Here is a 144179-nt window from a genome sequence, read left to right as displayed (position 1 = left end):
GGGGGTTGGAACTTGATGATCTTAAGGTCCTTTCCAACCCTAACTCTTCTATGACTCTATGATTCTAACCACTAAGAAACAGAAGCAAGCCTCACAGGCACCCTCTCCCGCACATGCATTGGTGCTTGGAAATTATTGTGCTCTTTTAGACACTCAGGGAGTAGTCCTCTATATAGGTACTCACCCGAAAGCCCAGCCTCCAAATGATAAGTATGATTTAAATCCACTAATTCATAGCTGTCTCTTGAGCTCAGAGCTTCCTCATAGCAATGAAGAAGGTGGTCTCAAACACACAGGAGGCACTATAGATTATCTTAGCAACAACATGGCCAGCTCCGTAAATACTTGCTATCTGTTCTTTGTCACAGGTATCTTCCAGTATGCCCAGCAGCAATTCTACCTTTGCATCTTCGAAAGGCTTCAAGATGAGTCTTGCCTGCTACCCTTCTAGAAGATGGGCACGGTCAAAAGGTAAGCTGTCATGGCTTATAAAAACAGAACAGATGATTAAAATGGTGCCATGATGAGAGAAACAGCAGCAGAGAGTTTCTCAATATTCATGTAAATATACAAACTGTCTGCATGACTGATAGCATAATGTAGGGTAGCCTACAAGTTACTGAGTCATTAGACCACCGTGTTGCAAAGACACAAATGCACACCAGCCAGCGTGACACCCTGCAGCATTCTACTGCAACAACTCAGCGGAAACATCAACAGCTCAACAGAAGGTGCTTTGGCCCACCAGCTCACTTCAAAACACTGATTTGAACTGGTCATGCCAACATGCTGCCAAGTGTTCATTCAGATAGCGACCAGCTGTCGGTAGTCACTTCAATAACGGCAATAGGGCAGAGTATCAAGAAAACTTAGTCAGCAGGTCACCTCTATTGTGCTCGGCCCATAGACTTCAAGTCTACTACATTTTAAACTCCAAGTTTCCAAACAGTCAAAAGAACTACTGAAGCAAATTCATTTATCTCCGTGTTCTTTGCTGCTTCATCAGTAGAGTGGGTCTCACATAAGACTCCTGGTTGTCTGCCTTCCTTGTTTGCTGCCAGAGAGCAGGAAAACATGAAGCAATGTGAAACTGAAGGGCAATAATATAGGCCATACAGAACTAAGCTTCTGAGGTAATAAAGTATCATTGCTGTTCTTTCTAGCAGGAGCATAGCAACAGTCTTACCAAGCACCAGTGAACACCAGGCTCCATTACTCATGTTAGCATGCACACAAGGTGCTTCTAGCAATTGCAGATACCCTGGTACACACCAAGCATCTATTTATGCTCCTAAAATCAGCCACTTGCCATCAGCCAAGAACTTCAGGGGATGCAACAGAAACCTTCACACCTGCCTCAGTTTTGCTGCGTTCTTACCTTTCCTGAGCCCACATGGGTACTGAAACAGGTGATAAACAGGAAACCAGCGTCAAGCTAGCAAATACTTCATCATACTCACAGCCAGGCTCTCTGGGCTTAAGAAATGAAAACCTCTGGCTCTTCATAGGCAGAAGAACCCTTTTACCCCAACAGTGAGTTTAAAGGCAAACATTTTATCCAAGCTGGAAACATGGGTGGGAGCAAACAGATGTGATTATTTAGATGCTCAAATGAGAAGAGGTAGAGCTAAAATGATCCCTTTTGTTGCTGGGGACAAACAAACAAAAAAAGATATACTCATCATTAAGCTCTGAGACTGACACTGTATTAACTTGGCAAGAAACTCTCTCAACAAGTGAAGCCATAATCACTATTTAGATAGAAACTAAGAACTGAGGCACTTGTTTATACTGTAGCTCCATAGAAAGGAAGTATAAAGGCCCTGCTGGACTGAGAAAAGATAAGGATGGAAACTGTAAAGTCAGCACTGAATACTGAAGACTAAAAACTCTCCACTTGATTTGAAGTTTGCTAAAAAGCAGACAGGAGGTACAACTGATGGAACTTAATTTCATAAAAACAAAATGTGCATTTCTACCAAGCCTGCCCTAGCAAATGGCATTTTTCTGCAGAAGTATCTGTAATGGCCCTGTGTCAAGATGCCAGCACACTTCTGGCAACACCAACTGCAGTAGGTGATTAGAATTTATGCTGTGTAAAATTAACTTTTAGATTAAATGAAAATTATGAACCAAAATGCAACAGCATTTATATGGAAATTCACCTACACCACTTATTTAGTGTCAAGGCAAATGAATGTAACACAGTGCTCTGAAGAATTCACAGACTATTAGCTCTGGCTATTCCGGCAGCTTTCTTTCCAGCCCCACAGCTCTTCCCCACCAGAAACCTGAGCTGTACATCTGTGAAGCCACTGACATACTTTTACTACCTTCATTTCATAAGACCAAGTGAAAAACAGGGTAAATTAGAAAACATTATCTCTAGAACACTGCAAAAACCTCCTCTTTAAAATCATCAAATCTAGGCAGGGGAAATCAGACATGGATTAGTCAAGTTTTCCTGAAAAACTGAATCACTGGAAGCTCATGAGAACAGAGTGAAAGCATCCAGCATCTTGCAAGCTTGAAACATAAATATTTCAGTATTTCTATTATTTTGGTGATACATTTTACCACGGTGAAAAAAAATAATTTTCTGAGCAGAATATCACCACCCAGTTCAGATTTAAATCTAATTCTGCAACCTAAACCAGCCGTCTGCTGCTAATGATGCCTGTTTCCAGGTTTTGCAGGGAGATTCTTAAAAGTTACGATAAAAAGAAACCTAAATATACTCCCAATATTTACTGTCAAGGCACGAACAGAAATACCTTCTAAACTCTAACAGGCTGCTTGTTGTATAAAGGTGTGAAGCACAAGGTTTTATATTCTTTCAGAATAAACTGTTTCATCTGATTGAATGTAACTGTGTACATTCTCATATATATATATATATCTAATACCATTTTTTAAATCTTACTAAGCCCCTGGCTTCAGTAATATCTCTAGGATTGAGTCTGCAGTTGTGCTTGTCATAAAAAGCATCTCTTGTTAGCAATTTTAAAAGTGTTGCCTTTAATTTTCATCACGTGGTCTGCATCCTTGCAAAATTTACACTGTTCTGTACCACTGGTTTATACATGCTGGCTTCTGACATTCAGAATCCCAAACAAACATACTTCATTTGGTCTTGACCACTCATCACCCACTTATCTCTTTTTTTTTCTTTGATATGAGAGAGATAAGGACGAACACAACAATTCAGGGAGTTGATAAAACTCTAATCAGTGTTAAGGGACTTTGCCAAGTGCTCCATATCACTGCTTTTTGAACATTTAGTTTGGTGGCACTGTGACTGGAAGTTTTACTGCTCTAGCCACATAATTTCACCCGACATTTGATTAACTGCATATGAGTAAATTGGTATTAACCCACCCAGAACCTCCTTTGTTGTTCTTTGTAAACACTACCTATTTCTTACCTTCTGCTACAGCCCACTGCATTTCCAAAATGTTTTAAGTCCTGCGTAATCTAAGCAGCACCACTTCCACTTCATTTTGCTACCAGAACATGTATTCTTTTCTCCAATTTATTTGGTGTTCCATCAGTGGTCCTAGTAGAGTTCTGGCATAACTTACTATCAATCTTCATAATTCTGTATATTTAGCATTTATTCCTACTCTGCCCCCAGCTTGCCTAATTTTCAGTGCTTCACAGTCCACCTTACTGCAGCTTTTCATGGTAGCCACTTCTTGGAGCACTTGAGGCTTTGTGAAAATATAAATAAAGCTCAATTCTATCAGACTGTATTATGATATTTTTACAGTAATTCTAGCCAATTGAGGGTCTTATCATAGAATCAACTAGGTTGGAAAAGACCTCTGAGATCACCAGGTCCAGGCTCTACCCCAGCACTGCCAAGGCCACCACTAAACCATGTCACTAAGGAAGAGCCTTCCAGCTGAATTCCACTTGGCCTTACTGATGCAACAATTTCTCTTCATTTTGTAAATTTAAGTATTCTTTCCTGTTTTTTTAATCCAAAATCTGATCTTTTATTTTTTCTTAATCATATTAAAGTGTTTCAGCATCCTCTGTGGTGAAAACTGTAGAAGTACAATGGTATTTTTGCATTAAGCCCTTGCTCCTCTTCAGTCAGGAGCATTTTCTCAAAAATGTTAATCACTTTTAACTTTAGAAGTAATTTTAGATATGAAAGTGGGACTACTTCAAAAAAATATACACATATCCTGCTCTAGAAAGTGGCATGTTTGCTTACTTATGTTACAACATTATGAAGACAACTTCATTTGAAACAGTGAGCCAGCTTCTCCCTTCTGTGAGTCATTCACAGAGCGGGAAAGGAAATAAAAACTGTCTGAGAAGGAAGAGCAAAGTATGATGGCAAAATCACAGCACTATGATAACTGTCACTGAATTCATTAACTCCTTTTTACTTTGAACATCTGTATAGTATCTGTTCACATATATGATCTGCTGTGTCAGTCTCCTTCTTAGGTCTTATTTTCTACATTCTACATGTAAAATGCCAAATGTAACACCTTTCTTACTGGTTTCCTGTTGTTTGGGTTTTATTTAATAAAGAATACTTACTAAAATGAACCCAGTATCGGGCTATCTTATCCTGGTCCTGTCATGCATTCCTGCTTCTGTTTCGTTTAGGGAAAACTGGTTCTTTTTAATATATAATTTTAGTAGGAATACTTTCATGTGGAGCCTTCTCCTCTAAAGTTGTTCTTCTGGCATTGTATCAGAGGAATAAGGTAATTTTTGTCACCACCAATTAAAAAGTTTTACGAAACAGGACCGTTATAAAACAATTAAACCTTGCAAATGCAGTAGTCTCTAGGAGGGAAACCCTGGAGGAAATTCTGCTTATTAAAACTGCAATTTTAGTTTCCATTAAAAAGGAGAATAAGACAACACAAGATGGGCTGGCAAGACAAATTATTTCTTAATGTCAGTTGAGCTTATTTCAAATGAGATAACATATCTACACCAGGCTGGGTTCAACACATTTTTGCCTCCTCAACTCATTTATCTAATTCAGTCATCTTGATTATAGCCTCATGGACCTTCATTTTCAGAGGAAGAATTTTGTAACAAACAACCTACACAACATGCTGATTACTGAACAGTTAATTCTAATTAACTTGGCTATGGCAAGAGAATTTTGATAAAGTCCTAGAATGCAAATACAGTTTGGTTATTCTGGCCAAACTTCTATAAAATAACCCACAGCAGAGCCTCCAGATGAGACATCAGAGTGATCGGGATCTAATTTAAAGAAACAAATGAGAAAATTAAAATCACAAATAATTTATTCTTCCGTTAGAATTGATGGAGTACAGTTTTAAATAGCGATGAAGTACACAGTGGTGGAAAATTGGCACAGAACCTACAAGCATTTCATTCATAATAATGTTCCTCATGCCGTATCTGTTCAAACCTTGATGTGTATTTTCTATCAACTTTAAGAAAACTGTTTTCCCTTTAAAAATGATGAACAAATTTAAAATCTTGTCTTCCATGTGTGATGTCGTACGTATAATGAATACCAGCTGGTTTTCTGGTTTTAAACCCCAAATATGATCAACTAAAACTGAAATATTGTTTTACCCCTGGGCTAATTTTAAGTTTTGTCCTTTATAAAGGTTGCCAAGAATTCCTGAATGCATATATTCCTGCACAACAGAATATCCATTTATCTGATATACAGTTTCAGGACAGTCTCAAAACCAATTTTTTTGTGTGTACTATGCTATTGATCAAGGTGCTGCCTCTATCTCACATGCAACACTATAAGCCGTAACGTAGTTCAACCCAAAATTTGGCATTTATCTCACCAACAGGTTTTATATTTGATGTTGTAAAACATCCCTTGGTCTCATGTTAACCGATAAGAAAATGGACACACACAGAAAATGCCCCCTTTCTAAAGATATTATATCTCCCAGTTAGGAAAGTTTAGATAGGTTTTACAAAGTCTTCTAGGCTATTTTGATACATACAAATTATTCAACTAAAGATTAAAATACACTTATACAATACAGTCCTGTCCTCCATACTTTTTTCAAGTTCTTTGCATATTCAAGCCAAGTAAAATTAACACTTGTCATTTTCTTTGTTATTGCAATTATTAAGAGGGATTACAGCTTGCTTTTGCAAAGCTGTGACAAAACACTTGAGAAATAAAACCCAAACATTTACCTTGTTACCCAAAAAATGTTGCAGAAAACTGTCAAACTATGTTAGAAATAATTTTTATAAAACTGCTTCACTCAGAAAAATTGGAAAGCTTAAAAAATTAATCTTTGCACAAGACTATATTATACTGTCCTTAATTATGTTCCCATTTAGATAACTGGGATTCTCATTCTCTTTGTACATGAACCTATCAGTGATGTATGATGTTCTCCATCTTTTTTCACTGTTATCTTTATTGTACACCATTTCGAGATTTATACAATCAAGCACTTATCATGCCTCTACCTATTTTTAAGAGTAGATTTCTTATCCTGCCCAGTGAGTAGTGTACTGTCTTGCATATTCACCACATGAAAAACATAATATACAAAATATTGCTGCTGTAAAAAGTGTGCATTTCCCCTTTTCCCCTACAAAAAAAATCTGTGGAAAAAATATTAAATTCCCATAACCTTCATAAACATACAAAGCTGTTCGCACCTTTCAGTCTGTAACAGTCTATTTGACATATAGTCAACTCACTGCAAATTATGTCATGTATTTTCTGTCCAATATTGCCATCTAGAGTAGAGATGTGAAATCAGTTTCTGAGAATCTACAGTCTTTAACAATTAACCCATAAAGACTGTATACCATAAAACAGCCACAAGATTTTTCCAAAAGCTAGATGGAATGGGAGGTTCTCATCTCAGGAAGATGTCCACAGTGCTGAGGAGACAATATGGCTGCTAAAAGATATTGCCTACTGGAATGTGAGTACTTTTTCACTGTTGGTAATTTCCATACTGACCCTAAAAAAAAAATTCAAAATATGTAATTAGATCACAAGACACATTTTTCCTGTATTAAAAGCTGAAATCAGAAGACCATCCAAATAAACCATGATGTTGTTGAAGATCAAACAACAATAAACAATATGCTGATGTAAGTGGTACAGTTTCATCTCACTAAAAATCCTTTACGTTTTACAAGGAAGACTGATGATGCAGATTGAAATCCAGGATGCTAATTTGATCAAAAGAGTGAAACTTTAAATTCAACAGACTGCTGTGAAATTTGCAAAACACCACCAAAAATAAAATATAGGAGTTACTTCCCACCCAAACTTTGAAAATTATTTCAAAAAGACCAGGTCACTCAAATTCAAAGTAATTTAGGAAATTACCTGCTTTTAGAAATACCTAAAAATATTCATACATCAAACATCACAGAATGGACTGATATATGTATCTCAAAACCCAAGGCACATCCCTGTGAACACAACTAGTCAACATATCCTATGGGAACCAATTATTCCAGGTATCTGATACATAGAATTATTACCCTTATTGATATTCTCTATTTCTTTTGTCAGAATGTCATGTACTGCAGAGCAGGGCAGAGGTGAAAGCATCAATGGTACATGCTTGCCATGATCTTTCACACAGGCTTCAAGGCTTGCAGAAACAGGTAGTGTGGTAAAAAGTAAATGTTCTCCAAGCTACTGTCCTGGCACCATTCCATGTTAAGTACCATTTTATGTTGCAATGTCATTTTTTTCCATGAGACAGTCAAAACAACTGCCAGATGAGAATTTAAGCAATGCAATACCTATGGGAACGGCTAGTATGAAAGAGAGGCCTTCTATATTTGAGTTTCCCAGTGGAACTTAAGACTGCACAAACTGGAAGAGTAGAGCCCATCTACAGAGAGGGGTATCCAATTCTACTGCAAAGAAAGCTGGAAGAAACTCAGCAAATTGAGATTAAGTTCCCTTGACCCTACATTCACCACATGCGAAGCAATTTTCCACAGCTTATTATTTACAGGAGGAAGTTATTAGTTTAGTGCATAAGCATTTTGTTAATCAAATAATGAGAAGTAATTGTATCTCTAAACTGCCACACTGAAAGAGATAGTTCCTTCTTCCTTGTCTTTACTAATATCTGTAGAAAGCAAGCCAACTGTCCTCCTTTAAATATATGGACAACTGTGGCTATTCTCACTTCCACGGGAAAATTCTTATTGAAAGTTCCACTGATCACCTGCTGACATATCAGGATAAAACACTAGGACCTCAAATTGATCATAATGTACATTTAGCTAATCTCCATTTTATTTATGCAAAGAAAAATAACAGTGTACATCTTAATGACACTTCTGAACAATTCATATTGCAAAATTGTATTTTTATAGTTTAGTGCCTTCTACAGGAATAAACTTTCCACTTCAGGCTTTTTATACAGAAGCTTTTTTACAGAAGTCCTTCACTAGAACTCCATCCCCGAGTTTTAGGCACTACCTATCTTAGCAGCAATGGAAACAAGCAGTTGATTTCCAGGTCACTTGTTTCCCCTGTTCAGTGTTCATTATACTGCTCAGAGAAAATCTGTGTCAAAACAGGATTCATGTCTGCCCACATGGCTTTACAGTAGAAGGCCATCAGCTGCACACCTGAGGTGTTTCTGCAGCTGGAGAGGAGGCTTAGTGGATTGTGTTTGTGGAAAATAAATTCAACCATTTTTATTGCAAAGCAGTAATGAAGAATGATCCACCACGAGATTTAAGAACCTCATCTGTCATATTAGTCATCCACCATGAGGCTTATGAAACAGATCACCTTAATCTTTAAGGTCCAAAAATACTGCCTGGAGTGCCTTACAAAAAATTACATTAACACTTCGCAAGAGAATGACTAATCATACCTCCAGATACATGATTCTGGGTAACTCACCAGGAAATAAAATCCAAGAGAGTTGTACATACATACCTGAGAGACCATGTCCTCTAATTCATTAGTTTAAATGTCCACAAGAAACTAAGATTATCAAATAAGTGTGTCAGAATCACAACTTTCTCATCGAATGAAAGAATACCTGGTCATATCCATAAGGCCTCTGCTGTGGTGGCTGTGGTGGCCCAGGCTGAGTGGGCCTGTATCCCCCATACTGCTGGCCTTGTCCTTGTGGATAACTGGGATACTGAGGTCCTGGACCACTCTGGGAGGGGCCTGGAAAACATTAAAATGGAAACAAAAAAACCCAACAAACAAACAAACAAAAAAAGAAAATAGACTGCTTAAAGTGCTAGTAAGAAGAGGAACAGTAAAAGCTTTGAATTTTACAACTGAGCAGGGCTAAGAAGTATCACTACTGTCCAATTAGTTTTCTTCCTACCTAAAAATGTATCAGGGATCAGTAGCCCTCCTCTTACCCTGGAAAGCACCCTGGCTGACAGGGCCTGTGGTCCAATTACAGAAATATTTACCTTTATTTATATATTCATTTTTTATTATGAATGCATGTAGTTCCACACATTGTCACAGGATCATAGGACAGAGAAGAACAAGGCAAGAAATGACAAATCCTAAATATGAGCACTGTTCAGGCTTTGGGGAGACAGGCTCTCCTCCTGCTGTAATGCCACTCCAGTCTTAGAACTTTCTAATGCCAGGAGCAGCCAGATGATCAGCAGTGTTTAGCATCTGGACCCTCTGAAGAGCCTAGCAGGGCTGCACTGCCAGAAGTCTGTTCCCATACCACGGCAGGCAATCATAAATGGCATATCAGGCAAGCAAGTTACATTCACAAAATGTGAGATGTGACAAATAGTAAATGCTACTGTGGGATGGAAAAAAGCACTCCCTAACTCCATACTCTGCTGGTCATCCTAACTTTTCAGAAAAAAGATGGAAAATCTCACCACTTGGCTCCAGCCTTTTTTGGCTATAAAAGGAAGCAGTTCTTTTGTCAATACAAACTCTGTTACTATTCACAGGGACTCAGTTTGTCTACCACTGGAAGCTAACCTAACGGTTACTACCATCAGGTTAGTAACCTAAGGCAGCCACATTTGAAAGCAAAATTAACTTAATTCCCTTCCACCTTGGGAAAGATGGCCTACCATCTGCTTCAGTGACACTTCATATGGATTTTTTCCAGTGGATCTAATTTAGCTTTTCACCACCACCCCTTAAAAATGGGCAGAGTCCAGGAAATTTGCAACTCTTCAGAAGTGCTGCTTTCTTTTAAACAAAATAATTATTTATTTTTTTTTTGCTCCCTCAGAAGAAACAGATATGTTTTAGCTGTAATGTCATTCAGTGGTAGGGAGGGTTAGCTTTAGCTATAGGCACTGGACATCAAGATGACATCAGCTGGTAAATCTTTTAGCAATTCTGGATCTATATAACAGTCAAAAAGATGACCTGGAGAAGAAAAGTTCTATAGGCTATTAACATCCACCTCAGGCCTCAAATCTCCTTCACCTATGCAATTTCAGCTTTCTACATGTAATGAAACCTCAAAGGTTGATAATAATATCTGTGATCATGATTTATTTTTGCAAATTAGAATGAAAACTAATATTAAATCAAGCAAAGATACTACAATCCTAAAAAGTGCTGACAAACGAAACTTGGTTTTATTTATTCATGGTCATTCTTTATAGCTGAATTCTAGATATTCAGTGACACATTTTATAAAATAAAAATGGAACATCAGTATCCATTTCTGCTAAAAAATGAAAACTGAGAAGCATGCTATTTGGGTTTACAAATTACGGTGGGTGAGTTCACTCCAACAGATTTCTTCACTCCTTTCCTCCATTTCTTAACCTAAGGTTTTAGAATAAGTCAGATTTCTTTATTTACAAAATTTAGAAGAGTGAGCTAGATGGACCTTCACTTCAATGTTCTTTTTGTTCCTGTGCTCCATTTAGTAGAATGTAAGTCCCTAAGTATTATTTTAAAACTATCCATTCGTAACCTCTACAAGGCAAAAACTTGCTAAATCTCAGTGGATCCTCTTAAAATTTAACTCTGTCTCAACGTAACTGGATTTAATGTGTTAACTGGCATTTATCGACACAGCAAACAAGTCATTCATGCACTCCTCGCACACACACAACGCTGAAAAAGTTTCAACACCTAAACCTGCAACAAAGCTAAAAGTTAAACATATGAAATTAGGTTTCAAAGATTCCTTATTCTGAAATAAATATGCAGAGCTTTACAATATGCAAGCAAGTAAAACCTGAAAGAGCAGTATTTTCAGTATGTTCTTCTGACCTCAAATTTTCAGATGTAATGCACAGTATTTACACACCAATACTTTAAGTTCCCTGTTTGGGACGTTTTCCTTGAATTTAAGGACTATATTATCTCACATGTGGCAGTGGATTTCTGATTCCTGCCACACATCAGATGGGTTGCATCACTTGTACAAATTTATGAGGCAACCTCTCTTGAAATCTGCATTGGTAATGCTTATTTGTTTCCTTACTGATCAGGGTATAAATGGCTCTGCCGTTTTTGTGAACTCCTGACAGTGTTCACCTACAGAGGACACAAGAGAGCAGAGTGTTTCTGGGTCTAAATTACAGATATCTTTGTTTTTCTGTGCCACCACACTGTCCCAGATTGCCAACACAATCTACTTCCCAAAACATGCTGTCTTCTACGCTTTCTTGTTTTGGCCCAGTGAAATTGTGGGCAGCTTTTTTGCACAATCTTGGCCTTTCAACCAAGTAAAATATGGAACGAATAACATATGTCTCTTCTGTGATTGCTGCCTGTGTCTTCAGGTTCTTACCATAACCCTGCTGTTGTCCTGGATAGCCCTGCTGGCCTGGATATTGCTGCTGTTGTGGTGGATAACCCTGCTGTTGGGGTGGTCCTTGATACGCATCTTGCTGCTGACCATACTGCGAGTTTCCTGTAAGATGATTGCAAGAAAGCAAAAGCTTATAAAGATATCTACTTCATTAATTTTTTTCCCCTCTAAGATGCACAGCCAACAACACAAGAACAAAATGAAAATGCAGTATTGATTTCAAAAACTGAACAAAACAAAGAAAACTCAAACCAAAGAGTAGGAATTCGGCCAAACAAACTGCAGTTAAAGCCAGTATTGCAAAGTTGAACTGCAGCATTTTCAGCATCTCTGCCAAACGAGCATTACATTTACTGGAACATCACAGTCATAAGACCATGACTATGCTAAATAAAAGGAAAAAAAAAAACAAAACAAAACAAAATTAAGGACAGCTACAAGAGCACAGACTAGCTACACAAGATCAGCAAGCTGTTTCCTAACGGCACTACAATTATACAAAATATATATACACACACAAAAAGATAGACAACTGAACCAACAAATTTATGTTTAAATAAAAATTTCCATTGAGGTAAAAAAAAAAAAAAGTCTCTAGAGTGTTTTAGTCATTTTACTGTTGTTAGAAATTGCAAATTGTGGTTATATATTTTAGGTGTTTGCAAGAAATTATTCTGAACACTTCAAGTTCCCTGCAATTTTCAAGACAGCCAGCAACTAGTATTCTACAAGAGCTTTGCATGGGTATAAGTTGTGTTGTGCAGGAATTTCTGTTCCCGTTGCGGGTGAGGGAGGAAAGGGAATGTATGTGCGTATGTGTGTGAAGGTATATAGATACCTCCTTCGTAGTAATGTTGTGAGGAATCCTCATAAGGCCTATCGTAGCCTTGTTCAGGATACGACGGTTGCTGATAACCGTAATCATTATGACCTACATCAATTCGACAAGAGACAGGAAGAAACGTTAATGGCCTCTGAGTGAAAACCCTCAAAATATTTCATTTCTCAGAAAAATGAAAAAAATTTCAACTGGATATACATGAAAAAGAATTTTCAAATGTATTAGCCAAAGACTTATTAATATGATTTCCTTTCATATTGAATTAACATGTGACAGGAAAAAAAAAAGGCTTAACGCAGTAGTTTTATCAACATCACAGCAAGGGATGGTCTTAACCTACTGATAATCCTTGTTGGAGGGGAGGAGGGGAGTACTTTATCTTTCACTCAAAAAAAAAAAAAATTTGAAAGCATTTAGGCCTTTCACATGTAAATAACCTGAATTAAATTAGAATGAACAAAGAAAGCAATTATCATACTTTGTCTAACACCTGTTCCGCTGATCTCCAATTCAAAAGCATATGCTAAAAGCAGTGTGAAATATAACAAAAAAAGCTCAATGAAGTTATGAACCACAGTCTACATTAGATTTTGCTTTTAAGCAACAGAAAAACAACATTCTCAAAATTTTTTCTACAAACAGAATTCCTACAAGTCTTAAGAAATCTTTTCCTCTTACATTTCAGCCCTGAGTAGGATCACTGCAAACAAACCTTCCTTTTCTGGCATATCTGATTAAGAATCCAATATATGCAGTAAGCACCCTACCTGTTGTTGCTTTTTATAAGAAATATATTTTACCTTACAGATGACCAAAATATATCTTACTGCTAGCTTCAAGAAAACAAGCCAAAATTATGTTAAATTTGAAATTAAAATTACACAGATTATATAAATTTGGAATAAAATTTTGGAATTAAAAAGAAATGAGAAAGTTCTAAAACTAAGAAGTCATCATATTTAGTTCTGCTACTCTACCATACATCATTGACTGAATCTAATATAAATGCATACTCATTAAAACAAGTACTACAGTACATTCTCTTTAGGTGCTACATGAGTAATAATGAGGTAATGATAAAGACTGACTCGATAGAACAAATAGGTCTTAGAGAAGTAATCTGTGCTGCCACAGAGCTGTTGATGGTAACACTGAATTGCCCTTACTTAAATTGCCTGTAACCCTTTAAAGTTCATGTGCATAACATAAAAGTTCCAAAATGAAAATTTATTGATGAGCTAACACAACTTGTCAGATAATTACACAAATAACACATGTAAGCTTATACAGACGTGGGTCAATGTACCTTAAAATCAATTTGATAGAAATTAAAATTCAAACAACCAACTTGTATCCGTTTATTTTCAATGAGTAGCTGCATTGGCAATTACTCCACTTTGCTGTGTGTACATTCTTAAAACATTAACATCTACCACATTCCTTGAACTTTGTAAGATACCATTAAGTTGCGCACACAGTTATCAGAGTAGTCATGAGTCAGCATCTGTGTTCTCCCAGCCTCTGCTCAGCCCAAAAACACGTTAATTGCAACTTTTCTAACTCATAACACAATCTAATAGCCTTCAGCACTCTAAATTCCAAGAAGTAGGAGGACAGATTTATGAAATTCAAAGTTCCAGTCTTGCCTTGAAAGGACTGGGGGGACTTCCAACGAGGATTCACAATTATGATCTCCCCAGGGCAGGGACCATTTTATCCCTTTGTAGAAATTAAACTGAAGGCCCATACCATAGCAGCAATAACACATTTGTGCAACTTACATGAAAACTAAAACTAAGTTTAAAACCAGAATATTTACAGAAAACCCACATCTTTTTACCAAGTTTTTAAAGTTTGATAAAATCTTTAATAAAAGGATATCGCCCCCTCTCTTAATTACAACAAAATTACAACTGTTTTAATTCAACTCAATTATACTAGATATGCTAAGGAACCCTCCACACTTTTAGATAAACCAATTACAGCACTTCATTTTGAAATACTAAAACTGTTGGTAGAGTTTCAAGTGGGAGTTACAAATTACATGCTTTCAGTAAGTTGTAAAATTAACTTGTCATAGTAACTTAAACTGTAGTAACAATTCTGAATCTGGAAGGTTTTGTAAATGTGAGGTATGACATCCAATTACTATTCTTGCCTTATTCCCTAATTTTGGGCATATGACTACATTAGTATTGGGCAGGTATAGAAAATGGGAAAGTTAACATTTATGAGAGATTACCATCAGGGTAATATTGCTGGTTCATGCCTTCTGGAGGACCTTGTCCACCATGACTGTATTGGTCCCCATAATAGTCTTCCTGGCCTGAGTACTGCTGTGGTGGGCCTGAAAAACCACAACCAGTCAATACGTAAATAACTTGTTTTCTCTGTTATAAAGCCTGCTAATTTCTGATTTTAGTATGAGAAATCTTTCTCAAATGTACTCCCCACCCATACTGTTGCATTTCAGACAACATATGTAATCTGGTTTACTTAAAAAAATGTAAAAATTAAACTTATCTATCTATATATACACAGTTGTTTGGCTGCATTAGATTGAGCACATATATAAGAAACTTCAGTTTTGAGCTCATTTTAGCAACATGCGCATAGCAGACTAAGGAGCTAAAAATAAAGTTATTCCTTTTCCAAAAGGACTGGCAAGAAAAAAAAAAAGGAAAAAGAAAACAGAGAAGCAAGATTGTGGAACATTGCTCCTTTTTTCGTAATTGAGCGAATTCAGAACCAAGCAGGCACTCTGTTCCTTTACTGTACCTATCATTTAAATGTTGAAACAGAATTCTGCATCAGCATATCTAAGATGCTGAGTATTTTTACATACTTTTTGTCAGAAAGAACTCAAAACAAAAGAAATACTTGTCTTCACGCTTCATGGTTATACCAGTAATCTGTTCCTGCAAGAACCACCCTTAAAAGGGTAACAAAAAGAGTCCACAAACAGTCTGTGACACCCAATAATTTGATTGAAATTGTAAGCAAGAGAAGTGATTTAAAATAGTTTTAAAGATGGCTATTTAAAGCCAATGTAAAAACACTGAAGTGAAGTCCTACCTTGCTGTGGTGGCCTGTATGGAGGAATCTGCCTCTGACCCATTATGTGATTTCCTTGGTTAACTTGGCCCATCATTCCCATAGGCGGCTGCTGCCCCTGGTAATGCTGGCCACCAGCTTGTGGCATGTTGTATTGCTGGGAGGGAGGCTGCTGGTGCATCATTGGACCTGTAGAAGGAAAAGCAGCAAACACATCTTCTGTAACACATAACCTGCGATTAAACCCTTCAAACAGAACATAGAAAACCCAACCTTTTAAAAATAGACAAAAAAAAAAAAGACTTTGAGGATCTGTTGTTCCTAGACCTATACAAACACAGATGATCAACTCATGAACCATATTACAAAACAGAACTGTGCCTCCATGAAGCTGCTTTCTAGATGATTTTTCTTCAAACTACTGTCATGATTAAAGCCCAGCTGGTAACTCAGAACCATGCAGCCACTCACTCACTCTCTCTTCCCCCTTATTCCCCCCCCTCCCAGCGGGATAGAGAAGAGAATCAAAAGCATGTAACTCCCACAGGTTCAGGTAAGAACAGTCCAGTAACGAAGGTATAACACAAAACTACTACTGCTACCACCACCTATAATAACAGAAGTAACAAGGGGAGAGAATATAAAACTAAAAAGGGAAGAGAAAAAGAACAATAAACACAGATGATGCACAGTACAACTGCTCACCACCCGCCAACTGATACCCAGCCCAATCCAAGCAGCGATCTGGGCCTCCCAGGTGACTCACCCCAGTTTATATACTGGGCATGACGTGCTGTGGTATGGAATACCCCTTTGGCTAGTTTGGGTCAGGTGTCCTGTCTCTGCTCCCTCCCAGCTTCTTGTGCCCCTCCTCACTGGCAGAGCATGCGAGACCAAAAAGTCCTTGATCGGGGTAAGCATTAATTAGCAACAACTAAAACACTGGTGCGTTATCAGCATTGTTCTCAGACTAAAGACGAAACACAGCACTGCACTCGCTACTAAGACGGAGAAAAATAACTGTTGCAGCTGAGGCCAGGACAACTATATAGACATTAAGTTTACTCATGCACAAAGGTAACTGAAACACTTTCACCATTTTTTGTTTGTTTATTTTAAAAAGCATCTGCAGAGAAAGTGTAGATGAAAACCTGATGGGGAAAACTTGGTAAGTCACAGAAATTATTTAACATTGCCAGCTCCTTAGGAAATAGTTTCAATATACATGTTGTTACAGTCCATCAACAAGCTACTTGGCTCTTATTACAAAATAAAGAATTGTATTCAGCCTGTAAAGACAAACCACATGTACCACTGAGTCAGGCAAGCACACAACAAGCAGTATGCTGAAAAGCCCACAGGAATCCATGCTCTGCCCACCACTGAACAGTCCCAAGCAGCCTGTAACAAAAATCTTCTTTCATACAAAGTTGCACCACATTGCTATGAACCACAGAAAAAGACCAGGAGAGATCAAGTACTTCCCATGTTTTACCAGCTGAGAAAATCTGATTAAGGCTGAACTGAAGAAATGCAAACTTCAGTAATGAAAACAGACAGTAAAGAACACCCTGCTGACATAATACAGCAATTAAAATGATGATTAGGCCATTTCATTATATGAGATTACAGGTTAGGTCAATATGACTTTTAACAAAGAACTCTTTCTTCACTTCCTCTCTAGTACCACTTCAGAAAAGAGTGGATCCGGTATTAAAAATCTGACAAAAGAACTGTGAAAGGAACTGAACTTCTTAACCTATTTTTATAGTGCACTAATTCAAACCACTTAATACATACTAGTGTTATAAGGGTGAAATCCTAAACTTCTTTTGCCGCCCCCCCCCCCCCCATGTTTTATAAACTATAGACAAGACTAACTAAAAAAACCAAAACAAATCAAAACATCTAACTAGCACAGCCACTCCTTAGCTCCATCCCAGAGGAAAAAAAAGGCATCATCCAGTCTTCTGTGTGCTAGATCTCGCCATTGAATTTAATTATTTTTAACTAGGTGCTGGAGTACAAGGAGAAAGTCCTACATGAAACCACTCCACTGAAAATCTACCTAAAGTCAGTACTGACAATGGATTTGTATAAGGAAAGGAATATATAGTCACTTATATCCTGTCTTTGTGGGGTTTCAAGAGAAAGTTAAGCCAAATTAATTAACAGTATGAATTCAAAGGTGTTAGTTAAATCCCATTAAACCCCTGTGTGAAATCTCTCTGTGAGAAGTGGCCTTAGCTCTGTTAAGCTTCATTTTCCTCTGAAGATAAATATTGCCCACTCTTAAAATGATCCAGTTATGCTTCTATCCTTCAGCATAGCAATTTCTGTGCCTGGTTTTCAAGTAAAAAAATGGTTTCAACAGAGATACCATAAGTGGTTTTCACTTAGCAAAAATCTATTTAATTTTTTGATCTTCTGAACAAGTAGGTAATTTATATTATTCCATTTCACTGCTCCTCTGTTTGGAAGTACTGAGAAACATTAGGCAGCCTTGCAAAAAAAACAGAAACTTCTTGCCATAATATTCCTAGATCTCAAGAAAGCTTGTTAATTAACAATATTAATATTAGTCACAATACAATGTGATAAAATGCGTTGGGTCCCCATGGTGCAATGTAGAGGTTTTCTGTTTGCTTTTTAAATTAGAACTTCATTAACGCTTTGTAGAGCCACAATGAGAATTCACTACCCTGTATCAGACTGTGCAGTGTGTTAATAACAGAGCGCCTGGCTTCCTTCCAGTTTGGTCCACATCTCCCTCTCTTATTAAGAAGATACCTAAAAGAAGAAACATGCTCTCTATCGTCTCACACAGCAGAACCATTTTATGGGAAAGTTCTGAGGGGCAAGGAAGTTCAAATTTGGTGGCTTGCTGTTTTTTTTTTAAATGAAGCCTATAATAAAGCTGATTTATTAATTATATAATACTTAATATGATACAAATCTAACATAGAAAACCCTGACAATTACTCAAGGAAACTGACAACCTAATCTTCAGACATGTAAGGTGAATACTGAGGAACAGAAACGCAAACTAGAAGTGGCTCCCAAATAAACCTACCAAATCAAGACCAGAAGTGTACTGAGGATGAAAGAGCCGCAGAAAAAAAAAAAACTGTGGTTTAAAAATGTCTCCTTAGCTTTGTCTCTTCTGCTGAAATTCAGATACTGGTGGTAAGTGCTGTGAGAAGACAAGAATAACTGCTGACATGGTTGAAACTTCTGAAGAACCAGTTCTTCATCTCAAACTGAACAGTAATTTCAGATGTCACTTATGAAAAAAATACATTAAAAAGAAGTAAGACCAAAAAATCCCTTAGTTACTAACATTACCTTTCACATTTTACACTAGAGAAAACAGATAAAAGAATGAGCACTGTGGCGCCTGTTTGTACCTTTGTTTTTTCAAGATAGGAGAACTGTGATGTCTTCTGTGTCTAGACACCCTACAAATCCAGCTACAGCATGACTGCATTTCAGAACATAGAGATAATCTTATTTTTCTTTAATAAGCTTGATGTCCAGAAAATTGAGACTGCCACAAGGACGATCAGGGGACTGGAGCATCTCCTGTATGAAGACAGGCTGAGAAAGTTGGGGCTGTTCAGCCTTGAGAAGGGAAGGTTACGTGGAGACCTCATAGCAGTCTTCCAGTATCTGAAGGGGGCCAACAACAATGCTGCCCCTGGCAGGGGGGTTGGAAGTAGATGATCTTAAGGTCCTTTTCAACATCATAGCTACTATAAGCAGCTATGGTATTGCAATGTAATGGCCTCTGCTTACATGGGAATGAAGAGATGGCAAGGCATTCACAAAAGGTTCTCAACCTCAGAAATAATTTTAATCTGATCCATCATACCGAAACAGGCTTCTATTTCAGATAACACTGGATGTTCCTATCTTTATGTTCCTTATGTGGACAACAAAAGAATACGATGTCTGTACCTGCCTCATCTTTGCTGTCACCATGATCTCTTTGTATTTGCTTGTAATTGAAAGAGCTCCAAAACTTTAATGGACTTTTTCTAAGTTTATGTAAATTAAATTGTAATTAAAAATAAAATAAACAAAAATATGAGCACCAAATTCAACAACTGGTCTTCAGCAAATGACTGAGTCAACAGGATGCTCTCATGAAGAGCTCACCTGTTAAAGGTAAACTAGTCCCCTGTCTCACCCCAAGCACCTATAATGCTCATTAAATACAAACTGGGGAGTTTGGCAACTTTTCTTCAAATGCTCCAGGCAACAGAACGGAATCATAGCAAAAGGATCTGAGAAACACAGTCTCTGAGATGGCCAAGCTTAGCAAAAGGATCTGAGGAAAAAAAAAAAGTTTCTGAGATGGCCAAGCCATAAGTTCTTGGTCCTTATTTTTAAAGTATTTGAATTCTGTTGCTTATTATTAGTCTCTGGCTGTGAAAGATCCATTCAACAGAAGTTAGAGGAATTTCCATGTAAGTTTCAGGCTCCAGAAAAATCAGGCTTGCACCTTCCATCTGAAAAGTCAGTAACTGGCAAGACTTGAAATATTTCAACTGAACAGAAGTAGCTTCCCATGCAAAAGAAGAAATGTACCCATAACAACGGAGTTTCTTCCATATTCACTCAGCTCTGCTGCTTCCTATCTTTTCAGAAAAGGTAGACAATATTCAATATGGATGACCCAGGCTGCCACAGTAGCTTTTTAATCAAGAGTCATCTACAGTATCTCCCACTTAAAACAATATGCTACTAAAATCCAAAACAACTAAAATTCTTCTTTCAACTGGACTGACTACATAGAAAACCCAATGCTATCAAATTTTGCTTCTCATTTAATATATTCCTCTGGCTAGCATTTTCTAAACTAGTGCAAACCAATAATAAATACAAAGCAGAGACAAAGTAAATCCAATAATGGGTTGTTACTATGCATTTTATTTCTTAATTAGCACTTTTTCAATTTTTCTTACTAACACCATCTGCCTCAATATCTGTATATACAGCAAGATGTTTTGCTAGAAAATGCACATAAAAATTATGCTCAAACCACCCAAAAGTTAACATCAAACATTTCTGTGTTACGCTGTCTTTATCTGACAGCGTGCTTGTTTTCCAAAACCACTTGCCTCGTTCAGTACACAATAGATATTACTCACTGAAAAGCTCTTTTAATATTTCGCTTCCTCTTAATTGTTCATGTGAGGTGTCATGCCTACTCAAACACTGAAGGAAGACAATTATTAATTTACTCAGAGGTTTTCTTAAGGCATTTGTAACTAAATGTCCAAATCTTCATAATGAATATACTTTCACAACACTCCTGTGAAATCAGGTGGTATAATCTTACCATCAGATTAATTCCTCTGCAGATGAGGAACCCATGCAGGAAAAGATTAAGGTCAAAAACATCTACTAATTTTTAACAGCCAACTTGAGATGCAGAGACCTTATCTTGCAGAATATTTAGCATTATATATAGCTAGTGCTCTTATTAACTGACAGACACAGTAGAATCATTCTCAATATGGATTACCCTTTTACAACAAAAAGGAACAAAGCATGTTTAGGGGTTCACAAATGTCTCCTGAAAAGAACAGAGAGGTTCAGAAATTTTGGTTCATTTCTATTACTGACTGGCAACACACATAACCAGTTCGGAAAGCTTCAAGTCACTATCTGTTTGTTTACTTTCTGTTAAACTGCATCCTAATGCATTTCCTAGTGGTTCATTCTTATTTCTTCACTTAGAGGAGAAGCCTGCTCTATCCATGCTTTGCTGAGACCTCTGCCCAGCCACACTGGATCATGGCTACCTACCCAAATCTCAGTTTCACAGACTCCCATGACATTTTCTCCCCTGCCATCCTGGAGTGACAAGACAGTAAAGACAGAAAAAATATTACCTCTAATTTGTTACTAAATCTCAATACAAGCATATCAGCTAAAAGCAGAAAATGGAGGAAATGTAGTTAAGTATTTAAAATCTGACTGATTTGGGACAGTATTTTCATTGATACAGCAAGTAGCACCTTGCTGGCATAACAGACAAGCTTCAGAGCCTTGCTCTAAAGCGAGGGACACAAAAACCAAAAAAAAAAAACACCCAAAAACCCCAAAGCAAACTGCAACAAAAAACACCACTAAACAAACAAAAAACCAACCAACCAAAACAAAACCAAACCCAAAATCCCAGCCTTGAAGCAGACATCTGGAACGGAAAAAGTGTCAGTCTAAAGGGTCAAAATTTGGAAAAAATAGTTACCCAATTGAAAGCTTACTGTGGCCCTGAGCGGCAGGCAATGGCTCCAGCTCTTGCTCTCACTAGAGAATTTGCTCTTGTTCTTGAACCTGTAATTCGGTTAGATACTGCTTTATTCTTTATTCCCCAAAGCCACTTCAGTACTATTATTTGTTCAGAACAGAAACCTTTTAAGTACCTTTCTGCCTTAACTCTGACTGAGCAATTTTCAAGTTTGACAGAGTAGTGAAAATACAGCAGGGGAATATTACCAGGAAAAGAACTCTACTTTGAGATGGAATAGTCACTAGTCCTAAATTGTGAGCCAATCATACAAAATAAGTTGTTTTCTGCAGACTGACTTAGTGGATGGCTCCCTCACACATACTGCTACATATTTATTGATAACTCTCTGCAATTGAGAAATTTTAAAGTGAGCATGCACAGGACTTTTCCAAAGCATCTTACAATGTTCACAAAATTAGTCCATTGTGTACTGCTCAGAATATACAGATAACTTGCCAATTCAGAGAGAGAGAGTAAAAAATACTCCCCCTTGTGATAGCATCCTCTGCTATATGCCTTTTGTTTCCTCTGCCCTTAAATTTTAAGAAAAATGCCATTAACAATGTGTACAAGGACGGACTCAGACTTGCCACTTTCACTACTGATAAGAAAAATACAGAAACTTCTGTTTTGTCTTGACTTATTTTTGATCTCTTGTTAATTTAGTCTTTTGTTTGTTTTGAACTTTTTGAGTGATATAATAAACAAACCAACCAGTTTCACTTATCTGTCTGTACTCCTCAGGAACAAATGGTCCCAAACTTCTGCAGCATGTCTTCTAGCAGGTGGTACACCCAGATCCAATTAGTAACAGACTTACGTTGACAATACTGCTTGTTGATTTGTAAAGCACATTGATAAGAATATGCAGTATATATATACAACTCAATAATTTGGTCTGCTGTGACCCTAATGCAGTATTTTAATTGTGCAGTGTCCTTGCACTTCAACAGGATACATCATCTCTGTTTATGCTATGCAAATAGTACAGATACAAAATTAGTTCTGAGTTTTACTACCTACTCAAGGGTATTTCCTGAAAACATTAGGGAGTAGTGGATTTGTTCCTGGAATTGGATTTTATTTTTTCAAGATTAACAGACATTCCACACTAAAACAACATGCAGCAGAGAACAAGGATTACTTAGGTATAAAAATCTAAAGGCTACCTGACTTTAAATTTTCAATTTACCCAAGAGACTGAAGAGTAGAGATGTATTTTATCAACTCAAGCAATAACAACACTTAGATGGAAGTGTAAAGTCTGAGAAAGATAAACAGCAGTTCAAATTTGTAACTGATGAAAGCAGCTCCAATCCCAGATTCTCACACAATACCTGAAAACAGTTCAATGTCTGCAAATAAATAAAAAGTCCCTGACACATGGGAGAATGAAGATGTTGAGTCGTACAAACATGGGTATAGATGCATTCAGAGCCAGAACTCTGCAGGAAAAGAACTTTAAAGATGTCTGTACCTGAGATAATTCCTTTTTACAGAAGCTAACACTTACCTTGGTTTGGTTGCATGTTCATGTTTGGTCTGGGACCGTAGTTGCCCATCGGCTGTCCCTGGCTCATAGTCATCTGGTTCTGCACTGGCATACTCTGAGAGGATGGCACTGAGTGATTATAGCCGCCCATTGACCCATGGCTACTTGAAGGCATGTTCATGGAACTGTTTGTCATATTGAGCTGGTTAGGTCCAGGTCCTTGCATAGGCATATGATTAGGTCCTTCAGAAAGAAAAACAGGGAAGAAGGTTCTACATTAAGTATCATAAAATAAGCAAATATAGTCATACTGAATCACAAAAGTAAATAGAAGTCATTAAATACAATTACATTTTTAAAAAGCTAAAACAGTTCACTCATTATTTCAAAACTTAAAAATAGCAGAAGTTCAGTTCTACTGTGCAATTTTCTTTTGTTAAGCAACTGAAGCTAGTACAGCAAAAGTGTAAATTATCACACACTTCATCTTACATCCATACCATATGCAATCCCAGCCTTTCAGTTTCACACAACAGACCACAAATTCCAACCTGAACTGCACAAGAGCAGTTTAAAAATCAGCCTAGTAGCTCTACTACAACTATATAATTGTCAATAGCTAAAACATTTCTGTTTATTCAAACAAACCATACTAGACACTTTTCTGCAATGGTTAATCCTCTCTCCCTCTCCCCCCAAAAAAGCTTGACACTACTAACACTGACATGGTGCAAACACATGCAGAATAAAAATGGCTGAAGGCATATTTAATATTGTTTGAAATTTATAATCTGTAGCCATTATTCTGTAACTGTATTTACAGATTACTAGGGTAGGAGATGATGTCTGGAAGGACAGCCACCAAATTATCAGCTCACACCTCATGCTTGCAAAGATGCAAAGGAAGAACAACCTGTTCATAAGATGTCACTGCTCACTGCAGGGGGATTGGACTAGATGGGCTTTGAAGGTTCTTTCCAATCCAAACTATTCTATGATTCTATATACTTACGTACCAGCTACATCCCTTCACCCTTTATCTCCCCTCTTTGTGACAACACAAACTGGCTTGTTCTCTGAATTAAATCTACTCTCAATGAGTATTTTTAAAAGTCTAAACATTACAGTACTATCCTATCAGCTTATTCATTATTTTAGCTGGGGTGAGAAGCTAGTAGGAGTAAAATTAGTAAGAGGTGTGACTGGATATAAATATGACAAGTAAATGAAATGCAAGGATTATGCATATGACAAGCACCACGAGGAGTTTATAAAGATATGTACCACCCGAGAGCATGTGACAGAGTAAGTCAACTGCAAACAAGGCAAGTGCTGATATATACAGAGTTCATCAAGAAGATTCCATGGTTGTCAAACATACCACAGATTTTTTTGTTAAGCTACAAACCCCTAAGAAATATAGAAAACTCTGAAAAGTAACCTAAAAGTAACCATGCCAGAAAAGTTGTAAGAAAATAGTGATTTAGTTACATATCTCCCCTCTGAGGAAAAAAAAAAACAAAACCCAAACACCAGAACACGTATCTGCCTTGAGATGTAAACAGCTCCCAAGTTCTGTCTTGGCTGAAGAAACAACTCCACTAATATAGGACAGAATGAATGCAAAAGGAAAGACACAGAGTTGTACACAAGGTCTCAGAGGCAATACCAAATGACCTGCAAACAAAAAAGATGCAGAAGAAAAAGATACCAATGATGAAGGAACACACCTATTAAAAGCCAGCATAAAAAACAGAGTAAGTTCAAGAGTATGTTTATCCTTTGCCCTTTCCAAGACACCTTAATGAAACGAACATGTAAGCTTATTTTATCAAAGAAAGTGAAAACGCTGACAAAGGTATCATATATGCAGTTCACTGTTCCTGCAAAACAAGGTGAGCAGAGATTCCTGAACTGTACAACGGTGGATGCAGCACAAATACAGAAAAAGTAACTCACTGTACAGGATTATGACCATGACAGAGAACTACAGGTGCCTATTCTGTCCTCTCTTCAATTCAACACTGCCTAAATCTGTGAGAACATGAAGACAATTTAATTCTGAGAAAGTGAGATAATCTCTAACCATGAGATCAATCATCAATGTGTTAAAGCTAAGATGAAGAAAAGCATCAGACTGTAGTGCGAAGCAAGTATTGCAGGACTGCCAGAAGATTACCTTCTTAATTTCCTTCCTAAGAAAAGGAATACACAGGGTTAGTGCCAGAAAGTCCAGGCCTGGGAATGGTTTTGTTCCTCTTTGCTCGAGAGGAAGAAACTGTCAATAATGGATCTCAGAGAGCTAGCCAAACACATGGTGGAAAAAGTTTTTAAGACCAGTAATGTAAGAAGCAAAATGAGGAAGGCAAAAATCATCACAAGAGAAAATAAGCTGAAAAAATAAAATAACTTCCTTCAAACACTGGTTTACACTGCATGTCTCAGTACCAAAATAGAAGTCACGCATAAGGAAAAGCTGGCATAAGAAATGACAGGCATGTGTCATGTTCTGGGGTCAAAATCAGGTAGTTTGTTAGTGAGAAGCCAGAAGACAAGGACAGAGGAAAAGCTATGTCTGTAGTAACAAAAACCCTTGCAAATGAAAAATAGTAAGAACACACTTTACAAATTTATTTAAGTTTGCCAAAATACTGCACAGGGTTCTCCTGCACATAAAGACAACACAGTTATTTTCTATTTCTTTTTTAATACCAGTAAATGAGATAGGAAGAATGGAATATGAACGAAACATGAAGTGTGCATCTGCCATCAAAATAACTGTTTCAAATGCTATACTAATTAGATTCTGTGTTGTAACAAAGTTAGTGGAATAAGTATCTATCTTTACTATAAACAGAAGTCGTTTTTTCTCCTAACCACTTATGGACCATATCTTAGCTCTGAGAAGTTTTAAGCAAGCCTAAGCACATTTGAAAGTACATTTTCAAGAAGGAAAGATTACTTGGAGAGAACTTGTTAATACACAAGCACCTGTTATTCAGGAAGGCCACCTACCAAAGTGCCATGACAAAGGTCAGAAAACCCTAAGGCTAGTCTTACCTTCAGCTTTCTACATGTGATAAAACAAGCTCAAGAAATTGGGAAGGTAACTTGCCACCAGCACAACCCAATTCATAATCTCCTCCCAAACCTAAATGTACTTTATATCACACAAACTCTCAGCGTAACTCTTCACACAGCAACTTTTTTGGGTAAAAACCATGATCCGTCACAGGTATAGATAACACTTGGCTCCACTACAGGCTGAAAAAGGTTCACCAGGACTGTCTTTTCTGGTAAAAGGACAGAGATACTCATTTGTCAAGGGATGCAATTAAGGGTTTCAGTAGCACTCCAGGTACTTTATTAAGTAGAACACAAGTATGAGAAAAATTATCCTCTGCCCTTTAGGAAATGGGACAGATCTACGCCAGAACTTTAACTCATGCTGTCCATCACTAGGCAGTTCTTTTGATCCTCCTATCAACCCTTTCACCCATACTCAGGCCAATGGAAGCCCATGCTCAGATTAAGCCTTCCAGAAATCCTCAACTGGTATTTTTAAGAGCCTTGATTTTATTTCTTCCAGGCTGGTGAACTTGTGGCTGTCAAGCCTAGATTCTCTCAGTTTGCATGTTAGTAACTTTGTTCCTTTTAGAAAGATCACCTATCTCTTCAGATATTTAAGGGTTTAGATCTGGCTTCTACCACAAAGCGTCTGCGTAACATTAGAGTAAGAGCCCCATAAACAGAAAGCAAATGCATACACTGCAGATATTATTAGATACATGTCTGTGAAATACAGAAAGGCTCATACACAGGTAAACTAGCAAACAAAAAACCCCAAAACACTCAGTAATCCACTCAACAAAATGATTCTGTTTCCCCTTTTCCAACTATGAACTATGAAATGATTTTAGCATGCCTTTCTGATATTAGAGATGCCCTCATCCTAAGCTGTTAATCTTCACATCCTCAGAGACAACCTTAAACAGAAACAGAAGAAACAGATATTCAAAAAAAGGGAGTATGTTGGAAAAAAAGGCTAAATTAAAGCTTAGCTGGAAACTGTATTTAAGTATCTGTCTAGGTGAATACCAAAACAAACCTATTTACCTTTCACATATTTTCGTAAGAGCTCTTTTCTTATTCTATCTAATTACAAAACATGTATGTTTAAGCAGTGACTTTTATCCCCTGTGGCTCTGCAGTGAAGTCATTATGCTCACATTGTGACTTAGTAATCCTTCTCCTTGGGAAAGATCACTATAATAACAATAATATGATAACACTAGAGGGTCAAAAAGACTGATTTGTGAGAGGCAATGCTATTCTCCATGGGAGCTGATGGATCTTAGATGGATAGAGGACTTCACAACCAGAATATCTCTGACCTACTTAGGGAACAGCATATATCGCTCCTTCCACTTGCAAATGCAGACCATGACCAACATGCATGATGAAAGTAACTTCTTCTCTATATCTTTTATTACACTTCTCATACACAGTCCCTGGAGGCTATTCAGCTACTCTTCTCAGAAAAGCTGTCACTATCAGGTCCATTTTATCAAGATTTGCACAGAAATTAAAGACTACAGCAATCATTCTATTTTTTATGTTATATTAAGTTTTGCATAGTTATTTACTGTGTTTACTGTCAAGGAGCTTTTCCTTGTGACCACCAAGAGATGAATTTTCAAAGATCCTTTGACAGCAGTTTCCTTTCTTGGAAGTATCAATACCTTGAAGAGCTTTTGTATGAAAACTTCCTCAAAAAAAAAAAATGAAGGGGTCCTGAACAAAAGCAATCCTGGGAATGCAACTTTAACATGAAAGCCAATTCACATGAAATAGGCAGTACGACTTTATGAGTGGAAATTCTGGGAAACAGCCTCTATATAAAGAAGCAAGCTTTTCCATGGCCTATTCCATTCTGATCTGACTGCTAAAGGGAATAGTTACCCCAAAGCCAGTACTGGCAGGTACAATGTGGAATTTTATCATCTTGTTTCACTGCTTTGTTTCTGACTTCCAAGCACTTTTCTTTTTATTATGAAATAGGATGGCATAAAAACTGACTTAAAATTTACACCTAGAACAATAAGCTGGAGGCCATTTCTTTACAAATCCCTTACGATTCAACACATCTTCAGTCATAAAGAACACAGAGGATTAGTGAAAGCTGGATGACTTTCTGTATAAAAGCAATGTTTTATTTTTTTACATTTACCCACATTCGAAACGCCCTCTTTGAGGTGTATCTATTTTATTACTATCTAATTATTTAGCTGCAATGATTTCACATTATCTTTTCATGGAAGGATTTGTGTTCACTCAGCCACAGGCCAATACCTTTCCCCAGTAAGCCTTCTAAAGCCAGCTGTACTGCATGGTTTCAAACAGACTAAATTTAGCCAGTTCTGTTCATCAGAGGAATGCTGTGTGTCAGCTACATCAAAGCCCAAGGGCAGCCTGATAAACACTGAATACAGGTCACGTAGCTCTGTAGCTAACAAACTCTAAGAGAGCTCGTACTCCGGGGCATTCAAAGCAGTTTTGTCATCAACAATCTAGTATCCCTTGAGCCCCCATGTCGTTTCAGTTGCCAGGCAACACTGGTGTTAATGTCTTAGAGGAGAAAAACTTACCAGGCATCTGGCCGTTCATCTGGTTCTGCATGTGTGGTGCAGGAGGGCCCCCACCTACCATACCATCTGAAGACATGTTGTGCGAGCGCGGCGGTGGGGGAGGGCCACTCTGACTCATCCCTCCAGGACCCATAGGCATATTCTGTGTGGGTGGCTGAAAGGAGACAGTTTAGTCAAACACAAGAAGCAGTTAGTCTGACAAATATATTATATGTACATATGGTACAGCAGTTGCCTATATTGTTCAGCAGGGTTTGAAAGAAAGCACTGAAATGTGTTTCTTGCTCTTTCTGATAAGGTTAACTCCTCCCAGTATTTATTTTGGTAAAATGCTTAATACTCCAATCAATTTTACATGAAGTATTACATGCAGGCAACACCACAGTACCTTCGAGCACTGCTTTCAAATAGAAAAAATACAAATCAATGCCCCATGAAAAAAATTGTATCTGAACAGTTTAAGATTGCTGGGGTCACTCCCTCCCACACACACACAAGCTTTCCCTTCAAAGCAACATTTGTTGAGCAGAAAAACAGCTCCTCATTGTAATTCTCTCACACCAACAATTTGTTGCTGTTGCCAGAACTTGCACCAGGACAAAACAGGTACAACATGAGAGGAAAGCCTCTGAATGCTCACAGACTAGCAAAAATTTGCACCTGGTTGTGGTAAAGTGTTTGCGATCTCTTCCCATCTCTCCCCCGAATCGCTGAAGGCCTAGTTCATAATTCTGTGCCAAACACCCCCTACAGACTGAGAGCACATTAGTGCTGGCCTCCAAAGGTCCAGAGACAGCTGCCTAGAAAGGATGTTTTTGGCAAATTTCCTAATGAAATTGTGAGGAAAATAACTGAATAACCTTGAGAGTTCAAAGAGGGAGAGCAAGAAAAACAATAAATACAAGGGGGAATTTACCAGTAGGTTCTACTCTCAGCAATGTAAGGAGACACAGAAACTGCTGGTAGCCAGCTTCGCTTTCCTAGTAAAAACACCTGCGAGACCAAATGATCCTCCTCACATACCTTAGCCAAATGCTTTCAGGGAATAAAAACCATCTCTGTGAGAGCAAAAGCCTGGGTCTTTGGCTTTTGAGGACTCTCTCTAAAAGGCTGTGACTACCCATGCAAAACCCTTCCTGTGAGACAATGATGCGTGTATTTTCTCCTATTTCTGTTCAGAGAAAGAGCCAAGGGGGTGAATCCCAAGTTCCTGTCTAGCCAGCCCCCATTATACCTACACCTACTCATCAGGAGGTTGGTAAAGACAACTAATAATACAGCAGAAAAGAGTAACGTTTTCCAAATGAATGCAATGCAGGGCCCCTCTTGGGCCCTGGGGACAGTAGCATCAGGGTAGTAGAGAGACACATACTCACTTGGGTGACGACGAAGAAGGGGAGCAGTACTTATTTATTTTCTCAGCATTTCCTCAAATACCTCAAGCAGGTATTATTTTCCCTGCAATAGTTTTAGAAATTCCTCAAGAAATTAGTGAAGGCTTTTTTCAGCAGGAGGAAGGAAAAGGGAGGAAGGAAAATGGAAGCAAGTAGATGACTTCTCTGACTAAATTCTTTACCTTCCTCCCCAAGGACCTTTTATAAGCAAGTCTTCCTCATCCTATAGCAGAAATGGCAGAAAGTAGAAGAGGTAAGAATGAAAGGCAGCTCTACTCTCTGAACACTGCAAGTAAAATCCTGCTCAGTTTTGCTTGATCTTCCTCCACTAGTGAGCAATCAAAGTAAGAATGCTGCAGTTCAGTCTTTTTTTCCCTTCACTTTCAAGAGCTCTCATCCTGCTTTTGTATCTAAAAAACTATGTAAAACAGAAAAATACACAAAAAAGAAAACAGACTGGTTTTAAGTTTTATTTAGAAAGTTTTGGAATACCAGCAAAACCAACAAACCAACACTGTTGGTATCTCCACATGAGCAGCTAGAGCTCAGAGCATTAACAACAGCCCCATGTAAGCAGAAAGCAAAGCCAAAAACTCATCCAAGTTGAATTATTTTCAGAATTAAAATGAACTACTTGTATTCCAAGTATAAATCATTAGTAAACCCAGTGTTCACAAAACAGGCTGATAATGAAAATACTATGAAGTACTAAAAAATTAGATCTTAGTCGGATTTGAGCTGTCCTGCAGTGTAACTGCACCAGCACAGGCATGCCCTTTTGCATGGAAAGATGGACACACACGCACACACACAAAAATCTCCATTTAAGACAAAACTACATATTCCAACTCTGAAATTTATTCCGGCAGTTTTCAAAATAACTACTGTTTAAGACAAACAGTAACAAACAGCACTGAGAGGGCAGACAACCAAGGACAGGGAAAAAAGCACAAGGACTTTTAAAATCCCATTAGATAAAAAACCCCACAAGAAACTTCATAAACTACAAGGAATTGAGAGAACTGAGGGGGTGATTAAAAACACCCCAAAAAGCACTACCAGAAAATAATTTAGCAAGAGGAGCTTCTGGATATGGAAAGAGCCTGAAGACCTGTGTGAACCCACTTAAGATTCTTGAAAACAAGGCAAGAAAAAGATCCAAGCTGTGAAAAACATTTGATATTTCATTAAACTACCCAATAAGATGAAACAGAAAGTAAATGAACAATGTACAATTCTGGGAATCAAATCTGTGATACATGTTCCCCAAGCTACAAGTAAATGATAAAATAATTAGGGTATTATGAAACTCCAAGGATGATAAAGATGAGTCAGTAAAGTATCAATAAGAGAAGTCAAATCTTTCTATTAGAAATTCTAAAAAAAAAATAAAAGTTAAAAACCACTTAGCTGTATGCTTAACAAAAATTTCTTAACACAAGTTTTTGATGAAGCCTTTGCAGAAATATGATGTCTAGTGGTGTATGCTTCCACTGATCAGAAATGGCTGAAAGGGAAGAAATAAACAATAACCTTTCATGAAGTTCAAATAAGGAAGGAACATATAGAGGTTCCCTGAAAATATTTGTTAGTAAATACCAACATCTGAAGATGTTGCAAGATTACTGAAAACTGTAGAAGAAAAAAAGTAAGTCAAATAGTGCCAGGGTTCACCATGGATAAATACACAGCAAGTACACTGAATTCCGAACCACTCTTTTTTCAGAAAGGGGAACTCTACTGCAACTAATCCAGAAAATAAATTAAAAAAATAAAAATTGACCACTACCCAAACAGTTTGGTGGAAAAAAAACAATTAAAAAAGATCCATAAAGAACTTCTGGATTATCTTCAGTACTTGACGTATCGAGAACAAGGTATAATATGCAAGGAAAAAAAAAAGTCATGGTATTTGTGATCATGACAGTTCAAGTTGAGGAAAGCAGTCACAAAAAGATACTGTGAAAGCAGAAGGATTGCAAAGACAGGTAACCAGTGATTAAAGACTTTGAATGGTATCACCTGAAACAAGTTAAAAAAGGACAGATTTTTTTTTTCTACCTCAAAATGAAATGAACATAAGAAGATACGACAGAAATACAATTTAATGTATGATCCATACAAAAAGTATATCATCCAATTTATGCTTTAACAACAAAGAAAACCCCAGGAGAATAGTCAATAAATTGAGGAATAACATTAAACATACAAGACACTACATAAACCACATAAACTGAGGGATTCATCAACAGAAGACACTAGAAAAAGTTTAAGATATAGAGACAATCGTATATGTACAATTAAGACAGTTATATAGGATTTTATACAGTATATTTTGAAACTGTCTTACAAGCCTTCATGTCAGGGTCATAAACCAGTCACTACCTGCTAGTAATTAAAAAGAAATGTCACCTGCAGATATAATTACTCCCCAGTGAAGTTTCTCCCAAGTGTTTTTTTCTTTTGGTCACAGACAGAAGAAAGCACAAAAAATTGTTTTAAAACAGTAGCTTCCCTGTATCTATCAGAGTTGATGAAGGTTTTTACAGCTGATAAACTTTTAAATCAGCATAAATTCAGCATATCCCACGCATAGTATTTGAAAGACAAATACTTAATAAAGAAAAAAGAAAAAGAAACTCCCCACCTTTTGTGAAAGGGAAGTTACCCAACAGGAACCCTACACATTGAGTGTAAATATAAAGAGTGAACTGACATCTAAATGCAGTTAGGTTAACAGAACCAAAAGAGAAGCTACTCCCCTCCTGCTGGATGCATGGCAGAAAGGAAATTAAAATAATTGCTGATTTTATTTCCGTTATAAAGCAGCAATTGTTAATTTTTTTACTATCAGTAAAAAGTAAATTAAAGAATGAGAAGATGTCAGACACAGCTTCACTTGCTAAACACTCATCTTTGGCTCACTTTCCCAAACACACAGATACTTTATAGCCGCTACGAGCATTTAAAATCTATCTGAGCATAAAACAAATAAATTAAAAGCTATTTTGTCCAACTCTGAAAACCTGAACTTGAGAAAGACTGAAACTAACCTGCAGTGATAACCAAAAAAGGAGACAAGAAAAAGGAAAATAGGAAAAAGAAACAAGATCCATTAGATTCTACCAGACAACTTTTCAGCAAACAAAATCCTACTAAACTCAAAAGTTATTTGAAAGCATACATTTAATGCAATAACCAAACTACATTTTTGTTAGAGGATTTTCTTTTAGATAATAAATCAGATCAAATGCAAGACAGCAAACAATAAAAACTGCCATGGTGGAATCGTACACCTGGAACTTTCATCTATCATCTCTTCTCTTGCCCTATTAGGTTTTTCTTACCATCAGCAGCAGATTGAAAGATTTGGTTATAGAACATTTATTGTTATAAAAACGGAGGTGGAATATCAACTCAATCATCAATAAATGTGAAAGGAGATACTGTTAAGCACACAATACTGCTAATCAATACAAATAGCAATAGCTATTTGAAGTACACTATGGAAAATACAATTTTCTTGAAATTCTCTCCAAATAACCATTAAAAGCTACATGGAACACAAACATAAGAGCCTTCTGATCTGTCTGAGAGAAGCTCTAACTCGATTTAATCAATCATCTTTGTTTTCAGTTCTCAAATCCCATTTTCTGTGAAGCAAAATATCCCGTCCCAGGAGGTACCCTGCCCTGCTAATATCACATTGCTAATATCACGGCACCTGTCCCAGTCTCAGAGGCAGTACTCTGTTGATAGGTGGTGATGGCACCTGCAGAGTACTTACTGACGTGTCAGACTGGGAAATAAGATCATAAAGCAATATATTTTTGATATTTGAAAGAAACAAGGTTTATTTAATTGGACTACAACTCCTCTTCTGCAAGGCACAGGCTATTCTAGTACTGAGAATATCTTAAATGAAGAAAAAAAAAAGAAAAAATAATAACTTGTATTAATTCTCCACAAGTGTAATATTTTGGGGTAGGAAGAATTTCTGTGAAATGCACTTACAGTCATGTTTAAACAGTGAAGTTAATTACAAATATAATATGGCCTCTCACTGCTGAGTACTAGTTGTGACACCAGCAGTGAAGAATTCTAAATTCAGAATGACAAGCAGTTTCTAAATCTCAGTACCTTCAAAAACCAGAGAAAATCTGACTTTGTATTTCATCAAAATGTTAAAATAGTGCAAAATGTAATACTAAAAACACTTTGTTTAAAGAGGAAATTGGAACCTTTAGTTATTTCAAATTGCATGTATCACTGTAGAAAAGTATTTCTCTGTACAAATATTCTTTAGCATCACTTTAACAACCAGAAAATCTAACCCTAAAATACTTAATGTCCACATAGGAATAGCTCTTCTGATACTTACAAAATAATCACAGAAAATTCTTATCTTTTGATATACCTAGAAATCATTTAAATAAAAATTTAAATAGTCTGGTACAAATTCAGATGGGTTTTATTTTAAGTGACTAGAAATATGTTCATTGTGGACATTAATTGGGGAACAGTAAGCTATAGAAACTAGATTACTTCAGAGATACTCTGTAATTCCCCCATAAAATGCAGTTCTTATGTGTCCTCAAAAGCAGGCACTTTCTCTTCCACAGCTATTTACCTCCTGCTTCTTCGACTTTTAAGTCGTTTAACATCTGGTCCAGTATTTACAGGTTTTGCCTGCATGCAGTAATCGAAGAGAAAAATTCCACCTCCATTCCAGCTAGAAGGCTTTACACAAATTCAAATAAAGCAGAAAGAATCCTGCAGAACCCTCAGAATGTTTAAATCAGGAAAACAGCAGAACCATACATGCTAAAGGACTCAGCATCTATGTTACCTGACTGCCCAGTACAGCTCTCAGAAAACTGACAAGGGTTGAAATACTTATTTACTGTGCAGGTATGGTACTACAGACAGGCAACTCACATCTCCAAGTATGAAAGAAATGCACTTCAGAGCACACTCCTAAATCAAACTGGCTGCTATTTTTACTGATTTCTCAATTAGCCAAAGAAGTTAGTAGGCAATAGAAGCATTTTTTTTGTGTACAGTGCACTAGCTCCCCATGTGGACACACCTGACTAGTAATACATGCAAAGCAGCATACAGGAGTTAGCCTGATCTTCTTTAAAGTGGAGTATGCTAATGGTCTATGAATTCACTTCTAATATGCTAACATCTTAAAGACCAATATTCTGAGGTTTGTTTTTTTTTTAATGGAATTGCTGGCTTCAGAAGCTTCCAGTGCTCCCCATTTCCCAATAGTATCCTTTCAGCTGTGCCAACAAAGCCATTTACACAGTTCTGCAGTTAATGTCCACTAATCCAGAATGAAAATATCCTGCTTTACACCTAATTCATCTGGACTGCTTCTCTGGATCATAATACAACTTTAAAATATCACACAGCAGAACCACAACTGATGAGAGTACAGCTCTTATTATGTCAGCATAACCATTACTATCAAAAGGAAATCTCGTCCAACAACAACCAAACTTCTTTCCAACATTTAAAAGCCTTTCTGGAGCAAAATGAACAACTTGAGAAAGCAATTTTATTACAAGACCATGGCATACATGGATAAACTGAAGATGCACAATCTGAAAACTCTTTTAAAAATGCAGCATACCCAATTCTTTTGCTAAAGGCAGATGACACTGTTGGCCCAGAAAACTGCACACATACAATGAACATGTAGGCATCAGTGTTCACTAAGTGCTCGGAAGTGAAATATCATGAAAAAACCCAAAGAAGGAAAATGGATGCAGATGATCACATACCAGCGTTGGAGTGAAGACAATTAAGTGATATGGATACACTAGATTTGAGAGCTAGATCATAACACGTTGCTTCTATAACTGGTTATTGCAGTCATACCTGAGAACTAGGCTACTGACAGCAAGAAAGAATTAAACTTCATCTTTAACAGACCCCTAGTACTGCACAATTTCAGGAAAAGTCTTATCTACCATTTCGTTCAAAGCGCTGAGTATCTGAGACTACTAACACAGCAGTCAGGGTGAATTCTTGGAGTAAAGTGGCACTACAACATGAACCTAAATGTCCACATTTCCCATTTTGTAGTGACAAAGCCAAACTAACTGGGGGCTGGAGACTATTATCAAAGGAGGCTTATCCCATGCGTTTCTTGCTCACAAAACACAGGAATATTTTTTTTCTGATGAAAAAACAAAATAGCAAATAAAAAGGTAGAGTATGAAGAGCTGGAGAAAGAAATAATTTAAGAAATTATGTTCTACAGGGAGGATGCAAGCACAAATAGATTAGCTTTTATCATTCATGGATTTGCTCTGGCTTGACAGTTTCTAATAACAGTACAGGAATGTGAAGCTTAGTTCTTTTACCCATCCCAGCCACAGTGGCTCTACTTGCCAGCAGACTCTACATTTAAAGAGCAGCAGGAAAGTTCCTTGGAGTGTACTCACATACGATGGCATATATAAATGCCTCACCTTTCCTTCCTTTCTCAAAAAAATCTGCTACCTAATGTTTCTCTTTTTAAAAGCCTTTAGAAATTATTGTGATTTTTGAAAACTGTTTAACAAACATTTAATCAGAGCAATTATTCTTCAAAATCAAAGCACCACTTCTGACTAATAGCTCACTTGCCTTTTGACAGGAAACATTCAACCTTTCTTTTGCTCTGTTCTCTATTAATTCAATTTACAAGTAGTTGATCTTCAATTTGGCATGGACTTCTGTTCAGAAAGACTAATGCACGCTAATACATCATACTGCTTTGTGTATCTACTTCAAAACGAATTCAATCAACACAGTAATATTCAATACACACAAAATTAAACCACAGGTTTAAAGACCAATGCCAGCTGTGATCAGCAGGAAGGCAGATACCAAACATACTTTCTGCTAAATTATCCTGTTTCAGCTCAGATAGAGTTAATTTTCTTCCTAGTAGCTGGTGCAGTGTTGTGTTTTGGTTTTAGCTTGAGAATAATGCTGATAACACACTGATGTTTTAGTTGTTGCTAAGTACTGCTTACCCTGATCAAGGACTTTTCAGTCTCTCATGCTCTGCCAGGGAGGAGGGAACAGAGCAAGGACAGTTGACCTGAACTAGTCAAAGAGATATTCCGCACCACAGAATGTCATGCTCAGCATATAAACAGGGGGAATCGGCTGTGAGCCACTCCATCGCTGCTCAGGGACACACTGGTCACCAGTCGGCAGGGGGCTAAGCAAGGATATTGGGCATCACTTCTCAAGTTTTATTCTCCCTCTTTTTTGTCATCTCCCTTTTCATTACAATTATTAATATATTTTATTTCCATTATAGAACTGTTCTTAACCAACAGGCTTGAGCTTTCCCCCCTTAGTTCCCCTCCCCATCCCACTGGAAGGTGGGGGATGTAAGCAAGCAGCTACATGGTACTTAATTGCTGGCTGGGGTTAAACCATGACACTACCACAGATACCAGACTTTCTCAGGCATTTAGTACATAATTGGACAAGAACTTTATTAATTTAGTGTCCCTCTTATCTTCAGCAATGAGAGTTTTATTTGCAGATTTTATTTTAAGCTATTAAAGGTAAGGCATATTTTTCTTTTCTGGATGTGATGTGCAGGTGTCTCTACAACTCTGACACAATCAGTTACCTTGGAATTCACTCCACACACAGAGTTTAGCTTGCTACTGTAAGAAACTGGCACTTTCAATGTAAAGGAAAACTAGTATAAGAAGTCAGCAATAATCGCAGGTGTTTATTTTTATCACCTTCTTGAAATACACACTGAAAGCAAGTGACCTGCATGCTGACAGTAGGGAAGCTACGTTATGTAAGAAAAACAGTGGGAAAAGAAAAAACACTTTTTCTGTGTTTAAAGGAACCAAGACAAATGTTCCTAATCAAATCATTCCTGCAGACCTCAACATTTGCCTCTTTTAAAACTAATGCCAAAATGAAGAGGCAGGACAAAGTACCTCTTCTACTTTTCCCATAAAGTGATGGTCATATTTGTTTTCTCATGCAGATTTAGCAAAATGAAGACACATGGGGGAGGGAAAATGTCGAAGTGGAAAAGTTTGTTGTTTGGATGGGTGTTTGGGTTTCATTGTTTTGGTTTCCCCCCTCTCCCCATTCAATAGATTGCAAGTACTTTTTAATGCCACTAAAGCGCCCTCTCTCAAGAAAACAAAAAATAAATAGAAGTCCAGGAGGATGAGATGCCGATTCTGCAGTTTGAGATTTAGTGTGCTCAGAAACACATGCACGTAATACTTCCCTCCTATTTTTTGGAGGTTTTCTTGGAAGCCCTAGTGAAAAACTTACATTGCATTTTTGGTCTCTACAGTTCAAAGAGACTCCCTTAAAAGTAGCACCAATGAAAAACAAAAGAATGCAAGTGTTGTGTTCCTCACCATACTAGCCCTTTGGGGGAAGCTAGCTTATCCCATATGGGGGCAGTAAACAGACTTTTAATTGTTCTCCAAGAAAGAGACTACCTGCTGTAACTCAGAAAGCAGCTGCACAAAGCTTCATCAACTCCATACACGGACTCAGCCACTACTCTCAGCCAGCTGGGATGACACCCAAAACAGCCCTGCCCCCAATAACGCTGCTGTTCACATGGGCGAGGGAAGAGTGGTTGACTCATGGAGATTAACCTCATACCTCTTCTGATGAGAAGGAAGGACTCTTACCCCTGAAGTCGTTAATTTAATACTCTAAATTTATGATGCATACAAAGACAGCAGAAGCTTCGTTATGACACTGGAGTTTCAAAGTCTTTCTAGCTCCCACACCTTGCAATGCTTGCTTCATCTGTTTCACCTCTTCCTCAGTTGCAGGCCCCCTTTATAGAAGCCTTTCTCTGCATAACACAGTTGTTTCACTATACTTTTGTTTAGCATAAGATCTACCTTGTTTTCTCCAGGCAATATCACAGTTTCAGGAAGGATACACAGTCACTTGTTTAGAATAGCACATTCTAAAAGATGTGGAGAGAGGCACTGAAGCTGACTACAAAAATTCTTCCCCAACAATATATTGCATTAAGTCTGAGTAGTATTGTGAGAGGGTACAACAAAGTTATCATAAGGCTCAAGCCATTTTAGCTTATATTAAAAATTCAATGACCCTAATCATTTAGGTCTTCTGTTTAGTGTGACTGCTATCTTAACAGCATAATTCCCTTTTCAACCTCATTTTACCACAGAATATTTTATAAGAAGCAATAGTTAAAGTTACAAAATTTCTTGAGACTGTATATTTACCTAATTAAAACAACAAGAAAATTTAAACAAAAGAGAACATGTAGTTTTCTCGGGGAACAACCTTCCAGATATGTATTGATCAGACAGAATCCAGCTTCAGAAGCTTATCCAGACCCAAGCTCTTCCATGTTAAGTGGGGAACTGCAACGGTAGTACATGAAGTTCATGTATTTTACTATCAAAAACAGTAGATGTTTACACACACAGTATCTTGCTCCATATCTAACTGTTGCCACCCACAACCCTTGAATTTACTAAGACTGTTCAACAGCTGACACAGAAGCATGGTGAACAGAAACATAATACTTGCAAGTCAACTTGAGCCTCATCAGCTCTTAAACAGAAATCCAATAAAGGAAAAGGGTCTGAAGCAGTTTACCTTGCACTGAAAAAGACAGTAGCACAGTCGCTCACATGTTCCCAAATCCTTCTGACCAAAATTTGTTGGGAAAACAGTTTTAAAAACATTTAAAAAATGTAATTTTATTATATTACCGCATTTCAGGCAAACCTTCAAAGAGTTATTTGACTTGGTAGGTCAGAGCACCTACAAAAATCTATCTGAATTAACTCTGTATTTAAGTTTCAAAGGAAAATCATGAAGCTACTTTTTTATTTCCCCCTCAGTTGTCCAAAGGGGACTCTCCACCTCCCACACACAAAGACACACTACACTATTTTCTCATTACTTACATTCAAGATCAGAAACGCACTTCAGTCCTGATCTGCAAAAGTCTTCCCTGGCCCTATCTTCATTTTGTTAAGAAGAGAATGTCATCACATTCAACCTTAAGAACTGGGCTGCTCACCAGAGACTAGGATAAGGTCAAATTCATTTCCAGTTGTCATCAGAACCAGGATATGAATTAAGCCTCCAAAAAACGTATCAGTTGAGTAATTCACACAGCCCTCTTAAAGGTTTTTCTTCCCCTCCCCCTTTTCCCCCCACTACAAGCATGGATTTATAAAAAGAGAAACCTCCACAGGCACAACAGGTTGGATATAATGAAGCACTGTTTCTGTAGTCCTCTAGGTACCAACTTGAAAGGATGCTTTGCTAGTAGCAATGATTGGAGAACACTTCTCCAGAGACCAAAGAAAAAGTAATTCAATTTCAGCTGGTGAAAACTAGTATCTAGGAATGGCTGTTTTATAGACATTCTTTTTAGCTTCATATTACAGAAATGAATCAAGACTATATTAATTCAAGAAAAGTCTTATTACTAAAAACCAAAGAACTTCCTTGTGTTACTCACAATGAACTCCCCAAGCTTTCTGATTAACACAAAAAGCAAACAAATAGCAAGCTATTTTAACATTTGTTGTATTTTTCCTTACTGCTGCATAAACAATAGAAAGGAGGAAAAAACTGAGGTATCTTCTAAAGAGTTTGGGAATTCCAGATTTAAAAAAGATAGCAAGTAATATCCAAGAAATGATTCATTTGTAAAGTGATGCAGTGTTTCAGGTTAAGCCTGTACAACCTTGTACCTTGTATATTATCATTATCCACCTTAGAAAGTGTTGCTTTCTATTTGAAGAGAGAGGCAAAGAATGAAACTCACCTAGAGTACAGAAAAGCAGACAAAGATGTACCCAACCCCATTCCACTGAGGCAAAAGAATAGGTGATATTCGGGGCGGGGGGGGGGGGGGGGGGAACAAAACAAAACAAAAAAGTAAGAAATTCCATACCCAAACACCTTTCCCTAGTGTAAAGGTAAAAACAGAGTACTGCTGTAGAAGCCAAAAGCCACACCACTACATTAACTATGAGGCAGACCAGATTAAACGTGCACTGCATGGTTAACTCACAGTAACAGTCTTCAGTTAAGTCAGATTTTGAGCAAGACCTAACAGTGAGATTACTCCAAATACAGCATGAGGAGGCACTGCATCATGTATTCACTCTACAGTAAATCAGAGGCCAAATGTCTGGTCATTACCTCAAACACTTCTGTTTGGTTTAGGGTTTTTTTTTTCCCCTCCAGGAACCCAAATGAAATCTATTCCCTACTTTTGCACTATTTTGTACTTACTGCTGGTAGTAGAGACTGCATGTTCTGGTTGGAGTCAGCTATAGTGGCTAGGTAAACCAAGTTTGTATGCAGCATCTGCTGATACCTATCAAAATAAACAACAGCAAAATAGATCCTAAGTCATAAACGCAGCAACATCAGAATTTACTTTAATTCTATATATGTAAATAAAGTTACCTATATAAAACAAGATTCATGGGACTTGCATGAGTACCATTATTAAGAATGAAAAGCCTTTTCCCCTCACATTTACCTATTACCCAGTCTTTCCCGAATGTCTCCACCAAATCTGTGCTTTTATCTTTTCTACAACTTCTCTTTTCTTACGACAAATCTAAAGCTGGATGACAGTTCTTACCTATTTCACTTCCTGCCCCAAAATAAGTCACCAAGAGACATGGAGTTTGTCTGTGTCTGTATGGTGTCACTGCCATCACAAACACTTGGGAATATGCCCCCAGATACATGGTATCTAGATCAAGGTGAACTGTGCGCAAGAACAGTGCAAACATTTCATCAGGAGGACCCTGATATTTGGAAGTTTGCTATGGAACCAATGATTTTTCTTCTTCAGAACCACATTCTGGAGTCTCCACATCCATTCCACAGTCACAAAAATAACCCTGAAAGCAGGAACAGACTACAAATACATCACTACAGGCTTGCAAACAGCTTAATATAGTAACGGTGCTACAATAGAAGCACCTACTTAAAGCAAAAATACCTACTATTTATGACCCCCTCCTACTCCCAATTCCCGGTTCTCTTAGTAAGGACTCAAGTAATACTGGGATGCTCTGTCTGCCACATTTGTGATTTTGTATTTGTCAAATTACATAAGCATTCCATGCCAGAAAAAAATTGGAAAATAGTATTTCTTAGTAATTCACTCCTTCCACAGTTCTCTCGGATCACTCTTTAGAGACCACGCTAGACAGTAAGACTACATAAGATATTCTGCAAGCCAAACTCTAAGACAAGCTGGTTTGTTCTTGGGCAAGTGGTAAGAAGGTGGTTTTCAAACATGCTGTCAGGAAGAAAGTCCATCCCTACATGATTTTGCAATGTTTGAAAAGAAAACTGCCTCTTTTCCAAAGTGTAATGATGATACTGACGAAAAAGATCTTGGGTATACAGTCCCCACTTTTATGAGCATCACATAACAAACCTGAAGTAGGCAAGCTGCAACACTGAAAAGTGACAGAAATGACAGTCATATGGCAAACAAAAACACCCCTAAATTTTAAGTGTAATATCCGTAGCAATACTTTTCTGCTCTTCACAGTACAGTTCCCCTACAAGGTGAACTAAACAAATCAAGAACAGTTATCTAGATGGAAATTCACCCAGTCCACAGTAGATTTGGATTAAGGTCTTACTGAGAGCATTCAGATGTCTTTCCTTTGTTCTGATAGTCCATTATACACTGAATAAGATGGTTATTTTCATCCAACATCTGAAACGATAAAGAAGTTCGGTGTAAGTTTCATGTTCTTTGTGGAAAGGAACTGAAGATAAGTTTAAATCTTGCTCCTCAGAGCTTTCATAAATAGCCAAAATTGAATATTCCAAAAAGTTCTACTTAATCAATTACACACAGAACACTCATTTGCTCCCATTTCCCCCCTCCAATTAGTTTTACAGATTTCAATTTAAGGGTCTCTTATCACTATTAGAGCTACATTTGTGAAACTTCCCCTCTGAATACCAATGCTTGTTCTGCAGCAAGTTCTTAGGAAGTTTTCCAAGTTTTGCATATCTTTGATCTCTACAAAGAATTTACTTAAAAACTTATTCCTCAAATTTCCCTTTTTATTCCAAAGCCTGCATATGTTCATAAATTTAACATGAAAAGACACTGAAATTGTCATTGGTAGAAACTGAGCTTACCAGACAGGTCTGTTTCCAGGAAACACACTGGAAAGAAAGTCCATATTTGCTTTAAGAATCTCTAATTAAGCTGCATTTTATAAGTATCCTGTATAATGTGCACAATAGATCTATTATACTTAAGAACTGTCCAGGAATATTAACATATATGAATTAATTTTCTGACAAAAGAAAAAAAAAAGTTGTTCTAAAATCATAGGAAGTTACAGATCTCATTTCTTTCTACAAAAAGCTCATGAATTCAAGGCGTTTCAAGCTCCATAAAGAGGGGGAAAAAAAAAAAAAAAAAGTGTTTGGTTTCCTATGGCTGCATATCCCCCCCACTCATGTCTTTTGAACCATTCTCCTGCATTCTGATCAGACAAGAGGCAGCAGAACCATGGCTAATCTGAGCTACCAGCCAAGTTATCCAAGTCAGATGAACTAAAAGTGCAAGGCACCCCTGCCCATGGCAGGGGAGTTCGAACTAGTTGATCATGGAATAGTTAAGGATGGAAAGGACCTCCCTCTGCCATGGGCAGGTACGCTTCACACTTGACAATGTCAACCAAGGCTCCATCCATCCTGGCCTTGAACACTGCGAGGGATAGAGCATTTACAACTTCTTTGGGCAACTTGTGCCAGTGCCTCACCACACTCACAGCAAAGAACTTCTTCCTTATATCCAACCTGAACTTTCCCTGTCTAAGTCTGAACACATCACCCCTTGTCCTGTCGCTACAGTCCCTAATGAAAAGCCCCTCTCCAGCACCCTTGTAGGGCCCCTTCAGATACTGGAAGGCTGCTATGAGGTCTCCACGCAGCCTTCTGTTCTCCAGGCTGAACAGCCCCAGCTTTCTCAGCCTATCTTCATACGGGAGGTGCTCCAGTCCCCTGATCATCCTCGTGGCCTCCTCTGGACTTTTTCCAACAGCTCCATGTCTTTTTTATGTTGAAGAAAAAAACTGTACACAATACTCCAAGTGAGGTCTCACAAGAGCAGAGCAGACAGGAAGGATCACCTCCGTCGACCTGTTGGTCATGCTGCTTTTGATGCAGGCCCGGATACAGTTGGCTTTCTGGGCTATGAGTGCACACTGAAGCCAGCTCATGTTCATTTTCTCATTCACCAACACCCCCAAGTCCTTTTCCTCAGACCTGCTCTGAATCACTTCTCCACCCAACCTGCAGCTGTGCCTGGAATTGCCCCAACCCCTTCCAACCCAAACCACCCTATGATTCTAAGAAATGGAAAAAGTTTGCATTGATTTATCCCTTTTCTTCCTCCCAGGGGAAAAGCTACTCTACTCAGCTGCTGAATTTCACAAAACTAGCAGGAATCACTTCCAAGACTCTTCCCCACACAGCTGAGACTTGCCAAAATCCTCATGCTTCAATAAGGAAAGCACAATAGTGTCATTACATCATCTTTTTTCTCAAGGAATCCAACCTAAACAAATTCTATGCAGGAAAAAAAAAAAAAAAGAAAAAGTACTGAAAGTTTTTCTTCTTCTTCTGACTAATCCATCTCCACTACGAAAAGGGTATGGAGTTGGAAACCTTACACAGTCAGTCTGTCCAGGATTTCTATCCATGTAAGAATGAGCCAATTGGTGAAGACTTCCTAAAGTCAAACCGGTAATTCACAAGAACTGACTAGAACAATCCCTGAGCAATTATTTTGCCCAAAACTACTGGATCTGGAAACACTATTATTAAGCACTAAACACAGAAAGAACTGCAGCATTTTGAGTTGCTGTCTGAGCCTCAGAAACTAAGCAGAGTTGCATATCCTGAAGAATCATAGAACCATAGAATAGTTAGGGTTGGAAAGGACCTTAAGATCTAGCTCCAACTCATGAACACACTGCTACACAGACACATTTCACATTCACCAAATTTTACATGCAACACAATGGCCACTTTTACCACAAAAAAAAAGGAAAAAGGGGCTAACACTTCTGATACCAAAGTCTAGCACAGCACTTACAAAGGAAGCCTTGAATCAAGGCTCTCCTCAGAATGTCTCCTACGTTCCAGAGGAAGGCAGCACATACTTAACGCTTAGCAGACAGGTAAACCTTGAGAAGGCCAGTTAAGCTGGTTGCATTCTTTATTGCAGCTATGTACGTGCGACCTCTTGGGGGAAGGGAAAAAGGAAAGGAATGCTGGGGCCAAGAGGAAAACAAACAAGAAGGAATACAACTATATCCTACACAAAGCTACAGGCACTATTTCATACAGGTTTGATCAAGCAGCTTCTGATAGAAAACTGAAAGAGTTCTCTGAAAGAATTATAAACACCTACCACCAAAAGAGAATTCAGTTTCCAGCTGCATGAAGACACCTCCAGGGCTTATGACAGCTTATGTACATTACAAAGATTCTTCAGCTTTAACTATCCTAGGGTTTTGCTAGCACATCACCATCAAATTAATGGTTTGACTACAGTCCAAGAAAAACTTAATTGTCTGCATTCTCCATACACACACCAGTGACCAGAAGTCTCTACCAACTACCCTCAGGCAGGTTTATACCCAGTGGGTATGTATTTTTCATATACACTTCTCAAACACTGACTTCTGCTTCAGTACCCTGCAGGTCTCTTATAACTCTAGGGTCTTCTTTAACATCCCGATACCCGCAACACCCACCTTGTAGGCACTCATTCTTTGCTAGATCAGAGGTTAGCTACATGGACCCAAAAGGCTCTTACACAGGAGCTTGCAATAATCTGACATCTGTCTGATTCATGGCTATTTACAGTGGTAACAGCGCAAGTCTTGAACTGAGTTTCCAAATATCACCAAGTTACAATTGAACACACTCCTTCACTTCTGCCAATACGAAGGAACCTGGATTATTACAAATCCTGTACATGCCTTACTTCGATTCTTCAGGGAGTTAACTTGCTCCCTCCCACAACAACTTAAATGGAGTCGTCCGGAGCCGCTGTCATTGGCTCCGACCATAATGTTCTTTAATAACACTTCAGGTTGGGAGGGGGGGAGCCTTAAAACTAGACGGACCAAGTTTGGGAGCACTCAGCACAGGCTGAGCCCCAGGTCAGGCAGGGTTTAGGAACACCCCGGCTGAAGTCCGGTTTTTAGGCACGCCTCAAAGGAAAGAGTTACTTCACTCCTCCAGTTCCCCACGGTGCTAGGCTGAGTCCTTACGGGTTAAATCACGCCCGCCGCCCCGCGAGCGCTCGGGACAGGAGAGAAACATCGGCCCCTCCAAGGCCTCCACGCGTCCCATGCCCTGAGAGCGCCGAACAAGTGCGAAAGTGCAGAGTAGCAGCGCTTTGTCAACCACCTCCGCCGGGCTGGGCCGTCCCCTGCCCCGACCACAACGCAACGAGGTCAGGCCGCCCCCCACCTCCCAGCGGCGGGGCCTTGGCGTTCCGGGGTGCCGCCGCCATCCCGTTCTCCGGGCGGCCCGGCGGCAGGAAGCAGCTGCAGCCCCCAGGCCCGGCCCGGCCCGGCCCACTCTTCTCCTGTGGCCCTCACCTTCTGTATGGCGGCCGGCGTGATCTCGCCCTTGCCCCGCTGTCTCGGGGCCGCGAACGCCACCGACATGTCTGGCCGCTACCAGGAGGGTCCGCCCCCGCCGCCCGCTCACGCGCCCCGCGCACCCAGCAACGGCGGGAGGCGGCAGCGATCCGGGAAGAACGCGGAGCGCGGGAGGGGGGCCGGGGGCCCAGCGGGAAGGCCCATCCCCATCCCGCCGGGGAAGCGTTAAGGAAGGACCAGCTGCTCCTCCCACTTTCCACTGACAGGAGGGAGCCCAGTGAGACCTTGGCCGCATTGCACCGCTCGGCTAAAACAACGGGACCGCGAGTTGGAGCCGCGCCGTTTAGACGTGACCTCCAGTTGTCACGCGACTTTCGTGGCCACCCCTCTCCTTCTGTCAGCGTTGGTACGTTCCTGCCCCACGCGCCTCAGAGCCGGACAGGCAGCGAAGTGGTACGGCCGGCGGGGGGATGGGAGCGCACGTTACAGGGGACGCTCTCCGGCTGTGCCGAGCGGCGCGCTCTCCTCCCCCCTCCACCCGCAGCGGCAGTTGGTTGCACCCAGGCAGCGCACTCTGGAGGCCGCGCGGGGCGGGGCTGAGGGAGGCACCTGAGGGAGGTGCCGGGCGGTGGAGGCGGCTGCGGCTTCGGTGAGGCACCGCCCGGCCCGGCCCGGCCCACCCCGCCCCGCCCCGGAGGGGAGCTTGGAGGCGCGGGCCCGGTGCTAACCGCCGGGGGAGGTGCTGCTGCCGCCCTTGCCGCTTCTGCCGTTTGCGGTGCCGTTCCTTCAGCAGCGCCTGTGTTGGCAACGCTGACAGGTGGGGGGAAACAAACTGTGAAGGGAAAGTTGGAGGGGAGCAGCTGCGCTCGTGGGTGTGGGGCGGCTTTCCCTACCGCCCCCGGCTGCTGCAGCTTCCCTGGCATGAGTACGAGATGGTGTAAGGAGAAGCAGTTACTGCTGCAACTTTAAATTAAATTATAGACGCTGAAATTGCTAAAAACCTGCCTTGATTTTTTTCAGTGAGGCCTTTGGAGGCAGTGTCGGTTTGCAAAGTCAGACTGTTCTGTACAAGGATGAGAGTTTCAAAGCGTCATCGTAGAGCTATAGAATGTTTTGGGTTGGGAGGGACCTTAAAGATCATCCAGTTCTAACTCCCTGCTTGTTCCTGGGCACATCCCCTGCTCTCGGTTTGTATGTTTTTCAAGTGCCTCACTACAAGCCCTGAGGATTGTCTCCTTTCCAAGCTGTAGCCTTCTGTAAACTGCTTTCCGCTCTCGCAGTTCACAGAGGCATGTGCTGCTGTTGCTGATGGGACACTACTCAGTAACATGACACAACACCATAAAAAGTGAATCTTGTTCCTTACTCAGTGCATTGCTTGTTCTGTTTCTCAGCTATTGCTGGCTGAAGTCCCTGGCTGTTCCCTCAAGCCTTAACCCTTCTGATTACAGCACACATTTGTCAGTGGCATCCATGGCCACCCCGTGGCTGTACAGCTGCTTCCCAACTGTCATGCTCTCCCCTCAGACTGTTCCTAGGCTGGCTCCTTTCCCTAGCCCCATGAAGATCACTGTTCCTAGCTCTGCTGCTGTAGGATATACTGAGACCGCCCATCACCCTCTGCTTTTTTTCTTCGACAGCCAGTTCCCAGGCTGTTGGCTCCAAGCTGTTCCTGTATTCCTACAGCATCCCTTTCTCCAAAGGCCCACCACCTGGGCCTGATGCTCTCTGTTACCAAAATGGCACTGCTTCTGCCCTGTCTCTTCAGATTATACAGGACCCTGACTTGATGTGATACTAATTTGGCTTGCTCTCCTCTCCAGAAAAGGTCTCTCACCCAGTCCTTGCACTGTACGTCATGCCAAGGAGGAGGAATGATGCCAGCATATCCATTATGCTGTGTTGCTAACCATTTCACTCATCACCATGGTATCTGGGACCATTTTTTGGACTAGTAGGTTGTTTGGTTGGGTTTTTTTTTCTGTCTCCCACACACACTTTATCATCATCATCACTATTCCACTTGTAGGGAATCAAAAGCAAAAAAAAAGAAAGGGTTGAAGAAACCTGTTTTTTCTAAAGTTGATATGCTTCATGGTGATTCATGGTTATTATGGTAGGATCTTGGAGTGAACTTATAAGATAACTGCCCTAATAGCTCTGTGCTCAAACTGATACTATTTCTAGTTACTACAAACAACAACAAAGAATCATAGGAATGAAAAATGCAAGACAGCCATGGCCCAATAGGTATGTAATCAGAGGTACCATCTCCTAGCCAGTTGCAAATAGAATTAGGAGGATTTATTTCTTCAGCAGAAGTATATACTTGGCTCTGGAGAGCTGGTGACATGTCTGAAAGTGCCCCAAGGCTGCAGGCATCTTCAGCAACTGGATGGCAAGCATATTCTCATGAAATACTTGGAACACTGGGAATTCCCCAAAATGTTTTCCTCTTCCCACAAGTCTAACATCTTGCTCTCATAGTCTGGTTACCCAACCACTGTTTATAAAATACTTCACATTGGGGTTTCTTGGTGATCACAGCGTTTGACACAATGTGGGTACGATGTCAGGCACATACATACTGCTTTTAAGATCATAGAACCCTAGAATGGTTTGGGTTTCAAGGGACCTTAATGATCATCCAGTTCCAACCCCCTGCCATAAGCAGGGGCACCTTCCACTAGACGAGATAGCTCAAAGCCCCATCCAACCTGGCCTTGAACACTGCCAGGAATAGGGCAGCCACAGCTTCTCTGGACAACCTGTGCCAGTGCATCACCACCCTCATAATAAAGAAATTATTTGTAATGTTTAATCTAAATCTACCCTCCTTCAGCTTAAAGCCATTCCCCCTTGTCCTATCAATCTGAATGTTCCATCATATTCTTCCACATTTTCAGGTTGGTTTTGCATAGAGGAAAAAAAATAGGCTTGAAGGATGCCACAGATGACGAACCTTAAAATTAAAGGAGTAACTTCTTATTGTATTTCCTAAAATGATACAAATTCAATATGTGAAACTTTTTAGCACATGCCTACTTCCATGCAAAATACAGAAGAACAGTGTTTGAGATTCAACTGCATCAATTTTTAGAGGAAGGTATAAGATCATTAATTTGTAGTAATTAAAACCATCTCCTTGCCTAATTTTGTCTGATGATTAAATTAATTTCCCTCTGTGATGATTTTTCATTCATATGTTTCTCATTTTTGACCTCCACACACATAAATAGCAACAGATCTAAAGAAATGTTGAAAAAAAGACTGCAGCTCCCTTTTCTTTTACCATGGAAAGGGAAATTCACACTCAGAATCAACATTTAAATGATGGCACAGATGCATACAAGCAGGGAAATAGATAGCTGCAATGGAAATGGGCCACATGTCTCAGAACACATAACCACAACAGGGTGTCTCTTTTATGACTTTCTTAATGCACTGCAATATGCCTAGATATCAAAGGACATATGGTATATTTCCTCTTTAATTGCACATTTCTTTGCTCTTGTGAGTTACTCACAACCTTAACATTATTTAATTGTAATTTAGATGCATAAATCTAGACCATCATCAAGAGTCTGAAATGAAATATGTTTCTTCCAGCTCTGTTCCAACTTTTGTCAGTGTAGTGTCTTTTTTTGTTGATGTGCATTTGAGTATGTCATATTACGGGGGGGAGAAAAGTGTGTAGAGGGAGGAGGATGGGTCCTTTTCCAAGATATTTTCATCATGTTTCCAACTCATATTTGTCAGTAACAAGTAGTAGGTAGAGATAGAGTTCCTGAGACTAGGGTCTGGAAAACATTAACATTTAGTTCCTAGCAAAAGCTATTTGTTTGAAATTAAATGCTAACAGCAGAACAATTTTAGTCCTCTCAGGATTGTGTCAGAATTCCTCATTGCAGATAAATTCATTTAGTTTTGGAGAAACCTATAATATTTGCAGCAATCCAGTCTTCCAACAATTCTGAGAAAAAAATGGTAAGTGATCTTCAGTTTCTGTATTTTTTGCCATTTTTATTATCTGAGTTTCCATAAATTCCCTGGAATAGGAGAGAGAAGTAAGAGAAGGAAGCCACAGACTTCCCCATCCATAAGTGGGAAAATGCAGAATGCTGATTCATCAACATTTTCAAATTTGCATGTAAAATGAAAAATTCAAACTTAGCATTTACAAAGCTATATATACAGCAAAGAGGACAGCAAATAATGCTATGGTAGCACCATCTGCTTAAACCTGCTCGACTAAAGGTCTTCTCATGAAAGTTGTGATTAGTTCTTGAGAGTTAGACATTTCTCAGGCAAAGCCTTTAACATGTTGGTGACAGCACCTCATTTTGTGCATTCACTTCAAGTTGACAAAAATAACCCCATGTTCTCTACTGTGATAGCTCAGGATCTATCCTGTTAATAGGCTGAGAGGGTGCATTTGAGCCTCTTTTTCAGGGTAGAATACTTTTACATCTTTTAACTAAAAAACCAACAGGTGTTCGCACACGTGTTTTGTAACATCAGCAATGCAATCAGGTAACAGGGCAAGTCCCAAGGAAGGAGTGTCTTTCGGTAGATGAAAAAGGAAGACAGCAAAGGGAAGAAATGCAATTTCTGGTATAGTATTTCTTCATCAGCTGATCCTGGTGTAATCTCATAACTTTAGTGGCATGTCCTGTGTGCCCAGTCTGTGTTAATTCACCTTGTTGCAAAATGGAGCTTGCCCTTGAAGGTCTGCCTACATAAATGCTTGTATTGGAAATAGTTTTGAAAATAGCTTATGGAACAGGTTGCCAAAAGAAGTGGTGAATGCTCCATCCCTGGCAGTGTTCCAAGGCCAGGTTGAATAGGGCCTTAGGTGACATGGTCTAGGGTGAAGCATCCCTGCCCATGGCAGAGGGGTTGGAACTGAATGACCTTAAGGTCCTTTCCAATGCCAACTACTCTATGATTCTGTTTAAAAAACAATAACTTGTTATCAAAATACACAACAATATCAGAGTGGTTTTAGGGTAAATGGTGCTTTTTTATCTTCCTAAAAGTGATCATACTAACAGGATAAATTTGTCTTCAATTTATTCTGTCAGCTTCTTGGGTGTTTTTTTTTTCTCAGTTTTGTCATTTATATTCTGCACTGGCTACTATGTAGAATATTAATAAGAAGTAGCACCTGAAATGCAAGCCTGTTTCTGGTGTAAAGGACCCATACAGATATGCACACTACAAGGATATTGGTGGCTCTGATATATTCCAGAGGAGCAATAAAAAAAAAACAAAACAGAAAAAAGCAATAAAAAATCCAGAAAAAATAATCATTGGAGTGCTAAATTTTTACTTCTAATATCTGTCATGTTAGTCTGCAAATATAAATATTTAGACTACAGAAACTCACAGCGGGTTCAGCAGTTGGCACTGATGGGAGTAAGTGCAACGGCTGCAGTGAGAAAATCTTTCCATGTCCTGATTTTATTCTTCAAAAGGGAATCTCCAGCAACTAGGAACGTATGCTGTAAATAAAGGATAGCAGCACATGTAATCTGAGTCTCCTTAGAGCTGAAATTTTTCAAGAATTCTTAGAGGTTAATATTTTATTTTGGGACACAGAAGCAAAGTGCTGTACATCACTAACTTCCTCATTTTTTGAATGTTGAAAGCAAAGCAGAAAACATAAACAGGAGAAGGCACTGCCAAGAGGTGCTGAAGAAAAGGTAGCAATGATCTTGGTAATCACTGAACATGCAGATCTGTTGAAAGGCAATATGTTTGCAATGGAGAGGTACACTATTCTCCTGGAGATGCTGCTGGGGACTCTCACTTCTGCATCATCTGCATCATCTTCAATTACTGCCTTCTCAAGACTCATAACCATGAAGGACAGAGGAGATGACTGAATGACTACAGTACTTTTACAAATCCACAACTTACTAAGGAAGTATAGGAAGTGCAAATTATGTGAAGTGCAATTTTCTTTCAAACAGTTTGATCCCATGACCTAAAGAAGACCTCCCTCCTTCTGCTGGCAGTGCTCTTTCCATTACTGCCCAAAATGCTGTTGGCCTTTGCTGCAAGGGCACATTGCTGGCTCACATTCACCTTTTCCATCAGGACTCGTGAGTCTTTTCTGCAAAACTGCTCTTTGACAGTCATCTCCCGGCACGTACTGGTGCATTGGTTGTTCCTCCCCAGGTGCAGGACTTTGCACTTCCCGTTGTGGAACTTTATAAGGTCCATCTGCCTATTTCTTCAATCAGTTGAGGTCCTTTGAATGGCAGCACAAACACTTGGTGTGTCACCCACTCCTCCCAGTCTTAAAAAATCTGCAGAGTTGCTGAGAGTCCACTCTCTGCCATCATCCACATCATAAATGAAGTTAAACAGTATTGGCCCCAGTATTGACCCCTAAGATATATCACTGATGACTGCCCCCCCCCCCCCCCCCAGCTGGACTCCATGGTACTGACCACAACCCTATGAGCCTGTACACTTATTTAGTCTATAACTTCATCAGTTTGCCCATGGGAAGGTTATGGGACATACTGTCTAAAGGCTTACTAAGGTTGCTCTCCCCTTTCTGCATGCTCAGACAGTGTCTCTGTATTCCTTAAAATCAGCTGTCCCTACTTCTACCTCTGGTGTGCTTCCTTTTTATGTTTGGGGTTTTGTCAGGAGCTGCTTGTTTATCCCTGCAGGCCTCCTCACTTGTGTTCATGCATGCAGGCCTCCTTGCACCCATGCATTTGTGTTTCATTTCAGGCGGGAGCAAAAAGGAAGAGAACAGGAGGCTGCATCCATGGGGAGAAGTCTGGCCTGCAGGGATGATAGCTGCTGGGGTGCTGCTATTTCCCTGTTATGCCACTGAGGAAAACAGGTGTATAACTGATCCAGTGAGGCATATGGATGACAAAATGAATACTAGAAGTCAACACAGTTACTATTTTCTTTCTATTTTACTATGTTGCTTACAGACAATTACAGTAAATTCCTCTTTTTAGGGTAGTCCAAAGGCAGTTTACCTATTTCTAACACGCAACCCTCTTTGCTTTCATTTTAAGACAAGGGAAGACCCACGCATATCGTTCCTCCCTTGCAAATACTCCTATACATGTGCTCCTGGGTGGTGGCACTTCTTCCTCCTCTTTCTGCTTTACCCTAGGCACTGTCATCATACTTGGTGTCCTTGCTGATACTTCTTTGACCCCTTTTGAGTTGACTCAACTCACTAACCTAACAATAAGAAACACTTCATTTACTTTTTGAATTGATTCAGTGTGCAACAGTATGAATCCCATAACTCTGTGAGGGAAAGGGGGAGTGGAGGAGAAGTTGGGAGAGGAAATGGAACTGTCCTTTTTTTGGTGGTCAGGCCATCATTACCACCCACCAAAGGTGCAATTTGATGTTACACCTAACCAACTGTGCATGCAAGCCGCTACTGAAGCAAACAGTCCTAAATTCATGACATGATGCAAAGTGAATTCTTTTTTTGGTGAATTGTCCCAAATAACTGTATTGTTAAATACAGTTCAGGGGAAGCTGCAGGAATGTCTGCATGGAAGTGGCTGGAAAGAACAGAACTGCTAGTTTTTGTGTCAATCTCCATTTAGCTCATGCTACCAGGATGTGAAACCATCCTCTTTGCATGCTTTCAGAGAGGGTGAAAACAAAACTCAGCTTGTCAAAAGAAATTTAGTTGTGAGTTGGGTGAACACACTGATCTGACTTAGCAACTGCAGAACAGCAGAGTGAATGAGAAGATGCAGTGAGGGACAGGAGATGGGGGAAATCTCTCTTGATAGCAGTGTGCTCATAGCTTGGCTGATGCTGAACATGGAGCTCCCAAGATAGGGATTCCAAGTGATAGAAGAAATTTTCAGCTTTTTGTAGTAAACAGCTCACCAAAATGATCCAATTTAAAAAAAGATACAACCAAATTTAAATATTTATCTTTTACTTTCTGAAGCTGGGTTTTTTCACTGGTCTACTTTCTGAAGCTGGGTTTTTTTCACTGGTCTCACAAGCAGGTGAAATTGTGGGAGAATGGGAGAATGAGCAGTTATACCAATAAGTGAATAATTGACTAGGAAATTGGGAAATTGGGAATCTACTCAACTGGCTTTATTGTCAGGAAAGTTAAAATGTGAAACTGTGCCTTGGATTTTCTACAGTAGCATGTAATCAAGAAGAATAAGGAGGTACCTCAGCATCTCTCTCTTCTTCACACTATTATGGTGCTGTAACTCCCATTTCCTGGTAGTGTGGGATAGAAGGGGTGGTACAATACCAAAACCGTGTAATGTGGTACGGTAGGGAGCAGGGCACTTCTTACATGTGGTTTTGGAGGTGCTAAATATATGTTTAATTATGTAGGTTAATTTTCTGCAAACTTAAAACTGTTATGGCCTGAAATTTACTTAAAATTCCTGTTTCTCAGATAGCGTAAGGCTACCTCTGTGTGCTGTTTTGAATTTGTTCCTGTCTTCATCTGCATTGTTTTTCAGCAGTTTTTTACTAAAAAACAAAAAAAGGTGTAATGGTTTGCTCCTTTTTGAATAATAATAATTTGTTGATAATTAATTAAAGAGGCTGTGTGATGACTTTACCATTATGATTATGCAGACCTAGCTACTGGTGCCAGAATAGTGATTAACAGCACCATAAACTGACTCTTAAGGGTCCAGTCACAGAATCTATCACACACTGCTTTGCAACTTTAGCAGGTAAGCAGCAAACAACTGTTCCTTATATGTATAGATCTGTGAATATTGTACAATTTGGAAATAATAACACAGTGACCAGACATTTTTACTGTATAAAGAGTTGAGATAAAAATATAAAAGTAAAAACAAAACCAGAGAGCAGTGTGAAAGGTCAAACTAAATGTAAAACTCACAGATAGAGATTCTTATTTTCAAATACTTTAAGACTAGCAGAACACCTGTGAGCAGTCTGATTGCAACCATCTGAGATGTTCCTTCAAATCTTTTCACAACTGTGCCTGAGATCATGTTAAAGGATAACCTCATTAAGCCTTAACTCCTGTAGTCTGTGTGGTTTTAACAGGGAGTAGTTTCTTTACAGTGAAGCCTGTTTTGCCTCAGTTACTTAGGTGTGATTTGAACAGAGCTGCACAACCAGAACACTGACCACAAACTAATGTCTGAAGATCAGAAATAAGCTATTGATGGACTGGAAATGAAAATGTTTATGTTGAATACCTGCATCTAGCCTTTTCAGTCTTGTGCTTTCCTGGTGTATTCTGACAGTAAATTTTTTAATTTTCTGGGATGCCAAAACTGTTCAGTTTTCCTAGGGTGCTACACACAAAGCAATGGATGTAGACGTCTTGGTATTGCCTGCCTTGACTGTGGGCTTTGATAGCAGTGGGAGTCTTGAACTACACCAGACAGATCCATCTGGTACCTACCAGTCTTGGAAGATAAGTGTCGACTTTATGTGTGTTATAAATAGTCTGTAAGTATCTAAGTACTTATATGTAAATACTGCATATATGGACTGCATGCAGAATCAATTTTATATTTAGAAGTTTTTGCGTAGTCAGTGCATGTCTCTCACACTGGTTGTTGAATTCTGAACCTAACTGCAACAGAAGGAAGGTTCAAGCCAAGTCACTGAAGCATGCTTGGCTTTGGAAACAAAGTTACAATAATCTGTAGCCAAAATACATCAAGAGATGTAAAAGCTTTACAAAGACTTAATGCTTGCTGCAAGAAATTGTAGCCTGTTCATGCAGGAAAATAATATCCATCCGATGTGTTTTGTCTTTCTTTGTGTTTCTTTTGTTCACTTGTCATTTTTTATAGACACTTTTCGATAGAGATACTTAAAATTCGCATATCCGCTGAATTTGAAAGAACACAAATTGCAGCTAGGCTATTAGTGGAGTTTTGTACCAGAGAATTTTGAGTCATACCTTGCTCTTGATCACAGGTTTTTGCAATTGACTCAAGCAGGACTGGAACAACCACGGCATATGGCCTATGCACACTAGCAGCTCTCCCTGTCGGTGTTGCAGCTGTGCTGCAGGAAGCAGTAGCAAGAGGGCAATCCGGATGATTATATTCAGGCTTCCATTCCAATTGCTGGGAAACTGTTGAATATGTTGGTTGGTCACGGAGGCAATGACCAAGAGTAGAAGTAATATTATTAAATGAAGACAGGTAGAGGCAGGGTTGAGGAAGTCCTCTGGCTAAAGGAACGGGCACATGACTCCAAGTGGTGTCATCCATACTTTGTACTCAGTCAATCAGATATTTACCACCTCAGTTTACTGGAGTAATGTCACTGCTGAGTTTGTGCCTAATGGTTGCCGAAAGCTCTTACAGTGTGTGAGCTCATGGGGTATTCCTCATTAGTAAACAAAATTGCCAAAGCACACTTTTTGTCCCTTGAGACCACATTTGTACCAGACTCTCCTTACCTCCAAAATGAACCAGCTGTATCACAGCTCCCCATGTGTGCCAGAGGCCATTGTAGCAATAGAGATAACCAGGCTCTGTATCCACCCACTGATGACTTTCAAGTTCTGGCATAGGTATAGCTAAGGCAGCTGAAAGCTTCTGGGGTGGGTTGGTCTATACCAACAGGAGTAATGTGCACCTTCACTGCTCAGGCGGCTTTGGATTAATTCTGTTTTGTAAGTAGCTACCAAACTTGGTAGGAGAAAAGGTTGGAGAGAGATAGTATGCCAGCATGTCGTAATAGTTTCCATACTTTGGTTATGTATAAATGGGAGAAATTTTTCTGCAGAAGAGACTAAAACTCCCCCAGACTTACAAGTGTATGTGCCTTGGTGAAGGCAAAATCAAAGATCACATTTGCTGTGAGGCAAAAAACTGAAGGGCTTAAGAAGCCTTTAACATCTTAGACTAGTTTTATGTTTTGTTGCATATTTTATTCATTTCTCTGTCCACCAATAAAATAAAAAAATCCAAAGAAAAAGCTAAATAATGAATATCACTTCTGTATTGACCTATCTTTGTTTCCAAGTGTAGTTTTGTCATATAAGTATTCCTCATTACTGTGTTGATAGTGTAAATGCTAGTTTGATCAAATTGGTATTTTTTGCCATTTTTTCTGACACCTTTTAATGTGGTTGATGGCTTTAACATAGCTGCTAGAATTGGCAAGTAAGTAAACACTTTGCATTGTTTCTAATTAAGCAACTTTGTGTGGAAAGTTGCCTTTTAGATAATTTAATATGTAGGATAATAGCCATTCTTGCTGTTAACATTCTCTTTCTCCCGATTCCCCTTTTGCTCTGAGATTTGGATTCTTAACGCAAAGCTTATGGACAGAAGGTAACAAGAAGTCCTAATTCCTCCTTTCCTAATTATTGCATGTTTGTTAGTTTTTATTTTTCCCGAGGTGAGTGTAGAGTAGAATCATAGCATCATAGAATAGAGTAGCAGAATTACTTACTGATGCAAGTGGAAGTGTTTTTGCTTTGCAGTCTCCTATTGTTCTATACTGTGATGTGCCCATCACGTTTTCTTGGTTTCCTGTCCCTACCTGTAGTTGCTTCTTATTCCCTATTTTTTGCCTCAAGAGTGTAGTTAATTGGATTATGGTTCATGTTTTCTGCTTGATTCCCAAGAGCCAGAAAGCAGGGAAGTCCTAGCCACCATCTGCTTTTTTTCCACATCCTGTGGATTTCTTTCATCTCTAATGAATTCAGACCAAAACACAGGCCACTGTGCTCATGAGCTGTCATTATACTGCAAAGGTGGTTTTGAGCTAGCTGAGAAAGAGTTCTGGAGCATGCAGATAGATATTGGATATGTCAAGCAATGAGTCCATGAAAAGCTGAGGATTTACAGAATCTGACAACTGGTTTATTAATGACAGTATTCTAAACATGAAAAGAAAAACAACTTTCTGAATGTACTTTATTCACTGTGAACAGTGCAACACATTGTTCTTGTCATTCTAATTTTAATATGAGAAAATGCCGATGGAACCTTGTCTGCAGGACTGACAGAGATGTGTTGGCAGTTGAGCCAGATATGGTGAGTTGACTAAGCCATGGCATGGATGGAGATGATCATAATCCACTTCTCAGTAAACCCACACAAAACTTCTGCCTACCTTACACTTCCCTTTTTCATGAACAAATGTTAGTGATTTTTTTTATTAGTAGTACATTAGAATAACTTTATTATTATTAAATGTCAGAGAGGGAAAGATAATCCTTGAATCACTACAAATATTTATTAACCAGATACTGGAAGAAAAGACAATAGCTGCAGCACTAGAAGCCACTCTTGCTCACTACACACGTGCACACTTCAATTCACTGGGAAGCTCTGACAGCAATTTAGATGCCAATGAAACTGGAAAAGGTTTTGAACTCTGTTTGAGAGAAACCCTGTGCATATCTTTTTACAGTTTTGAAATTTCTGTCCTTCCCTTAGTTCTACATCAAAAGAGGTTTTGGCAAACACAGAGTTGCTAGAACAGTTTACATAAACATGACTGGCATTAAAAGTTGAGAACACACATTTATGTTCCCAGATACCTTAAGATCAAGCACTGAAACATTAGCAGAGTCCAAGTAGAAGCTGCAAGGGGAAATCATTGACCTTGCAGACAGGCAAGTTGTGCACTGCATATTGCATAGTGGTAGTGAAGGAGTCCCAGTATGAATTGTTTACAATTGATTGATTACAGCAGGTAAGTTAATGTATGTGGTGGTGAGATTTTTAACTTCCTTTCTGTCCTCCACAGGCCAACACAATTGGTGACAGTGCTAAAACTGGGGAAGAGTTTTTGGAAAAGAACTACCCAGGGGAAGCTACAGGAGCTCAAAAGAACACCACTGCATTAGCAGTTAGCTTTTCAAAGAAGAAATCCAGTACAAAGCACATAATAAATGCTTGAAGAAAAGCTTGAGCTTCTTTCCTTCATGAAATTGTGAAACATTTGGTAAATATACTTAAGTTTAATGATTTCATTGTATGCTATGGTGCAAAATTTGGTGGAAAAAACACTGAACTTGCTATAATAAGAAGAAACTAGCCAAGACAGATGTGTTAATGACTTTATAGGAAACAATGATATAACCGGTACACAGCATCTTCTCACAGAAATTATTCCAGGTGACACCTGTGCATTCAACTCGATGTATGAAATCTCCCCTAACATCTGGTTGTACAATGTTAGGTGACTTTTGTAGTGTCTCTGTAGATTGATAGTGCTGGGAGCTATAGTGATTGCAGCTAATTTGTAATAGTGTAAAACACTGTTGGGAACATTCCATGCAGGAAGCAGTGTAGGAAGGTGTATGGCAACCTGCTAGTTGTGTGGGTTCTATTAGATGTTATTGCTGTCTTTGAAAATGACGAAAATGATAGCAGTGTTTTATCCAGAGTGATTCTTATCACAGTATTTCTGACATGCTGTGGTCTCTTCATAGCTTAATAGAGTCTGTTTCTATCACAAATGGAAAATACAGGCTTTAGAGAATATACAAAAGTTTACACTACAAAGGTTACCAGAATACACGATTTTAATTTTTTGATTCGTTACTTCAATACTTACCACATACTACAAAGTATTGCCAGCAGATTGATAGAGGTCGTCCTCTCTGCTCAGCACTGGTGAGGCCGCAGCTGGACTGATGGGTGCAGTTCCAGACCCTGCAGTGTAAGGGAGACATGGACAAACTGGAAAGAGTCCAGTGAAGGGCCCTGAAGATGGTGAAGATGATCTCTCCTATGAGGAAAGGCTGAGAGAGCTCGGACTGCTTACCCTGGAGAAGTGAAGGCACCAGGGGACCCAGTCAATGTCTATAAATACCTGAAGGGAGGGTATGAAGAGGATGGAGCCAGGCTTTTGTCCATGGTGCCCAGCAGCAGGACCTGAGGTAGCAGTCTGAAACAACAGGAGCTTTTCTCTAAACACCAGGATATACATTTTTTGTTTGGTTTGGGTTTTTTTGTTTTCTGTTTTTTCTTTTTTTCTTGTGCTCAGAGTTTAAAATACCCCTCCACCCCTTCAAAAAGGGGGGAAGTAGGAATATAAATCTTGTTATTCACCAAAAGTGATAAAAAAAACCCAGGTATTCTTTGCAGACACTTCTTATTTTTGATCAAGCAAACCAGCTCATTTGAAACATCCACAGAACTACTACTAAAAGTAAGGAAGATTGCAGTTCCAGGTTCAGAAATCATGTATTTCCATGCTTTAATGCTTTGTGTGTGTTAAGGGTGAATCAAATTATGAATTCCCAGTGGAAGGCCAGCAGTTCGGCTAAAAAAACCTGCACCTCCTTAATCCAAGATAATATACAAACACAGGGAGGTGGAAATTAAGTGCACCACTCCAGCAATAGTTTCCTACAACGTGACACTTATGAGGATAAAGAAAAACAAGGACACAACCTTGTCATTTGAAGGAGAATTCTAATAGCTGGCATAACTACCCATGTGTTTATAAAAAGCTTAGAAACACAATTAAATATATTACATATATTTAAATTTGGGAAAGTACCTAGTGGAATGTATTTCCTACTGACATCTGAGCTTGTTTAATACTAGTACACAGTATGAAAGAACAGGAAGACACCTATATGCCACACAGAATTCCAGTCTCTGTGTAAGGAGGTAGGTGAACACTAACACCCGTTTTAATTTGTCTGCAGTTGCATTTCAGTTTTTACCGGTGTAGTTTATGTTACAGCTTTTGCTCAGCCTTACTGTGGCTGGTGTTAAGCAGTGGGAAGGGGATGCAGCCCTGTTTACCCCCTCTGGCAACTCCACTACTGGCTGTTGGGGATCTTTTAATTCACCAGCACCTGACTCATATGTGATTCTGACTGCATCGCTTTGAAATGCTTTACAAATATTTAGCAGCACCATTTTTGCTGCTAAATAGATTAACTAAATAGGATGTAACTAAATAGATTAGAGCATCACAACTGGTAATCAGTGGTATTAATCATTTTGTCTTACTCAGCTTTCTAGTGCAAAAGATACTGAAATGCAAGTTGCAGAAATAGGGAAGGGAAAACGTCTGAGAAGAAAAAAAGAATAATACCCAAGTCACAGAACAATGATAATAGCTGTTATGTCTGTGAAGTTCTAAGAGGCAGTAACTGCCTCCAGTGCACAGAGTTGCTGAATTAACCTGTTTCTTCTTAAGCTGAGTTCTGTATGTTTCCTGAAACTTGATGGAGCTACAGTTGTGCTAAACTCAGCATGCTTGCACTGTGTAAAGAGGCATATATTCACATACTCCTTTTTTTTTGTCTTGCACATGTATTTGCCACAGAAAGTTACTAATGTTTTTCCAGAAGCTAATGACTGCCCTCAGTTGGTGTTACAGGATATGTAAAATCCGTCAACAGAACCCCAGATTTTTTTCCCCTTTCCTACTGTAACTTCACTGAGAAGATGGCTGGTCTCTGAAACAGGCTCCCCAGGGAAGCGGTCATAGCACCAAGCCTGTTACAGTTCAAGGAGCATCTGGACAACATTCTTTGTCAGATGGTTTAGTTTTAGGTCATCCTGTGAGGAACAGGGTATTAGACTCAGTGATCCTTATGCGTCCCTTCCGACTTAAGATATTCTAAGATTCTGTAACTTTTTGCAAATGGCATAGTTAGTGTTCAGTGGTATTACAAGTCCAGTAAAGTACTGATTTTATGTTCTGTTTCATTTACTAAGTGTTGTAACTCTGTACAATGACAAATAGAAAAAAAGGTCACGTAACCCATGACAAATAGATTAGCACTATCACTTTACATAATGCTGTATTATTACAGGCCACTGCTGCTGCGGTGATAAACCTGCTTGCTTTTAGTGAATTATACTGGACAGCAAGTACAACTTATTAATACAGTTATGTAAGTCTTAAAATGGTAAATCTTAGCTTATTTATTTATTTATTTATTTCTCTTTCTGTTCCACTGAGAATTAATTTGTGTCCAATGGCTAAGCCTTTCCCCTGGAAGTGTTCAAGGACAGGTTGGACAAGGCTTTGAGCAACCTGGTCTAGTGGAAGGTGTCCCTGCCCATGGCAGGGGGGTTGGAACTAGATGACCTTTAAGGTCCCTTCCAACCCAAATCATTCTGTGATCTATGATTTTAACTCTGCCTATTCCCTGTTACTGTCTGTTTTCAGCCACCCATTTCTGTTGCTTGTACCCATTCCTCCCTTCTTTCTCTGTCCCTTAAAGCCTAGCCTATGAGGTATGTGTGCTTCCCTGACCCTCCAAACCTCATTACATCACTTCTGTGGCTTCATGATGTAGCTTTGGGTTTCCCAAACAAGCAGCCAAGTAGCCTTTCCTCTGCTGGGACTTAACATGTCCCACTGTACAGCTAAGTTCCCTGTTCAGTTAGCTCTCTTGTTATGAGTAGGTCACTACAGTCACCCAAGCTTTACGGCTTAGAATAATGTAAAAGTATATGCCTAATTATTTTGTTGTACCTTCCTGATGTAGTTTTAAATGATGTATAAGGTTTTAAAAGCCACAGTGGATTGTACCTCATGGAACAAAGAGTTTGACTTACATAAATGTGATGCTTGATTGGCATTTGTGACCTGAATGTCCAAAAGAAGCTGGCACATCCATAAAAGATCATCAGTTGAGACAGAAAAAAAAGAGCAGACTGTAACACTAACTGTAAAGTAAGAAAAAAAATCTACTTAAATTGCAAACTTGATGTAGGGGTGGGATTACTGAGGATATTAAATACCCAGCTGTGATTTCACTTTGTTGTTATAATTAATAAATAAATTCACATTTGCAACTGTGTTCCCATGACCTAATCTTTTTAGCCATATCTTCTATGCTGGCACCTCCAGTTAACCCATTCTCATTTGTTTATTTATTTTTTAAATGAAAATTTCTATTCTGTGAATTTTACTGTTCTTAACTACAGTATCTCATTTATTTCAGTATCTTTTCCTGAAGAGCAAGTGTTCTTTGTTACTATTAAACTTGTTTCATGGTAAGCTTTTATTTTTTCCCATTAACTATTTTAACTAATGAGATTAAATCTTCACACCTTTTTCTTCCCTTTATGTTGCTGTTCCATGCTTAAGTTAATTCCATAGTGCTGCCAGGTCTCTGTCATTTAAGAAAAGCTTAAGGCAAATGTTACAAGTTTCTCATTCCAGCTAATTTACTGGTAGTATTTAATTGACGATTTATCAATCAGGGGAAATAAAACTTTTGTAATTTGGATCACTGACAGATTAAAAACCCTAAAGCATATTAGATGGGTTTATTTGGATTGTAGGAAACTAAAACCAAAGCACTGGATGTGAAACTGATGTAAAATCTTAAGGACTTTAAGGAGGTCCATCTTCGGAAGAGTTGAGACCTGCTGTCTGGACAGAAATTTTGGAGGGTGGATGTTTGGTTTCAAATATGCTATTTGAAAGCCTCAAGAAAGTTTAGAACAGCAGAGACTGATTAAGTCTATGCTGTATAGGTCTTGGCTGTTGAAAACAGGTTACACAGACCAAACTCCAGGCAGTATATAACCTAATGACTCCTGGAGAAGAAATCTTAACTGTTGTCTGCAGTTATGCTTTCCTGTGCCCAGATGGTAAAGAATATACTTCTACGTGAACATCAGATTAATCCATTCACTGGTTATCTGAAGTAGCAAAGCACGTCAATTTGCCAAGGCTCAGCATTCATGGAATGAACACTTGGACGTATCTTCGTCTGACTTCAAAAAGCAGTCACCATGTTCATCAGTATCTCCTGGATTAGGTCGTGGCAGGGAGGAGAAGCTGCAGACAAGATGATGACTTTAGTCAGAGTTTTTCAGTGCATGGGTTTTCTTTGGTCGTAGCAGTCACCCAAGAAAATAAAGATCATTTAAAAATAAAACCAACAAGCTCCAGGTAGTAACAAAAATAACCTTCCTCCATGTGCTGTAACTTGTTCAATTATGAAAATGCTTTAAAAATTCCAGATTACTTATTCCTTGCTATTCTGACTTTTTGCATTTCTCTTAACTTGGGTAATAAAGACTGCATACTAGCAATGTTTAGTCCTTATTGTAACACATTTTTCCAGTGTTGTAAAAAGACTCTTCCTTTTATTTCCTGTGCAGTTTCATAGAATGATGGGTGCATCTGCTTTATTTGGAGAGGACACTTATGGCACTTTGTTAGCCCAGTATTTTTTTAAGACATGCATATTTCTAAATCTTCTAGGCTTTGTGCACTGGTTAGTTTTTCTTTTCTCTTTATTATCATTGTGCTATAATACCTTTTCCTGTGTTGTCTTTCATGTAACTTCCTTTGCCTCTTTTGCAGCCTCCTTATGTTTTTCTCTATGCTGTATTTTCAACTTCCTCTTTCCACATTCTGCTGTGCCTCGCAGCTTTAGTGCATACCTTCTGTCTCCTTCAGCTGTTTCTGTCTCTTCCAGATATGCTTTCACTCCTGAACATTTGCATGGGGATCTCAGAGATTCCTTCAGAAGCTGAATGGCCCCAACAAGAGGAAAAACTTGGCCTTAAGTAATAAGCCAGTTGTTCTTCTGAAGTCCAAGAAGAGTGGGCAGTGTGCTTTCCCTTGCATCGTCCTGCTATTGGTCACTGTTGGTCTTTACTGGAACTACAGCTTCCATGTCTCCTGGTCTCTGAGCATCCTTTGGCAGGTGGGAGATAACTCACTGTACCCTGGTCGTTACTCTACGTGTAATGCAGTTTCCTATGTGTTAAGAAGTGATGTAATTTGCTCAGAGCTCTAAGGGGTACACAGAGACTGCCTCCCTCCTGTGTTACCATCTTGCCTGCTCTCACTCTTGGGAATTGTAACCACTGCTGCTGCTGTCACCCATTTTGGATTTTGGGATGAGTTTGTTCTGGAATGGCAGGCACAATGAGAGCTGAGGTAAGGCAAAGAGCTGCAGCGATGAGGGAGAAGGGATGACATGTGAGAGAGAAAACACTGTGTTTGGATCCTAAATAGGGTTGGGGTTTTGTATTCCTGCATATAGACTTGAATGACAGTGTTTCTTATCTTGTATGTTGTGAATGCAGGTGTGATAGCTGCACTTTCTGCAATCTGTCAAAGCTACCAGTGTAGCAATAGTGAAAGCACAGCAGGGCAAACTTGACATGCATGTAAAAGATTCAGGCACTCAGCCTGCCGGTCCTTCATGGCTGTTGTTACCAGTACTAGTGGAGCTTCAGAGGGTACAGTTGTGACTGTACTGTGTTGTGACTGCACTGGAAATCAATGTGGCCATATGCTTTCAGTTCTCATCTCAAGCAATTTCTGTTCTGTAGCTGTATCAGTTAAAATGCTGACTGCATTTTAAAGTAGTGATGCTATGAAATCAAGCAAGGCTGAGAAAGGATATGGTCAAAGAGAGGAGTGTTTCCTTTGCTCCCTCAGACTCACAAAGCAGCAGAGCATGGAACTGCACTTATTTGGGCATGGTTCATCTATTGGGGCATAGAAAAAAAATGTGTGTACATTCTTACATTCTGTTCACATGTTACGTGATCTTCAGCGTATCATCAAGTATTGGAGTTTATTGTCTATGTTTCTATCTGAAAAATGTAGTTTCAGAGAGTAATCAAAAGGAAATTTTTTTCTCTCCTAACATTTTGTCAGACTCTGCTTTTTGCACCTCTACAAGGAACTGTACATCAGGCCTTGGTTTTATAGTCATATGTTGTGCTCAACTTGGGCATATGGGCAACACCCCTCAAGTTTTATGGGTAAAGAGAAACAAGTGCATAAGCATCCTTCAAAACCTACTGGAATTTAGCCCAAACTTGGTTATGATATACCACTGTATTACTGAAGGTCATGCTAACATCCCAGTCAAACGAGCAAAGACTTTCAGCTACACTCTATTGACTTTAAAGGCTGTGTTATGCATCTCCTATTAACCATCACACTTGCTTTACAGGGGAGGCAGGTGGCACGTCCCTCCTCAGCCCTCCTCTACATCGAGCCCTGGGCCTGAAGGTCAAACGGGACATCCCTGTCCCCTTTCCTTCTCACAGGTACGCGCTGCTTTCGCCTTTTCGGCCTGTCGGCAAGTTCAGCCGCGCCTCTGAGCATAACGCGACACGGCGATCCTTACCCTGGCTGGCGCTCCCGTTCTCAGAGGCAGCGCAGAACACCTGCAGCCCCGCTCTGCCGCAGGGAGGCGGCCGACTGCAGGCACAGCGCCCGGCTTTACCTGCCCGAACCACTAAACCCTACGCCGCGGGCGCAGGCTGGGACAGCAGCCGGGACCCGCAACGAGAGGCGGGGGGAACGGCTGCTCCCTCCCGTCTCTCTGTGAGGAGACCCTCCCCGTCCCGCAGGCCGCCGCCGGGACTCCCGTGGTGTCGCCACATTGACCAGAGCCGGGCTCCGCCACCGCGTGGCTCGGTAAACACTACGGGAGCGCGGGCTCCGAGGAGCGGCGGGGCCGGGCCGAGCGCCGCCGCAGTAGGTCGCGCTCGGCGGCGTGGGCCCGCCCTTTGCCCGTCCTCCCACCGCCCTCTCCCGCCCGCCCGGCCTCCTTCCCTCCCTCCCGCCGCCGGCAGGGGAGGCCGGGCCGGCTGGGCCCACGTGCGCGGCGCCCGGAGCCGGTAGAGCGCGGTCACCATGTGTTTCCCCGAGCGAGCCGGCGGCCGGGGCAGCGCCTGAGCGTCCTCTGCCCGCGATGCTGCGGGGCTACGCAACGCGGCCGTCCCCCGTCCCGTCGCCTCCTCCTCCTCCATGAGCACCTCGGCGGCGGCCCCCGTCAGGCTGATGCCCGGCGGGCACCCGGAGCAGGCGGCCACCGCCGCGCCGCCCCCCGCACTTCCCGGCACCCCTGCCGCCGACAGCCTCGCCGCCAAGGTACCCAGCGGCCCGGCGCCCTCCGCCGCCCCTCAGCCGCCGCGCCTGGCGGCTAGCACCGGCGGCCCCCCGGCGGTACGGGTGGTCTCCACCGGGGGCCCACGGCCAGTGGCACCCAAGGGTCCGCCCGCCACCACTCTCCAGTTACCGGCCAACTTCCAGCTGTCCCCAGGTGAGTGAGCCCGTGTCGCGGCTGAGCGGGCATGTCGCTGCCTGGGAGCGGGTCGGGAGGATGGACGGACAGCCACCATGCCCTTGGTGCTAGGGACGAGCCGTAGCGAAAGACGGACGGACGGGCTGACGAGGCAGTCCCCGCTGCGGGAGGGAGTTTTCCGGGGCTGCCCCGAAAGTTTGGGGCGAGTTGCTGTTCTGCACCGAACTTGTGGGAATTGAGGTGTTCGCCTGGCCTTCAGGGCACAGGAGGCGGGAATGGGTGAAGCACTGGGGATGCTTGTGTGGAAGGATGGATCTGGAAGTCTCTGGATTAAGGCAACTTTTTTTACTTTGCTGTATAGCACGAGGAGCAGGAGGACTACGCAAAAAAAAAAAACAGCGGCCAAGTTGCCTTAATTTGTGACTTAGAAAAGACTAAATCGAGGCTTTCGTGGAACTCGGGTGAACGAGTGACGCCGAGAAGTGGGAGCGTGTGTTAAGAGACTGACTGTAAAGTAACTCCTGCTCCCACTGTCAGTCACACGGCTCTTAGGCCCCCTCTAAGCAAGCTGTCCTGTTAGAATCGTTCTCACTGTTAACAGTCAGGTCGATGTGAAGTGTTACTGGAGCAGCAGCAAAGAAAATACTAATGTAGGAATCATGTAGTGCTGATAAAGATGGCTTGATAAGGGCTCCTACCTGCACTATCTCGCCAGAGGAAGAAGGTACTGTCCATTCTAAACTTCCCCGTCAGGCTGTATTTAAATGCCCCCCCCTTTTTTTTTTCCTTACAAAACCCCCCCAAAAAAACTGAGTTTGATTCCACTGGTCTTGTTCTCAGTGTATTGAGACCCAAGATGTAATGTAATCACTTGATTGCCACTTGTTGCTATAATTATTTCTTGCCAGGATGGTGCCTTTGTTGGAGCAATCTGTTGCAATTACTTTCAGGTAGGATTTTGCCTGAAAGGATGACTGGTTTTACATTTCATTCCTGTGCTGCTGGTGCATATTTGCATTTTTGTTTTCGTTTTTTCTTTTATTCTTTCTGTTCTCCCCCCTCCCTTCCCATCTTTATCAAAGACCTGCAGCTCTCAAGGAAATATATAATGCTAATGTAATTAGAAAAATAAATGTTTTTAATCAGTAAGTTTCACTGTAGATTTCCCAGCACTCACATGATGATGCTATAATGTCTGAGTAGTCAGCAGTCAAGGATGAGGCTAAATCCTTGCCAACTTTCCTCTGAAATGAATCGTGATTGAAATATATTAATTCTTTTGTAGTAGGTCTCCCCAGATGTTCATTGTTTCTATCTAATAGTTCATTTTCTGGAATGTATTGGCATTCAGTTAAACATCATTCCATGGGGGTGAATGCTAATGCAAGTTGCTTGTAATTTGGGAACTACAAATTAGCAAAACTTTTGCTTTCTGTAGTAGCTTGGGGCTGATTGCATCAAGGAATGCTGCTGTCATCTGATTTGTATCGTGGCAGTAGGCAAGCATAACAAAAGTAGCGTTACCCCTTGGTTGCATCAGCTTATTTTCCTTTCTCCTGGGACAAGAAGCAAAGTGATCAGACTTTGTATTGGAAGTTCAGAGGTGCTGGTAGTGTGCAGCCTTGTCAATGTAGCTGTACGGAGTTTGCTGCTCCAGAAGGAGCACAGAAGTTGTCATATCTCAAATGGATCAGTGTTTCCGGGAAACCTATCTAAATAATTGTCCTAAGAACAATGTTAAAGTGCATTCTGGCTATAGCAAGCATTAGGATTCCACCTCTGTCTTCTATGTGGATTCAATATGTAATGAATAATCAAATCATTCAGAAATTTAAATGCAAGATGAATAGCATTAAATCTACAAGCAGTAGTCTCCTTAAAAAAAGGAAGTGGAATAAACCAACAAACTTTTAGGCTTGGAAAGTTTTTGTTTCAAATAAACTGCAAAATCTCTAGCCAAGCAGTATAAAATAGAAAAGGGGTAATGCACTTGGCTTTAAAATCATGGCACTGAACCTGGCGCACCTGCTAAGAAAAATGCATATGGAAAGCATCTTCCCCCTGAGTTTCAAAGGGAGGTACTTGAACTAGCTTGTTTGGAGGAAGGCTGGACAGCACTGCCCTTACTGGTCATCCTGAAGTACTCGTGAACGGTTTGTGGCCTGGAGTTTACATTGCCCCTGTGCTTCTACAGGACTGCAGTCTGGGAAGGGAAGGGCATCAAGGAGACTGTGTTTGTGCTTGGAGGGCAGCGAGTCATGGATTTAGACTGTTCTTTCTCTTCCATCTCTACCTCCCCCTCTCTCTTGTCCAGAATAAAGCCAGGAGGGAGGGATGGGAAGGACAGATGACTGGGTATGACTTTTCACTTCCCCGAGCACAGATTGTCCCTCTGCCCAGTACCACTTTACCCAGTTGTGCAGGAAAGATCATTGAGCCTCCCAAGTTCTGCACATCTCGCAGGACCCAGGCTTGCTCATGAGTAACAAAGGTTTTTTGTTACTGTCCTGGGTTCAGCTTTAAGTTATTTTTTTCTCCTTCCTAGTAGCTGGTGCAGTGCTGTGTAGAGGAGATGCTGCCTTTGAACATCAAGCCCATCACCTTCCAGTGTTTTCCTCTACAAAGTGCCGGTTTTCAGCTGAGTAGCCAAATGCTTAGACCAGCTCATCCTCCTTCACGCTGAGGGTATCTCCTGTACCAGCAGTCAGGAGGTGTTAAGTCCAGCCCTGCCTCATGTCGGCCCACCACCAGGGGTTTTAGCACTCAGCAGAACTCCAGCAGGGGACCGTATCCTCATATACAGGGACAAATTGTGCTTTGAAGGTTTGGTTGTGGTATTTTCACCTGGCATGCTGTCAGCTCATAGACTGAATGGTTGGGCTGTATCTTCCTAAATGGAGGGCATTTGTATGATGTACTGAAGGAACTCTTTCTCAGTTGCCCTTTCTGTTGACAAGAACATGACAGTAGCATTTCAGAGGGCTTGTAGCAGTATGTGGTGCTGGCAGTGAGCAGAGTGACATGGTGAGTGCAGTACTGCCTCAGTCCTGAGTTCTGCTCTTTGTGTGGTCTGTGCTGATGCTTGCAAAACTGCAAATGTCTTGTGTCATGGACCATCTGCTTAACAAATTGGGTCTTTGGTTAACTTGAGCTTAATGTTGGGAGCAAAAATGGTTTGGATGTGCTGTAAACAGGAAGAAATAGTTGAAGGCTTAGGAAAGGGAAGGAGTGGCAAGTTTTTGATGGGCCATGACAAATGTCTTTATCTCACCTTGGTGTCTTTGGGTCCTGCACCACTTTGGAGACATGGAAGGTAGAGCAAGAGCATAAAAACACACAGAGAATGTTGTTCCTTGATTTCTTTTTTACTTTTCTTGACTTAGTTTTTTGTCACTTCTCTGTTCTTGCAGCTTTCATTCTGGCCCTGGCCCTGGAATGTCCAGGCAGGCATTCAGAGGCCAATTAGCAGATCTATCTGCTTCTCTTGTGGAGGGATAAAGCAACAAAGGGCTCGACTGAATGCTAGGGATCCACCATTGTTTACCTTAGGATCTGCTTACAGCAGGAAGCTCTTCAAAAAGCATACCTGATCCCGCTGCTGCTACTGTCGGGGCTATGACAGCAGCCGCCAGCGTTCTTCACTGCAGCATCAGCTGCCTCTGCTGCGTGTATTTCTGTTTTATGCTTTCTGTTACTGCTAACACCAATGGGCCTGAGGAATTGTGGGGTCAGCAAAGAGAAGTTGCCCTGTGTCTGCCTTCATTTGCACTAGTAAGCTGGTGCAAGACACAGCTGTTGTATAGTTTCCTCGGCACCTGACTTGGAGGGGGATGGCAACAGGTACAGGTCCTTGGTTTCTGTGTGCAGCTCGGTTATCTTTGGGTGTTTCACCTTGTCCCTGGCAGGTTTTCCACTGCCTACAGCTTATCAAGGCTGATAGTGGGTAACTGCTCAGGAGGCAGAACCGCTGCTTATGGCAGGAGGCCAGGGCTGCATGGCAGGGGGCAGGCAGTTGGCATGCGGACACCTGCAGGTGGGAGGGAGAGGACTGATGTGGGTATCCCAAAGCTGGGGGGGGGGGGTACAGCGCCTAATCTCATCAGGTTTCTCTTAATTGGATATAGAAAGGTTGGTGAACATCTGGATGCTGCTGCCTTCTGCTCTTGAAGTTGGCCTAGTACCTCTCAAGGGCAGTACTCCTCCTCCTCCTCTTCGTGTTGTAGTTATATCTTGGTTGTAAAACCACACAAGGAATTCGTTGTTTTCATATTCCCACTTTGGAATAGGAGGAAATGCTGATTTTAAAATACTGCTTAATTTGTATTATGTTTGAGTAAGTAGGAGGAGGCTATCTAAAGATTTCTTGTTTCAACATGACAAAAAAAGACCCTAGAAAATCCTTCAAGGTCTGCAGTTTCTGGATGTTGATAATATCATGAAGTCTGAACATAATACTTGTTCTGTAGGATGACCAGTAGGAGCTAAATAATACATGGTTGCGACCTTTTATATCCCAATAGCATCTGTTTAGCAGGTTTATACAGATAAATAGATAGATTCTTTGCAAACTTTTCACATTAGGCAACACCAGTCAACTTTATTTACTTATTTCTGAGGAGGGGTCAGTAAAACTTCGTCAGGCTTGAGGAACTAAGTTAAACTTAAAAGTAAGTAAATGTCTTCTGCTGTAAGAAAGCAGAAATTTCAGCTGCCCTGTAGGACTTGATTTTGCTTTCAGGACTGAATGTGTCTAGCAAACCATGCCTTCTTATCATTAAATGCATAGTCCTGTGGGAATTGAGATTTAAATCTTGGCAGAAGTTATAAAGCCAGCTTCTAGATTTACGATTTTCACAAGACCCAGATGCGTTCTTAATAGTGAAGCGCTGAAATAAGGTGCTTAGCAAAATTAATGTTAAATCCTGTTCAGATTTTGCAATCAATTGGAGTGTATTGCAAAAGTTTCCAGCTACAGATTGGTGAATAGTAAACTTTTTTAGTCCTTAGAAGGGAGAGAATGTGAGCCTGAGTTCTGTGGCTTTTGCAATATTTAAAGGACCCCTCAGCTTGTAGAAGTAAAAATGGCATCATCTACATACAAGTGACAGCTGGAAGAAATACTAATTGTATTTCAGCATTCTTTTCCCAGAGATGCTGATAAAGTAGGTAAGCTCAGGAGTTGTCATGTTGAGTAGTTTTCAGTGCCAGATACTTTTTTAAGTTGTCTTAGAGAACCAATTATTTGTCATGCCATGTGGTAGAAATCTGTGCTGTGTTTAGTGGGTAGGATTCGATGTTACAGTTGTGTATGTGAGTGTTGCTGAAAGTTGCAAAGCTTCTGATGACTGTCAAAGATGAGTAATAAGTACGGCCTGAACCACTTAGACAAAAACCCGAAAGCAAATACTTCTTTCCTTAATTGGTTTTGCTTGAAGACAACTTCTATGAAAGCTAACTTCTCTGAAAACTATGATGACTTCAGAAGAAAAATGTATATAATTGCAAAGTGGAAGAGATCACAGTAGATGTTTTTAAGTGGTTTGCTATTCAAATTATCAGGATTAAGATGTGTTCTGCCATCTGGGTCACCTTTTGAACAAAGTCCACTAACTGATCTTTTGCACCAGCATCTTGATAGTCTCTGATCACAACTGAAGCAAGGTAAAAACGGCAGCAGATGGAATATCCTTGATGCTGATGAGAAAATCTAGGCTCTGTTAAGGCTGGACATCTCAGTCATCTTACTGGGGTGATCTGGTGAACTAAGAATGGTCAGGTGTAATGATGGTACTTGGTTTTCATAGCTTGTGTTTGCAGACCTCTTCTAAGTGCATGATTCCAGTTTGGTGGAGGCAGAGGAGATTGCTTTGTTATTAGTACTGGCTGCTCCTAGGAGTTGCCTGGGAAATCAAAGTTCCTTGCGCCAGGTCCAGCTGACTGCTTGGTGGTGTCTTACTTGGCAGTCTGCTTGGGGCAGCTGATGGTGTGTGCTGGAGGGGGTAAGTCTATTCAGACCACCTTCATATATGTGGCTTGCATACTAGCCACTTGATAAATATCACACTATTTTTATGATAGTTTCCACAGTATAAGTGTAGGCAGAAGCTAATGCTTCCATGAAGGTTTTGTGGTCTTCTGCAAGAATTTTTGTTTGCTCCATCCCACTTAGAGCTGGGTGGTAATCAGTGTTAAAATTCAGTGTTAAACACTTGTTTGGCCTCTCCGAAGTAAGTGAAAATCCATCCAAAGTGAGGTGAGTACATATTTCTAGAGGAAATTAAGTGAAATTTAGCCTTCTGCTAGTCCTCATGTGAATACCAAGGAAACAAGTGTTCCATTGCAAAATTAATCTCTATTGAGTTGATTCTCTTCTTATTTAAAGGAGACAGAGATTTAAAGGGGACCGATGTGGTCCTTTATTAGAACTCTAACAAGGCAGCTGTTATGTTTTTAGCATCTGTTGGTTTAAAATCAAGTTTTATGCTACAACACTCTGTAAATTTCAGTTTTCTCTGTAGCAGCTCAGTTTTCTAGAAATGTTACGTGCAAGATGTTAGCATACTTTCTGGTCCTTACGGATATGGCTGCAATGTGCCAAGGATCTAACTTGCTGTTTAAAGAATTTGACTCCAGAGAATACTAGGAGTACACAGGAAACTAGAAGAGGTTGTAGTGTATAGATTCAGTGCCTTTTCCAGTGCACTAAGAATCGTCTTGAAAGTAAGGAAGTGTCACTTTGACTCTTTTGAGGGACTGTTTCGCTTCTATCAGCTCTGCAAATATTTGAAGATCCTTCGTGAGGTAACTTGGGTCCCAGGGAACTTTTAAGTCGGAGCATCTTATCTGTAGACGATCCTGAAATTCTCTGATTATTGGGTAGGAAAGCAACCAAGTCTCAAGTAGCAAAGTTGCAAACCACAAAGATGAGGTGGGGAAACGCTGATGGGAAATGATCCCAATTGCTGAAAGACGTGGCCCAAGGACAAGAGCTAGATGTTTTCACAGTATCAAGCAAGACTCTGCGCTGTGGAACACATTGGACAGGAATCCCATGTGCCTACACACAATAAAACCAAAACCTCTTGGGATTTGAGTGTAATAAATATACTTTGAGTTCGAATAGAAACAGTAGTGCCATCTTGGAACTATGCCTAGAAAACATCTATGACCTGTCAGTTACTTACAGCCCCTTCAAGAATCAATGCAATGTCCAGATTTTCTTTAGATGGTTTGTATGGACATCTGTTGTTTGCTATAAATAAAAGGTATATTACCTTGCAACTGGGACAGTTGTATTTTTGCACAAGAGTCCTACTGTAACTGTAAAATTGTGTGGATATAAATATATTCTCAAGTAATGAAGCTCAATTGTGTGCAGTCAAGGAGAGCTGAAACAGGGGCCTGTATTCTGTGAAAAGGCATCAGCATTATGGGGGCCCAATTGCTAGTCTGTTAAATAGAGATACTCATCTGGGCACCAAAATGCATTGGTGAACAGCTAGCCTTTAACAGCTTGGATAAAACTTAGTGGTGAAGCAGCGTGTGAAACTTTACTTCAGACCTTTGCATTTTTAGCACTTAGTATCTAGTTCCTGGAGGAAGGGAGGGAGAGGAGACATTGTTTATGCTCTTCAGAAAGATGCATGGTGTCCATTATTCCAAACTATGTGAAACAATAGGTTATCAGACTCTGTTCCATCCTGCCTAGAAGAGATACCATCATTCCTTTCCTGGCTTCCTGTATTTGACAAGGCTGTGTCTGTACTGGATTTTTCAGAAGCTGGTGCCCAGAACCTTGCTAGAGAAAGGTTGGAGTTCCTGGAGACTTCCCTGGGGCTGTGTGCCCCTTAAGCTGTTAGTGCGACAGAGCTGTGGTGTGGGTTTGAATAGCTGCTCACAGCAACCCAGGCAATCTGGGGGACATTAATGCTAGTGAAACAGTGCTATCAACTGGACAGTGATGCCTGTGGTTAGGGCTAGTTAGTCCCTGGCTGGTGCAACCTTAAAAGTTTCAGTCAGAGTCTACAAGAATCTGCAATGTAGTGTTTATGCAGTTGGGAAAGATGCAATCAACTTCTTTAATGAACTTGTGGGGATAACATTGTATTGCATTTTACTTAGGTTGTCTATGTTCTGTTGTGGCATGAAAACATACTGGGATTATGCCTTTTGAACTTTTCTTCTGACCTGGAAATTAGTGAACTACATGTCTTGGGGAGAACAAGGTGCCTTTCACTGGAACTCAGAATTGGGCATCTCATTTGTGAGACTACGATATCTACATGCTAGATAGTCAAAGACCTGTTAATACAAAACTTTCCCTAGAACAGAGGAAAAGAGCACAGAGGGTGATTTCTGAGATATGTCCATACTTTGTCTGAAAACATGCAGCCCAAACATGTTAGAGAGATTATGCAAGTAATGTAAAAGTTAAGTCACTTCAGTGTCAAACTTTCCTATTGTGTCTTTCACAGTATTTCATTAACGCATTCTGCCTCTTTAGCAGTCAGTCTACAACAAAACACCACCTTGATATGATCACTGCCTAAACACTCTGGGTCTCTAATAGTGTCCAGTCTGGGTCTGTCTTATTCAGCCCTGTACTGTGTTTTTGTAGCTTTAAGTGATGTGTTCTGTGGGGCTCAATAAATGGGGTTGAAGAAGGAAAAATGCTTTTTTTTATTTTTTTTTTAAGAATGCCTTTAGTTGGGTTAAGAAACTTAAAAACCAATATTCCTTTCTACTTGCCATTTAGTTTCCTGCTAAAACATCCCCTTTAAAGCTTGGTCTTACTTTGTAACTGCCTTAAAAGCTATCCCTTTATTTTCAGTAGTTTATTGAAAGAATGAGATTTGTTTAGGAACAGAGGGCACTGAAACATTACTGTTGTAAAACGTTTTTGCTGTTCACTTACCATTTTGGGACCTGAAAGTCTCATTTAGCCCTGTATTTGTAATTGGAGTTAAAGTGTTGGCTACATACCTGATGCAGGCACCCCTTGTTTTGAAATAAGCTAAATTTTATCCTTCTTTGAAAGTGGCTGTTGTAACTTGTGTTCTCTTAAAATGGGTTGTATCTAATGCAGTTAGTTCTTGCTTGTACTTTATTTTAGGAGCAAGAGGCTTATTTTTGTTTCCTCGTGTTGCTCCCCAGCCAGCAGTTCTGAAGGGCTGTTGTGTTGAGCAGTTTTGTTGGAAACCATGTAATCGAAGTCATGGCTTAACTCTACAACTCAGCTTCATGTGTAACATGTGGTCTATCTCCACTGGAGCACACCTGCTGTCTGGCTCATCTTGGGAGATTCCTTCTGGATGTTCCCCTTCAGAAACAGCCTCAGGCTTGTCTTATGTGGTGAAAGTTGTCCTTATGTGGGATGCTTGGTGTTCAGTGCTGATAGATGAAACCCTGAGCTTTGGTTGGCAGCGCAGCTTACATTAACAATAGTGTGGTTTCCTTGACACCATTCCCTGAACTACAGTGAAGCCCGTGCACGTGGCCTTATGTTCAATGACATAAACTGATCTCTGCCATGATCCCACAGCATCTTGTTCATGTCTCTGGTGAATTTTTGGTTCTCTCTCTGTAGTTGCGATGAAGAGGTATCTGGAAGCTGCTGCTCCTTCTAACCTCTGTTTCTTGATTCCAGGTTGAATGCTAAACACAGCTACAGCTTAGAAAATTTGAAGTGTATTCTAACCAAGTTCTGAAAAAGCTGGATTTCCTTATTGGTGGTACTGGGACAACAAAAAACTCATAGTTGAGGTATCTCAGGTTTGAACAGCAAATAGAATTTTAATAGAAGGCCTCTGGTTTTCCTTGGCACACACTATTGGCATGCCTGGGAAGAGGCTATTGTAGGTTGTGGCTGCCTGAGCTTTGCAGGAATGATGCTGGGCACTCTTTCTGGAGGCATGGTTCCTGGAGCTCCTGTTCCAGGAGGTCAGGTCACTGGGGAGAAAGGGCATAGGTCTGTGAGACCTCTTTAAGGTATGAAGCTATAGCGTGGCTGCTCTTGAGTAACTCTGGAGCAAGCTGAGCTGGGGTTTGGTTATCAGTTCCTTCCCCTTCAGACTTGCTGAAGGAAAGTGTGCAGGGAACAAAGGGCTGAAATAGCTGATTTTAGTTTAACTGTCCTGTCTGGCAGTCAGGAGAAAGAAATAACTTTCCAAAGGATTTTTTTTTCTTGGCAGGATAGGCAGAATATACCCAGAGGCAGAAGTCTCAATTCATTTTAAAAAGGGCTGTTTGTTAATCTGCGAGACACCAGAGTCCTCCAGCAAAACATGCAAGAACTCATCCCTGCTGGTAACCAGTCACTTTAGGTTTTCTGTTTGTGACTGGAAAATGGGAAGAGCCTTGTAGCCTTACTCTTACTATCAAAGTGCATAATTGATAAGAAAGTCTTTCCTGTTCTCTGAAAGAACTTTGGTAAAACCATCTTTCTTGGAAGTATTGCCTGAAAGAGGGCACCTTTGGGTGTTATGAAGATGCCTCAGTGCTGTTCAGTAACTACAGTTAGTGCTGATATTTTGGTCAGAGATTGCAGATACTTTTTCTGGTTTTAAATTCTGTGCTGAGTGGTGTTACCTGAAACTTCATTGTTTCAGTTGTTCAGAAGTCAGTCCTAATCCTCATTTTGCTGCAGAGTTGCAGTGACTGCAAGACCTGATCTGTTTTCACTTTTAGTTTGCCAAAAATTGCTTTCTAGTGAATGTAACAGCTCTTGATAAGAAATATTATCTTTTCCTTCCTCCCCCCCCCCCCCCCCCCCCCCCAAGTGAAGAATGTGGATTCTTGCACTTATCTTCATTTCTGGTAGCTGCATGGGTCTGTTTATGTGACCTTTTTATTGATAACCTCAAGGTTACCGTCACCTGTTGTTCCCTCTTTCAAAGTTGTGCAGATGTATGTGGTGTATAAGACTTCAGACATTGAGTTTGAATACCATGGATCCTTTTCTTCTGGCAGAAGACACTTCCCGTGTCTCCTCTTCGAGTCTGCACTACTGACTTCAGTGTCGGGTTGTTGCTTTTGTTTCAAGGCAGAAAGGGTGTATCAAAAGATTGGCAGTATTTTTAAGTCATGAAAGTATACATAAATTATGGCAACCAGAAGTAAAAAAATAAATGCCGTTCTCAACAGCTTTCAAACTGTTTCAGACAATCCATGTGCCAGTTTACTGTCACTTCATGACAGTAGGTTGTAACTGTCCAGAATCGTGTTTCATGCTTGAAGTAATGTCTTGTGGCTCTTCACTGTACAAATCTGTAGCTATGACAGCCATTTCAAATTTGTTTTCAGCTTTATTTGTGCTAGCATCAGGAATTTACAGTATTAAGCCTACAAAAGCCAGTTAGTAGATTACTATGATGCTGGGTTTGTTGATTTTGTGAGTTGTATTTTTGCTAGCTGTCAGAAGAGCTGCTGACATGGAAAGGCTACCAGCATATTAAAAATTCTGCCTGTCATGGTTAAGCCGAACCCAGGACACTGCCAAATGGAACAGATATAGGGAAATTAATGTTTGTTCCAAGTGGAACAGGTTCTTACCATAACTTACATGGAAGTAGACAGGTATCATCTCAGTCATATATTCCAATCAAGGCTATAACCACTGGAGTGGCCTTAGGTAACTTCTGTGGATGCTTGCACCAAGAACAAGCCTAAAGTTTTTTTACAGTGTTCTGGTGAAGTATGGATGTCCTTACATTGACTAATCCTGTTACTAGGAGGAAAGTTGATTTCTATTTCAGGGTACAGTGCTGTTGGTGATGTTCAAATGTAAGGGACTGCTGGGACTTGTTAATAGTTTAGTGGTTGTTTTTTGTTTACTTTTGTTTTTTGAGATGTTCATGAATTTGCATGTGAACTGTATTGTATTTGTATAAGCTTGCTAGCTGTATTGCCCTTGAGCCAATTTTGTCAAGGAAATTCTCCCCCATTCAAGTGACTGAAGGATGGGATACTCTTCAGGCAGAGTCTCCATCTCTGCCAAATGTTACCTGAAACTTCTGAAGAGTTTCAACTAAGAGCAGGAAAAAAGCTCCAACCCTTATAACCGAGTTGACTGGCAATGATGCTGTTTCTGGTATGCAGTACAATTCAGATAAGTAGAAGTTGTGCAGTTGTACTTTTGACAGCTTGGCTTAAAAAACAAATTTAATGAGTAGTGACAAAATAGCCAGATATCTGAAAGCAAACCACTTAATGCATTCCAAATCTCTAAGGGAATTAAATGATAAACTTATATGTGCCCTCTCAAAGAGTAGAGCTAGCAATGACATTTTTAAGCAAGTTTAGGAAAGAAAAGCCTTAAACCTCCAGTAGCAACATTCTGCCATCCTGAATGTAGACCTACAGAGAAAAGCTATTGCTATCAAAATGTGTGGTAACGTCAGCTCTCTTCTCTTAGAATCTACATGAGCGTGTAAAGTGAACAAGGAAAAAACTGCCCTTTTTCTGATGATGAGTCATATGCCACAAATCACTGAATAAGATGGCATGAAAAGAGAATTAGAAATCTGATCTGTTTTCTGTGATTACAGTTATTCATTTATTAAATTAGAAGATCCATCTGTACCTGAATATAGTTACAGTCAAGACTTCAGTGGAGGAGGAGAAAGCTGAGTTGTCAGATGGAGTAACAGGATTTTTTCTGCGTATGCAACTGTCTTGTGCATCTGCCCCATCTAGTAAAAGCTGCTTGAGAAAGGAAGGAATGTCTAGATGCTGCTCTTGCAGTCTCAGTTTCTGTGTGCTATGTAAATGGCAATATGTTGATGTTAGAGTTTTAGACCATATTTTGTGTTGTCTTGCAATAATCCTCTTATGTTTTTAGATGTGGAGGATGAAAAGCTGTTTCTAAGCATGTGGTTATAGCTTGATCTTTTTTCTTTTTAAACAGAACCCAACTTGCAGAGCTTGTGGCTTTTCCTGTTGCATTCATTTAAACTTAGACAGAAGCAGTGTTATAATCTGTATTGTACAGAATGTTTTGACAGCTTCCAGACTAACCACGTGGTAAAAAGACTATTTCATTGATGCAGCCTTGTTTTACGCTAGGCAAGATCGTGCGTGTGCATGGGAGATCTGGTTTGTTTTTTATTTTTCAGATACTGGATAACTCATAAGAAAGTTTAATAAAGCCTTTAAGTGAGGTGTTAGAGGATGGTGGTTTTAGTGGTGGACTCTGCAGCAGCTGCTGTTGAAGGTAAAGGAGATGTGAGGCACCAGCAAAGGTAGGATGCAATGTAGCTGCTCCCTTGAAGGATCTGAAGCCCTTCAGACCGGGGACCAGCTGGCATTTTGTGTTTGCGATCCTGATGAAACTCTGGATTTTCCAGTAGCCCTTAGGGGAGGAGGAGGCATGGGTAGCTGAATGGTTTCCAAACGCATGGAACATGGGACTGTGTTGTGGCATCTGACTGATTCTCATTAAGGTGGTTTTCACTTGAAAGCTTTAGTAGAAATGTTCATTATTTATCTGTTTAACTGCTTATCATTATAGCTGATGGGGTATGAGAAAGGTGGTAAGAGTTGAATCATGATGGGCTGACACTGCTGTAGGTTTGAAAGGAAAACAAGGAAGGAAACAAGGCAGAAGTCTCTTTCCCCTTCCCCCCCCCCCTTTTTTTTCTTTTTTCTCTTTCCTGTTGGAATCTCCCTATTTGGTTGTAAGCTGGTTTGATTAAAAACATTCATTTTAATGCTTCTGAACAGACCCTTAACAGAGGGACAGCTTCAAATATGGCCTTGGCTTTAACTGGATACCTCTACTCTCTGACTGATGGGGATTGTCTTGATACAGGCAGGTGCACTGGTACTAATCAGGCTTCAGTTCCCATTGCAGGTTTTCTCTAAATCGTATCTTCACCAGCTATGTGCCTAGATGTTCAGAAAGTAAAAATGTGTAGAGGCAGCCAAGTATGATAGTGGTGATGAATTTTGCAGGTTGAAGAACAGCTTAAAGGAGTTGCTGTTAAAGTAATTGCCGAGTGTGTGGGGTTTGTCTGTCTTTTTAATGTCCAGGATATCTTTTTGACTCAAATGATGCACTTTGCATCTTGTATGCATATAGTGTTTTGATGTGGCTGTCTAGTTAAGTTTTTCTCTTGACTTTAAGAATTGTTTTCTGTCATAAAATGCAGAGTAAAGCTGATGTATGCTTAGCTCTTACATATCTTGGCAGCTGTTCCTTGGAGTAAGAAAATAAATATTACATTACCTTATCAGTGTGGTCTAGTTATTTCTTCCACAGAAGCATAGGAAAGCCATAATACTGCTTAATTTTTAACAGTCTGGATGTTTTTCTCCAACAGGAACAGTTCTTATCAGAAGCAGTAGTGGCCAGCTAATGCTAGTGTCTCAACAAGCAATAGCACAAGCACAGAATCAGCCACAAAATAACACAAGTGTGAGACCATCTGTACCGACCACCACACCTGCAATCAGAATATGTGCTGTACAGGTAACTGCTCTTATAGCTTTAATTTGATGTAGCTGTATGTTATGTAGTTACAACAGGGTTTGCAAAGAAGTTAGGGAGGGCTAAATAAGCATTTGAACACTTTCTGAGCAGCATGATGGTGTTTGGTTTTGCACATAAGCATCACCATGTACTTTGCTTTCTCAGTTTTAAAAAAATCCTGCTGGCCATTACATATGGTATAGTTCAAATTAAGGAGTGCCTCACTGATGATGATGACGATATAAAGGGTTTTAAGAAAAAAACTCGCCACTTCCTCCCCTCATGTCCCCCCCCCCCCCAAAAAAAAACCCAAACCACCACAACAAAAATAAACCCCACCCAACCCCAAATGAAAAAAAACACTGCTTGAATGGTTACTGTTAATAACTGCAGCCTTGCAGTTCTCTGGTTGGATGCTTCTGTAAAGCTAAGTGGAACTGAGGACCTTTTCCATGTCCCCAGGATGTGCCTCCTTCCCTGAGCTCTGATGGCTGTTTACTTTCACCTCTTCTAATGTGGTCAGCACGTAAGAGTGGGTACAAAAATGTGACTATCTGCATATTTCTTGCCAATATGCTCATCCTTTAACTGTTTTATTCTGATTAGGCATTATGTCTAAATGCCTCTGCATCAGTTCTTGAGTATTAAACTGGTAGACAGACAGCTTCGTTGAAAGTAATTAAACTATATGGACTATGTGAGTGATGCCTATTGTTACGGTAGGAGTAGGTGTCTTGGTTTATATTGGACAAGAGCAGATATTAACTTCAATGTCAGTTTTGTCACTGATTTGTCTGACAGCTGTTCCCTTCACATGTATAATTATTTTTTTCTTAATTATTTTTGAGAACTCTGCTACCCAGTTACTAAAGAAAGTAGCAGCTACTTCTGTGAAAACAGTATCTCAGACAACAAATGCTGTGGCTTCTACTGTTCAGCCACTTGCTGTAATACAGGTAGGTGGCAATCTTTATAATGTGGTGGAATAAGTGAGAGAACTGAAGAAGATACAGATGCATTCTTGTTATTTCTTACTCTAATCAGTTTTTCAGTAAGCTTGATAACTTCTGTCCTCACAATAAATTATTTCCTGAATGTCTTTTTTAAATGCGTAATTTTATTATGCTTCTGCCGGTGTATGTCAGATCATTTCATCTCACTATAGTAAAAAACCACATGAACAATGGATAGAATAGATAGTTCAGAGAGCCATTTCCAGTGCTTTTGTACCCTGTGACAGAGCTCCTTCAAGCTGAAGCCTTTCTGGGAAATGGAGAATTCCTAATGCTCTCTGTTGGCATTCCCTGATTCCTTAGGGGGAAAAAAAAGTATACCTAAGATGATGTTGGGTGGAAAATGAGCTGTCTGCACCATTCAAGCTGTTTTTCATATGTAGGGTTCTTTTTTTCCTCTCGTTAAAAACTGAAGGAAGGTCATAACTGAAGACCTCTGTTCTCCAATTGAGTTTGGTAGACAGATTCCACAAATATGACTGTGAATAGACAGTCTCATTTCCTAGGTTTTATTTCTGTTTTTCCAGAGAAAAATGTTGTAGGACTCTTTTGAAGAAGCTCTTGCTACCTGAAGGGTATGAGAATTTCAGATACAGTTCGTCCCCTGTTCTTGGGGACCAGAGTTCTGGATAAATATGTGTGATGAAAAGAAAACTACTTCTTTCTGCAGCTGAAGTTTTCTGTTCTTATCGTAATCTGGCAGTGAAATTGGGAAGAAGTCTGGCTTGTAAATACATTTTGTGAGCACAAGCTTGACGAAGACAAGCCTGCAGCTGTTGACCAAGCACTCAGTAAATGAGCAGGGTCAGTCATTAAAAAAAAACCTTGCTGGATGTATGCTCTCGACCTTGAGGGTATTTGAATTATTGGGGGATATGTTTCCTGACAGTGGTAACTAGCAGTCTGACTTAAAAATTCATCATCCTGCTGTTCTTCTTACCAGCAACTGAAAGTTACTCACAGCTCTGATCTTTTTTCTTCTCACTACAGGTGGATAATGCTGGGGCTAGAGGGGAAAACTTAGATGCCTCTTAATACATTTTCTATTTTGCTTAGAATGGAAACAACATATGCTTTGTGTCTAAGAACAGTAATGGATAACCCTTACCCAGTTTTATTTTTGAATACTAGCTTGCAAACCATGTGCTTGCGATCTATGCATAGAGATCTTCAGGATATAAAAGCAAGTCATCAGCTATACTACCCTTGCACTGCGTAGAAGAGGCGAAGTTCATCCATCATCTAATGGGTGAATCTGCCTGCATCTTCACACTCTTGTGTGGATAAGATTTGAGATTCATCATGCTATTAACTTTTCCCTTTTTAACTTATATCTGCCTTTGACTTGGTTCTTCTATACTTTCTTAGTTCATTTTTAATGTAACCAGTTTTAGTTGTGTTCTTCTGAGATATTTAAAGAGGTAGACATGGAGTAAGTAGAATAAGCTATACCTTTTTCTGTTGTAGAAACTGAAAGACTTCTAATGAGCCATGGGGCTGGATTTAAATAGCAGGAATGATGACTGTAGGAAAAATTAATTGCGCTGTTTTGTTTGGAGTGGCTTCCTTGGAGCCCCTCTGTTTTGCAGAGGATTGTAAAGCCCTCTGTACAACCTCCTTGCACAATAAAGAGTAAATAGGTGCAGTATGGAGATATATCACCATTACAGGGTCACTTCACTCCTCATGCTGGGATGGACAAGAGAAGAGTGATGGCAAGGGAATCTCTGCATAAGGTTGCAGGAACCTTAGTCTGGGGAAGGGAGAGCCTGGGGGTCTGATTTCCTTGGCAGTGATTCATTTATCAGTCCAAAAAGAATTTGCTGATGTTAATTGTGACAGATTTTTTGAGGTCACTAGGCGAGGAGTGTTGGTGCGGAAGCACCATGTCATCACAAAAAGTGGGAGACACCGGAGAGGAAATTATCCTTGGCTTGGTTGTGTATCTCCTCTGTGAAGTACTAATTGGAACACTACCATCTGCAAACCTCTTGTCTAGTTGCTGACTCCAGGATTATTCTCCTCATCTACAAAAACATTTCTGTTTTTTGACATTCCTCAATGTTTAAGCTCTGAGGTTAGACAAAATACCTGCACATTTTTATTTTTTACCTTCTTCCCAGATGGAGTAACTAAGCTGCAAAGTATCTAATTAGGATCACGCTGGGGCACTTTTATTTAGATGCAGAGCATTTCTTCTCTTGAAACGACTTCAAAATATGCAGGATTAATGCCATTTTTTGTGGTGACTATTTCTCTGTTGTTCAACGTGAGAATGAGAGTTGTCAGTAGTGAAAAAGGCTAAGGGCAGATGACAGAAGTTAATTCCCATATACTCATCTTCCTGGGAAAAAGATCCAGCAGACTTCCTGTTGTTCCCTCCCTCAGTTGATAAAATGCCGTTCTGGTCTTGATGTGTAAACATGCTGGAATTTGCAAGAGATCAGCTCCTGCGAACCTCATGTTTTCGACTTCTAAATGCCCAGGGCATTGCAGCTTGGCAGATCTGTGCTCTGTCCCCTTCCGTCTTCCTCCCATCCATCTGTTTGTGGGATTCTCGTGCCCAGTTTTCCTCCCTGTGGTCTTAGCGCTGTTGAGCCTCATCCTTGGAAGAGGCAGTGGTGGCAAAGATCCTGCAGAGAGCTATTAAAGTGTTACCAACAGTGGGAGCCTAAGCTGGAATGCTTTCTGGTAGCTGCCTGCTTCTTTCATGTCAAGCTGGCAGCAGTGTGGGGAGGGGGGACACCCACCCAGGAAAAATATAATTTATAAATAAATCAATAAAGTGACAGTGTTGTGGTTTAGCTTTATATGTTTGTTTGTTAATTCTCCCTATCCTGAAAGACTTAAATGCCCTTTGATATTCTACATGATGTCTGTCCTGCTCTGATTGCTTTTTGTTTTATCCATGGTAAGGGTGTTAAGCACTTATGTTACTGTTTTATCATTAATGCAATTAGCAAGTAATAATTTGTGACTGTTGCACTAAACTGGGGCATTTAAATGTGTTAAGAGTCAGTGAAAGCAATTGTGTTGTGCAGATCTCAATCTAGAATTTCACCTACAAACCCAGACTTTTCCTTTCTCTTGAGAAGATTGGAGGGAAAACAGCACCCAGCTTCAGGTTTCAAATGCTAACCTGAAACTCTTGCTTTTCTGTAAGCTGCAGGTTCAGTCTGGCTTTTTAGTGTTCAAGTTGAGAAATCAAAAGTAGTAGGTGTTGTAGAGGCAAAATCTTTTACTCATTGTATTCTGTTGTATCAGAAGAACTGTATTGGGGTTTTTGGGGTGTGAGTTGGTGTAATTTTTTTTTTTTTTTTAATTTTTTTTATTTCTTTAAAATCTGAAGTAGAAACACTTCAGTTTAGTAGATTTTCTTCTGGAAAATACTACTTAGTCTGATTTGCAAAGGTGAGAGGCAATTTTGTTCATGTTTTTTCCTAAACCTTTGTTACTCCTGTTGCTGGAGCTTCTGAATCTGTTGGTAAATTCTAATGAGATTTTAAAAAGAGTTCCCTACATAACTGAATTTTGTGGGGAATTATGTCTGGGCAGAGGAGAGAGATCCAAATTGCTGGCTGCAAAGAAAAGCAGGAAGAACTGGTTAGGTGCATTTGCTCACCTGGCTGCTTTTGCTGGAACAATGCATCCTTCCAAAGTGGACATGATGCCTTTTGCCTACTGTGCATGTGGTAGGAAGAGTAAGGGATATTGCAATTAGGAGGGAAACTGTAGGGGAAGAGGGGAAGATAAATAATCACTAAAGATTGTATTTTTCTTCAGAGTATAATCACCTGGCTTAGCATTGTCCAAAATTCATTAGTCTTAGAATGCAGGAGCCTGGCAAAGTTAGTACATTGGTTTCTGCAATACAACTTTACTTTTCTCACTGCACTTGGAAGTTGCAGGCGATACTTCAGTCTGAGTGAGCCTTTGCTGTTTTTTCTCCCTGCTCTTAATTTAAAAACAAAATTATGGCTGTGGAGGTTCAGTCACTTCCTGTATTAAATAGAGCATCTCAAAGCACATAAATCAAAGCTTTAAAACAAAAGATAAATGTTGTTTATTTATGTTTCAAATAGTAGTGTGGAGGGAGGGTGCTACCTTGTACACTAGCAGAATACAGTATGTTTGTCATGTTAGTCTTTGGTTGAAAAGTGTTAATTTTTCTTTCCAGACAGCAGCTGCAACAGCTACTGTTACTACAGTTACTGCTGTAAAGCCTTCGAGTACTGGAACACCTGTAAAACTTCCAGTTACAGGACCACCTGCACAAGCTATCTCCCAAAAGGCAGTCTCTGTGAAAGCAGAGGGCACAGCAGTAGCACAGACCCGTGCTTCTACAGTAAGGGGAAAAAAAAAATTTTAATTAACATTCTCTATATGCATCAGAGGTTGGAGTGCCAGTGCAACATCTTCTCTTTATTTCCACACTAGGAGATGCTAGAGAATGTGAAGAAATGCAAGAATTTTCTTGCTACATTAATAAAACTGGCATCTAGTGGACCTCAAGCCCCTGAGACAGGGCAGAATGTGAAGAATCTGGTGCAAAATCTACTGGTGAGACTTATTTATTTATTTGTTCATTGTTTTTAACAAAGTCTGAAAGTTGGCATCATTTGTGTTACTGTTTTTGACATTGACTTCATCATAGGTTTGTTCCTTGTCTTTTTTTATTTTCCTTTTATTTTTTTGTAAACAGCTGAAGAGTTGGACTTGCAGCTGAGTGCATCTGAGCCTTTAAGCCTTACAGTATAACTCTTAATTTAACTGTGTTTAAAAACGTGTTGTATTGCCCACCCCTTCCTGTTTCATTTTATGCATGCAGGTAACTGACAGCAGAAAGAGTTGATAGTGTTAAGACAGCTTCTGGGTCTAAGGTGCTTTTTTTTTATTTTATCATGTTGATACAGTATTGAGTCCTCAATGGCAAAAGTACTACTGTGGAGGTTGTAGTGCAGTGCTAAGTCCATACTACTTACTTTATTATTATTACTTTGTTACATCCTACTTTATTCTAAGACAGAACTGATTTACATGTTGATAGTGAAGCTCCTGTGGAACAAGCATGATATTATCTATGTCTTCAGACAGTGAGATGGAGAAAATAACATGGTGGCTGCCAACCTGTCTCTCTCCTTGCAGGTGGCTTCCTTATGCTGTTTTGTGCTGCACCCCAGCGCAGCTGGGTTTTCTTGGTAACGATTTCTCCTGCCACTTCTTGTCTTGGCATTTGACCGCTGCTGCTGTTCTGTTGTTCCACCTTAGCAGAAGGCTGTGGGCTGGTGGAGGGGGTGGCTTTGCTAGTGGTACCACAGGGCTTTTCAGACTAGAAAAGTATGGTATAGACAAGAAGTGTAATTCAGAGAGCAGATTGTTTGAAGACGCAGCCTTGCAAAAGTTTGAGCCCTTTGCCTTTGTGTCCCTGCTGGACTCCTTCTTCTGTAGGAAAATACTAGAATTGTTCCTTACTGTGCTTACAGTACTTTATTTTCAAGCACAGTTGTTACCAGACATTAATACATCGTTAACTGTGCACTTGTTTGCTTTTTGTAGTACTTTAAAAAATGCTATTCTTCTGCCATTCAGTATGTGTACATGATTTGAAGGTAAAATAAATAAATGTTTTGTATGTGTGAGGGAAATGGCAGCTGTGAAGTAAAATGGTCCTTAAGGCAACATCTTGTGAAGTGGGTGTCAAGAGCCTTGTATGCACTGAGATGTAGTATACCAAATCATTGCATCAGTGCAACCTTGGTGAACTGCATCTAAAGCTCAGTGAGACCTAACAGGCAGCAGATCAAATGACTAGATAAGAGAGCTGATGCAAGTTCTGTCTGTGAATATACAGTCCTTAAAACTCCTGCTCTGGTCATGTAGCTCCTGGGATGGTGGTTCTGAATGAGAATATGGCTGAAAGGAGCAATTTCTCTGTAGAGACAGAGATTGGTGCTGGGTTCCTCTTCCTTGTATGTCTGTACCTTCTCGGAGGACTTAATTTTCTTGGGGACTCTGTGGCAGGGTCTCACATGGGAGGGTGAGAAAGGGCAGCAGTGTCTGGGGCTAGCAATCACCTTAGCCCCATCATAGTGACACTGAAGTAATAAGCAGAGGGTCTCAGAAGTCTGCTGCAGCTTCCTAACACTGCCGAGCTGTTGAGTCAGGTGTTTGTGCTGGGGGAAGAGTGGAAAGCATTAAGAAAGGAGACTCTACAGGCCAGAAGACTGTTTCTATAGTTGTATGCAGGAGTGATATTCTAATGTTCAATTTCTGCTGCTTTTGACAAACAATGTGTTCTGCTTTATTATGCTAGGTATACATTAAACTAGAATTGTCTTACAAAACCTACTGAGTTGTCTTTTGACCCTGGTTTCTTTAAATTGATCTCTACTCAGATAAACTACCTTTAAAGAAAAAAGTACTCAAAGTAGATTTTAAATATCTCTGCGTCACAGCAAGGTACTCAAATGGATCAGTACTACTTGTTTCTGTCAGTTCACTTCAGTGTGTTAACTGCTTATAATTGAAGAAAGTAATTTAATTTGGTAATAGTATATTTAAATTACAACATCATTCTATCTTAAAACATTTTGTTTAAAACTACAGGAGGAGAAAAGCAATTGAGTACTGAAATTGAACAATTCAATGATCATTTAAATTTTCATGAATTTTTGATACATCTGGGAGAAAAATATGGTAGATTCATAGTTATAACTTACCATCGTAATTATACTTTCCTCTTAGGAAGCAAAAATTGAACCAGAAGAATTTACAAAAAAGCTATACATAGAGCTCAAGTCATCTCCACAACCATATTTAGTTCCTTTTCTCAAGGTAAGTGTCTGGATATGTAATATTTATTGAGGGGAGGGAGGAGGACAAGAAAAGAAAATCAAGAGAGAGCATTCAAATAGGTGTTTTCTCAGGTTACTTGAGGAAATGGTAGTTAACCTGGCCCTGTGTGACTATTACTCTTGGAAAGACAATTTTTTTGGTGACAGAAGAGTTCAGAGGAGTGATTTATGGTGTGTTCTTAAACTGGAGAGTAATTACCCTCTAAGTCATTATCATAAATAAAATAAATAAATAAAATAAAAATATCATAATATTTTTAAACTGGTGCATCTCTAGTAGAGCAACTATACCAAGATGACCTCTTACTTTCTCGTCAAAACTAGCTATTCTGAGTTCTAATACACAAGACTGACAACAGTGGCTGTGTACAGTTTATGCAGCATTTAATCTCAAGAGTATCTACACAAAGCTATTCATATGCCTGCTAGTTTGTGTTTAACTGGAGGCAGAAGAATACACCACCGTTTCTCCAGAAAGGGTCTGACAGGGCTACTGCAGATTAGGAAAAGTAACCAAGGACAACTCTTACTTCCATTCAAGCAACTAATCATGTAAATTAAAAATTCTGTCTTAACGCTTCTAATCATATGGTAGAATGGTAGTAATAAAATAAAAATTTAACATGCTTATTTGCACAGCAAGCATTAAATCCCAGTGGAAGCATGTAAAACTTGGCTACACTTATTTAATTGCAATGTATGCACTATTCTTAGGCTTGATACATGTGTACTTTTCCTTGGCATTCCTTATAGGCATGACGGAGAATTGAGGAAGAATAGTTAAGTGGTGAAGCTGAGATAAAGGTTTTCTGGACCTTGTCCTCTTCTTTAGTATTTGACAGCACATATAACAACGCATGTGGTAATATTGTACTGCTTTAAATGGCTGGTGTTTGTCTGTTCAAGTATGGAATGAGTATTTTTGTTAGAGTGTCAATCTTGAAATGCTCTGCTAGCAAGTTTGCCGTGAGTCTTGGAGACTACAGTAATTTCTGCAAGGCTTGATGGAAAATTTTGGTCACTTACTTATTCTTTGTTTAATTTCCTGGAGGCTTCTTAAATGCCCATGCAAAATCTAGAAGAACAAACAGCTTAGAGTATGGGCTTTCCTGCACCCAGTGTATCTCTGGCTTCAGAAGGACCAGGCTGTGAGTGTAGGGTCAGTGTGACTGGCAGTGGTTTCCTATGAGCTGTGTGGAGTCTTAGCAGAGCCCTACTGACTACCAGGGCAAGTTTGGCTTCAGAAGTAGCATAGCTGTTTCCTGCAGGGGCCCTGGCTATGAAAGCCACTGGACGTGGGCTGACTGTGCTTGCATGGGGCCAGCTTAGGCATTGCTGTGTTCCCAAAACAGTTCAGTTGAACCTCAGAAGCTTTGTGCAGACCCAGCTTGAATCTGGCACAGCTAGACCTTGTCTGGGGCTGGTGAGCCCTGTAGAGGAGTGGAGGGGCAGCTGCACTGCACTTGCAAATGCTTCCTTCCTTGGGGTCCCCCAAGGGGTTTTTAGCTCAGGCACAGCACTGTCCTCATGCACTTACAGAATTGCTCAACCTGAGCTAATGAGTCATCCCACAATGTGGAGAGCTGCTACACTTGGGACACAGACCTCTAAGCAGCTCAACAGGAGTTAAGTTGGGTTTATCAGCATGGATCAGACCCTGACCCATCACAGTAGAGCCACCGCGGCATGCTGCCAGGTACTGGCATCATCCAGGCTTTTCTGTTTTGGGCAGTATCTGTACCCCCTAATCCTTGACAAGATGCTCTCTCCCTGTTGTACGCTTATGTTAACAAAGACTGGGATTTCAGATACATTTAAACATCATTGTGATCAAAGTTAGCTGACTTTGTAGTGTTACCCATCCTTTAAAACATCTTGCACTCTGGTTGTTTTATGTGAAATACTTTAAGGTTGATGCACCTGAGTTGGGTCTGGTCTGTAGCTCTGAGCAGCTATAACAGGACTGAGTGCCAAATGGAAGCTGACTTCAGGAGCACTTCTCTAAAGCGCCACAAGGATCTGTGCTGGCCTTGTTGTGGGGGAAACACTTGCAGCTTGATTCTGGAAAGAAATGTGGTACGGCTTGTTGCCAATTTACTTTTAGCTAGTGAAGTGGAATTTTAGGGAGGACTCTCTAGAGTTGTCTTATCTTTGAGCTGCAGGATTTTGATGAAATTGGTGCACATTTTGTTTTGTCTGTTCCAGTAGGTGGAAAAGTACAGTGACTTTGGCTGTGAAGCCTGCTTGATTTTTCAAATCTCTGATGGATGCTTTTGCTAAACAAATTGCATCAGGAGCATGTGGAATGCTGAGCAGCCTTTTGAAAGAAAAGGAAGTGAATGTTAAACATAGGCATGCTGCAGAAGATACAGGCGTGCAAACAATTTGTTCACTTGTGTATTAGCGTGTGAGGCACATTCCTTTTGTATGAAGCCCAGAGCAACAGCACTATGCTGCAGACTCTTACAAACTTCAAAACTGACAAAGGTATAAAAAAAAGGGGGGAGTTGTGAGAATATACAGGTGGTTGCAGAACTGATTTCATAGAATCATAGAATAGTTAGGGTTGGAAAGGACCTTAAGATCATCAAGTTCCAACCCCCTTGCCATGGGCAGGGACACCTCACACTAAACCGTATCACCCAAGGCCTCGTCCAACCTGGTCTTGAGTGCTGCCAGGGATGGAGCATTCACAACCTCTCTGGGCAACCCATTCCAGTGCCTCACCACCCTCACAGTAAAGAACTTCCTCCTTATATCCAATTTAAACTTCCCCTGTTTAAGTTTTAACCCATTACACCTTGTCCTATCACTACAGTCCCTAATGAAGAGTCCCTCCCCAGCATCCCTATAGGCCCCCTGAGCCATAACAGATTGTACATAGTCAAGGAGAAAAATCTTTAGAGGGCTTGAAGATTATTCTGTCCATAACCTTCTCAAACACAGCTGTAGTGAAAATGAAGAGTTGCCATATACCTTTACTGATGTTTGTTCTCCTGTTGCAAAGAACTGTCTGGCTTAAGTCGTGCTGCTGGAGCAATACAGACATTATTAAAGTGGTATCCCCCCCTAGTGTAGATACAGCTGTATTGGTATAGAAGTGCTCCCGTCTTCAGAGCTTGTTTCTGACTTTGATGGATAGTTTGTAGTTCTTTGTCAGATACACTTGGTGGAATAAACACAGCTGTTACAATATAGCAGGGTTTTTTGCAAAGCAAATAAAAAAAAAAAACAAAAACAGAATGGCCTTACTATGACACATAAATTCCAAACTGAAAAATCTGAACAAGAGAACCAGGTTATGGGTGAGTCTCCTATAGATGGGGTTTGCTATGTGCAGTGAAGCCATTGTGACTGTTGACCTTTGTTCGGCCTGCGTTGGTGATTCTTGTGGTCTTCACTGAGCAGTAGCATCATCAAGTTAAGGGTCCCTGAATTCTAGCAAAACTTGTTTGAAGTAAGCAGTTCATTGTCTTTTGAGAAATTAAATTAGAATATGAGGATTTAGTTGCTAATGTATCAGTACTGTGGAAGGTTCTGTTAATATTACATCAACTGTTTTTTTGTTTTTTCTTCTAGAAAAGCATGTTTGCTTTACGGCAGCTAATGCCCAATGCTCAGAGCTTTATCCAGCAGTGTATGCAGCAGCCAGCTCCAACCCCAGAAGCTGTTTTGACTTGTATCTCTGGAGCACCAGCTACTTCGAGGGGGGTGGTAACCTCAGCTGTAGCGACAACTTCTCTTCCAGTTATAAAACCAGTATCTGCCTCTGTAACAGTCACAGCCTCTCCAGTTATAAAACCAGTCCTTGTCAGTGCATCAGCGACAGCATCTCTGCAGACTGTAAAGTCTGTTCCTTCCTCTGCAGTGGTGACAGCATCTCTTCGGCCTGCAGCTTCAGTCCTCACCACCACGACAGCAACATCAGGGCTGACTGCTATCCAAACTGTCAAGCCAGTCTTTACCTCTGTGGTGCCAACATCCACTCTCCAGTCTCCAAAGCCAGTGCTGGTCTCCACAGTGGCATCTTCAGCAACGTCCCCTCTCCAGCATCTGAAATCAGTCACTGGAACCCCAATCACTATCAAAATCTCACAGCCGAACTCTGTTGCTGCACAGTCAGTGGGTGCTCAGCAAGTGGTTAAAGTGAAACAGCTGGTAAGATGAGTTTCTCTGTGTCTCTGTAACCGGGCTTCTTCTACAATTTTGTAAAGAGGATACAAATTTTGGATCTTAGCTGGGCTTTTTTTCTAAACTTATGAAATCAGTCCGCCATGAGCTAACCAGAAGCTAGTCTGTCATAAGTTAATCAGTTATGTTTGTCATAGTTTAGGGATACTGAGCCCTTGCTGGAAAGGTGAAAGCCAAACTGTAAGCTTTGGTCTCTTGCAAGACAGGCTAACCACCAGACCAGATACAGAGCTGGAGACATGTTAATTATGAAGTCATCCAAAAGTGAGGGTTTTTTTTCTATTAGGCCTCATTAGCTAACAGATTTGAGGAGAAATAAATGTCTTATTAAAACAATACCTTCAAAAGCAATGTGTTAACTTTTTTGTCTTGGCACAGGTTAACCTCTTGCTATTGTTAATATTAAATACCAGCAAACTGAATCGCAGATACATCACAAAGACCAATGTTGTGAAATACATGAGGTTTGGTTTCTGGGTGTTTGAGATACCAAGTAGTATGTCATTTAACTGGCTTACCTGTAAGTAATGTTCCCAAGTGTTTTGAGACAACAGTCTCCCTTTGGCAGTTAAAGAACTCCAGTTCTTGAATAGGACTTCCTTGTAAAGATTTCTTCCCTAAAAGGAGGGGAAAACATTAGACTTGCTGTGAAGCCAGATTTAGTTTTCACAGGTATAGTAGGATATTTAGCGTGTGAATTTCCTATGTAATTCATTGTGTATACTTGATTTGACAGTATGCAGACCCCTAAAATGTTTTGCTTTTTTAGTTTTCTTCTTTTCAAAGTATGTAAGTGTCCTGGTTTCAGCTGGGATGTAGTTATGGTGGTGGATGTAATGCAAGAATCCTGGATTCTAAATAAAGAGCTTATGCTACCAGCTTTTCACCTTTCCAGACTTGCTTAAAAGGAGCATCATATCTTGGAGAAGATGAGGGGTCCTTTTTATGAGTGTGTTTGTTTTAAAAACTAAGAAATAAACCCCACCATAACCAGTTATAAGCATATGCACTGATAGTCTTCAATAGTAATAGATAAAGCCAAATTGGAAAAGGAGTTGATACCCTTACTGTCTTTGAGGATTCAATTTGAAATTCCAGCCAGAAGAAAATGGGGGCTTCTTAGGTTGTACAAAGGCTGGAGAGCAGTTTGTTGGCTACACAGCAAGCCATGTAATCCAGGGGAAAGGTTGACCATCTGCACAAATAGATGAGGAAGCTTAACTCTACACTGGGGAGTCAAAACACTTCTTGAGTATGATATTGATGAACTAAAGAAGTTACTCCTGCTTTTTCCACTGCTGCATTGTGGCAGCCTGTTGCAATTCTTTTTCTTCACTGTGCCTTGAAAACACTGACTTGCATATAAAACATGTTTTTATCCTCATTTGGGTAGATCCCAGGCACAGTGATTAAAATACTTGCTGTAGAAAGGCTGAGTTGACCACTTTGCAGCTTAGCCTTATCAGGAGCTTGGTGTTTGTTCAGAAAACATGTTAGCACAAAGAGCAAGTTAGTAGAAGTGGCTGTATCTTCTTGGGCTTCCCTTGATGCCTTTCCTTGAAAGGACAGAGGATCTGTTTCCTCCCACAAGAAAACAAATCTGGACCTCCCCTCCCTAACAGAAGGGTCCTGCTGGCAGCTGAAAGGAAGCACATGCCAGCTGTGCAAATCTGTCCATATAATGGTGCCAGCAATTTCTTTCCCTTTCCAGCCCACAGGGTTGTCTGATGCCATGCACTCCCTCTACATATACCCATTTCTAATTTAGGACTCTTGTGCCTGATGGATGTGAATTAAACTTTCATGTGCCAGCTCTGTTGTAATATTGGTGGTGCTTAAGAATGCAGTACTGCAGTATTTTAGTATCAAAATTGTGACCAGAGTGATGCACCGTGTAACTTTCATTTCCGCAGTGTGATTATCAAAACTCTAGGTTTGTACGGCGGATGCAGAGGGACCTGTTCTTCGGGAATGCTGTTGGGATTGATTGCACGCCTGTGCTGTGAGTTGCACTCTTGGAAGGGTTCCCTCCTGATGACTTTTTTTTATACAGCCTCATTTAAGGGCATTGGCTCACAAAGAAGTTTCATCTTGGAAATAAGGCTTGTCTTGCTGCCGTATTTCTTTATCTCCTGTTAAAGTACAATAAATGAAAATCTACATTACCAGCTGCTGGCCTCCAATGGCAGGAAAGTTGCTGTGAGACTACAACTTCATGATAAGCTTAAAGAACAAGAGTTTTATGGTGTAGTCCCCACAATTACCAGTGAGACGCACCCCCTGGACATTGCTAACGATTGAAGCAAGAAGTGAAGTGCTTGTGCTGTTCCAGCTACTTGTTCTTAGTGAGTTGTTAGTTGAGTCCCTTCAGAGCTGAGCTTTCTTGAATAGAGAGTCTCTGTTATTTTTCAAGAGATTTTTGTCCTGGATGTATGCTTTTGCATTCAGCTGGTGAGGCTTCCTTCCTGAAGCAGTCCTTGAGGTGTGTGATGGTACCTCAACATTCCTCTGCTTCTCTTTGAATTTTGCTTTATGAATGTAGAACAGATGCAAGTAAGGCTAATCAGAGTCTCTCTCAGGCAGCTGACTTTATGCTGTTGTCTGGATGTTGCATTGTAATTTTGTTTTACTTAAGGGTGTTGGTGCTTTTTATTCCAATGTCTCTGTCAACCTCCTTAATGGGGCACAAAGGAACAGTCCTTTTGCTTTATTACTTCTTGCTGCTAACCTGAAGAAAAGAGACAATAACTCTTTCTCATAGGTATTACCTACTTCTGTAATACTTCTTTCTGCCTTTAGATCCTTGTTGAAATTTGTAGCATTGTAGCCCTCCCTGTAGCAACTCCCAAGGACTTCCAGCTTCTGTTAGTCTAGCAGCTAAAATGGCAACAGAAAATTAGCTTTACTTCCAATACTTCCTTTCCATGTCTTGTTGATCTAGTCTCTTCGGTTACTTGGCTTATTTCCCAACCTCCACCTAGACTGTTGATTTAACATTGCCAGTCTCTGTTCTTTTGTCTGCTGTACCTTAATCTTGAATGCTGCCATTTCCTCCTGTGCTGTTTCAGTGTTTTGATGCTGAAGATGAAGCATCATTCTCACTGGTGGTAGGGAGGAATTCTTGGTGCGTGTCAGAGTGCTGGCAGAGCCATGCGAGTAGTTTGTCCAAGCTGATCGGTTGGTGGCTTAGTAATTACCTGAACACCTAAATGATGCTGTTAATGTTATTTACAACTTCCAGCACATGGAAGCTGGGTCTCTCAGGAGGATCTAACTGCACTTTGGTAAAACACGTGGCAGCTAATGTTCATGTCTGTATTACTTCATGATCAAGTGCTGGGTGTGTGAGCCTTGACTCGGTCCACAGTCTGCCCATGCATGTACTCCCATGGTTCTTTCCTTTTCTGGAACTTAGGTTTCTTCTCAAGAGCTGTCTGTTTGTTGTCTGGTTCTTAGACACCACCTTCAGCTCAGTTATTCTACTTTCCTGTTGCTATGCCAAACCCTGATGCTGTTAATATGGGCATGGGTGGGGTGTATCTTGAGTATTTGATACACAAAATGCCTCTTTTTGTGAATGAGTGATGCTTATCCTGATGATGTTTACTGACAAATATGAAGCTAGATGACAGCAGGAGACAGACTAATTTCTGAAGTATAATAAATTATTTTTGTAATTGAACTTATGGAGTGTTGCTATACAAGCACTCTTTAGACTTTCTGAAGTCAGAAAAAAAAAGATGTAGAGGAGAAAACGTAGCTTCTTGATTCCAGAACTTCCTTTATATTAGCTTTTGCTGACAAAAAGTAGGATTAAATCTGAAGATGTTGATAATTTTGTGTTTTGTTAAAAGCACATCTTTCTATTACTTGTAATCAAGAACTTTTCCAAAGGATGTAACAAAAGCTGCAGCCCACATTCTGCTAGCTAGGAGGCTTGGAAATGGGGTTTTAGGGGTAGGGAAATTTTGTTACTTTCTTGCATTTTAATATGTGCCCCTGAAGAGGAAGAATTAGTATTTATGGGCTGTGCCTGTAGGCCAGTGTGACAACATCCTGCTGTCTGGTTTTATTTCTTTCAAGAGCCTCTTTAAACAAAACAATCATCCCCTTTCCTTTTTACCCTTCAGCAGCATACTGAGTTTTTGTGTAGAGGCTGTACTCACTATAGGTGTTGCTGGTTAGTACTTCATGTTCCAGCTGATATGTTCAGTTTACTTTTGCTTAACACTTTGAAATGCAGCATCTCAATGTACGATTGATGTTACAGTGTATACTCTTAATTCTTGACAGGAAAAGGATTTCATGTTTGACTTCTAACTGTTTTGGTGTCCTCTCTTTTTAACTAGGTGTATATGATACCTACCCTTTTGAACTTCTTGGCACACAGACTCAATATTCAACTGTCTTGTTAAGCAGGACTTACATAGAGGAAAGTCTCTAAGTGTAATGGATTGTGTAATACTCAGTGAAACTTGTCTAATATGGTTTTCAGTAGAGAGTAAAGGTGAAGTATCTGTTAGAACTTACTGAGCTGGAGCTTAAAGCTAAATGAACATGTTAATACATTGACACTATTTACTTCTATGTATGTTTAGCTCTTCTCACTCTGTGATATTGTATATTGCACTTCCAGGTAGTCCAACAACCATCAGGGACCATTGTAAAGCAAGTATCTTCACTCCCGCAACCCTCAACACTGACCCTACAGACATCTCAGAAAAGCATGCCACTGAATACACTTGTTCAAACTAGCCAGTTTCCTGCAGGTAAAGTGAAGCCTTTTTAATGGAGAAGGGAGAAGACTGCTGAAGTATAGAAATAAGTGCAGGCTGTTCGTGGGTTGTAGGAATATAAGAAGGTGGTTGTCTGTTGGGAGCAGCCAGCTCCGTGTGATAAGTTGAACATCTTTGCTTGGAGCTCTGATGAGAGTGCCATGTCAACTTCTGGAACCTGTTACAAGCATGTCAGCCAAACATATGTACTTGTTAAAAATACTGTGAGTAAGCTCCTTGCAGTGAAATTCCTTTAAACCGTGATGCTTTTGAGAATTGTGTTCCTTCCACAGGTCCAGGTTGATGCATAATACGAGTTTCTCTCAGGCAGCCGGTTTTCACTAAAACCTTTCACTGGTCAGCAGAGAGGAGGGTGTTTGCTGGCATTGTGTAGTGGTTTGGGCCATACCGAACATGTAGAATGTAAGATTCTAGAGTGTTTAGTTTTCCATGGACCTGAGTAGTCATTGAGACTGCAGTAGCCTTTGCTAGAAGCATGAAGTGATTAAACAGTTGTTTTAGCATTTTGCTTTCTACCATGGCATGTTCTTTGTTTTGTTTTAGGTTCCATTCTGAAACAAATTACCTTGCCAGGAAATAAAATTCTGTCGCTTCAAGCATCTCCTGTTCAGAAAGCTGAAATAAAAGCAAATGGAGCAACATCCTTCAGGTAAAAATAAACAATATCAGAAGTTTACTATAGGAAGGAACAAAAGAAACAGACAGTGTAGAAGTGGGAACAGAACCCAAATCAAAGCAACTTTCTTTAGAAACTTGTTTATGATAGGTGTTTTTCAATTTATAATACCAGTTGGGAAGGGAAAACCTAAAACTTTTGACTTCATATCAGATGTTAACTATTTTTAATATAAGAAAGCTATCTTGATGAGGTTGGGTTTTTTCATGCTGTCACAAGAGTGTAATTATGTAAACAGTGTGCATCACTATGTACCACTTTTTCACTTGTAGAGGAGGCATATTTGATCTCCATCCTATGAGTATTATTAACTAATCTAAAGCAGTTATCTTGTATTAAAAGCTTTCTGTAGAACTAAAGCAGATATAACCTGTTTTTTACAGATGGAAAGATAGCATTGAACTGTTATTTGGACTGGTTGGTAACCTGTCTAAAGCTCTGTGCTGTATTTCAAAATCTTTTATTAATTCCTCTTACAAGCTTGTTCCTGTATGTAGAGGTGAAAGTCTTTGACTACACCACTAATTATGACTTCTGGCACATTCTCCTAGGCATTTAGATTACAAGAGTGCTTAAAGCTTTTAGTTCTGGTAACTGATTAACTTTTCAAAAGCCGAAATTATTTTTGTAGCTCTGAAATGTCATGTTGGAACAGAGGTACAGACTGCTGTAAGCATTATAAACTTACGACTTTAAGGCAAGCATGAATTTGCTCTTCTGGAGATAAAAGCAGACACACCACCTTTGTCTTGTTGACCAGTTGACTTCTCATCTCTTGAAAGCTACATACAGCTTTGTGTGCACTGATACAAGACAGAGAGCTGTTGTTGTTTATAGTAACATACAGTATATAGTAAACACCAGAATACAGGTAGCCAGAAGTTGAAATAAAAAGACGATGTTTAAGCAGTAGCTCTGTTCAGCTGCCTCAAGCTCTTATGAAATACACTTCGGAATATAATTTGGGATGTAATTTTGGGTAGTGATGTTTGGGAAAAAGAAAATCACTTCATAAATATAATTAATAGAAAAAAAGCCAAAGCAACATACAAATTAAATAAATAAAAAAGGGAACTTTTTTTTCTCTTCCAGTTGGAATATATTAACTGTCTTACATGAAAAAGTTTGAATTCTTGAAGTTCCTTCTCCAAATTGTTGAATTCTTAGTGTAGGAAAAACTCTTTTTACAGTGTGATCCAGGATGGATTTCTGCTTTTGCTTTTGGATTATGATTTTCAAAGTAGCTTAATTTCATGAGAGTTCATATTTAAAATCTCTAACTCACCTTAGATTTTTCTAAGAAGCATCTTATATCCCTGGTTCTTCTATTCACTGCTATAACCAAAATTTCCAACTGCAAAACCTACATACGAGTATCCTCTTATATCTATACCTGGGCAGCGTGTACCTGAGCTTTTGGCTTCCCTCCATCAAGTATGTATGTTCTCCAAGAAGGCCTAACACCACATAGGGTTAATCTGGCCTGGGCAATAGATGTTCCCCAGTAAGCTGTGCAGTGGGTTTTTCCCTTCTGTCTTGGCTTTCAGTATTCCCAGCACGGCTGTTCTTTGTGACCTGTGATCCATCATGTGTGACTGGCTGATCTTGTGTGAGGTGGAGAGAAGCACCATGGTCCCCTTTTGTGATTACGGGCAGAGAGTGTGTCTTGTAATTGATGTGACTGTACACGTGGCACTTCAGACTGTATACTCTGATTGCAGTATGTCACTGAGCCTGGCTCCCTCTGCTACTGTGTGACGTGGTTAGGTTAGGATTCGAGCTCGAGTGTACTCACTAAGCTGTACTTAATAGGCTGCAATTTGACCATGTCTGCTCCTTAATGGGCTGGTTTAGGTTGCTTGAAATGAGCAGTAATAAAAATGGTGATTTCTTATCTCCCAATTGAAAAAAAAAAAAAGAAAAAAAACTTCTAGAAATTGTTTCAGCTAAGCATGTGCATCCCTGTCACTTGATTGCCACATAGCATGTATTGTAAAGTCTGTTTTAAAAGCATCAAGATTTTATAAACTGCTTTGTATACTTCTGTAAAGTATATGCTAGAGCACTCTGGAAAAAATGAGACACATGTTTGCATCTTTGTGCATCTATTCTGTCTAATAGAGTTGTTCTCCAAAGCACATGCAACTCTGGCTTCTGTGCATTTTGTCCAGAAGGGACTAGCAATCTCAGTCAGAAGACAAACAGGAGTGAGGCAGCAGAGTGGAGAACGTCTGGGCAGCTGCTCCTTCTCCCTCATGCTGGTGGTGAGCGCTGGTGGTTCTTGCCCCAGTGGAGTTGTCTGTGATGGTGCAGGGAGGTTTGGGTGACACATGCCATACTCGTTTCCCTTTTGACTGTTACATAAAATGGATTCAGAAGAATACACGTGCGTTGGTCGAACACCAGAGGGTGCCACAGCCTCACTTTTCAAGCCAGTACTGGCACATTTGTAGATGTGTGGTGCATCTGCATTGCTTGCTCCTCTTTTCCAAGAGAACGTTCAGTATAAGTGTCAAAACTGACTTCATACAGGGTAGCACTCTCTGTTCTGTTTCCCCATTGTCCTAATAAACTTAAATCACTGGAGACTTAAAACAGCTGGGGGAGTTTTTTCTTGTTGTTTCTGCGTGTGATACGTGAAATATAAAAAGCATTAAAGGAGGTGGTGTGGAAGACGGGCTTTATGGGAGGGATTGCTGAAAATGAAAGCAAGTCAGTATCCAACAGGAATGCGTGTGTGTGTATGCTCTGGAATATTTTAAATTTGTCACTTTAGTAGAATGATTTCTGTCACTTACTTGAAGTACATGATACCTTACCTAAATGAGTGAGGTTTGTTGGAACAGCAAAGGAAAAAAGAATAGTAAAAAGTACAAACTTCACATGGCTTCTGAAACTTATGTTTTCTTTAGTGAGTACTACTTCTAAGGAAATGTAATTATAGTTTCCTTGGGTTAGGTAAAATAAGTGCCGCAGTGTTTTCATAAGTGCAAATTAATCTTCCATCAAGGCTAGTGACGTGGTGATTTAATGCAGAGTTATGAAGAAATTAGAACTGGTCCTTAAAAACAGTACAGGTAAAGATGTCCACTTGCATGTAAGCTCTTGTACGTGTGTACTCACAAGAGATATGGTGAGAAATGGAAATATGCATGGAAGTATTAAAGAAAATAGTGAACTGCTAAAGGGAAACTCAGGTATGTAGAAAGGTGGACTGATATGTAGTGTAGAAGTTTACCTCCTTCATGTTGAGTATTTGGCGTATGTGGCCAGGTTGAAAGCTAAAATGATTTCCTGAAACTGTGTACTATACAGTTGTACCTGAGGTGCAAACATCCGTACCTGGATTTTGTAAATAGCTCCACTGGGGTAATGTCAGGTTCCAGCATCTAGCCCCAAGCCCCAATATCTTCTGATGTGGTTCTTGGTGCTAGTCGTGCTGATTTTTATAATCCCCTTTATCAGCAAATTGGTGGCAGTCTCCACTTCTTGTCTCTGCCCTCAGCAAAATAGTGGTCATTAAGAAGAGGAAAGAGGAGTGTACTTGTGAAAATCAGTTAGCACTCAATTATCATGCAGTGAAGTTTCATTTACACACTTGTTGAAAGATCAGGGTCTCTGTTAGGCTGATAGGGCATGACTATATGCTCAGTTGCTGGGTGTGAAAGGGTAGGGGGAGAGAAACAGTTCTGGCAGTGTTAACTTCAGCTTTGAATCCTGATCATGGTCATCTAACAGTCCTGGGGTTTAATGCTTTTAGCACATGGATTTGGGGCACAAGCCTAGTCAGGAAGCTATCACATCTAGTTAAACTTAATGAATGAAGCTGGTTTGAGAATCCTTTGGGTATCTATTCCTGAATGAATCAGTTTTGTATAACTTCCAGCCATGAGTGCACACAAATAAATAGGAGGAGTAGGGAAAGGCTGGACTCCTTTCCTAGCCAGGCTTATCTCCAGAAATTTGTGGTAGACAACTTGCACCACAGAAACTTACTGAAGCCCAAATGAGAAGATCCCTAAGGAAAAAAAATCCCAACACTTTCTTGTGTGTTTTGAGTATGGCTCAAACCCAACCTACAGTTTAATAACATCAGCTTCTACCCATTGCCAGCCCTAAGAGATCACATTTCACTTAAGAAAGGCATATTTCTGGCTAACCCCTTGTTCAAGAGTAAGGTAGGCCACACAGTATTTTCTGAAGGTGAACTTTATCAAACCTTGCCAGAGTATACTCTTCAAGAGGAGAAGAGCGTGTTTTAGTTTTGTTTTCTTTGTTTTTCAAATTAAAAGACCTTCAGATTGAGTGCTTTCACTTGTCTTTATTAATATTGCAGACATCTATTCTGGATTGGTTCTTGAAGCCACTGTCAGGGCCTTTGCCACTTTATGAAGAAAGAGAAGATTTTCTCTTGGTGATTTAAACTTACTTGAAAATAACTTGTTTTTTTCACTGCCGAAGTCCTGACATATCTTTTCCCATATAAGATTCATTCAGTATTTTAACTTAAATGATCTTTTTTTTAAAAAAAAAAGAAAGCTGAGGCACACAGGCTATTTGCTTAACATGAGCTTTGCTATGAGTATGTGTTAGTGCTCAGTGTGCCAGATTTGAGGTTCTATTTCAAACAGGTAGTCCAAAACTGCTACAGCAGAATCCAACAAATTGAGCTGGAGCTAGAGCTCTGCTGCTGTTCTTCAAAAGCATGACATTCCCCTGCTATATACATAAGTACTGTATGATAGGACTCATTCAAAGGGCAAGGTCTGGGTTGGTTCTAGTATATAGACAAAGGAGTGTTTGTATGTTATTTTTTAAGAAAATTCACTAAAAGAAAAGCAAAGATCAGGTCTGTGCTAACATGCCTGTGCTGTAAGCTTCAGTTCATAGGGTAGGCAACTCAGTTAGAAAGTGGATTCTTTATCAGTCAATATCCACTTTCCTTCAGCACTTAGTTCTACCTGATGAGTTGGAGTTTTGAAACAAATTTAAAGCTGTAAGAGTGGTAGTGCAGGGCAGGGAGGTTTTGGAAACTTTTAATCCAGGTTTACCTCGGTCCCTGGCTTTTGAGCTCACTCAGAATTTCAGTTTCATATAAAGGATTTGCATGCCTAGCAACTGAGGCATTAGTTAATCTAATGTTTGAGAGGCACTTCACTGAAGTGTGAAAGCTGTTAACTTCCACCTGTCCTTGTCCACACCCACACTAAACATCTATTGTATAGGGGTAGCCTCCAAGATACAGTGTGGCTGTTGATAGTCAAGAGGCTTTTTCTTTCTATCTATTCTGAGCAAGCATTAAGTGTTGTTTTTCTCTTTAGTAGAGTTGAAGATGACATAAATGATGTGACTTCTATGGCTGGGGTCAATCTGAATGAGGAGAATGCATGCATTTTGGCAACAAACTCTGAGCTCATTGGTACTGTGATCCGCTCTTGTGCAGACGAACCTTTTCTCTCCTCAGAAGCACTTCAGAAGAAGATCTTGAACATAGGTGAGAATAAAGTGTGTGCAACAGATATGTATGGATGTAGCATTTCCTTGCCTGCTTCATTAGCTAGCCTCCAGTCTTTGAAGGAGGAGCTGGAACTACTTTGATCTATCATCTCAAGTCATGTGTTTCTACCAAAATATATTGAGTTTTTACTTCTGCTTCTAGGAAACAGCTCTTCTGTAAGGTTTTCTTTTACATGTAAATAGTCTGAAGCACAACCAGAAGAAACGAACTGGTGCCACTTTATCATGTGAGAAGCGAGCAACTTTATGACTCTTAAACTTAATGGAACACTTAATAACTGTATAGATGCTGGTGTCAAAACACTTTGTGTGCTTTTCTATTTCTGCAGCTCCCAACTTGATGCATTACACTGACTTTCCTAATGGTTTTTGCATTCCTCAGCCTGCTCAGGTATATGTATTCTATTGACCAACATTAAAAGTTTCAAACTGCCAATACACACAGGGCAGACCTTAGTTTATAACTCTTTCCATGGAAAAAAAATTAATTTTATGTGAAAGAGACATTAAAGGTGTTTATCACTGAATAATACTGGAATGTATGTTAAATGCCTGTGACTAAACTCTGATAGGAAGCTTTTAGTGTATATATTATTTCAGCTGTTGGTTTCTGAGCAAAATAACAACTGTTGCTTAGCAATGTTGTGTTATGTCAGCGCAGGTGCATGTATTTGTATAGCACCACGCTGATTGGTACCACTGTCGTCTACAGCAAACTGGATGAATATTGCTCAACTCCATGCTCGTGCTCTCTGCCTGGTAGCTTGCCATACTGGAACAGTGAGTTTTACAGCTGATCATTCAAGAAAGCCTGTTGTTTGTACATGCAGTCGTAATTCTGTCACAGTGGTTTAACTACATGATCATAAAATCTTTCTGTTTCTACTTGCAACTGGTTCTTGGTCCAAACTGAGCAGCTAGCATGTGATGAGCATGTAGCCTGCAAATGCTGTCTGTTACCTCCATACATCCTGCACTAGTGCAGATATGCCATCTGAGCTGTATACAGCATAGTTGAAGGAAGGAAGTGGTGTGTTAGTAGTGGAAAAGAGACAATACACATCAAAGCTGGTGCCTAGAAGACTTTCCCAAAATTCAGTAGAGCATTAACCAGTCATTCAGGGGAAGTGGGTATAAGGAAAAATGAAGAGCTGTACAAAAATATAAAGTGCTTCTAGAATAATTTTCTTGTTTGGGGTATGAAGACAATTCGTTGAAAGATGGATGAATACAAGCCTGGCTGTTTCATGGCTGGCATGGTAGCTGTTTCACATTACTACTAATAATAATGATTCATGTTGTAAATGAAGAGCATTTTGATTGCAAGAAAAATATTACAGTCAGGGAATACAGCAATTCAGAAAATGAACACTTCTGCTTTTGAACCAAACCCTTTTTGGTTTAGAAATCGTGTGTGTGAAGGGAGGTCTTGAGATTTGGGATGTTTTATTTTGTCTTCAAGTTGGCATACTAAAATGTATTCTGATAGTCCAGTGAGAAACTGCTGCGGAAGTGTTGAAAGGTGCTTGAACAAAATGAGCTTTGCACTCGGCTAGGGTAGAGGCCAGTGCTCACTGGCCAAGATCAAGTAGTGGGAACACTTAGATTATATCTGGGAAAGCATTGTAGATTCTCCCTGTCTCACGAGACTGTTTTTCATTTTCAGTTAGAGTAGCAAAAGCAAATGAAATAGGTGATTAGTTTTTTGTTTTTTTTTTACTGTGGAGTGTTTATCCATTCTTAACACTCTGCTTGGTAATAAATACTGAAATGGGTGGTGAAGGCGTGCTATATATTGCATCATAAAATATTACAGCTGCTGTAAATGCAGCGAGGGGCAAAGGAAAGTGCTTCTGACAGGTACAGCATATGAGGCATGTGAAACTGCTGCCTGCTGTGCCTACCAGGGAAAAATCATTGCCATCGAGGTGTCTTGACAGAGTCGCGCTGAGTGATCGATGGTGTCAACCATGGGCAGGCTTCTCCGTTGGCAGCCTGCAGCCGCGGGAAGGTTGCAGAGGTGATGCCCAGCTCTGGGTGCGGGGCTGGCACAGCTTTGCCCGGAGCTGTCACCAGCCTTGGTCGCAGCTGCTGAAATGCAGAGAGGCAGCAGCAGCCCGCGAGAAAAGGTTGAAGGTGATGGCATGATGACCCTGGCTGGACTTGATCTGTGTTGTCTGAGCCGCTGCCATGGGATGGTTGGGTCTGTCTGCCCTGTGCTGGTTGGCTGAGGCAGGTGAGAGGGTCCTGCCTCAGCCAACCTGCCTGGAGTGGGCTGCAAAAATCATCTCTGCTCATTCAATAAATGTCATGAGTTGTTAACAAGCATGGTGTCAAGCAGGGCACAATGTAATTCTCTATTTTTTTTAATTACTGGAATTAACAGAATATGGCACTAATTTCTACAGCTACCACTTTTCCCCCTCCCCGAACATGAAGCTTGATTTGTGTTCTTATTAACTTTGTCCTATAAATGACCTTGCAAGGAGAGTGGTTCTGGAGGCTAAGTGAAACAATGTCTATATTTTCTGAAGCTCCAGGCTAAGTTTTATTAATGTAATGTCTAAGATCTTTGAAGTTGTGACTTTACCAGGAAAATCATAATCTCCAAACCTTTATTCATAATGGGTATGACTTCCAGGGGGAACAGAATACCTGCTGTGCTAATTATTTCAATTATCAGCTACTACTAAAACACGTAATGGATTTTCTCTGCTTCCACAGGTAAAAGGCATGACATTATGGAACTTAACTCTGATGTTGTGAACTTGATCTCCCATGCTACACAGGAGAGATTACGAGGGCTCCTAGAAAAGCTAACTGTAATTGCTCAGCACAGAGTGTCAACCCACAAGGTAAAGGAAATCATTAAGCAAGTTTTGCACCAAAGTTTTCCTGCTTTGCAGCCTCGAAGGTAAACCCCTTCCAAGTATAGCCACATCATATGCAGTACGCGTGTTTGCAGTATCTACCAAAGGCTGGTTTTAACTGTTTTTAGCCTCTAACTGGTCCTTAGGTTTTCCATTCAGCTTGTTGGATAGATGCTTTTAAAACCCAGTGTAAGAGTAAATGCATGTGTTTCTTCTCTTCCACAAAAGTGGTGGCTGTTACGCAAAAATCTGTCTTGCATAGTTAAATGTAAAGCTATATTTGAATGCTCTTGGTGGTCAGGTTGATTTAGGGGCTTGTGTTTGCTTTATGCGTTTACTGTTGATGAAACTGCAATACTGGCTCAGTAAAAAAGCCTTGGGAAACTGAATGGAATATTTTATTTTTAGAATGTGCTCCATGTGAAGGCAGAGACCCCTTTGATCTTACAAGTTTCCAGAACTCTTTTTCTGCCAGTGCTACTTAAAATTCCCTCCCCTCCTTCTTGTATTAGCTCCATTCAGTATGAAGTAAATTAGGTTCCAGTGAGCCAGTATTCCTTAAGATGCTTGTATGGTACAAATGGGAAGCAATAACATACTGGCCAAAATAGTTCTTTTTCTTTTTTTTTGTCATTCAGTAATAAGATATTAGTCCACACATTTTCAGTATCAAGCAGCTTTAGCTTATTGGGGTTTTTTACAGGAACTTAATGAAATTTAACAAGAGCTACTAACTGGTGGGATAGGAGTTATTTTTGACTGAACACTTTTTATAGGCTTTTAAGCACTGAAGAAGCAATAGTAAAGAGCAGAAACTATCTGGAAACTTTCAAGTATTTATAGTGATGTCTGGAGCAGTTGGAGTATGTTGTTCCTTGCCAGAAGAAGACACGGTAGAAAAAGAAAATCAATGCAGAAAAAGAATAGAGTTTTTAATGAGAAGTCTTTAGAAATCTGTACATGTTCTATGTTGTCTTTCTGAAGTGGGAGATCCAGTAACGATCCTGAGCAAAAGTGAGGTGGAAGTTGAAGTCCTGGGTAACCAGTAGGACTTTGTGTCCTGCAGACACCAAGGACACAAGGGAATGTTCTTGGACAGTGGGCTTGATAGGGCTGATTTCTTTCTCATTGAACTAAAGCAATAGGAAAACTGATAGTTTTTTGTCTGATTGAATTGCCAGGAGCAATGGTAAGATTGCAGTCTTACAATAAGCTTTCTTGTCCTTTTTTTCTCATGAACAAAACAAACAAGTAATGGGCATAATAATCCTAGAGGCACAGGGACCCTCTTCTGTCAGGAATATGGTATTACACTACGGGAGTGTCTTTAGGATTATGTTTGTGAGTAATAATATTGTGAAGGATGCTGACAGGCTTTTAAATGTTCAAGAGCAGAACACTACAGGGTTTTGGAGCCCTGTTAGGTATTTATTTATGTATTTACACAGCCCTGTATTCCACTTCCCCCAGTGCTTCCCCATTGTCTTTTCCCTCTAGGCTATTAATAGGTATCAGTGTGCAATGTGGGCATTGTGTTTTTCAGAGAATTTTCCAGAGCCTTTTCAAGTTGCCCTGTAAGGCTTTGTATTTGCTTATGTCCATGACAAAAAGATGTACAGTAATGGGGATAGGTGTGGTGAAAGTAGGGTAAGTATTGCTAGAGTAGAAATTGGTGTAAAAAGCCAGTAATTCATGGGATCAGACTTGGGAAACTCTTCTTCCCTGTTTGCTCAGCTCATGCCTAGCAACTTACATCTGATTGGTACCCCTGCAGAGAGAGTGTGTTGGCAGAGTAAAAGCTTTATATCATGCAGCCATATTTGCCAACTTTTGCCCCTTTTTTTACTAAATTTTGGAGCAAGGAGATAGAGGAGTCTGTCTTTGGAAGTCACTAACTTAATTGTGATAAAACTATCATGGCAGTCTCTTTATCTGAAGGAGGAATAGCCTGTCAGATTGTTGTAAACTGCTCTCTGTTGCGATTCTTGTTGCAGTGCCTTTATAGAGCCTTGCTAAGACCACAGAAGTAATTAGCTTGCTGGTTTGGTTCCTTGGCTGCTTCCCTCCTACAGTCTGGAGAACTGCTGAGGTATAAGAGTATGTATGTGACATAATATGATACCCAAAACCAGAATTAATAATGACAGAGTACAGTGATTAAAAAAATGTTTTTTATGTGGATGGGTTCAGCACAGCGTGACTGCTGTGTTCCTGTGTTTGGAGCCCATGAACGCATGAGAGGCATGGTACCATGCTGTGCTATAAACATTGCTTCATGCAAACATTTTCCCCACTTGCAGTAGCAGTAAAATACTGCAGACCTAAACTGCACTATCTGTAGGGTGATGTGGTGTGTCACGGAACTGGTTTTAGGGGTAAGCTTTAAACATAGCAAGGAGAGAGCACTCCTAGATGTGGTAACAGCCAGCCTTTTCCTACGTACCCCACGCCGCCAGCAAACTGCGGAGTACAGAAATAACTTACCAGAAGCTTTTCTGTTATTAACCTGGTTCAGGAGTTGACTATATAAAGCCAGAGCTTAGTAAGTTCTCACATAGTAGCTGAACATCTGCAACCGCTTGTCCCTACTCTGTCCTCAGCCAGGCTGTTCAATGTGACTTAAACTGTTCAGATTTTGTGGGAGACCTGGTCTTTGTGGGATTCTTTCCACTTCTTTCCTGGTGGACTGAAGTGAAGCACAGCTTTGCTGTGTGTGGTTTTTCCTTTCTGCCCCTGGACATACAATACATTCCTGGTGCTAAAACGCAAGTACCTGAGCCAGGTTTCAGGTTCATTTACAGGTATGTGACAATCTAAGAAGGAAGTTACAAATCACAGACAAGACGTATAGCTGCTCTTGAATTTGTTGCTAGTTCTCTTCTTGCTAAAGATGTACCTGGGAAAGCTTTGCTTCAAAGCTGCATGTCTCAAATACGTGTAAACCTAACGTAAAAAGTTTGGTAGGAATTGGCTGTTCTTTAGAGCACATCTGTGGTGGAGTCTTGACTGTACGCGTTTCCTTATTTCATTTGATGGGGAAAAAAAAGCATGGAAAAATTAATTTTATAACAAGATTATATAGATGTGCTATTGTTGTTTGAAAGCAATAATTTATTTTAGGACAGCAGAATAACTTTCTTTCACTTTTGGTGAACTGCAGATTAAGTGTAGCTCAGATAAAGTAAAAACAACATTTTAACTGTCAGATATACGAGGCCAGCCTTCACATGTACTAATCTAACCATGCTCTCTATTGTGGTTATATGCTTTATCGGTAGCTTAAATTCTGTCTATGATTACACTTTTAACTTTAGTTAGGTTGGGATTGCACTATTGTAGCTGGGGACACTTTGGCCTTATATAAGGAAATTAAATTGTTGCATGAACAACTGAATCCAACTTGCTCCATCATAACAGTAATAGCTATAATTTATGAGCAGGTATATAATCTAATGTTTTCTGTCTAAGCAATTCAGTGCTAAATGATTATAGATAACAAGTTTATTTTGGACAAAATATAACTATAGGTGTTTCTCTTCTAAAAATTCCTGAAATTAAAGTATCTTAAATCAGTTGTTGATGAGCTGAAATACTATTATGGATGCACCCTTTTCTTGTCCCATATAAGAAAATGGTAGAGTGCTCCTGGTTGAGAGGCTTGCATTTCTAATTGGCATAAGGTCTTGGATTTGGCTTTAAAAATGTAATCTGACTCTGACTTTGAGCTTTCCAAAGCAAAATTCTTCTAAACTTTGGAAAAAATAATCTTCTGGTAATACAGCCTTCTTCTTTGCCCCTTTAAAAGGATTGTGGCATGGTGGTGGATTATTATAAACTGCTGTTTCAAAACAAATTGTACTAATGTACTGAGACTGACTCAAAGCAGTGTATGTTTTGTGGGGAGCAGTTGGGAAAAAACCTTGAGTAGGAACAGAAGAAGGGGGAAAGGTCGTTTGGACTTTTTGCAGAGCCATAGACTCGTCTTTGGAAAGCCTCCTTGGTTGCAACACATGGTGTGGTCTGAGCCACAATTGGTGATACGTGACAAAGTGGTGGCTCATTGAAAAGGACCAAACTTAATACCAGAGGAGGGATTGATTTCATTCTTTGGCTGGGTTGTGAGAATTCAGATCAGGAGACAATGGTGCCCCACAAGACGACTTTTACTTTCCTTACAGCTTTTAAAAGTGTATGACTGAGTGTGGGAAGAAAAGCCTGAGTATAGTGTGTTTGAGAACTAAAAATTTAGCATCTGAAGTCACTGAGAGGCCGTAAGCTTAAAACATACCCTTGCCTGAAAAATAGCTGTAAAACATTGTATTCTTACTCCAGAATAGTTGTGTGTCAAGGTTGCTTCATTAAAAACGTGAAATTGGGGTAGGGTGGAAAGAAGGGTTGCTGAAAGTACATAGTGTGTTTGACTGATAAAAGCTCAAAGATGAATTTCCCAGGAGCAGATAAGTTCACAAAGTAACGGGGAAAGAAGATGACTCTAAGACATGCATTAAAGAGTGGTACAAACAGGTGGCACAGACATGCCTCATCTAGAATGGGCTCCCTGCCTTGTTTTGCCTAATGCACTCTGGCCAACACAGGGCTTAAACTGCTCCTCCAGAGACAGGCTGAATAGTAAAAACAAGCTTTTCATTGCCAGTTGACCATGTTTTAGATCTTTCTTTGTCGTCTTTCGTAGCTAAAGTAAAGTTAAACTCAAGCTTTCCAGTGAGGGTAAAAATAGTGTGAAAACCAAACTACTAATTGCTGGGTTTTAGACCAAAAGGACCTTAGTTGTGTTTCGATGCATACATGTCCAGTTACTGTTGGAACAAGTCATTATTTTTCACTAGCCTGGCTTTGTACAGGAGCTGGACCAGATGACTTCCAGAGGTCACCTTTCAACATAAACTGTTCTATAACTTGAGAGCATCCACTGTGGCAAAAATACTTATTACTAAAGCTGCAATAAACCCTATATAATTTACCTCACTGTCTACACCCACAAGACTCATTATAACTAGCTCTAAACCATAAAACCTCTTTTTGGAAATACTAGGTGATGCTTATTTAAAACTCTGGATTATGTCTGTAACTACAATGCCAAACACTCAAATGACAAATTTCACTTTTTCTCTTATTAAAGGGGAAAGGATATTGTTGCTTTACAGTTGGGGTTTTTTTCCTCTCTTAACCTGTCCAAAAGGCAGTCTTGTATGTATGTTTACTGGGTATGAAGTTGCTGTTTAAAACAAAATTTTAGTCTTTAAATCTAAAAGACTTTATTCTTGTCAGTATAGACTTGTTCAATAACCTCTTAGTAGTTACTTGTTCAGTAACCTCTTAGTCATCACAAATGCCAAGAAACATACTTCAGTGGAGAGATTTGTAAATGACTGCCTACCACCTGAAGTCTTTCTGAAACAGCCTACATTTGCTGGCTTTGAAAAATAGCATTGTTCTTGTCAGATTGTTCCCATTGGGCTTATTAGCCCTAGTGGTGTACATGAAAGCCTGGTTGTCTATAACAAACTTCTGTTTCCAGGGGAGTGATAGCTACATCGTATCTAGTGACACCAGAGCACAGCTGAGATTTCTTGAAGAGCTTGATCACCTAGAAAAACGGAGAAGGGATGAAGAGGAACGTGAAATGTTGCTTCGAGCAGCCAAGGTAAGAACTTCTTGCTTTCCAAGGAAATAGTGTTCTTTAGACTGGCAAACAACTTCACGTTTCTCCTATTTCTGCTTTAAATGCAGTCACCCTGTAACAGGAAATCTGTAATATTTAGGACAGCTTAGGCTATACAAAAAAGGATTTTAGCTTTTTAAATTCCTAAAAAAAAAAAAAAAATCAAAGTTCTTTCACATGTGTGGTGGTGTGAACTCTTCTTTTGCTGGTCAAAATGAAATAAAAGCAGTATTCATATAGCCATAAATGTTCTTCCTGTCTCTGTTTCTGGCTCAGTATGTCATTCTCCATCACATACTGAGCACTGAAAATATGGGTTCACTATCTCACCAAGCTGGAGCCTGGTGAGATCTCACCATCCTGCCGTGGGTATTTATTCTCTGTAGTCAAGATCAGAAGGCTAGCCTTGGAGCTGTCCTTGGAGCTGGTACCCTAGCATCTGCGAACCCCAATGTAGCCACTGCTAGTACAGCAAAAGTACCCTTCTTCCCCCTTCCCTCTTCTCAAGAACAGGAGGAAAAAAAAAATCCATAGATGTTACTCCATCAGGTGTGACTTGATCCTTTTTCTGTGTTTCTGTTTTGTTTCAAGCTGAATTCTGAAGCCCCTTGGGTGGAAGCCTAATCTTGAGTTGAAAGAATCATGTTGTACTTGCATGAGTACGACTCCCTTTCTTTCCTATACTTCCTGTCCTTTTTAAGTGTCTGCTGCTGACATGAACAACATCATGCCTAGACTGGACCTGACTGACAGTGTTAGCATCATTTTCAGCTTAATCTTGCTTCAGGCTAGAGCAGAGGCAGCTGGCCCAGATGAGGAGGGGGGTGCGTGTATGTGTGCGGAGGGGGAGGGAAGCCAGTCTGGATTGAGGCATTCGCCCCTGGAGCTAAATCTTTCAATCACCAGAGAAAATTGTCATTTATTAAATATTTAACGGATACGATGGTGTTTGGATGCCAGTAATTTCTGTTCAATTTTTTTCCCTCTTCCTTTGGTAGAGCCGTTCCAATAAAGAAGATCCAGAGCAACTGCGGTTAAAGCAGAAAGCAAAAGAGGTAGGACTTTCCAGTTACCATGCTTGCCTTTGTGTGTTGAGAGAAGGTTGGCAGCCCTGTCCTGGCAATTAGGTCAGGGTTTATTTTGCTGCTGCATACCATTTGCAGAGGCCTTGGGGAAGGACAGGAACTGCCACAGGCAAGGGCAGTGCTTCAAATGAGGTCAATGAATTATGAGCTGTCTTTCTTAACATTTTATTTTTGTAGTTTCAGTCCTGTCTAGAAATGGTCCTTTGTAAACTGCAGCAGTTCACTTGGTAGGAATATAATGTGGGATTAAGGAAAAAAAAAACAAAACAGAAAGAAACTTTGAGATTTAGCATCTGGGACTGTACAATAGGCTACGTTTTTCCAGGGTAATTGTTCGTTTTGTAAATCTGATACTGCTTATAATTCTTTGGCTGGGAGGCGGTACTGGGATTTAGTTTTAAATGGAAAACGCCTCTGGCTTTTAATTTTCTGGGCCCAGCAGTTTTCTGTTCTGGAATGGAGCCCTTGTTTCACACAGTTCATGTTTAGCTGCAGGGGTTTTAGTTTATAGCTTAGACTGGTTAAGCTTTTACTCCCAGAGGCCTCTGCATAGCAACTGTAGAAATCAACAAATAAGTTCATTTATGTCTGCAGCCTCCTCTCAGTAGCTGACTTTTTACATTTCCCAATATCCATTTCCTGACTTTTCTAGCCTGGGAGAAAAAAGCTCCACTAATTGGAGCTTATTTTAATTGAGCCTTAATATTGGATCTCACTGGAGTTGCCCCCAGAGCTACTGGGAACAGAATGAAATGAAAGTACCTAAGGTTGAAGATGTGTGTGCATGTGTATGTGTGTGTGAAATTTTTCACTTGACCTACAGATTCTTTTCCCTGCTGAATAAATCATCAAGCCTGTTCACATTTCTGATTAAGGATCTGACAGCAGACGATAATAAAGACAATTGAGGTGTGAGACGTGTGATACAGAGCTGAAGAAATTGGTTTCTATAGTTACTTGACTGATTTCATGCAATTTTTAAGGATCTTTGTGCTAAATGAGAGTGATTTTCTGAGCAACCTTTTTCCTTAACTGTGCCTCTTGAACTATGAAATTCGTTGTTGCTTAACATTGCTGCACTTGGCTCCTAGGTGCCAGCAGCAGCAGCAGCAGGTTATTTATGAATGCTTTAAAGGCCCTTATTGTTTGGATTAATGTAGGAGCCCAGGCAAAACAAATGGAAATCCAGTAAAATAGTATCAGAATCGATGCTCTGGATTTGCACCATAGTAAAAGAAATTTGTAAAATAAGAGGAGAGAGAAGGAACTTGCTTTATTATCTCTCTTTTAATTCTTTCTTTCTGCTTATAACTCTTTCTTCATGCTTCCAATCTGTGAGTACAGAGTTGCCCTAAAGCCCTTCCCAGTTTGCCCCTAGTGCTACCAGTATCAACACTCAGTTGGTGATGCTAATTTGGATGTAGGTGTCTTTACCTCTGTATCATTTGGTCATTTCTAGAGATTCTTTCTTTTAATACGACACTGCAAAGCAATTAAGTTTATGCAGCTTCTTTTCTCTTTTCCCCTAATGTGTAGGTGGGGGGGTTGAAACTAGATGATCTTAAGGTCCTTTGCAACCCTAACCATTCTACGATTCTGTCATCTTGAAAAATACTCAGTGATTTGAATATTTAGGACAGACAGAAGTTAGGTATGTGATCGGCGTCTTTTTTTTTTTTTTTTTCTCTTTTAAAAAGTGGCATATAGGTGTACAGAAAAGGAGCTAATGGAGTGGAGAAGGTATTTAAGTTTAGCACTTGGTTTTCTACTAAGTGCTTGAGTAGACCTCCTTCAGTGCATCTTATCTTATGCCAGACTAACACAGCCTTCATCGCACTTGTATTGCATATTTCTCCATGTGGTGCTGCTCCGAGTGATGGTCTCCAACTGCTTCACCAAAAGATGCAGCAGCGGATGTGCCTCTTGGACAACAAAGATCTTTGTGTCAGTATTGCACTGCCTTCTGTCCTGCTGCTTTGTTTTCTAAGAATGAGGCAGCAGAACTTCTCCAGGCTTCACATGCCACATGGGAAGCCCACCTTCTGTGCCAGGGGTGTTTTCTTATCTGTGAGACAATCTCGACCTTGAGTGGAAGTGAGCCCAAATGTAGCTGGTTAGTTTGGGTGCTTCATTGACAGTTTGGGTATAAATGCATTAAAAAATGTAAGTAGAGCTGGAATAAGAGCAAAATAAGAATCAACAAATATCCCAAGGCTGAAACTGGTAATACAGAAGTACAGTATACTGGGATGACGGCATGAAATGGCTCACCATTGTCTGTCTGTCTGTCTTATCAGATTGTAATTATAGTCTGCTCCTAAGAAACCAAACTTGGGATCTTAGATACCTCTGTCAGCTGGAATCAGATCCTTTCCAGTCCACTCTGGTTGAGTACCCACTGGAAAGCCTGATCTGAGTGTCTGCTTATAGTTCTTTAAAAATGAATATGCACCTTCCTTCCTTAAAGCTGTCTTTTATCTGTTGATGATGACGCCTCAGGGGAAGGGAGAGGGTGTAGCGTAATGGCACTGGAACATGTTCTAAAGTGAAGTTTCCCCAAATGCAGGCTGTACATCCTAACAATGAATACTTACAAATCCAGGATGTGCTGTCATCCAGCAGCTGGAGGCAACATCTTAACATTGCTGGAAGTATATCCAGAGACTCTGCAGTGGATTCTTTTATCCAAAAGGCTATACATAATTGCTGTGACCTTTTCATTCCTTTTTGCGTGACCTATTGCCTCGGACTTCCCCTATGCCAAGTCATTTACTTTCCTATATTCTTAGTCTATGTAGCTTGCTATGAATTAAGTCTTTATTTACTTTCTTTCCCCTTTCACCTGTTTCAGTAGATTTTAATACCTGTGGAAAGTGCATTCCTTCTGAGGCAGCTACAAGGCTTGCCCCAAGCTGCTCCTTTGTGCACTCAAGAATTTTGTCCTTTCTCACCTCATGGGCCTGCTCTTTGTGCAACACCATTCCTGAAGTCTGGGTAAATGACCTCTGCTTTTCATTCAGCCTTATCTGTCACTTCAAGCTGAGAGGATACAGTCCTCGCATTGTCCCTGATGCTTGTACTTTTAAACCGTAACTGATTTTAGGTGTCTTCTGTTATTTCCTCTTCTACTTTCAACTGTACTTCCAGCTACAAAGAATATGTTCACTCGATGCAATTCTTGTAGCTGTATTTATACTTCCTCTGGGTTCATGCCTTTTCTGAAAGGAGTTTACTTAAATTGACCAAGTGTAGGATACTGTCAAATGTGCAAGTATGCTATATGAACAGTGCATCCCAGAAGACCTGTGAAAATGTCAGTATTAAACAGTTTGTACTGTAAATTTAATTATAAACCCTAATCTTTTGTACTTCCATCTTATCTTCAAAAGTGAGTGTGCTTGTAATATGGCTTCAAGGAAGCTTAAGGCTGAACCTGGACAAATCTTTCAGATTATATGTGTGCAAGATTGCTGCTTGGGGTTGAGCAGGTATCATACTGATAGCATCTTTGCTTATTCTGTAGTATCTACCTTCCTCTGCTCTTACCTTGTGGTACCTTGCAGCATTTATCATTGGATAGAGGTGAGCAGCCACATCCTGGATTAAGGGAGAGAGCATGTAGAGCAAGCACCTGATGGACAGCAGACTTACCTGCCCCATTCCTTGCTCTTCAGGCAGCTCTGCTCACTTATGACTGCACAGATCCTCCCTTGTTTCTGCCTGCTTGATGCATTTGTGCATTTCCCTGGTACGGTTTTGACACAGATGTCACAAGACGGCAGTAGATGAGGTGCTGAGAAAATTCAATACCTTTAGTATCAACTGGCTGGGAGGAAAATAGCAAACCTGAGGGTTTTTTTTTTTGCAGCGGCAAAACAAACCCTATCAAAAAACATAAAACAAAAAGCCTGCATGATTCCAGTGAGTTCCTGGTTGCTATATAGTAATGACTGACTCTTCCCCTTATTTCCTTTCTCATTCTCAGATAACAACTAACCTGATTCATTGCTGCTCCCGCTACTGTCTCCAACCCATGTTTTCAAGCTGATTGTTTCCTTTTTCCCCCACACCTCTTATGCGGCTTCTATATTTAGTCTTCTGGACTTAATGGTTCAAATTCTTTAAGACCAACCACTCTTGTGGCAGGGGAAAAGGAAACTCCCTAGTTAACCACAGCCTCTCAAAGAAGCAAAGAAGATGCTGTGAGCAAAATAACATCTCATTGTGATCGGTTGGCTTTTTATGAGCCTTTAGTGACATCCCGAAAGCTTCTTCTTAATTATCTGATTTATATTATCTTTATTGTTCTGTTAGTGTTTATAACCTGCTTCTGCATGTTTTGAGGAAAAAAAGAAAACAAACAAAAAAAACATGGTTATTGAACAAACACACATTTTGTTACCTGCACTGTAGCCCTACAAATCACAAAAGACTGTCATCAGAGATTTTGTGTTATGAGTCTTGCGGAAGGTCAGGGATGGAAATCCTGTGTAGTGTTAGATTATCATATTATTATATTATGTGGCATTCATATTGGTGTTTGGAAGGAGTGTAAGAAAACAGCAGCTGAGATACTGCATCAGATAGATACCCTAAAACCATCTGGAAGCTGGTAGCAACTGTCTTTCATCTGGTGAAAACCAAAAGCTCCCTGAAAACTCCATTAAGCCTGTTCTTGGGTTGTCAGATAATAGTCTTTTCTCAGTTTCTCTGAGAGACTATAATGGACATGTAATGAGCTGAAAGGATGGCCCTGGATTAGAAGCTTGCTAATAGAGGAAATTTTAGGACTAAAAGTATGACAAAATCATGAAAACGGAGAGCCAGAGAGTTCTGTGCCAAGAGCAAGTGTTGGGTGCACTGCATGATGAGATAGAGAAATCTGCAGGTGGAAGATGAGTCTTAAACATTCTCTTGCTTTGAGACCTCAAGCATGAGTGAATGAATATGCAGTGTTACAGAAGATAAAAATCATTCAAAATACCATGTATTTGGGAGAACTGTGATTGATTGGTTTTAAAGTAATGCCTTGCAAGGGTTGGACACTGTCCCATTGTGATAATGCAGGTCTGCTGACCGTCACTGAGCAGCCATCTCACAAGTGATAGCATCTGAAACAAAAACTACAGAATATACTGCTTTGGGGTGGCATCCTGCAGCCGCCTTCTTGGTCTTGCAACAAAAGTAGCCTAGGCAGTGTCTGAAAACGCATGTAAAGAGCTCATTGCTGGATGCTACATATCCTGGAAGTTCCGTGGTCCTTGAAGCAAGGCAAGCTGATGGGATTGCACATGGCATGCTCCAGGTGGTCTAGAATACACAGAAATGCATCAGTAATTGTTAAACAAACCAGAACACTGGTAAAAGTCAACACACATTCCACACCTGGGAAATTCAAGAATGGAGAAGAACAAGGAGTGAGGAAGTCACTGCACCCTGGATTTTTTTCCCGTAAATTTGTATGTGGAGTTAATTATTTATATGTTAGGGAATATCAGATATCAGCTGAAGGATTTCTTCCCCCCTGACCCTGTGGGTAGGTTGCTTTATGGCTATCCTTGAGAAATTTACTGTTGTTATCCAAAGCATCCTATTGCACCCTTTAGTTCCTAGACAGACAAGGCACCTGAACCTGGGGGAACGCAGCCATGGTAGGGCCTGTTCTGCCACAGAAGCATATATGTGGAATATTAACCTGAAAGAAATTTACAGAATTACGTACAGCCCTATTATAAGTTAGGACCACATATTAAACTAGTGCATGCTCTTCTGCCTTTCTGCTGTTAAATCTAAATTACAACAGAGGGAAAAGTCAGTGGAAACTAATTGTATGGCTAATTAAAACAGTTTGAAAGGAAGCAATTGTGAGAAGAGAAATTGCATTATAGGCAAGAGGAGAGGATGGTAAATGTTTAAATATGCAGCTTTCAAATGTCAGTTTTCCTCAGAGAATGCCCCCCATATGAGAAGTCTGCTATTCAGCTGCATTCAACCTGTAGGGCAGAAAGTTTTGTACAGGGAAGGTAGAGGCTGGAGGCAGTAATGACAACCAGTGCAAGAGTCTTGGGATTGAAAACAGATTTTTAAGGTTTATTTTTCATTTTCGTCACAAGTTCCATAAAATGCTTAAAGGGAATTTGAAAAAAATTGGAGTGCTTTCTTCCAAAGACAATGAAGGCAGAAGCAACTGAGAAGAGCAGAAAACTTTCAAAGCGCTAAATGAAGGACACAATGAAACCCAGTGAAACTTTGGAAAAGCTAGTCAGAAAATAATGGAGAGAAAGAAGAGAGAGAAGTCATTTCAGTGGGATAAGTGGCCCCACTTAAAAGGCACCTCAGTATTTAGTTCTTTAAAATTTACAGTAAAGGGTGATAGTAAAGACCCATGTAGGTGTTCAGGTTCCTTTTTCACTGGTGCAGTCTATTAAAAATACATATTGATGGTTGGTCGCAGTTGCTTTGACGTACTTTGAATTTTAATGTTCATTAATTTATTGCTGGGTTTTTTTTTGTTGTTTTTTTTTGTGGATGCAGAAACAAAGAAGCAGAAAGCTTCTGCCTCTTTGGTATGCCTATATTCCTTGCTTTTTTTTCCCCCTGCAAGTCTTATACAAATTCTTGTTCATCTGCTTTAGTGCTTTTATTACTCCTGATGTACTTATTGCTGGATAGCACACATAACCCTTAGGCATACATTAACTTGTCTTCAGCCTTCCCTGGTTCCCTTTCCTGCCAGTTCTTCTGTTACTTTAAATATTTATTTAATCTGTCCCATTCTCTTATCCGCCTACAATGTCATATGTGGAGACATCCCCACTTTTTGCTTCATATTAAACCCAGTATCCTGTACATATACTTCTTAGTCTTTCCCTTACATTAATTATAAGCAAGTCAAGAGCTGTGGTGTGTAGGTTCCCCATCTGTCTTACCAGCATTTCTTCTGAGCTCATTTACATCCATATTGCTGTATTTATTTGTTATTGCATTGCCAAGATTATTTTTTTTTAAGTATAAATTCCTAGGATTCTAAGTCGAGATAAGAAACCTCTTCATTTATTTCCTAGCACTTTGAGTATCGAAGCTCTGTATAAGTGGGCAATGGTATGAATTTCTTCAGACGTATGCTGTCTGCCAGCATTGTGCTGGACAAGTGCCTTCTGTTTTGGTTTTTCTGTGGCCCCAGTCCTATTACTGCTCTGTGAGCCCTGGCTAATACAGATGCTTAATTTCTTATCTCTATCTTTTTCTAAAGGTAAACCTTCCCCAGTAAAACTGTTCTTGAGGATCTAGAGAGCAAAGGTTTCATGTGCTTTGTCTTCTATGAAAGCTTATACCAAATACTTCAGTTGTGTTGAAGGGATTCTTCCCGTTAGGGAAACAGTGCTTAGGGAAAATCTTGCAAAATTTCCATGACTTGAATTAATGGAGCTCTGATAATGTGAACAATCGCATACCATGCACTTCGTGACAGGTAGAGTTTTAAACTAACTTGCAGTATTGCTTTAAAAAAAAAAGTCTCAGCATCTCATAGCTGAAGTACTTCTTGTCTTCTCATGGAACTTGAAATTTAATTTTTAATATTAAAATGCCACAAAAATGTCACTGGTGTAGTAGTAAAAATAGATTTTGCACATTTTCTGAAATGTGGAGTGTGAGACATAAGTGAGATAGAATTTCCATGAGCAGGAAAAGAAATATTTTTCTCAGTAGAGGATTGAGTACAGAACAGAGAGGTCAATTTTAAAACCTTTCATTTTGTGTGATTACAGCCATGCTGCAAATGCCATTTCACTATAAGGGAGGACTTTAAATCATACCTTATTTCTTGATTTGTGCTGCAGGTCAGATTAACTAAAACGGTTATTGTGTCACCCTAGAGATTCCAGCTTGCTGCAAGACCAGACTTTAAACCCTATTTTTATTATTAAAAAGGCCAGCAGCAACAAAGACTATTTTACAAGTTCTGAGACGTTTTCATAGCAATTTGATCTTTATACACAAGTTTTTAAAACTCTTTGTACTGCAATTCTTAGCATATGTAAAAATAAGAAAGGGGGGAGAAGGAGCATGAACTTCATTTGCTTCTTGCCTGGAGACTCTTCCCTCTCAATGCCCATCTTGAGGAATGAATTTTGAAAAGAATGTGTGTTGGACTCCTGTGTTGTGGTGGAATAGCAGCACCTTTCAGCAGATCCAAGTAGGTTGGATTGAGGGGAAACCTGGTAGTTTGTGGGTCTAATGTATGGTGCAAGTTCCCCTTGCTCCTCCTGAGTTGCCATTACACACTTCTGTCTTCAAGAGAAAACAAATCATTTAGTTTCAAGATACAAACCTGGGTATGACAGTTTCTATTTATATTCTATTTTAGTCAGAGACACAAACATTAATAAAACTGGCCCCTGGAAGGGAAACAATACTAGATGCAGCTTCTCTATGTTATATTTTAATAAAGTATATATGCTACTTTTACTGTCTGTCACTTGCTGCACTGCTCTTTCTGCCCTAACGTGTGTGCTACAAAACTGTTAAAGACAGATTTGACTCTACATAGTTGCCTCTTGCTCTTTCCTAAACTCGTTTAGGAAAATCTGGCAGTATTTAGCCAGCCAGAATCCTCGGGTATCCCTTGACGTTATCTGCTTGTTTTCTCCTGATCCTGTGCTTTCAACTGCTCACACAATGTTTGGACATCTAATCCCACACTATTTAATGGAACAAAACTTGAGGAAAAAATTATTTTCGCTGGCTTCAGCAGGGTAATTTGGATGTCTGCCCATATTGCTTAATGGGGATCTGTTGAGTCCATTATGGAGATTGAGTGTTTAAATTCATTTGTCTTAATTATGTTCTCAGAAAAATCCCCGAGATGCCTACCTAGAATGCAACAAGACTATGATTTCTTTTTATCCTTTTGCTCCAAAACCATGGTGAGATTCTGCCTGATTTGAAAAATCCTCTGACTGTTTCCAAGGTTGAAAATGTACTGAGGGGAGTAGATGATGACATGCATTTCCAGTGTTGTCTTGGGAACTGCATTGTCAAAGGCGCACCAGTCCCATTTCTGGAAGGGTCATCTTTTCCTTACTGTTCACCAAGTGGCATCCTGTTTGGTTATCTGCCAGCACTGCCCTCCAGCAGCAGTGCTTGCTTCTGCAGGGTGTCTGGTAACAGCAAGCTTTGTCAGCTTGAATTGTGTGGGGTAAATGGGGATGGTGCCCGGGCACTACCCAGTCCTCAGCCAGTGGGGCATTCTGCCACTCTGCCAAGAGGCATTCAACCCACTCAGTCCCCTGTACCTTGTGCTGATTGCCAGCCCCCCTTGGTATTATCATAAAATCAAAATGGTTTGGGTTGGAAGGGAACTTAAAGATCATCTAGTTTCAGGACACCTTCCAGTAGTCCAGGTTGCTCAAAGCCCTATCCAGCCTGGCCATGAACACTGCCAGCCACAGCTTCTCTGGGCAACCTGTGCCAGTGCATCACCACCCTCTTAGTGAACAATTTCTTCCTAATACCTAACGCAAATCTCCCATCTTTCAGTTTAAAGCCCTTTGTTCTGTCACAACCTGCCCTTGTAAAAAGTCCCTTGTCCTTAGTCTTTACCATGGCTGCCCATGAACATGAGCTGTAAAAAAGGTGATGCGGTCTTCTTTCAATGCTTTTCAAGCCAGTGACCAAATGTTCAGCAGCCACCCCTTTTTGACATATTTAACTCCACTGAGCTGGTTTTATGTGTTTTGTAGGTTGATGGAGAGGGGGGATATGTTTTCTAATGACTCCCAGGGATGGAAGTATAAGGTTAGGCTAATAAAGATTTCTGTTTTGTTCTCTTGTTTTAAGTTAAATGGTTTTAAAAGTCCTCTTCATTTTAAGTGTAATGATTCTTAAAAAGTAAAGCAGATAATCTTCCCCCTTCTGTCTTTGTTTGCCACTGTAGCCTTTTGGAAATTTGCCCCGGAGGAATGCCATGTGCATGGCATGTTGTAACGCCTCTTCTCTTGGCAAGGAGACTGTGGTGTACATTCATCTACTGTGATGACTGAACTACATTGCTAGTAGGAAGGTGTACTTCTACAGGGATGCTCCGTAGTTGCCTGTAAGCCAGAGTGGCTGCAGGTGTTGGAGGCCTGGGCAGCTGGGGCTGGAAGTCAGCACATGCCTCTGCTAAAGAGTCTTGGTGTTTTATTCTTCCCAATCAACCCAGGGAATGATGAAGATGTCACATGAAAATAGTTCATAAGCCTCAGTGTTTCACACAATTTGTGAAGTTTTGGGTTACTACTTTGGATGTAATCTGATTTTCCCCCATCCCTGATTGTTTGCAGTGTCTTCCTGACTTGCATTTTATGCAAGTAGGCTGGCTGGAGGTAGCCTAAGACAATTGCAGAACTCCGGAAGTTTTCAAGTTTAACTGATATAAAACCTCACAGTCTCTAAAATATTATTGAAAGCAATACTATATGCTTTGAAACAAAGCCAAACAAACCCCCACTCAGAATGGAATTAAATCTGATAAATAAGGTTATAAGTGATTTCACTGCACGCAAAAGTAAGAATAGGTTGTCTGATAAGTGAATGATGGTATCTAGCACTGAAAAAGTGCTACTGCATTTCTGTAAGTAAAAGCCTACGTAGTGTGATCAAAGCTGACTCACTGACTCACAAACAGTGTTGTTTTCGTAACTGAAACATGAGCATGGGCCAGGGAGCTGCTCTAGTTGTATGTCAGATCACCTAAAGGTTATCATCAAACCCAGAAGTTTATGTTTAAGGACAACCTCAACTAGAGTAAACAGAAAAGCTTCCTTCTCTACAGAGAAGAGTGCGTTGCCTTCCACCCATGCTCCAAGTGGGACAGCTAGCAGATCTGAAAGCAGTGTGGTTGCATTATTAAGATGGCCAATCCAAGCTACTAAATCTGTTAGCAGATTTGAGCAGTTTGAGCTCTAAGGCAGCTGGTATCTATAGCTATCAAATAGAATGAAGGAGTATGTACCTGGAATTCAGACATAAAACTTCTTTTTTTTTTCCTTAGTCCTCTTGACTATGGGGTTTTCTCCCATCTGAAGTTTACCTGAGGGGTTGTTTCTAAGGATTTTTCGTGTGTTGAACAGCTTTTGGAGATGAGTGAGAATAGATGCATGCAGTGTATCTCTAACTTGCTTCAGGTATGCCTAAACATTCAAATGTGTTCTGAGGAAAGAGAAAAAATGAACCGACGGCATCCTGTTCACTTGATTATAAGATGCTTCAAAATAGCAACGTTGGGTGCTGGGTTCAGGTAATACAGCATGAAGAAATTGAGTGTCTTGCTTGTGCAGTCATGAATTGAGATTTTGAATTAAGAATATGCCCAGTTCAAAGAACTCAGTAACTGCAAATTTTAATACTGATCTGGCCTCAAACCAGTTCTGATCAATGTTTTCTATTAATCAGAAATGGTAACACTTACGAGCTGAGGAACCAGCAGCAAGGCTGCTGTTCAGGCCACGTTGATACCGCAATGCAGACTCCATGAAAATTGTTATTTACCCAGTGCTACTACCTATGGGGTCGTTAGCATTTCAAGACTCTGAGTGTGACTGAGTACTGGAATTTGTCAAAAGTGTCTGGAAAGACAGGAGAAGATCCTGTGAAATACATTCTTTCAGTAGGGGCTGCAGAGCTGTCTGAGGTTGCCATAAAGAGAACAAGACCTTTACAATACTGTGTGTCATAATTAATGTAGGTGTTTTCTTTTTAAATTAGATGCAACAGTTGGAGTTAGCACAAATACAACAAAGAGAAGCCAACCTCACAGCTTTGGCAGCCATTGGATCAAGGAAGAAAAGACCACTGGATTCAGCAAATGTTGGGCCTGGGCTGGAGGTATGTAGATGGCTTACAATTACTTGCATGGTGCTGAATCTCCATACTGAATTATTTTTATCTTTCTTTGTAGGAAGAAGTGAGGATTCTCTTACACAAAATGGCTGGTTGCATACTGTAAGAAAACTAGCCTGTGTGTTAGATACTTGAAAGGATTGTTTCTGGTAAATTTGACAGGGATGTTTACTTGTGTGTATAGGAAGAACTGTGGATAAGAGCACTGTGTAAGGACTGAATGAAATGATGGCTCGGAGGAACTTCCATCTGCATGGGAGGGTAACAAAGCTATGGTGATTTTTCACAGCAGCTAGTTGCCATGTCCCCTCAGTTTTGCTCACGATGGCTGTTTTGGATGGCTTTTGAAATGGCTCTTGCTTTCACATTTGGCTGTGGACTTTCTTCCACACATAGTGCATAGGCATTCTTTTCAAGTGAACTGTGAGTTCACCTTGGCTAGATCCCCCCAACAACCAATAAATAAATAAAGCTAGGCCATTCAGCTCCTGCAGTAAGACAGATTATCTTTTCTGGCTCATGCTGCATTTTAAAATTTCCTTGAAGGTGCTTTTAACAAATCTTTGAACAAATCTCTCAATGTTGTGTTGGAGATTAAATTTCTGGGACCTGGGAAACCTGTGGGACTGGAGAAGTTCTTTCCAAGGAAACTGACAGCCTGCTTTTGTTAAGAGGCCATCATCTTGGCTGGAGACAGGACAAGTGTATTGCAGGCTGCCATTCAAGTGTTGTTGCCAGTTTTGCCCCTTTTTCTCATAAAGCTTTAATATTGCTCAAGTGGATGGCTGGTTGGTGGCTGACCCAAGCACAGTGAGCAGAAGCCTGGAAAGTAACCCTCATGTGGAGGAAGTGGTAGTAAAGTTGTCCTTTTTGATAAACCTTACATCTTTTTCATTAAGTCTTTTTCATTGTTGTGGCTTAGGAAGCTAAAGTAGATGCTAGGATTGAAAACACTCCAGTGTTTTTGCATATTGTGGTGCATACAAGGACCTTGTATGAAGCTCAGTTATTTGCAGTGTAACTGAGACAATGGTGGCATCTGTCCTGTAGGTTTTCCCTCAGCCTGGACTGTGACAAGAGACCTGTCTAAGGAGCCGAGGTAGACTTGTTTTTCTGATTTTTATTTGTTTTCCTGACATGGAGACACAATTAGCTCCTTGAATGCTTCGTTTACTGCAAGTGAAGGAATCTGTACCTAACAAGCTGCAGAAAGCAGCGTTCCCAGCTTTTGAGCAGCTATTCTTCATTTCTTTGAAGTTTTTTAATGTACTTTCACATCAAGCTGAAGGTATAGCTACTTTTTTTATAACACCACTGGAAAAACTTGAAAAAATGAGTCTAGCACAAGAATGACTTTCCCCATCCTTTTCTCCTCTTCCCCCGAGCTTCTATCGAGTAACTATTCCTGTTCTTCATAGTGGTTTTCTATAATTATTGCCGGATTTGTTTCTGAATATTTAACAAGTCTGCCTGTTAGGTACTTTTCAGTTATTTCTCATCGTCTGCTGTGTGTCTGCTTTATTAAAAGCTTTATAAGATTATGCCAGAATGAGACAGATAAGTGTTGCTATTAAAAGGTGGTGATCCATTATTTACATTGCCAGTTTAAAAGAACATGGACATAACATGCCTCAAACTGACCGTAAGCCTTGGCAGTATTTCATTGTCACAAACTTACCTGCTGTATTTTAAGATGCTTCTCATATAGGTCGCTTTATTAGACTGAGTTGTAAGGGCAGTAGGTGGAAGCAATTCTGCCACTGAAACTACTTTTCTCACATGCAATCTTGCATTCTTCCAGTACCTGGTACTTAGGCTTCATGCTACCAGAAAGCAATTCTCTGCAGACCTTCTTTTCTTTTTTGTGAAATTATGCAGAATGGCAAACTTGGGAGGGATGTTTAGATTTAGATGTTTAAGTGTCCAAATATATCTGAGAAGGATTTATAATGGGCTTAAGACTTCTCATGTGGAATAAAGAATGGTTTTGACAAACACTCTAATTCAAGAAGCAGAACATTTGTAATACATTCATGATAACATGGCAAAACATCCTAAGCAGTAAACAACATTCCATTCTTCAAAGATGAAAGGAGGTCTTTGAAACTGAAAGCAAGTACAATATGGCCTTAGGCTGATGCACAATTGGGCATCTTTAAAATCATCTTTTTGGGCAACCTGTCTGAGAATAATTTAAACAGGCAGGATGTACTTTCTCATTTCAAATTGCAAATAGAGACAGCTTTACTCTCAAGTAATCTTAAATGTCAGAACTTTCTGACTGCAATGGCAAGGAGTAAATCTCTGGATAATACTCCTGTGACCTTTTTTTTTACACCTGGTATCTCGGTAGACAGGAATAATGGAAGAAGTTATTCCTGGATATGAGTGATCTTCTGACAGTATTGAATGAAATCACTGGTGCTAACTGCATTAAGTTTTTTAACTCAAGACTTAAACTTTCCTTGGATAATGTTCTTTGTACAATGCTTATGTTTCTTACATCCATATTAGACCAAAGTTGACTCTGTTCAGCCTCTTCTTGCTGTTGCCTACTGCAGTAATTAAAGGAAAGGAATTGTTTCAAGCCATTATTGATGTAAAAAGAAGCCCTAAGGTATTTCAGGAGACAGGGAAGAAATAATCAGTTATAGTATGTATTAAAAAAAATGAAACTCTGTAAGCAAATTTGTTTCTTATTTGGCTTTCACTATTCAGACCAAAATGTAATGAGTACTAGAAGAGAGCAGCTTAGCAGACTGTGTTGGTATGGATCTGCTTCCTTCTGTTTCAGCGTGAAGGGCATTTTGTTAGAATGCCATGTTTCCTTTCTCCACAGGCAAGTATCTGTGTTTAATTGGGATGGTTTTTCAGCCCTAGGTATCTGTTTCTCTGCATTGTACTACCTGACTTTGCATCTTGTCTGGAAAGTCTTTTTCCTGTGGTAGTTGAGTGCCTGAATTCTGTGCGTTCATTTTATCTTGTTATTTGAAATTCTGCTTTCTGTACTTGGTCTTTTAGGGAGACCTGTTATGGATTATTTTAATTTGGGAACTAGCACATGCGGTGACAGAAGCATTTGCTTTACAGCTAGAAGCCTGCTTACCAGAAGCCACATCACTTCATAGTGTGGCAGGTAACAAATAAACAGGTTCTTGCCCCAAGGAGTCTGTCAAGTAATTTGGACCTAAAAGCAATATAAAAAGGGTGAGCTCTATCTTGCCATGATTATTGCTTATGTATCCCTAAACTTGAAGTAGCAGTAGGGACAAATCCATGATGTTCATGGAATGGAAAAATAAGGCTAATGCTCTAGGCCTAATTAAAAAAGAAAAAGGCATCAGTATAATGGGAGCTCTTTTCTCCTTGTTGGAAACACTGGTTTGGGTAGTTCTGCTTGTTCTTTTCACTGCAACTTAACATTTGAATTGTATTGTTCAGAAAGAGCAATTTGAGAAAGCCCTGGTAAGAAAATCTCCGTATTGTGAAAATGTGTGAATTGCTGCTGCTTGTATTCCAGAGGTGGTGATACCTTCATCTCTCTCATTGTGGTCCCTCTGGACACTTTTGGATACAGTGAGGGAGAGAGGATTGGATTTGATTCATGTGCGTTTTTGGGTTTGTGTATCTGTTACCCACTTCTTCTCCCTCCCTCCCGCAGTTTGGAGGCATGTGGTGAACAGTAATAAATTAAAGGGTGGGAAGAACTGAAAAATATCTCATCTTGAGAAGGGAGAACACTTCTAAAACAAATCAAGAAAAAGTAAACTTGAAGCCACAGACTCATTTTCCCAATTCTGTGTTCTGTCTCATAGTGTTTATTGGTTGGTAACATGCCCCATAATGTTTCCAGTGCTGACAAATAGCCAAAGATATTTTTGGATTAAGTTTTATTGCTTTTCTGATGACAAAGCTACTTTGAAAACAGCTTTGTCTCATTCTCACTGCAGTTCTGAGCCCTTAAACTTTCTTTGCTTTTATCCAAAGGTGTTCTGGGTCCAAGGTAGTCTTTGACCTTGAACTGAGAGCTGTATGTTTGCGTGGTTTCATGCAGCAAGGAGGGGAAAAAGCCTATATATGGCTAGGAGACTTGGCTATTGCTCTTATGGTCAGCTTCTGAAGACTGTGGTGGGAGCATTGTTCTGCTTTACACAGGAAAACTCAGTTGGATGCTTGCACTTCTGTGTAATTTTTACATTAACTACTTGGAAGTGGTGCAGTCTGTCTTGCCCTGAAGTGCTGCTGTTGGTGTGTGCTTCACTTGCCTTCTTCCAGGTTGGTCACATTGACTGACTGAGGGGTAAATCTTGGGTTAAATATTCTTTCTTTTGCCTGATCCAGTTTCAAAGGAAATTTCTCCCTCCCAGACACTGTGCCTGTTCTGTCCACTGCCAAGGCTGGCTACTGTTACAAAGTGTGGGTCTTGCCTTGCCACCTGTAGTCTAGCTCTGCTGTAGAAACTTAAGCTACTGCAAGTAGGTGCTACAGAAGCAAATGGTGCAGCTGACATCCTCAGGTCAGTGCAGAGCCATTCCAGTACTGTCTTTTTGTCAAACTCCTAGCTCTGATCAACATACTTAAAATAATGTGATACTTCCAGGGTGATCTAACACAGCATTTCACAAATAAGCTTGTATTCTTCTGGGAAGAAGTTTGGCAGGAAATGGAAGAAATGCCTTGTTTACCACACTGGTCATTGTTCCATTTTAAATATTGATTGTGAGTGGAGAAAATAACTCTCCAGATCTCTTCTAGGGCTAGGTCTGTGCCACATCTGATCATTGTTAGTAGAACTTAAACTTACCTGCCTTGCTTTACAGCTTAGGATGTTGGAATGCATGCTGATTAAATATATTCTGTATATGGTGCTTGTTTAAGCTTTAGAAACACTCTTTAGGTTGACCTAGGAAGAATTAAACCTCTGAGCAGCAAGCCCTTTTCTGCAGAATGAAAGAAAACCCCAACTCTTCTTAATGATTGATTAGAAAAGAGAGGTTGTTTTGGGCTTTTTTTTTCCCACTGTGTGACAATCAAATTGCTTTCAGGTTTTTTGACATTTTCAGGAGGGATGTGTGATAGTTAAGGGTTATGTGGCTTTACACTCTTAAAAGCAGTAGCTGTAGAAATTACTGACACCGTTTTGGCCATAAGCTCTTCTGATGAGAGGACCCACTAGCACAATTCATCAACTTCAGAATTGTTAAGGATGTGATTGTGTCTAAATGTGAGTTAAATGCAGAAGTTGGCTCTGTAGTGAATCATGACAGGTTTGCTGTTCCCTGTATATCCATAGGGTGCAGAGAGGCTGCTGGCTGGTGCTTGGCAGTGGTATGTGATAGTCTGCTAAAATAATTTCTTAAAAGCTGCAGAAAATGAACTTAAAAGCAATCACTTCAAATTGGACCTAGACTGACTTGCATGTAAGTAGGTGTTCAGAGCCAGGTTACAAAATCTGTTTCTGTACTTGAGGGGTTTCTCTCAGTTTGTGTCTCTACAACCCCTTGGTCTATAGGTCTAAAGCAGAGGGCGGTGTTGGTGTGGGGAAGGGGTGGAGGGGGACGAGTAAGGCTCTTTGCTTATGCTTAACATATGCAGATTCTTGATTTCAGTTTCTGTTTCTTATTCAAGCTATCAGACAATGGAAGAGTCTACAGTGGGGTCATACCTTGGGGAAAGAGGGGAGCTGAAAGTGTTACTGCAATTATAAAATATGTCTTCAGCATCTTAATATCTGCTGCAAGATGAACACATAGATATGTGCTTATCTAAGTACAAAGAACAACCCTGTCAGCTAGAGAGTTTCAGTTTCAGTGCTGATTTTCCTGGCTGCTGTCAGTCTAGGCCATACAATTGATGTGAATTTTTCCCCATGTAAATAGGGAAAGAATATTCTCATCTGCCATTCACACACTTCAGAAATACAGTTCATTGGCCCATATTGTTCCTTCTCTGTGCTAGGGATGAACTTAATTCTTCTTATGTGTGAAAGATATCTGCAATTTAAATGACTAATTGCATTGTAGCTTTAGGCTGAACATATTGGTAATGTGCAAATGTTGATGACATGTGAAGGGTCAAGAGATTTATAATTTAGTTGACAATACATTGCTTAAAATGAAGTGGCAAAGAGCCAGAAAATTTTAGCTTAATAATTGTCTATTAACTAACATGACATATTTGTATAGTATTCATTACCTCCAGGTACAGATTAAGCATCTGATGTACCCATACAAAGTGACATGCGTACATGAATCTTGGGCATAATAGTGAATAAACTGACATTACATTCACAGTAATTTGTTTCAATATGTAAAACATGTTGTTGCCTACTTTTTAAAGGACTTGTAGGAATGTTGCAATGAAATCTGAGGAAAAATGTGTAGTTGAATAGAGTTCTCTGTTACATAGATCTGACAGCTTCATGCTGCAGATAACATCATAAATATACATGTTTGTTTTCAGCTCCATGAGAAGCAGCCTGGAAAAAGATCTAAAGCCTTTCAGTCATTGGATTGATCTACCCTAATGGTCTATAAGGTTAAAAAAAAAACAGCTCTCCCAAATCCCAACCACTTAACATAACCAACTTTATTTTTAAAAAAGAATCATGTAAATATTGAGTAATGTGGTATTTAGTATTGTGAATGTGAGAATGTTTCTATTAGGGTGAGGTTTGTTAGAAAAGGGAGCATCAGTAGGTTGGCTTGTAACCAAAGTGTTATCAACTTCTTTCACTTTGTTTTCTCAGGCTTAAATCAGGCACTTATTTGTGCGAGCAAAGCTGTCACAGTTCTGACAGGGTCTCTTTGTTCCCCCTTGCTGCTGAGGGAGACCCAGGAAAGTGGTTTTGTGCTCCACAGTGTGTTAATGGCTTTTTAACCTTTTTTCCTCCTGTGAGACAGGAATGTGTCCTGTGTTTTACAGCTGAGAAATTGCCATACAGGGTACACTAGATACCACCAACCTCAGTGTGACCGCAGGTGACAGAGCTGGGGGTTGAACATGGATGCTTTTGGCTCTGACTCGCTAGGTGCTCTTACCACCTTTTACCACCTTCTGACAATGTCTCTGCTGCACACAGCTGTAATATTTCAGTGTTTGGAGATGTCATTGAAAACTCTGGTGACTTTGCTTCCTTCTGCTGGTGGTGTTCTTTATAATGTGCAGCAGAGCTGCAATGACAGTTTGCTCTCTTAGGATCTTAGCTCTGGGACTGGGGTATGTTTATGCCACACCAGAAGCTGAAATGAGAACTCTTGGCTTGACTTTTGACTGAACGCTTTGCTCTCTTAAAGTGCCCCCCTCTCAAGAGTTTAAAGCTTTACAATTGATTGGTGTGAAGCCATTGAATTTGAGAAGGGAGCCAGGAACAGCTCACTGAGCCTCACCTGAACTTGATGGGAGGGAAGTTGTCTGACCTCTCTGAACTTTGTTTCAAGGCCTGTAGAATAGCTCTGTGCAACTTTGATATCCATGTCAATATTTGTGATGCAGACTTGTAGGTCACGTACTCCAGGTACCTCGGAGACTAGGAATAAGGTGGTAATGGTAGCTCAGGTAAAGTAAGAGCCTCGGTGCAAACTGTGGCTCTGGATCAACTTCGTTCTTGCCTTTTCAGAGTTGGTATTTAATTCTCAGTCCAGCCACTGGAGGGAGCTCTAGAGATCTTAAAACAAGTTTCAAGAGCAACCCCAACAAAACTAGCTGCGCAGCAGGCATGGGACCGCAACAGGAGCGCCACAGTATATTCTGCTGCCCAGATCGGTGAGAGCAACTGATCTCTGTCACTGTGTTTAAAAGGCTCTAAGGATGAAGAAAGGGCGACAGCACGTTGCTTTGGCAAAGTTGCTGATTTGGCTTGACTCTGAGGATAGGCCAAAAGCAGGACTGCTACCGTTGTGGCCTCCTGGGGCTGTTTTTAAGCCAGCTGGTGTTCTTGTTGCTATGAAGGGTGGTTTCCAGTGCCATTGCCACAGCACCTTACCTGGCATTTGAAGGGGGTCTGTCAGCTGTTGGTACCCAGGTTGACTGGTCATATCTGTGCTGGCAGTTGCCCTTCCTGGGCTGCATGTCTCTGTCATTTCTCTTTCAGAAGGAAAGTGGGGTGCTGGGGGTTCAGTGGAAGTCAGCAACTTCAGGATATGGCTGACACCAGTTGCTAGTTAAGGCACTAATAATTAGATGCTACAGAACGGGGAGTGCAGGCTGGTGGCAGCACCCTTTGCTAACATTGGATCTACAGGGACACACTTCATATTCACTTACCTTTGTCTGTAGCCTGGTTGAAAAGTAGCACTTGTCACTTCCTCTCAGAAGAGGCTGTCTTGGGGGTAGGCTGAAAACTTTTGCAGTGAAGAATCCCCCAATACAGCAAGGTGCAAGAAGCAGTTGCTGCCCGACTGGAAGGAACATAATAGAGATGTCTGGGAGCAGACTGGTTTTCTAAACAGAGTTTTTAAGGTTTCAGAAGCAGTGTGAGGGAGCTTCTGTGCAGGAAGGGGTATATGAGATGTAAGGGAGAGGCCTTCTGGCTATTGCCTAGGGCCAGACAAGATCAACCTTCTGCCCAACAGGAACTTTTGGTTCTCTGAATGTTTTACTACAAAAAGTTAGGCCCCCTCCACTGCTTGGTCCAAAACCAAACCATGAAAGACCAATGTTTTGATGCAGCTGTGGAGGACAGTAGCTAAATGGAGTTAGTGCTCATCTCCCTATAAACTTAGAGTGAGTCCCCCAGTATAGTCCCAGTCTGGTCTGGAATGACCTAGGCTGTCTGTTGGCTTCTTTAATTTTAAACCTTTTGAGGCTTTGAGAGAAGGACCTTTTCTTTTAACTCGGATGTGGTAACAGTTGTTGATTGCTTTAGATGTGTTCAGTAACTATTCAAAGAGCTCCTGGCCTCTGTAATGCTCTACTCAGTAGCTCTGATAAACTGATATGATGCTACATGGAACTTAGAAGTATGAACTGTCTGGTTTAGCAAACAAGATTCCAGGACAAGCTTTGGATGCGTTATTACAGTGTAACATCACTTTACATCTCTGCACTGGGCATGATGGGTAAGAATTTAAGAATAAACAAATCCATAACTCTGTCTCAAATGCAGGCAGCTTGGCACTTCTGCCCTATTGTAGCATCTCGCAGCGCCCAACAGCATCCAAAGCAGGCTGGGGGATTTGTGCTGCCTGCCTCCTTTTTGTAAGGGAGTGAACAGGATTGAGGTGGCTTTGTTTGGTGTCCCTTTAAAGGTAAGACTTCTAGTCTAATAGCTGTTTAGAGAGAAAATACTTTCACCTCAATAAAGTTCTTTGAATTATAAAGGACATTGCTGTTGGGTTACTGAAAACCCTTGGGGTTTGTTTCATTTATAACATTGCCTCGGGCCTTCTGCTGCATCCTGTTGGATTGACCTCCTTTTCAACCCATGCTGGCAGCTGCATTGCAGAGTTATCTTTTCCCTGGATCCTTCAGGGTTGTCATATGACAAACTTGAACTGTGACCCTTTTGTGTCTTACCAGGCCAGCAGTGCCCTCTCCGTGCGATGTGGCCAGCAGTCTTCCCCACGCACACATTTATTCCAAGCCATTTAACAAACTGAAAGTTTCAAATGATGGCATTTCGTAGTGTTTAATAGTATTGACTGTAAAGCAAATGAAATGGTGCTGAATACCCTGCATGTTGCTAGGAAGAAATACAGCTTGCATTTCTGCAGTATGCCCTGGGTTTTCTGTGGTTAGTGTGTGCTCTCTGGTGAATCTCTTTTATTTTTTAAATAAATTTCAATGCTTCCCCCCAAACAACAGTGGCATTCGCTGCTACAGATAGTCCAGCACTGGTATTTATTTCTAATGTATGGGGGTTTTAACCAGATTTCTCTAAGGAAAGTGGGCAAAGTCATTTTGCAGAAGTCTTGCGGAGAGTGTTAGGGTAAGAAGTGATATAGTTAACACAGCAACCCAGGAGCACCATCTCCAAGTGGTGTTGATGCTGGCAGGCATTGCCTTCCTGAAGTTACAGAGACTGAGCACTCGTATTTGTACAAATTGCATTCATTACCAAGAACCCTCCAGTAGTGATAAGAGACTGGCTGTGTAGCATAGATTGGCTCCAAGATAAGTAGCCAGTCTATTGTGCAGCTCATGGTAATCTTCCTCCTCCCTGCCCCTAATAATAAATCTTGGGGCATTTTGGAATGCATGGGGGTTGCTCATTGCAGTAGCCTGAATGTATAACTACTCAACATCATCATCTCCTACCAATTGTGCTTTCATAACCAAGTGAGCAGCCGACTGAGATGGATAAACTCAGATACAGTGTTCTGAACATGCTTTGACTGTGTGTATTTGGTGCTCCCTTAAAGGACAATTCACAGGTGATGGCCAGGGTAAGAGTTTCTTCTGCCTGTGTTCCAAGACTAGAGCCCACTCGCAGTGATGGTCTTCTTCAAGAAAAGATACGAACATCTGGCTTAGGGGTCTGCAAGTGGGAGTAACAGCTGTGCGTAGGAACTGTGGTAGTACCTTCTTCATAGTTAGCTTGTTCTTTCTCAGTGCAAGTGTCTGTGTTATATGACTTCAGTGAAATGGCAGTTATTCACCTTACCATAACAGTATAGTTTTAAAGAAAGATTTGTCTAAAGAAAAAAATTTTCAGTCTGCTTTGACTGAAGTAAAGCTGCAACTGGCAAGTGCTTGCTTTGTCTTTTAAACTATCTAATGTGCAAGGACTGGGTTTCAACATGTAAAGCTGAACATCAGCAGGCTAGGTTTATGCAAGCAGGCAGTATAATCCAACAAGTTCTGTTAAAAACATGTATTTACATGGAATTGTAATAATTTTTTTCTCTGTCTCTCCCCCATTTAGGGTTTGAAGGGCAATGGAGTTGCTCCTGGATCATCAGGTTTTAGCCTTACGAAACAGCTGCTCTGTCCAAGAATAACCCGTGTCTGTCTCAGGGACTTGATATTCTGCATGGAACAAGAGAGGGAGATGAAGCACTCTCTAACCTTGTACCATGCTCTTCTGAAGTGATTTGAATTTTACATTTCACCTTGCTGTCTACTGCCAAAGAAAACACTGAAGCATTGTTGCACTGTCTTGAAATTCCAATTTCTGGAAAATGATCCGTTGTAAGGATAACTCTTGTTTACAGATAAACATTTTTATTAAATGCCTAAACTAGCTAGGGGTTTTAATAATACTTGGCTTAAACCAGTCTCTAAACCAGTGAAGACACTGAGCTGCACACACAAGCACTTGACTACTACCTGCTTGCATTTAACTGTCATGCAGGGTCTGAGGGCTTGATATATGTCCCTAGTTCATCTCTGTCGCTTTCTTCAGTACTCCACAGTCTGCCACATCTGTTCTACATGTAGTGCCTTCTTTGAATACAACTTTATTTAGGGAAACAAGTAACACTTTAAATGCACAGCATGGCAATCGTAATTGTGAACCAGCAGTCAGTCAATATGCTAACGTATTGCCTATCAGGCTCAGCATCTCCTTAAATTTTTGGGGTTTATAATTACTACTGGATGCTCATTTGTGAAAAGCAAAGTAACAAGCAAAAGGAGTGTGGGGTGTTTTCTCCCCCTCACCTTGCCTCAACTGCCCTCCCCCTTTCCTCTGAGGAAGTGACTTGGGAAGGTGAACAAATTGGTGGTTCTTGTGATTAAAGTACATTAGACAGTGTAGTTAGGACATACTTTGGGGAAAATCTGGAGCTAGTAAACTTGAATACAAGGAGTGAAAGACCCTAAAAAGGAAGACTAAACAGAAGAAACAGTTTATCTTTCTGTAGCATTCAACTTGAGCATAGATGTAGAAAGAAATTAACAAAAGCAACCTTTACTGACTTAAAAAAGGGGAAAGTTTGAGGTGCATTGTAACTTTGCAGCTGGAGACTCTCTTAAGGAGAAAAGCGGTGTTTACAAACCACCGGATTCACTGCTTTATTGAAAATACTGATTTGATACCTTAATGTGCTGTAACAGGGAAAATTACCAAATAGAAAGTATTTAGGCAGTTGCCTGGTTTCCATTCAGTGAGGAGGAGGAGGACTCCAAATTATTGAGACTGCTAGGATAGATACAGAGATTTTGTACTTGCTTGGCTTGTGGTGGAAGGAATACCCTCAGGGTCACCCTTCTCCCCAGCCTCCAAACTTTTTGCCTCCCATGACACAGTGCAGTATAGCATGGCTGTTTCCCAGGATTGGTGGGAAAGGTACTGACTGTATTGAATGGCTTCCTGCTGAAACTGTTTTCTTTCAAGAAATGAGCTTCCTATGGTTACTTGGCATGCTACTTCAAAACTTGAAGCGATGATTCAAACACCTTCCACTTTCAGAACCACTGCAGATAGTTACCAAATTCATTAAGTTTTGAATCTGTTGTGGGTCTTTTTTTTTTTTGTTGGAAAAGTAGTAAACAAATCTAGTAAATGAATGCTGTAATTATTTATATATGTATATATAGCATATATATATATATAAAAGAAGAGCAGTACTTTGAGTAAGCTATAGTTTGCAAGATATTGATGGCATCAGGCAAAATTGTTTTGTATAATTAAATGCTTAGCTTTACTTTTTATGTAAAGTGCAGCATTTTCCATATTTGTGTACTGTATCTTATTGAGCAGATGTTTAAAATTATTTTAAATACTGCATCAAAGCAATTATTTTATTAAAAATAATAAATCGGTATCTTTGTTTCCTAACATGAGAAATTCAGCATCTGAAGCAGTCATCACCATGACTAATGGCGTGGCTCTGAGAGAGAACCCTGCCTATCTGCCCATCACAGTGCTTGGCACGGTTGCCTCACGTGACATATTAGTGATAAACATCTATATTTTAAGGTTCTTAAACAGAATGAGGTGACAGAGTAGATGATTACTTGAAGGGGTAGTGGGCAGGGAGAAAAAGCAACCTCTCGTTTGTCTGATTTCCCACAGTCAGTCAGCGCAGAGGCTGGGTTTTGTTGTTGGTTGGGGCTTTTTTAACAGCTGGGCAGAGGCGAGTGCTTTGCACATGTTCTGGGCAGTAAAAACACAGACTTCAGCAATGTGCAGTGGAAGCATTGTCCTGAGTTATTTTTAAAGCAACTCCCAATTAATTAAGTGCAGGTTGAAGAACAAAGATGAGCATCTGCACATTGGCCTGCCTCTTCATCATCTTTAAACCAGTGCGATACTGAAATGAAAGATGTTGGAGAAAATAATTGATAACTAGGTACATAAAAAGTATGATAGATGGTTCAAGTGCAATGCAGATTGCATGCTTTCACTGTTGCCCAGATCTTTCACCAGTAGTCTACCACCTCCCCCCACCCCAACCCCCCAAAAATTATGCTGTAGTAGCATAAATAGTTTGAGTAGCAGACGTTTTCAGGAAGGTTTCTCAGCAGATCTTTAGGGCTAATGTCAGACAGGACAGAGAAGGCCTTGGTGCAAATACTAAAAGTACTTGTCTCCCTCCCAAGGGTTCAGCCTACCTCTCATTCAAGCGCAACTTCACTTCCAAGAATAGGAAGTGTCCTCTAGAGTGGCACTTAGGAGACACTTGGGCTTTACTCATGCACAGTAGGAATAGAAGGAGAGTTAATCAGCAGTTCACTTCCCTCCTTCCTGCAATCTTACTGCGCTTTATGGGAATACTAAAATCCCAGTCACAGGGTGATGAGGACAAGCCCTGCCATCACGGTCCCTTGCTTCCTGCTTCTTGGCACACTCATATTCAAGCTTGGGAGCCTAGCAGCGGAGCTGTCTATGCCACTGGTGCTGCGAGGGTTCTAAAGCTTGCTCCAGGCACTTCTTGCTCTCCAGATGATCTGCTAGCCTAGTGGCACCTAGCTATCTGGGCAGCTATCCCTGGCATTCAAGTATTCAGCCTTTAGGGAAAACACTGTATACAGTTGTGGCAGGAAAAGCTGTTGTCGCTGGCTCTTGACTACTACTTGTCTTAGCAGTGTAGTATGCCAAGTTTTGTATGTTACGTGGTAACAAAAGGGGCTTTGTACTCTTTCTCCTCCAGCTGCTGCTTTTCCCCTTTATTGGTATTTTCAGGTCTTACCACTGAATCCAGCCCTTTGCACTGCCTTTGACTCCAGCTTTTCCCTTCTCCCCCTGGGAAAGACTAGCCGGAGTGCACTAACACACCCCGCAGCTTTGTTCGAGGTTTAATGAGGAAGGTAGCGGGGAACTGTGAGACACTGCTAGATGATTCCTTAAAGCCATTGCACTCTCTTGGACACTTTGACACAAGTAGCTTAAGGCTACTGTTTGCATCAAGTTGTTCTAAGCCCACTCTCTTGTAGGCACCTGTGTCCTGCCATGTGAGTGCACTGTGCTCAGCAAAATGCTGTCAGCTGTTCTCCAGGTTCATCTCTGCTCTGTTCATTGCTTTCCTCTTCGTTTGTAATCTCTGGGGTGAAGAAGGAAAGACTAAAGCAAAAGAGGATGTCCTGAAGGGGCAGACAGTCCAAGCGATTGGACTTGGCAAAATGGGCTTGCTTGCAGCGACTTCTCAAATGAGGGCTGCGGGGTTTCTGAGGCCAAGTGCTGCACATGCTTCCCTCTGCATGTAGTGCACACGATGTCTACAAATACTCTTGACAGCTGCATCCAATCATTGTTATCCAAGGTCTCATGACCGGAGCCTGCAGTTGTGGAGATAACTACAGTCTGTAATGAAGGCTTTACTCCTTTGGTGGGTACAAAACTGAGTACCAAGGCTGAAGAATGTAGCACGCCAGACCCCTCTGTTTTGCAGCTTTCAGGACTGAGGTCATCGCCACATGTCAGAGGCTTGTCCCATCCTCATCTGGCAGAAAGGCTGCCTGTATGCAGACCACAATGCTAGCGTTACACTTAGTGCAGGCCTTTCATAAGATAGATGACCACCTCTGTTGGCTTTGTAACACTGAAGGAATAAGGAAGAAACACTGTCTTTTCCTTCTGAATACATCAGTCCTTGTTCCTACCAGCTTTTCTTACCTTTTCTACTATAGGCAAGAGCTGGTCACTTGTTGCCTGCTCTCTGTGGCTGTTCTGGCATGTCAGCTGCTAACCTTGCTACCCAGTCTCTCCTCAGGATCCCTTGCTTCACAGATCCCAAGTTGTCTGCAGGCAGCCTGGCAGCCTGCTTTTGAAAGGGTTTTTGCTGGGAAGGTTGGAGGAAAAGGAGGATCTCCATTCTGGACTTGAAAGGCTATTGTGGGGTGGAAGGAGGTGGTGGTGCAGGTCAGCTCACATCAGCACTGAGGCTGCTCCTTTCTGTGCAGGGAGCAGGTCCTCGCAGGAAGCTTGTGTTTCATGCTGGCCAAGACTTCTACCATTAAGTACTACTTCAGTTGAGCTCTCTATGATGTCCTTGCAGCTGTACGTGCTTCCACCTTCCAAGAGATGCTTCCCTGGCAGAGCCATCGAAGAAAATTCCTGATGGAGACCCCATCAGAGCCTGTCGTCATTCTCTTCCCCAACCCCAATCTCACATTCCTCCATCTCTTCCAGTGTATAGAGCTATCTTGTGTGTTTCAGGAGGACCTTGAGTGGTATCTAGACCTGACCTGAGGACCCAGGGGGTGACCAGTATGTGTTTTTCCAGAGCTCTGCCCATCAGTACTGTCACTGCCTCCCCTGGGGCTGTGCCATGGTGGGAGGGAGCAAAGGTGGGGGTCTTATGCATGGGTATTGCTGAGGCAGAAAAGTCACCATCATGGCAGCAGCTTGGCACACACGCTCCCACTCCGCAGGAGCTGGAGAGCTTCAGTTAGCAGTGAGCAGTTAGTCTCTTTACCAGATCACAGGGAATGTCATTTTTAAATCTATTTGGAATGAATTATTATCTGACAGATCATCTGTATCTGTTTTTGACAGCTAATTCATAATTACGTGTAGTTCCCCAAGCTTCTTGAGATATTTGCACTTCCACTTTGAAGTGTTTAGCGTGACGGGGTTTATTATTTACAGTTATTTGAAGGTGTTTCTTATTTTTGTCCTGAGAAGCTGGAAAGGAGGAGGGGAAGTATTTTTTTTTCCAAGGAATTACGTATGAATATACATGTACCGTGTGTGTCTTAAGGATGGCTGAGTAACTTCTAAAAAGAAACACCCTACTTCTTGTAAAGACTGAGTTACAGCAGCTCTCAGGTGTGAAACTGCAGCAACGTGGAGAGAGGGAGGAAGGGGACAAATTCTTTGTTCGGTTGCCAGTTTTAGTATGTTAAAATCCTTTGATACCTTTGTGCAAAATTGGGCAGAGAATAAAGAGTCTCTTGAAGAGCTGATCAGCAGGGCTTCTCAAGGAGGGAGAGTAGGGAAAGGAAAAGGCACTCGGAGGATCGAAGACAGAGCTCGCTCCTCCCTCCAGGAGCTTTGGTGATACCTTTATGTATGTTCTGGCAGAGGCTTTTGTTTACAGAAATGACAGAAAAGGGCCTATCTGTAAAAAAGAAGATCCATCAAAGTAGTTGGGTATTTGAATGCAGGCTGTGTATTTAATGATTTACTGAGGAAGAAATCCTTAAATCATTGCTTCTTGTTCAACACAATCTTCATTCTTGTCTTAATGTCTGTTACAATTTAGAGAAGCACTCGGTAATTATCTGTCTTTGAAGTAAGAAGGGCGATGGCCAGCTGCAGACCAGTCACAGAGCTGAATGCAGGACTGGGGAGCATATGCTGTTCACAGGAGCCTGTGGCCTGACTGATACTGAGAGGTTAGAATGAGTGGAAGATCATAGAATCATACAGTCATAGAATAGTTTGGGTTGAAAGGGACCTTCAAAGGTCACATAGTCCAACCCCCCTGCAATGAGCAGGGGCATCTTCAACTAGATCAGGCTTCCCAGAACCACATCCAGCCTGGTCTTGAATGTAGATGTTTAGGTACAGTAGATCATAAAATTATAGAATAGTTAGGGTTGGAAAGGACCTTAAGATCATCAGGTTCCCCCTGCCATGGACAGGGACACCTCA

General features: G+C 40.3%; 2 protein-coding genes across 6 annotated transcripts; one reads left to right on the top strand and one right to left on the bottom strand.

The window, feature by feature from the left end:
- Positions 1 to 5267: 5267 nt before the first annotated feature.
- Positions 5268 to 47354, bottom strand: SS18 (SS18 subunit of BAF chromatin remodeling complex). Of its 4 annotated transcripts, XM_062632802.1 has the most exons (11): positions 47175 to 47353; positions 43176 to 43252; positions 41797 to 41881; positions 29099 to 29252; positions 23472 to 23693; positions 15679 to 15846; positions 14846 to 14950; positions 12601 to 12693; positions 11742 to 11864; positions 9027 to 9160; positions 5268 to 6962 (listed from the first exon to the last, which is right to left on the bottom strand). In XM_062632802.1, the coding sequence occupies exons 1-11, from the start codon at positions 47241 to 47243 to the stop codon at positions 6936 to 6938; spliced, it is 1257 nt and encodes a 418-aa protein (XP_062488786.1). In that variant the 5' UTR covers positions 47244 to 47353; the 3' UTR covers positions 5268 to 6935. The 4 variants fall into 4 exon arrangements, with proteins under 4 accessions (XP_062488786.1, XP_062488787.1, XP_062488788.1 ...); XM_062632803.1 differs by lacking the exon at positions 12601 to 12693; XM_062632804.1 differs by lacking the exons at positions 41797 to 41881; positions 43176 to 43252 and having other exon boundaries at positions 47175 to 47354.
- A 20319-nt stretch (positions 47355 to 67673) lies between these two features.
- TAF4B (TATA-box binding protein associated factor 4b) lies at positions 67674 to 139905 on the top strand. 2 transcript variants are annotated; one of them, XM_062632810.1, is made up of 15 exons: positions 67674 to 68181; positions 82482 to 82630; positions 83479 to 83586; positions 87821 to 87988; positions 88081 to 88203; positions 90388 to 90477; positions 94077 to 94655; positions 99325 to 99457; positions 100028 to 100133; positions 105485 to 105654; positions 108402 to 108532; positions 114087 to 114212; positions 115229 to 115285; positions 127064 to 127183; positions 138063 to 139905. In XM_062632810.1, exons 1-15 carry the CDS (start codon positions 67887 to 67889, stop codon positions 138228 to 138230), a joined length of 2523 nt encoding a protein of 840 aa, XP_062488794.1. In that variant the 5' UTR covers positions 67674 to 67886; the 3' UTR covers positions 138231 to 139905. The 2 variants fall into 2 exon arrangements, with proteins under 2 accessions (XP_062488794.1, XP_062488793.1); XM_062632809.1 differs by having other exon boundaries at positions 105482 to 105654.
- The last annotated feature ends 4274 nt before the right edge of the window (positions 139906 to 144179 follow it).

Source organism: Pezoporus occidentalis, unplaced genomic scaffold (genome assembly GCF_034315485.1).
Source record: "Pezoporus occidentalis ecotype Australia unplaced genomic scaffold, CSIRO_AGI_Poc_V1 ctg4, whole genome shotgun sequence".
NCBI lineage: Eukaryota > Metazoa > Chordata > Aves > Psittaciformes > Psittacidae > Pezoporus > Pezoporus occidentalis.
Note: the sequence above shows the minus strand (reverse complement) of the source record. Positions and strands in the feature narration are given on the sequence as shown.

Excerpts from the sequence above, each read along its gene's own strand:
- SS18 (XM_062632802.1), bottom strand. The coding sequence starts at position 47,243 with ATGTCGGTGGCGTTCGCGGCCCCGAGACAGCGGGGCAAGGGCGAGATC. Across the intron at positions 15,847-23,471 it reads GAACATGCAACCAAACCAAG|GTCCAATGATGCACCAGCAG; the intron begins GTAAGTGTTAGC and ends TTCCTTCTACAG. Across the intron at positions 14,951-15,678 it reads ATACAGGCCACCACAGCAAG|GCCCACCACAGCAGTACTCA; the intron begins GTAGGACTTCAC and ends GTGGTTTTTCAG.
- TAF4B (XM_062632809.1), top strand. The coding sequence starts at position 67,887 with ATGAGCACCTCGGCGGCGGCCCCCGTCAGGCTGATGCCCGGCGGGCAC. Across the intron at positions 68,182-82,481 it reads CAACTTCCAGCTGTCCCCAG|GAACAGTTCTTATCAGAAGC; the intron begins GTGAGTGAGCCC and ends TTTCTCCAACAG. Across the intron at positions 94,656-99,324 it reads TGGTTAAAGTGAAACAGCTG|GTAGTCCAACAACCATCAGG; the intron begins GTAAGATGAGTT and ends TTGCACTTCCAG.